This window comes from Amblyomma mixtum, chromosome 7, assembly GCF_055824585.1.
Source record: "Amblyomma mixtum isolate Tamu chromosome 7, ASM5582458v1, whole genome shotgun sequence".
Lineage (NCBI taxonomy): Eukaryota > Metazoa > Arthropoda > Arachnida > Ixodida > Ixodidae > Amblyomma > Amblyomma mixtum.
In genome coordinates, this window is record NC_143018.1 from 91,852,987 (window position 1) to 91,997,165 (window position 144,179).

The window sequence follows — 144,179 nt, forward strand, 5'->3', positions numbered from 1 at the left end:
CATAGCAGTTGGCAGTGCCGTTTCGGTATTTCTTTATCTGCACTGCATTCATATGACTAGGCAACTACTGCCCCCTCAACACCACGGGGTTGAGCAGCAGTATTAGCACAATAGATAGAGGGTCCCCGTGTTGCAGAAAATCTGGAGTCAGCTTTGTTGGCTGCGAGGGGAAAATCCGTGAAAAAATTCCCAGAGAAGCAGCCTAGATGTGAGGTGAGGCACCTCGGTCACATGACGTTGTGACATCATCACAACCTGCCTTCTGGATTGTTTGCAAACTGCCCACTGCAACATGCGGCAGTTAAATTAACAATTGGCAGCAAGAGGTTGTTCGGGAAAAGCAACCTGCACCACTGCGGCAGAGGTGCCGTGAGGTCTCCCGGCGATCTGTGAATTGAAAAGAAGATGACCACGTATCTGGATATGAACCCACTAATGCTATGACGTCATACCCCTAAGGCAGAGCTGAAGTGTCCGCTCCAATTTTTTTTTTATCTACTTGTACACATCACGACTGCATTACTAAGGATTCAGTGTATGCTTTGTGTTCAGAAATTTCATGGGCTGTAAGGTCATCTCAGAAACCATGTGTGCATCGTACATGCTTGATGCTGCCAAGGCAGGCAACTGTGGCTTTGATCAGCACGAGCTGATTCAATGATGTGTTTCGATTAATGTGCTAGCATTACTGGCCGTGGTGAGTGATTTCAGCAGTGTGTGTGTGGCTCTTCTGCATCGCATAAACAGAAAAAATCAGAGAAAAAGGTTAGACGAGTTGATTCGAACCCAGGAATTTTTCGTGAGAAGCGACAGCCATGACAAGTGCCGTGTTACCTGGTGGATAGAGGTGACCATTGTGTGTGTGTGGCACGGAGCAGCAGTGGCGGTCGAATTTTCCATGACGTCATCGTAGGTGGCATGAACGAAGAAAAGGTGGATGACATAAACAAACTCTGCCGTCATTCACGCCATGGAAAGCTACCATGCGCTCGCCTAAAACAACCTCTGGGTGTCGCCAACTCACATTGGCCTTGTGCCAAACATGAAAGCAAAATAAAAAAATTCAAAATTTTAAAATAAGAGAAGGTCCTTGCAGTGGCCAATAAGAGTGGTTTGAAAAATAGGCAAGCGGTTGTTAGTGTGGTCACCTGCTTCTTAGCGCATTCAAACTTTGCTCTGGCAGAGCATGACCTGTCAATCAGGCACTGAGGGCAGCTCCATTCTATTTTTGTTCCTTGTAAAACGTCCTTGTAAAATGGCTTCTTCCTGTGTTGATGGTTTTCTGGCACCGAAAGATGCACTGATTGCTGGAAAAAATGCGCTAAAAATTTACCCCTCCACCCAATTAAAACTTGCGAAGCCTGCGTGAAAAGCACTCTTCTACCGCTGTCTTGTAGTACATGGCAGTGTAGCTTAGGGTTTCAAATCTGCACCCAAACATTTCTGGCGGTGCATCATAGTTTACTTCCGAAATGAGCCAGTGATGCTGACACCTCCTTTCCTTTCTTATAAAGGCTTTATTTCCTGTGAAGTAGTGCTTTCCTCATTACAGTGCGGTTATTTGTTGATGGAGGCTAACTTTAATGTGTTCACCATGCCCCTTTGAGGGAGGTGGTAGAAAGAACGGTGTTGGTAACGCTTCATGCCACTAAGCATGGGCTACATCTTAATGCTGACTCAGTTCCAAAAGGGTCTTGATGTTTGCTATTGTGTAAAAAGCATCCCTGTCAAAACATGCATCTAAAAGAGGTTCCATTAAGTTATGCTAGACATTAACCAAGCTAATGGTTCTAATAGTCATAGCTAGAATCTCCTTCCTTCAGTTAACAAACCTACATCACCCTTAGAGCAATTAAGGTCAGCTGGTCCTGACGTTGCGCTCATTTTTTTTTCTTCTTCAGGCATTGGAGCTCACATGAAGATGCCAAGGATAAAAATTTGCAGTGCTTTAGAACAGCTCCAGTACATCTTCACCAGCCAGTTATAGGCTGGAAGCCAGAGTGAATAAAGGAGTGTGTCTGGTGATCTCAGCATCCGGTGTGTGGTCAGAGTAACGCAGTTCAGCTGTCATCCTTTTATGCCAAGGGTAGTAATACAGCTATGTATTGGACTGCGACAGGTAGCTGGGCTGCGTACTTGTATTTCTGATGGGCCATATGTACGAGCATGCTTAGAACATTAGGTTGCCTTTCCAGGCACAGAATACAGGACAGTTAAGCTTTTTCTAGCTTTTGATAATGATGGAGATTTCTCTTCAGAGTTTACAGTGCAGGAGATTCCTTGGAGTGGGCCTGCATTTGTTGTCCTTTTTGATCTTGTTTGTTTTGTAGCCACATTCATTTCAATAAATGTGTTGCATCATGTTGGTTTAGTGGCACATAAGCATCTAAGCCTCATTGTCATAAATGGCTGCCTTGGTGGTTCATTGTCATTGTCATCATGATTTCTGCACTCTGCAGCTATATATTTACTCATAGAGCTTTCCTGGTATTTTCTGACACGTTTATAGTCTTCATGTGTCATGCTTCTGTTTGTTACTCATCTCATGTAGCATTCATAAGCGCGACTAATGAAAGCAAGTGGTATGCAGTAGCTTGTCCACAGCTTTTGCGAGTGGGAGAAGACACTTTATTTTCTTTTTTTTTAATTATGCAGCTCATTGTGAATCTGAAGGGTCATCAAGGTTGACCATCCCTTCTGTGCTCCTTGTGTTTGGTTATGCAATATTTTTTTTGCAAATTTAGGCAATTTTCAAGTGAATGTAGTCTTTGTAGAGAACACAGGTTTCTGAGGCTTTCAACAAGTCCTAGATTGATCCTCTATTTTTGTATGTTTGAAGTAATGTCAGAACAATTGATACGGCTATGGGGTTATCTCCTTACTTTCTTGCTCTGGCATTATGCATTTGTACTGAACAATCTCGTCTTACTGGTAAATTGGTAAATTGTTTTTTGGGGAAAGGAAATGGCGCAGTATATGTCTGGCATATCTCGGTGGACACCTGAACCGCGCCGCAAGGGAAGGGAGGAAGGTGTTGGTGAATGAAGAAAGAGAGATAGAGGTGCCAGAGTAATTTCTACCACCTGGGGATCTTCAACATTGCCTTTCGCATTTTGCGTAAGCACGCTAAAGATCTACAGGTGGTCGAAATTATTCCGGAGACCTCCACTACAGCTCCTCTTTCTCTCTTTCTTCTTTCGCTCCCACCTTCCTCCTTTCCTTACAGCGCGGTTCAGGTGTCCACAGAGATATGCCAGACAAATACTGGGCCGTTTACTTTCTCCAAAAACCAATTGACCCATTTACCAGTAAGATGAAAATGCTCCGTACAAATGCATAATGCCACAGCAAGAAAGTGAGGAAATAACCCCATAGTCTTATAAAGTGTTCTGACACTAGTTCAAACATATGAAAATAGAGGATCAATCCAGTACTTGTTGAAGGCCTCACGAATCTATGCTCTCTGCAAAGATAACATTCACTTGAAAATTGGCTAAATTTGCAAAACAAATATTGCATAACCAAACACAAGGAGCATAGAAGAATTGGCAAACCTTGGTAACTCTTCAGATTTACAACGTGCTGCATAATTAGAAACAAAAAGAAGGAAATAAAGCGTCTTTCTTTTGTGCCATGAAGTGTGAAAAAAAAATGCACAAGAAGGGATGCAGTGAAGTCATGGGAAAAGGTGATTTATTTTCTTTTTGTCTTTTTTTCAGGTTGAAAGCACATCTCATATTTCCGACAGAGTTCAAGTCTCCTCTCCGGCAGTTTTTGAATAATTTCCAGCCAAGCTATTGTTACTCACCTATACCGTATTTGTTGAATAGTTTAACGGAATGCAATGTTTATCTTGGCTGTGCCTATCCTGGTTGCCTTGCTTTCCTTGATGCCTTCAGTACAGCTAATGATTACTTCATTGTCTGTTGTTGTGTTCGCCTTTCTCTTTAATTACAATGAAGCTGTAGTTTTACTGAATCTCTCTTAATGACTATAATGGGAGTTATTTTCATTTCATCACACAATTTGTCCTCTGACTAGCTTCTCAGTCACATTGAGTTCGCAGCTTTATTGCGCAAGCCTCCACCAAATACTTGCAGCCTCAGCACTTTGTGTTGACCAGCTCATTTGGTTCTGTGTTGTCTCACTTGCATGCTGTAATTTTGTGCATCTGCAGTTGTTTTTAATTTAAAAGACAGTTTGGAGTAGCTGTTTTATTGGTGTGTACATAGATGAGGTTGCATTAAGATCTTCAGAGCACAATTCTCATACTTACTCATGTGATGTGTATTGCTTTGCTGGGGAGAAGCCACTCAGTGTACTCGTACTGCGACTTGCCTCAAATGGCCCACTTTATTGAGCCAGCTTGAAACAAAGCTGTTTGATAACTGCTGGGAGACTTTCCAGGTAGCACTTCTGCAGTAAATGTCACTGTTTTCAGAACTCAGTTACGTTAATATTTAAATGCGGAGACAGTTCCTTTGCTTGGAATCATTGATTTCTTCTCAAAGCAATGAGAGCAGGATTTAAGACTTCTTATTACACCTGGTTGGCAATAACAGCAAGATGACGTAACCATTTTTGATTACCTGCATCGTAGATGACGTTAGATTTGGGAAGCCAGTGATCTCTCATTCTTCAATACTTTTGTAGCTCTTCATAGTACGCAGAGCAAAGTGAAAGGCTGTTTTCCATATGCGAGCAGTGCGCAGTCTTAATCGTGTTTAATGATAGGCACTATGAAAGCTGCCTCTCTTTGTGATACATATATTTATATTAATTTGCTGTGGGAAGGTGGTTGATATGCATTCTTTTTCAGTGGTTTTCTAGCTTTCTTGCGCCATGCATAACATTTGTTATTCTTGCCTGTGTTTCGAGTGCCTTTCCTGAATCAAAGCGAATCTAAATTCCTTTTTTTTTGCAGATGTATTCTCTAATTGTACCAAGCAGCCTAGGCTTCTCACACACTCGTGTGTGTGTTGCAAAAGCCTAAACAAACACCATTTCGAAAAAAGATGTTGAGGAGCTCTGTTTAGAGTTGATGCATTTTTTCTTATCATTCTGGTTGTTTTTCAGGTGAAACGCCCCTTCTGACATCTGTGATGACATGCAAATCAATTCTGCAACAGTTACCAACACATTGTTGCCTGCCTTCTGGCCATGCTGCAACATATTGTATCAAAGGCTGTGTGAGCATTCACTGTAACATGTCCTGCATGTCTGCAGGCAGTTGCCACAAAATTGTGCTTGCTTTCTGTTCAACAAGCGCATACATACTTTTACTTTTTTGTTCACAGAAGTCCCTCTGCAGGCATATCTTGGTTCTTCTGTCCTTGCAACGTTCGAACTGCACCTTAAAGTATTCCTGAGCTTCGCTGAAATGCAACTTCACACATTGTCATGGAGGTGTTTGTATATTCCAAAGACAGATTGTGTAACGAGATGACCAGTGAGTTCAGGTTAACAGGTAACATCAGGGGACTCAGAATTGTGGAATGCATTAGAGCATGTTTGACTGCGTAATTGCATCGTCTCATGGCCCAGCAATGCACTATTCGTACATGGCTGTTGGCCTGCCCATTTCATATTTGTAGGGGCACTTGTCCAACAGTGTGATCATGATCAGTCTGGATTTTATTTAGATGATGTGAGTTGTGGTGCTCATGATTGAGTCAAGACTGTGTGGCTGTCTGCCAGGCTGTTGGGCAAAGCACCAGTGCGGTCTTGCACGTTTTTTATCCTGCGTTGCACCTGTACAAGAGGTTAATATTGTTAACGATAGTTTGTACTTTTTATGATATACCTGCAAAAGTTGCTTAAGCAGTTGTTTCTTGAGTGAAAAAAAAGCGTACGTTGTTGGGCTAGTCGGTAAATCATGGTGAATACAAGGGGGGTACTTGAGTGCTCTGATAATCTAGATTCAATGTCCTGATTCCGCGTGTTCTACTTATCTGGATGCACAAGATGAATTTTTAATGCTCAGGCAAGACATGATTGGCCTGGTGGGGGCATTGCATTTTTAGCTTAAGTGCAGACTAGATTAGATAACACCTGGTAGTCATGGCCCTGGAACTAGTGACTGTGGTGTTATATAATAATTAACATTGTTTCAAACAGCAACAGCATTCATTATTTCATGATTCTAACACAGATTGGAGGCCACAATGGAGATTCTATAAATGCATCTAAAAGCTTGTGTTATGCTTGATCGTAGTTTGAAGTTGTCATTGTATGATGTTTCTGTACGTGCTTGCTGTTTTTCGTAATGTACGGAATGCGCAAGGAAAAAAGTACCCAAGCGCATTTTGTTATATTACGCAACAATGATTATTCACAATTGTATTTAGAACCATGATAAACACAACTTCTTGTTTTTGAAATGCGATACCAGATTACAACGTCATTTATTTTGATGATAATTTTATGACGACTTAGCTGGTCTCATCAAAGTTCTACTTTTCCCAGCCAGGAAGTATGCCCTCTTAGGTGTAAATCTACTCACAAAGGTAGCATGCTTGAAATGATGTTTTGTGGAAATGATGCTGGCAGCAGATGGTTTGGCACCTGATGGAGTTTGTACAGCATACACATCAATGTGCTCGGTGCCTCCCAAGCGCTTATCAAGCTTGCACTACATGGATGCTCACATATTCTTCCCAGGTGGCTAAATAACCAGGCTTCTGGGTTTTAAATCTCTTGCAAAAGGCGGGAGAAGGTGTGTTTATTTTAATGAGTATTGCATTGGTTTTAGATTGCTGACAGTGAAATAGTGGTGTTCAGTTCCTGCTCTTCTCGTGTGTTTTTTTTATTTGCTGTGCTTGGCGTCTTATACTGTAGATAATAGTTGTTATCATCGTGTCTGATCTCTCTAAACCCGCCGCGGTGGCTCAGTAGTTACGGCACTCGGCTGCTGACCCGAAAGCCGCGGGTTCGATCCCGGCCGCGACGGCCGAATTTCGATGGAGGCGAAATTCTTGAGGCCCGTGTACTGTGCGATGTCAGTGCACGTTAAAGAACCCCAGGTGGTCGAAATTTCCGGAGCCCTTCACTACGGCGTCTCTCATAGCCTGAGTTGCTTTGGGACGTTAAACCCCAATAAACCAAACTAAACTAAACTAGATTTCTCTAAAGGCCCTTGTCAATTGCTGTGTGGCTTGCACTGTTTAGTATCTTCGTGTATGCCGTGACTTTTCATTATTTTAGGTATTCGTTCGGAACATGAAACTCTGCCACTGAAACCCCTGCTGTTATGTATTATTGTGTATGAAACCTCATGTAACTATAATAATATAGTAATACCCTTGTTACTGACGTGGTTGGCATCTATGCATGTATTCAGTTGCTATGACCGTTAAAACTATTCCATATTTGCAAGGTCTCACATTTCTGCTTTGTTATAGTTTTCACTTTACTTGAAGGATTTTCATTTAATTTATGCCTCCCACCTTTTTTTTTTTTTTTTTTCATGTATGGTGTTGACATGGCTGGAAAAGCTGCGTCACAGAGTGCATGAACGACAGCAGCAGCTGAGAGTTCAGTTGTGTTCTGCGGATTCCTGTTTGTTATGATGTAATTCAGGGGAAGTGCTGCCCTGCAACCTTGCACTGTGAGCAGGTTTATGCCTGTGAGCTAGCAAGTAATAAATGTGTTCTTTTCTCTTTGTAACAAGTCGTGACATACACAGATAAAGTCATTCAATGGGCTGTAATGTTTGTCGTTTCTGCTCTGCTCAGCTCAGCTGCAAAAGCAACAGTGTTTCTTGAGTCATGTACTTGTGATTGGCTGTCCTCGTGATATGAAATATGTGCCTAGTCTAAAAGAGAACAGCTTTTATTTTAGGTCTGCATGGTCGAAGCATGGCTTGGTTCTTAGGTCATGACAAGCACTGATCAGCCTGAGTTTGAGCAACCTCACCATTTGTCAACTAACCTAGAGACGTAGGCCAGCTGTAATCAATGCATTGAGGCATACCCTTCCTATCTAAGGAGATCCATGCATTGTTTCTTTGCGCAGGTTTGGCCACAGCTAAGAGTAGCTGCACCTCGTCTCCGCAACAAAATACGGAACGATGCGGAACGTGCTTTCTGTGCCCTGATTGTGGCTATGCTACAGCGTATGTCACTCACTTCAAGAGGCATCAGAGAACCCACACTGGAGAGCGTCCTTACCAGTGCAGCCATTGCAGCAAGGCGTTCACTACTTCAGACTGCCTTGTGAGGCACATCCGTATCCATACGGGCGAGAAGCCATACCAGTGTAATCACTGTGGCAAGAGCTTCTCAGACAAGAGCAACCTGACAGAGCATGTTCGCATCCACACAGGCGAGAAGCCGTACCACTGCCATCACTGTGGCAAGCGCTTCACACAGAGCGGACCCCTGAGGGAACACCTCCGCATCCACACAGGCGAGAAGCCATTCCGATGCCATCTATGCCCCGAGGTCTTTGCGCACAAAAGGAGCCTACGTCACCATGTGCAATCTCACAAGAGGGCAAATGTGTAGTATTTTTTTTTTAGCAAGTAAGTTTTCGCGGAGGCTGTGTCTGAAGTTCTGTTGGTGCGCAGTTTATTCATCTTAAGGCATTTGCTATTAAAATATGTTACAGGGTGTTGTGCGAGAATTTACTGGGGAAGTTATTGTGAGCCATTGTGCGATGTAAGAGTCTGCCAATTTCGTCCTGATGTTTTGATTGAAATGATCCAGAAGAATATATAGTCATTAGTCATGCTGACACTATCTGATACGAGTTGCAATATTTTTAGGAAAGTATGCGGTAACAAAATCTTAACGTAACTGACTCCAAAGTGATTTGTTATTCTGCACCTGAAATGAGAACAACACTATTAGATGTGTTTGCAGCGTATTAATGTTTTGTTTTGGTTTCAAATTTCTGAAGCAGCATCTTTTTTGTCTCTTGTTTGCTTGTAAGAAAAAGAATAGTTCACAAACCATTTCTGAAAAATTGGGCAGACTGTGCACATTATGTTCTTGGAATGCTTGCTTCATTTAAAATGGTTCCATTTCTAAAATCAGATGGGAGAAAGATTCATCTTTGTTTTCTGTAGCATACAACAATTTTTGCAGAAAATGTGGCTCTGGCACATTTCTTTTGGCTGTTATATAAATTGGATAGGTGATCCTTGTCTTGAAATGACACATTGTATTTATATGTAGGTGTTTTGGTGGAAATTCATGATGGTCGCTGCCTTGTCATTATTAATTGTACACTGCACTCTCTACATTCCATCTCATGGGAGTGAGGGAATGCTCCAATGTTTTTTATCATCTGCTGCTTGTACTTTGCTGGTGAAAATGAAGCTGCAGCACTTGCTGACAGATTTTTCTTTATGCGTCTTTGAAGAGTTTTTGCTTAGCCATTTAGCATTTTATTTCTTCCTTGGTGATAATTGATGAGCAGTTTTGTGTTATTTGCATCTGTGAGCCTTTTCTTCATGCAAAATCCTACATTTACAGCACCTGAGTGGTTGTGCAGCTTTTTTGCGCAAATTTCAGAATAAGTCTTACAGTCGCAGCTTTTACTGATGGCGTGTTCTCTTGGTTGTTGGCTTTCCTACATTGCACGCAGTAATGTTGTGCAACCATAGAGATTAGATACCATAAAGAGTGTTGTAAGTAATGTTTGTGTTAATTTACTGTGGAAAAATAAAGTATGGTTGGAAACGTAAGTTTAGCACTGCCACCTTTCTTTGTGATGTGGAGCACACTGCTGTGGATATTGCAGAGGCTGAAAAACAGGATTCGCACAGTGGAAGACGAACCCTAAGTGATCTGGAAGAATAGAGTTGGGACGGTGACTGCTCATCTGGGACCAACGCCTTATATATATATATATATATATATATATATATATATATATATATATATATATATATATATATATATATATATATATATATATATATATATATATATATATAGGAAGGGGTATGAGGGGCTCATTATAAATATGACAGAAGCCAACGGCCACAGAAACCAAGGGGCAGAGGGGATTTTTTTTTTTAATAACTTACTTATTTCGTGGTGCTGATCAATTTAGAATATTACTGAATATGTTATCGCTTAAAGGTAATTGATTAGAAAAGCTGAAGAAAAAACAACCACATGCCGCCGGTGGGATCCGAACCCACGACCTCCGAATTACGCGTCCGGTGCTCCACCTCTGAGCTACGGCGACGGCTGTCAAATCTTCAGCTTTCGGGGGTATTTATGTTTACAAGAGGTAGAGCACCGGACGCGTAATTCGGAGGTCGTGGGTTCGGATCCCACCGGCGGCATGTGGTTGTTTTTTCTTCTACTTTTCTAATCAATTACCTTTAAGCGATAACATATTCAGTAATATTCTAAATTGATCAGCACCACAAAATAAATAAGTTATTAAAAAAAAAAATCCCCTGTGCCCCTTGGTTTCTGTGGCTGTTGCCTTCTGTCATATTTATAACGAGCCCCTCATACCACTTCCCTTGTTTGCTTAATTGCTTAGCGAGGGCCTCGGTTCTGGCAGCCTTGACGCCATAGGAAGCATAAGAGGGTTCTCACGCAGCTTCCACCCTCTCCGTTCGATGACGTTCTACGTCACACCTGCGGTAACTCAGGACGTTCTACGTCCGCCGCTTATGAACGTGGGTGGCGCTGGTGAACACTCTCAAGGTTAGGTTACTTGTAAGCATAAATACCCCCGAAAGCAGAAGATTTGAATGCCGTCGCCGTAGCTCAGAGGTAGAGCACCGGACGCGTAATTCGGAGGTCGTGGGTTCGGATCCCACCGGCGGCATGTGGTTGTTTTTTCTTCTGCTTTTCTAATCAATTACCTTTAAGCGATAACATATTCAGTAATATTCTAAATTGATCAGCACCACAAAATAAATAAGTTATTAAAAAAAAAAATCCCCTGTGCTCCTTGGTTTCTGTGGCTGTTGGCTTCTGTCATATATATATATATATATATATATATATATATATATATATATATATATATATATATATATATATATATATATATATGACAGCCACAGAAACCAAGGAGCACAGGGGATACATATATATATATATATATATATATATTAAAGTTTGCTGCTGACCTCTCCAACACACACAGTGCTGAAGTGGCCTTTTTTCATTCAATGGACGACTCTTGCAGCATCCAACTGGAAGCCATTGGGGTCAATGAATTGCAGGAGTGACCACACAAAAACCCAAATACTTCATGCCGGGCTGTGTGGCAAATGCACTGAAATTTTGCAAAACTTGCTTTGCAAAATGCGACGGAAGCATATTCAAGGCGCGGCACTCCTGACTGAGTCGTCACTTTTCAGACTCCATCCTCACTAACTGCTTTTGCTTTGCCTCCAGTTATACCTTATTATTGGGTATGAAACCTTATGTAAGAGTAACGATATAGAAATACCCTTGTCACTGAGATGGTTGGCATCGATGCATTTTTTCAGTTGCTATGACTGCTAAAACTATTCCATATCTGCAAGGTCTCACATTTCTAATTTGTTATAGTTCTCACTTTAATTTATGCCTCACACCTTTTCTGTTTGTTGTTTTTCATGTATACGGTGTTGACATGGCTCAAATAGCTGCGTTACAGAGTGCATGAATGACAGCAGCAGCTGAGAGTTCAATTGTTTTCTGCAGGTTCTTGTTTGTTGTGCTAAAAAAGGCAAGGGGAAATGGTGCTAAAAAATTGTATGCCTCCGATGCAACCTGTCAGTGCCTGTGAACTAGGAAGTACTAAATGTGTGCTTCTCTTTTTGTAGCAAGTCGTGCTTTACACTGTGAAAGTCAAGCGATGGCATTTCATGTTTGTAATTTATGCTCTGCTCAGCTCAGCTGCAAAAGCAACAGTGTTTTTTGAGTCATGCAATTGTGATCGGGTGCCCTTGTGATATGAAATATGTGCCTAGTCTAAAAGAGAACAGCTTTTATTTTAGGCCTGCATGGTCTTAATGAAGGCTTGGTTTCTTCGATCATGACAAGATCTGATCAGCTTGAGTTTGAGCATCCTCACCATTCATTAACTAACCTAGAGACGTAGGCCAGCTGTAATCAATGCATTGAGGCATACCCTTCATATCTAAGGAGATCCATGCATTGTTTCTTTGCGCAGGTTTGGCCACAGCTAAGAGTAGCTGCACCTCATCTCCGCAACAAAATACGGAACGATGCGGTACGTGCTTTCTGTGCCCTGATTGTGGCTATGCTACAGCGTATGTCACTCACTTCAAGAGACATCAGCGAACCCACACTGGAGAGTGTCCTTACCAGTGCAGCCATTGCAGCAAGGCATTCACTACTTCAGACCACCTTGTGAGGCACATCCGTATCCATACGGGTGAGAAGCCACACCAGTGCAATCACTGTGGCAAGAGCTTCTCAGTCAAGAGCAACCTGACAGAGCATGTTCGCATCCACACAGGCGATAAGCCGTACCACAGCGATCACTGTGGCAAGCGCTTCAAAGTGATTTGCTATTCTGCACCTGAAATGAGAACAACACTATTAGATGTGTTTGCAGCGTATTAATGTTTTGTTTTGGTTTCATATTTCTGAAGCAGCATCTTTTTTGTCTCTTGTTTGCTTGTAAGAGAAAGAATAGTTAACAAACCATTTCTGAAAAATTGGGCAGATTGTGCACAGTATGTTCTTGGAATGCTTGCTTCATTTAAAATGGTTCCATTTCTAAAATCAGATGGGAGAAAGATTCATCTTTGTTTTCTGTAGCATACAACAATTTTTGCAGAAAATGTGGCTCTGGCACATTTCTTTTGGCTGTAATATAAATTGGATAGGTGATCCTTGTCTTGAAATGACACATTGTATTTATTTGTAGGTGTTTTGGTGGAAATTCATGATGGTTGCTGCCTTGTCATTATTAATTGTACACTGCGCTCTCTACATTCCATCTCATGGGAATGAGGGAGTGCTTCAATGTTTCCTATCATCTGCTGCTTGTACTTTGCTGGTGAAAATGAAGCTGCTGCACTTGCTGACAGATTTTTCTTTATGCGTCTTTGAAGAGTTTTTGCTTCGCCATTTTACATTTTATTTCTTCCTTGATGATAATTGATGGGCAGTTTTGTGTTATTTGTATCTGTGAGCCTTTGCTTCATGCAAAATCAAAGATTTACAGCACCTGAGTGGTTGTGCAGCTTTTTTGCGCAAATTTCAGAATAAGTCTTACAGTCGTAGCTTTTAGTGATGGCGTGTTCTCTTGGTTGTTAGCTTTCCTACATTGCACGCAGTAATATTGTGCAACCATAGAGATTAGATACCATAAAGAGTGTTGGAAGTAATGTTTGTGTTAATTTACTGTGGAAAAATAAAGTATGGTCGGAAACCTAAGTTTAGCACTCCCACCTTTCTTTGTGATGTGGAGCACACTGCTGTGGATATTGCGGAGGCTGAAAAACAGGATTCGCACAGTGCAAGAAGAACCCGAAATGATCTGGAAGAATAGAGTTGGGACGGTGACTGCTCATCTGGGACCAACGCCTTAAAAATATGCATCTATTAAAGTTGGCTGTTGACCTCTCCAGCATGCACAGTGCTGAAGTGGCCTTTTCATTCAATGGAGGACGCTTGCAGCATCCAACTGGAAGACATTGGGTCAGCGAATGGCAAGAGTGACCACACAAAAATACTTCCTGCCGGGCTGTGTGGCAAATGCACTGAAAATTTTGCAAAACTTGCTTAGCAAAATGCGACGGAAGCATATTCAAGGCGCGGCACTCCTGACTGAGTAGTCACTTTTCAGACTCCATCCTCACTAACCACTTTCGCTTCCCCTGCGGTTATACCTTATTATTGTGCATGAAACCTTATGTAAGAGTAACGATATAGAAATACCCTTGTCGCTGACATGGTTGGCATCGATGCATTTTTTCAGTTGCTATGACTGCTAAAACTATTCCGTATCTGCAAGGTCTCACATTTCTGCTTTGTTATAGTTCTCACTTTAATTTATGTCTCACACCTTTTCTGTTTGTTGTTTTTCATGTACGGTGTTGACATGGCTCGAATAGCTGCGTCACAGAGTGCATGAATGACAGCAGCAGCTGAAATTTCAGTCGTGCTTTGCAGATTTTTCTTTGTTGTGCTAAAAAAGGGAAGCAGGAATGGTGCTAAAAAATTGTGTGCCTGTGATGCAACCTGGTGCTATGGGTCAGTCATTGCCTGTGAACAAGGAAGTACTAAATGTATGCTTCTCTTTTTGCAGCAAGTCGTGCTTTACACTGTGAAAGTCCTGCGAGGGCATGAAATGTTTGTAGTTTATGCTCTGCTCTGCTCAGCTACAAAAGCAACAGTGTTTTTTGAGTCATGTGCTATGATTTGCTGTCCTCGTGATATGAAATATGGGCCTAGTCTAAAAGAGAATAGCTTTTAATTTAGGTCTGCATCACCAGGCTTGGTTCTTCGACCAGGACAAGGTCTGACCAGCTTGAGTTTGAGCATCCTCACCATTCATTAACTGCCCTTGAGACATACACTAGCTGTTATCAGTGCATTGAGGCATACCCTTTATGTCTAAAGAAATCCATGCATTGTTTCTTTGCGCAGGTTTGGTCACAGCTAAGAGTAGCTGCACCTCGTCTCCACAACAAAATTCGCAAGGATGCGAAAAGCGCTTTTCATGCCCCCAGTGTGGCTATGCTACAGTGCATAACCATCTTCTCAAGAGACACCAGAGAAGCCACACTGGAGAGCGTCCTTTCCTATGCAGCCATTGCAGCAAGGCATTCACTACTTCAGACAACCTTCTGCAGCACATCCGTATCCATACGGGCGAGAAGCCATACCAGTGTATTATTTGTGGCAAGAGCTTCACACAGAAGACCATCCTGGAGGACCATGTTCGCGTCCCCACAGGCCATAAGCCGTACCGCTGCGATCACTGTGGCAAATGCTTCACACAGAGGGGACACCTGAGGGAACACCTTCGCGTCCACACAGGCGAGAAGCCGTACCAATGCCATCTATGTCCCCTGGCCTTTGCGCAGAAGGCGAGCCTGCGTCACCATCTGCGATCTCACAAGAAGGCAACTCTGTAGTAGATTTTTTTTTTGCACAAGTAGATTTGCACAGTTGTTTTGTACGGGGAGTGGCGAGTACTTTTGACATGCATATAAAGGATATATCCATCTCTTGTACCATGATTTTTCACTTTTTTTTTGTTATAAGCGTCCTCCAACGATTGCATACTGAACAAAATCTCTCTATAATATCCTTGCATATTATAGTACATGTTTATATCATTCCGTATACTGTCTTAATGTTGTGATTATATTTGCATAGTTTATCCCCAGTTGTTTTAATTTTGTGACTTACCTTCTTGTTATGCACAAATTGTATTGCACTTCCGTCGACTGCAGGGGGTCAGAGGCCTCGTCAGGCACCATAGCCTTTAGCCTCTGCCCCTGCGGCAGATGCTGTAACTGCTCTGCTCAAATAAATCTTTTCATTTCATTTCTTTCAATTTCATTTCATATGTGTTGATTTTTACATTACCTGCCTGAAGTATTTTTCGTTTGCTAGTTTTCATGTGTTATGCTACTGCTACTGGCATGTCCTCCAACGGTCAGTCCATTTTTATTGTTCTTCCAGTCGAGAGTTTTCATTTTTATTTCTTCAATTCATCATATAGGCATCACCCTCCCTGGACTGTGTTCAATCACCTTGTATGCAACCATTTTTTCTATTACAAGTTGGTGTGTCTGGGGTTATTGTAATGGCGCGCTTTAATGATAGCGCCAAGCATTGCTTGGGACACAAATTAAGATTGGTGGCCGGTCATATCGAGGCTAGTTTGACCTCCATTGGAGAACTCCGCAGCCATGTGCACCACGAGAGAAATTCGAGGATCAGGGTAGTGCGGGGACTGTACGGCGGCATGGCAATGCCATTGATTTCATAACGCTAGTTCTGGATTTATGTAGAGGTACTGGAATGGGTTACAAATTGGTGATAACTAATAAATTAGGATCTGTACTAATTTGAGGAGGTCGAGTGTATGAGTGGTTCATTATGAATACATTCTTCTCAGTAAGTATCTGTAGCTTCTGCTGAAAGCAGTATGTGCAGTCTTTGTCAAAAGTATACAGCCCAAGGAGTCTGCTTCTGAGCCCTGCAGTGTGGCTCCTCTTTCATAGTCGGGGACCCTAATCACAAAAAGGCTGGAGGAACTTGCGTCCTCAACCATCCCAAGCTTAGGACTACCATATGCGCTTAAGAGCCCCGCTACACGTCTTGAAAGCAAACCCCTTGGGCTGTATATTTTTGACAAAGACTGTACATAAAGTCTCAGTTGTTATTTCCCATGCATGCCGGGAAGAGAACAAAAATGTAGCAGATTTCAAAGGCCTTGGTCATGGACAATGTTGGCTTTGGGAGGCTAGTGGTTTCTTCTTCTATGATTAATGTCCACTTAAAATCTGCACAACAACTGCAGTGAAGTTAAAATCAAGGTTGTTCTAAACAAACGGTTCCTGGTCTTATTCACATATTGAACTGCAAGGCATGGATCTCTTTCTGCGTTCCCTGTCGTTGCGTTGTTAACAATGAGAAATATTCCATGGAAAAGCAACCTCTTCCTTTAATTGAACATACTTGCTTTTTTCTAGTTGCATGCTTCTGTTTGCCGCATATTTTGAGCAGAGGGTGGCAAGTGCCCTCATTTTTATTTTTCCTCTCTCACCCTCACTTTTGAATCCATGGCCCTCCCTCACCCTCACTCTGATTTTGAAAAATTATGCGGCCCTCCATCACCTTTACTTCATCATCGCCATTATCATCATCATCAGCCTGACTACGCCCACTGAGGGCAAAGGCCTCTCCCATGTCTCTTCCTGTCCCTGGCTAGTTGCAGCCACCGTATTCCCACAAATTTCTTAATCTCATCCTCCCACCTAAGTTTCGGGTGCCCCCTGCTACGCTTGCCTTCTCTTGGAATCCCCTCCGTTACCCTTAGGGACCAGCGGTTACCTTGCCTTCGCATTACACGTGCTGCCCATGCCCACTTCTTCCTCTTGATTTCGACTAGGATGTCATTAACCCGCGTTCCTTCTTTCACCCACTGCGCCGGCTTCTGATCTCTAAACCTTACACCTATCATTTTTCTTTCCATAGCTCGCTGCATTGTCCTTAACTTAAGCTGAACCCTCTTTGTTAGCCTCCACGTTTCTGCCCCATAGGTGAGTACCGGTAAGACACACCCGTTGTATACTTTTCTCTTGAGAGATATTGGTAAACTGCCATTCATGATCTGAAAGAACCTGCCATACGTGCTCCACCCCATGCTTATTCTTCTAGTTATTTCCCTCTCATGATCCGGATCAGCTGTCACTACTGAACCTAGCAACGTTTAACGCAAGAACCTTATCCAGTGGGGCTAGTTCCGGAGTCTCTTTAGGTGCTGGTGGTATTACTGAGTAATAAACATATAAGGGAAGCCCTCAAAGCACTGTTGGATGAGACGATAGATGCATATACTTATACTGGTATGATGCTTACACTCGTATGGTATGTATCCACCGCGGTGGCTCAGTGGTTAGGGCACTCGGCTGCCCAAAAGACGCGGGTTTGATCCTGGCTACTGCGGTCGAATTTCGATGCAGGTGACATTCTAGAGGCCCCTGTACTGTGCAATGCCAGTGCATGCTAAAGAACCCCAGGTGGTTGTAATTTCCGGAGCCCTTCACTACGGGGTCTCTCATAGCCCGAGTCGCTTTGGGACGTTAAACCCCTATAAACCATACACCATAAATCAGCTTACACTGGAATGTGTGCTTGCATGTATTGTTTGAGCTAATAGATGCGACAAAACCATGACAGTTACGAGCTGAGCCCCAAAATGTCACACTGATTTTAGACACTGCAGGCATATACATGTGCCCTGTACTTGCAACATTTCATTGTTGTTTATATGCACTGATAAAACGAGTCGTTGCGTTGGTGTGTCTGTGTGCAAAAACTAATAATTGTCAAGTATATTTACAAAAACAATGCAGCAGCATTTATCATGACAATTAAAATAAGTTCTAAGCAGAGAATAGCCTCAGAGCAAGGAAAGTTTGTAGGCCGCCAGATCACCATTTCCTGATGACATTGCGATAGCATTGGGCCTTATACCTGAATTTCACTGCTTTTAATCTCGCGTAGTTTGTGCGGCTACATGGCAGCCTGTATTACTCCGCTAATCAATCACATCTGTGAATAAAAAGTTTTGATAAGGGGGCGGAGCTTACTGCAGTCTCATGTTGTATCCGACTAGAGTAAGTTTCTCTTTTGGTTTAGGACATTCTGTTGTTGTGTGCTGTCTTACATTTGTGCACTTATAAAGAAAAAAGTGACAATGAAATGGGCTCTAGAAAATAAGAGACTGCATGGTGCGAGCTTTGACAGTTCATTTTCTGGTATTCAGTGCTTGTGTTTTTTCCGATAAGACATGAGGTTTCTTTTTCCTTTTGCCGATGCATTCAAGAGTTCCAGGAAACATTGCTCTGATAAAATGTTTTTCGCTTGGTGAGGTTTTAGGCTGAAAAGTACAAATATACATGTTCCTTGAGTTGAGATGATCCATGATCTATATATTTTGAACAAAGTGCACAGGAGATACACCATTACACTTGGATAAAACTCGAGAATGAAGCAGCTTTGTCAAAGGACCTCTTCCAGCCAATGGTGTCGGTCGATTCTCATGACCCCGCTAGCGTGTCAATGAGGAGAGTGGCAGACGAAAGGGGATAGTTCTCTACCTCCATAGTCAGGGATAGTCCCTTCCAGGATTATCAGGGCGCTTTCTGCATTGTCAGGCTAGCAGGGTCATGAGAATCGGCCGACGCCATTGGCTGGAGGAAGGCCCTTTGATGGGGAAAACCGCTTCGTTCTTGGGGCCACCAGAATCAGCCAATGTCATGGGCCGGAAGGGGTCCTTTGATGGGGAAAAGTCACTTTATTCTTGGGGTCATGACAATTGGCACACTCCATTGGCTGGAAGGGGGTCCTTTGATGGGGAAAAGCCGCTTCGTTTTTGGGGATCATGAGAATTGGCCGCTGGTGCCATTGGCTGGTAGGGGTCCTTTGATGAGGAAAAGCAGCTTCATTCTAGGGGTCACGAGAATCAACAGATGCCATTGGCTGGTAGGGGTCCTTTGATGGGAAAAAGCCGCTTCGTTCTAGGGGTCATGAGAAATGGCCAATGCCAATGCTTGGAAGGGGTCCTTTCATGGAGAAAAGCCGCTTCGTTCCAGGGTTCATGAGAATTGGCCGATGCCATTGGCTGGAAGGGGTCTTTTGATGGGTAAAAGCCGCTTCATTCTAGGGTTCATGAGAATTGGCCGATGCCATTGGCTGGAAGGGGACTTTTGATGGGGAAAAGCTGCTTCGTTCTAGGGTTCATGAAAATTGGCCGATGCCATTGACTGGAAGGAGCTCCTTTGATGGGGAAAAGCCGCTTCGTTCCAGGGTTCATGAGAATTGGCCGATGCCATTGGCTGGAAGGGGTCCTTTGATGGGGAAAAGCCGCTTCGTTCCAGGGTTCATGAGAATTGGCCGATGCCATTGGCTGGAAGGGGTCCTTTGATGGGGAAAAGCCGCTTCGTTGTAAGGGTCATGAGAATTGGCCGATGCCATTAGCTGGAAGGGGTCCTTTGATGGGGAAAAGCCGCTTCGTTCTAAGGGTCATGAGAATTGGCCGATGCCATTGGCTGGAAGGGGTCCTTTGATGGGGAAAAGCCGCTTCGTTCTAGGGTTCATGAGAATTGGCCGATGCCATTGGCTGGAAGGGGTCCTTTGATGGGGAAAAGCCGCTTCGTTCTAAGGGTCATGAGAATTGGCCGATGCCATTGGCTGGAAGGGGTCCTTTGATGGGGAAAAGCCGCTTCGTTCCAGGGTTCATGAGAATTGGCCGATGCCATTGGCTGGAAGGGGTCTTTTGATGGGGAAAAGCCACTTGGTTCAACGGTTCATGAGAATTGGCCGATGCCATTGGCTGGAAGGGGTCTTTTGATGGGGAAAAACCAATTTGTTCTAAGGGTCATGAGAATTGGCCGATGCCATTAGCTGGAAGGGGTCCTTTGATGGGGAAAAGCCGCTTCGTTCCAGGGTTCATGAGAATTGGCCGATGCCATTGGCTGGAAGGGGTCTTTTGATGGGGAAAAGCCACTTGGTTCAAGGGTTCATGAGAATTGGCCGATGCCATTAGCTGGAAGGGGTCCTTTGATGGGGAAAAGCCGCTTCGTTCTAAGGGTCATGAGAATTGGCCGATGCCATTAGCTGGAAGGGGTCCTTTGATGGGGAAAAGCCGCTTCGTTCTAGGGTTCATGAGAATTGGCCGATGCCATTGGCTGGAAGGGGTCCTTTGATGGGGAAAAGCCGCTTCGTTCTAGGGTTCATGAGAATTGGCCGATGCCATTGGCTGGAAGGGGTCCTTTGATGGGGAAAAGCCGCTTCGTTCTAAGGGTCATGAGAATTGGCCGATGCCATTGGCTGGAAGGGGTCCTTTGATGGGGAAAAGCCACTTGGTTCAAGGGTTCATGAGAATTGGCCGATGCCATTGGCTGGAAGGGGTCCTTTGATGGGGAAAAGCCGCTTCGTTCCAGGGTTCATGAGAATTGGCCGATGCCATTGGCTGGAAGGGGTCCTTTGATGGGGAAAAGCCGCTTCGTTCTAAGGGTCATGAGAATTGGCCGATGCCATTAGCTGGAAGGGGTCCTTTGATGGGGAAAAGCCGCTTCGTTCTAGGGTTCCTGAGAATTGGCCGATGCCATTGGCTGGAAGGGGTCCTTTGATGGGGAAAAGCCACTTCGTTCTAAGGGTCATGAGAATTGGCCGATGCCATTAGCTGGAAGGGGTCTTTTGATGGGGAAAAGCCGCTTCATTCTAGGGTTCATGAGAATTAGCCGATGCCATTGGCTGGAAGGGGTCTTTTGATGGGGAAAAGCCGCTTCCTTCTAGGGTTCATGAGAATTGGCCGATGCCATTGGCTGGAAGGGGTCTTTTGATGGGGAAAAGCCGCTTCATTCTAGGGGTCATGAGAATTGGCCGATGCCATTGGCTGGAAGGGGTCTTCTGATGGGGAAAAGCTGCTTAGTTCTAGGGTTCATGAGAATTGGCCGATGCCATTGGCTGGAAGGGGTCTTTTGATGGGGAAAAGCCGCTTCGTTCTAGGGTTCATGAGAATTGGCCGATGCCATTGGCTGGAAGGGGTCTTTTGATGGGGAAAAGCCGCTTCTTTCTAGGGGTCATGAGAATTGGCCGATGCCATTAGCTGGAAAGGGTCTTTTGATGGGGAAAAGCCGCTTCGTTCTAGGGGTCATGAGAATTGGCCGATGCCATTGGCTCGAAGGGGCCCTTTGGTGGGGAAAAGCCACCTGGTCCTAGCGGTCATGTCATGAGAATTGGCCGCCAATGCCATTGGCAGGAAGGGGTCCTTTGATGGGCGAAAAGCCGCTTCATTCTTCAGATCATGAGAATCGGCCAATGGCATTGGCTGAAGGGGGGTCCTTTGATGGGGAAAATCTACTTCCTTCGAACCAAGCGGCTCTTCTCCATCAAAGGATCCGCTTCCAGCCCTGCTAGCATGACAATGCAGAGTTGTATCCCACTCATGGTGGGTGAACAGCGCAAAAAAGACACTGTTTATAAAAACAAGGTAAGGCACGAAAGCATGCAAGCGTATTACATCCATAGTCTTGGAGAAAAATGCATCAGTAGTCGTTCCGTGACATTAAATGGCAAGGAAATTGGATATCGTGCCTCGCACATGTCATAGGTAACCCAATGCACCCACAGACAAGGAAATTAAGTACCTAGGAAAGCATATTCCTCACCTTTATTCACAATTCTTGATGGAAGAAAATAAAAAATTGTAGCAATAGAGAAATAAAAGAAATGGTCCGTATTCATACTCCTCTGCTTAGCAATTGCAGTTGCCATATGTACTAAAGTTTTTGCGTCCCCTTATTTGTTGCTGTCTCAACATGGCCTCAGCATTTTAATGTACAGTACATCTAAACATGTAACATAGTACACGGTGCTAAGCAATTTCATTGCACAACTACCTCATGAAAACCACCTTACAAAAACTGTTCGGCAAGTTGGTTTGACATTTTTTACAATACGAAAAGGGGCAAATAGTAAAGCAGACAGATGGCCATAAGACATAGATATAGGTTGCTTAACATGTGCTGTTGGGTCAGTTGTACTTACATACTTTTACGAAAAGGCACACCAGGCAAAAAAGACGTGAGAGACACATTCCTGGATGCATTTCTCGTGTGGTCTGCTTTATTTTTACTTATGGTGCCTTTTCGTAAAAGCGCTTAGAAATCAGTCATTTAAGGCAGGCAGTAGAGAGTAAGTGTGCACCGAGTGGATTCTGCTTACCAACAAACATACTCTGGTGGATATCCTAGAAGCACGAACATGACGCTCATGCAGCAGACGAGGAAGCAAAAGTGGTTAGTGAGAATGGAGTCTGAAAAGTGACAATTCAGTCAGGAGTGCCACGCTTTGAATATGTTTCTGTCGAGTTTTGCTGTGGAAGTTTTGCAAAATATCAGTGCATTTGCCACACAGCCTGGCAGGAAGTATTGGGGCCTTTGTGTGGTCACTCCTGCCATTCACTGACACGATGGCTTCCAGTTGGATGCAGTGGGAGCCGTCGACTGAATGAAAAGGCCACTTCTGCACTGTGCATGTTGGAGAGGTCAGCGGCCAACTTTAATAGACACACATTTTCAAGTCGTTGCTCCCAGCTGAGCAGTCACTGTCCCATCTGCATCCCTCCAGATCACTTCTTGTTGTTCTTCCACTGTGCGAGTCCTGTTCTGCCTGTCCAATATCCACAACAGTGTACTCCACATGAGAAATAAAGGGGACTGTGCTACAATGGGGATCCTGACTGTACTTTATTGTTCCAAAATAAATTAACACAAATGTAACTTCAAACACTCTTGATGCTATGAAATCTTTATGATTGCGCAACATTACTGTGTGCATTGTGAGAAAAGCCAACAACCAAGAGAACACGTCATCGCTAAAGCTGCGACTATAAGATTTATTCTGAAATTTCTGCAAAAAAGCTGCACAACCACTTGTGCTGTAAATGTAGGATTTTGCCTGAATAAGGCAAAATTGCCAATCAAACATCAGCGAAGGAAAAAATACAAGATGAAATGGCAGAGCAAAAACTCCTAAAAGAAGCAAACGAAAAAATCTGTCAGCATGTGCGGCAGTTTCATTTTCATTAAAAAAGTACAAGCAGCTGACGATAGGAAATACTGAAGCATGCCCTCACTCCCGTGAGGGGCAATTAAAAATGACAAGGTAGTGACCGCCCTAAACTCCCACCAGGACGTCTACAAATAAACACAATGTATCATTTCAAAACAGAGATCATTTATCCAATTTATATAGCAGCAAAAAAAAAACTACCAGAGCCACATTTCCTGGAAAACTTGCTGGATCCAACAGAACATAAATATGAACCTTTCTCCCGTCTTCTTTTAGAAAGGGAAGCATTTTGAACCAGGTAAGCATTCAAAAAACATACTGTCCACAGTCTGCCAAACATCTCGGAAATAGTTTGTTAACTATTCTTTCTCTTACAAGCAAAAAAGAGGCAAAAAGCATGCTGCTTCAGAAATTTACAACCGAAACAAAACATTAATATTCTGCAAACACATCTAGTAGTGTTGCTCTCATATCAGGTCCAGAATAGCAGGATACTTTACAGCCAGTCACCTTAAAATTTTGCTACTGCTTATATTACAATTATTACAACTTGCATCAGATAGTGTCAACATGATTAATGTTAAAATATCCTTCTGGATGATTTCAATCAAGACATCACAACGAGATTAACAGATTCTTACAATGCAATCACTGACAATAAATGGTCGCAGAACACCCTGCGACATATTTCAATAGCAAATACTTTTAGATGCATAAACTGCGCACCAAGAGAACTTTAGACACAGCCTGTGCGAAAATCTACTTGTGCAAAAAAAAAATCCACTACAGAGTTGCCTTCTTGTGAGATCGCAGATGGTGACGCAGGGCCGCCTTCTGCGCGAAGACCTCGGGACATAGATGGCATTGCTACGGCTTCTCGCCTGTATGGAGGTGGAGGTGTTCCCTCAGGTGTCCACTCTGTGTGAAGTGCTGGCCACAGTGATCGCAGTGGTACGGCTTCTCGCCTGTGTGGATGCGAACATGCTCTGTCAGGTTGCTCTTGTCCGAGAAGCTCTTGCCACAGTGATTACACTGGTATGGTTTCTCACCCATATGGATACGGATGTGCCGCAGAAGGTTGTCTGAGGTCGCGAACGCCTTGCTGCAATGGCTGCACTGGTAAGGACGCTCTCCACTGTGGCTTCTCTGGTGTCTCCTGAAAGCATGGTTATGCACTGTAGCATAGCCACACTGGGGGCACGAAAAGCGCTTTTCGCATCCTGGCGAATTTTGTTGCGGAGACGAGGTGCAGCTACTCTTAGCTGTGACCAAACCTGCGCAAAGAAACAATGCATGGATTTCTTTAGATGTGAAGGGTATGCCTCAATGCATTGATAACAGCTGGCCTATGTCTCAAGGATAGTTAATGAATGGCGAGGATGCTCAAACTCAAGCTGGTCACATCTTGTCATGATGAAAAAACCGAGCCTTGCGATGCAGACCTAAAATAAAAGCTGTTCTCTTTTAAACTAGGCCCATATTTCTAATCACAAGGACAGCAAATCATAGCACGTGACTCGAAAAACACTGTTGCTTCTGTAGCTGAGCAGAGCAGAGCACAGCATAAATTACAAACATTACATGCCCTCGCAGGACTTTATCAGTGTAAAGCACGACTTTCTGCAAAAAGAGAAGCAGACATTCAGTACTTCCTTGTTCAGAGGAACTGACTGACGCATATCACCAGGTTGCATCACAGGCACGCAATTTTTGAGCACCATTTCCGCTTCCCTTTTTTAGCACAACAAAGAAAAATCTGCAACGCACAATTAAAATTTCAGCTACTGCTGTCATTCATGCACTCTGGAGCGCAGCTATTCTAGCCATGTCAACACCATACATGAAAAACAACAAACAGGAAAGGTGTGCGGCATAAATAAAAGTGAGAACTATAACAAACTAGAAATCTGAGACCTTGCAGATATGGAATAGTTTTAGCAGTCATGGCAACTGAAAACATGCATCGATGCCAAACATGTCAGCGACAAGGGTATTTCTATATCATTATTGTTACTAAGGTTTCATACACAAGAATATGGTATAACTGCAGGGGAAGCAAAAGTGGTTAGTGAGGATGGAGTCTGAAAAGTGACAACTCAGTCAGGAGTGCTGCGCCTTGAATATGCTTCCGTCGCGTTTTGCTAAGCAAGTTTTGTAAAATTTCAGTGCATTTGCCACACAGCCTGGCAGGAAGTATTGGGGCCTTTGTGTGGTCACTCCTGCCATTCACTGAACCAATGGCTTCTAGTTGGACGCAGTAGGAGTCGTCGATTGAATGAAAAGGCCACTTCAGCACTGTGCGTGTTGGAGAGGTCAGCAGTCAACTTTAATAGATATATATTTCTAAGGCCTTGGTCCCAGATGAGCAGTCACCGTCCCAACTCTATTCTTCCAGATCATTTCGGGTTCTTCTTCCACTGTGCGAATCCTGTTTTTCAGCCTCCGCAATCTCCACAGCAGTGTGCTCCACATCACAAAGAAAGGTGGCAGTGCTAAACTTAGGTTTCCAACCATACTTTATTTTTCCACAGTAAATTAACACAAACAATACTTCCAACACTCTTAAATGGTATCTAATCTGTATGGTTGCACAAGATTACTGCATGCAATGTAGGAAAGCCAACAACCAAGAGAACACGCCATCAGTAAAAGCTGCGACTGTAAGACTTATTCTGAAATTTGAGCAAAAAAGCTGCACAACCACTCAGGTGCTGTAAATGTTGGATTTTGCATGAAACAAAGGCTGCAAAGATGCAAACAACACAGAACTGCCCAGCAATTATCATCAAGGAAGAAATAATATGTAAAATGGCAAAGCGAAACTCTTCAAAGACGCATAAAGAAAAATCTGTCAGCAAGTGCTGCAGCTTCATTTTCACCAGCAAAGTACAAGCAGCAGATGATAGGAAGCATTCCCTCACTCCCATGAGATGCAATGTAGAAAGCGCAGTGTACAATTAATAATGACAAGGCAACGACCATCATGAGTTTCCACCAAAACACCTACATATAAATACAATGTGTCATTTCAAGAGAAGGATCACCTATCCAATTTATATAACAGCCAAAAGAAATGTGCCAGAGGCACATTTCCTGCAAAAATTGTTGTTATGCTACAGAAAACAAAGATGAACCTTTTTCCCATCTGATTTTAGGAAGGGAACCAGTTTGAACGAAGCAAGCATTCCAAGAACATACTGTGCACAGTCTGCCCAATTTTTCAGAAATGGTTTGTTAACTATTCTTTCTCTTACAAGCAAACAAGAGGCAAAAAAGCATGCTGCTTCAGAAATTTGAAACCAAAACAAAACATTAATATGCTGCAAACACATCTAATAGTGTTGTTCTCATTTCAGGTGCAGAATAGCAAATTACTTTGGAGTCAGTTACGTTAAGATTTTGTTACCGCTCATACTTTCCTAGAAATATTGCAACTCGTATCAGATAGTGTCAGCATGACTAATGACTATATATTCTTCTGGATCATTTCAATCAAAACATCAGGACGAAATTGGGAGACTCTTACATCGCACAATGGCTCACAATAACTTCTCCAGTAAATGCTGGCAGAACACCCTGTAACATATTTTAATAGCAAATGCCTTGAGATACAGCCTCCACGAAAACTTGCTAAAAAAAAAATACTACACATTTGCCGTCTTGTGAGATTGCACATGGTGACGTAGGCTTGCTTTGCGCGCAAAGACCTCGGGGCATAGATGGCATCGGAACGGCTTCTCGCCTGTGTGGACGCGGAGGTGTTTTTTCAGGGTGCCCCTCTGTGTGAAGCGCTTGCCACAGTGATCGCAGTGGTACGGCTTCTCGCCTGTGTGGATGCGAAAATGCTCTGTCAGGTTGCTCTTGACTGAGAAGCTCTTGCCACAGTGATCACACTGGTATGGCTTCTCGCCCGTATGGATACGGATGTGCTGCACAAGGTTGTCTGAAGTAGTGAACGCCTTGCTGCAATGGCTGCACTGGTAAGGACGCTCTCCAGTGTGGGTTCTCTGATGCCTCTTGAAGTGAGTGACATACGCTGTAGCATAGCCACAATCAGGGCACAGAAAGCTCGTTCCGCATCGTTCCGTATTTTGTTGTGGAGACGAGGTGCAGCTACTCTTAGCTGTGGCCAAACCTGCGCAAAGAAACAATGCATGGACCTCCTTAGAAATGAAGGGTATGCCTCAATGCATTGATTACAGCTGGCCTACGTCTCTAGGTTAGTTGACAAATGGTGAGGTTGCTCAAACTCAAGCTGGTCACATTTTGTCATGACCTAAGAACCGAGCCATGCTTCGACCATGCCGATCTAAAATAAAAGCTGTTCTCTTTTAGACTAGGCACATATTTCATATCACGAGGACAGCCAATCACAAGTACATGACTCCAAATACACTGTTGCTTTTGCAGCTGAGCTGCGCAGAGCAGAAACGACAAACGTTACAGCCCATTGAATGACTTTATCTGTGTATGTCACGACTTGTTACAAAGAGAAAAGAACACATTTATTACTTGCTAGCTCACAGGCATAAACCTGCTCACAGTGCAGGATTGCAGGGCAGCACTTCCCCTGAATCACACCACAACAAAGAAGAATCCGCAGAAAACAATCGAATTCTCAGCTGCTGCTGTCATTCATGCACTCTGTGACGCAGCTATTCGAGCCATGTCAACACCGTACATGAAAAAAAAAAGGTGGGAGGCATAAATTAAATGAAAATTCCTTCAAGTAAAGTGAAAACTATAACAAAGCAGAAATGTGAGACCTTGCAGATATGGAATAGTTTTAACGGTCATAGCAACTGAATACATGCATAGATGCCAACCACGTCAGTAACAAGGGTATTACTATATTATTATAGTTACATGAGGTTTCATACTCAATAATACATAACAGCAGGGGTTTCAGTGGCAGAGTTTCATGTTCCGAACAAATACCTAAAATAACGCAAAGTCACAGCATACACGAAGATACTAAACAGTGCAAGCCACACAGCGATTGACAAGGGCCTTTAGAGAGATCTAGTTTAGTTTAGCTTAGTTTATTGGGGTTTAACGTCCCAAAGCAACTCAGGCTATGAGAGATGCCGTAGTAAAGGGCTCCGGAAATTTCGACCACCTGGGGTTCATTAACGTGCACTGACATCGCACAGTACACGGGCCTCAAGAATTTCGCCTCCATCGAAACTCGGCCGCCACGGCCGGGATCGAACCCACGTCTTTCGGGTCAGCAGCAGAGCGCCGTAACCACTGAGCCACCGCGGCGGGTTTAGAGAGATCAGACACAATGATAACAACTATTATCTACAGTATAAGATGCCAAGCACAGCAAATAAAAAAAACACACATGAGAAGAGCAGAAACTGAACATCACTCTTTCACTGTCACCAATCTAAAACCAATGCAATACTCATTAAAATAAAAACACCTTCTCCTGCCTTTTGCAACAGATTTAAAACCCGGAAACCTGCTTATTTAGGCACCTGGGACGAATATGTGAGCATCCATGTTGTGCAAGCTTGATAAGCGCTTGGGAGGCACCAAGCACATTGATGTGTATGCTGTATAAACTCCATCAGGTGCCAAACCATCTGCTGCCAGCATCATTTCTACAAAACATCATGTCAAGTATGCTACCTTTGTGAGTAGATTTACACCTAAGAGGGCATACTTCCTGGCTGGGAAAAGTAGAACTCTGATGAGACCAGCTAAGTCGTCATAAAATTATCATCAAAATAAATGATGTTGTAATCTGGCATCGGCATTTCAAAAACAAGAAGTGGTGTTTATCATGGTTCTAAATACAATTGTCAATAATCATTGTTTCGTACTATAACAAAAAGTGCTTGGGACTTTTTCCTTTGAGCATTCCCTACATTACGAAAAACAGCAAGCACAAGTAGAAACATCATACAATGACAACTTCAAACAGGGTCATGCATAACACAAGCCTGTAGATGCATTTATAGAATCTTTGTTGTGGCTTCCAATCAGTGTTAGAATCATGAAGTAATGAATGCTGTTGCTGTTTAAAACAATGCTATTTATTATAACACCACACTCACGAGTTCCAGGGCCATGACTACCAGGTGTTACCTAACCTAGTCTGCACTTAAGCTAAAAATGCAGTGCCCCCGCCAGGCCAACCATGTCTCGCCTGAGCATCAAAAATTCATCTCGTGCATTCAAATAAATATAGCACTTGAAACCAGCTCAGTGAAACTAGGTTATGAGAGCACTCAAGAAACAGCTGCTTAAACAACATTTTCAGGTATTGAATAGTAAAAGTACAAACCATCATTAACAAAATTAATCTCTTGTACAGGCACTATGGAGGATAAAAGAAAGCGAAACTACACTGGTGCTTTCCCCAAAGCTTGGCACACAGCCACACAGTCTTGACTCAATCATGAGCACCACAACTCACATCATATAAATAAAATCCAGAGCGATCATGATGACACTGCAGGACTAGTGCCCTGACAAGGATGAAACGGGTACACCAACAGCAATGTATCAATGGTGGAGTGCTGGGCCATGAGACGACGCAATGACGCAGTCAAACTTGCTCTAAATGCATTCCACAATGCTTATTTGCCTTATATTACCTGTTAACCTGACTTCGCTGGTCATTTCGTTACACAATCTGTCTTTGGCATATACAAACACCTCCATGACAATGTGTGAAGTTGCATTTCAGCGAAGCTCAGGAATACTTTAAGGTGCAGTTCGAATGTTGCAAGGACACTAGAACCAAGATATGCCTGCAGAGGGACCTCTGTGAACAAGAAAGTAAAAGTATGTATGCGCTTGTTCAAGAGAAAACAAGCACAATTTTGTGGCAACTGCCTGCAAACATGCAGGGTATGTTACAGTGAATGCTCACACAGCCTTTGATACAATATGTTGCAGCATGGCCAGAAGGCAGGCAACAATGTCTTGGTAACTGCTGCACAACTGACTTGCATGTAATCACAGAAGTCAGAAGGGGCTTTTCACCTGAAAAACAACCAGAATGATAAGAAAAAATGCATAAACTCTAAGCAGAGTTCCTCAATATCTTTTGTTGAAGTAGTTTTTCTTTAGGCTTCTGCAACACACACAAGAGTGTGTGAGAAGCCTAGGCTGCATGGTACAATTAGTGAATACAGCTGCAAAAAAAAAGGAAGGGACACCTAGAGTGTTCGCTGAAGAATTTAGATTCGCTTTGATTCAGGAAAGGCACTCGAAACACAGGCTAGAACAACAAATGTTATGCATGGCGCAAGAAAGCCAGAAAATCAGTGAAAAAGAATGCATATCAACCACCTTCCCATTGCAAGTTAATATAAATATATGTATCACAAAGAGAGGCAGCTTTCATACTGCCTATCATTAAACATGATTAAGACTGCACACTGCTCGCATATGGAAAACAGCCTTTCATTTTACTCTGCTCTGTATACTATGAAGAGTTACAAAAGTACCAAAGAATGAGAAATCACTGGATTCCCAAATCTAACGTCATCTACGATGCAGGTAATCAAAAATGGTTACGTCATCTTGCTGCTGTTATCATCCAGGTGTAATAACAAGTCTTAACTCCTGCTCTGATTGCTTTGAGCACAAATCAGTGGTTCCATCAAAAGGAACTGTCTTCGTGTTCAAATATTAACGTAACGGCGTTGTGAAAACAGTGGCATTTACTGCAGAAGTGCTACCTGGAAAGTGTCCCAGCAGTTTCCAAACAGCTTTGTTTCAAGCTGGCTCAAAAAAGTGGGCCATTTGAGGCGAGTCGCAGTACGAGTACACTGAGTGGCTTCTCCCGAGCAAAGCAATACACTGCACATGAGTAAGTATGAGAATTGTGCTGTGAAGAGCTGACTGCAACCTCATCTATAAAACAGCAATAAAACAGCTACTCCAAACTGTCTTTTAAATTAGAAATAACTGCAGATGCACAAAATTACAGCATGCAAGTGAGACAGCACAGAACCAAATGAGCTGGTCACCACAAAGTGCTGAGGCTGCAAGTATTTGGTGGAAGCTTGCGCAATAAAGCTCCAGACTCAATGTCACTAAGAAGCTAGACGTAGAACGAATTGTGCGATGTTATGGAGATAACACCCGTTATGGACTAAGAGAGTTTCAGTAAAACTACAGCTTCATTGTAATTAGTGAGAGAAGAGAACACAACAACAGACATTGAAGTAATTGTTTGCTGTACTGACGGCATCAAGGAAAGCAAGGCAGTCAGGACGGACACAGCAAAGATAAACATTGCATTCCTTTAAACTATTTTATCCGCCCTGCTCACACTACCTCTCCCTCCAGACACCTCCCCAGAGGCTGCAGAGGAAGCCGCCATTGCACTTCCTATCACTCGCACGGAAGCCCGGTACATTTTAAGTGATTCTAAAACTGCGATTCTAAATTTTGCTCGAGGCCGAGTCCATGTCCCTGCTTTTAGCATACTGGACTCGCCCGATGCACCCCCGCCCCGCCAAATGGAGCTGATATGGGTGCCCGCGCACTCCGGGAATCCCGGAAACGAGGCCGCCAACCTTTTACCCCGAGGTTCTTTAAACCGGGCTCAGGTGGCCTCGGATCGGGGATTCACGAAGGAGCGCATGCACACATTCAGTGAGCTGACGCAGGCCTACAGAGCCTCACGCCAGCTCTACCCCCCGCCCCACCCCTCCCTAGATAACAGACACGCAACGCTCTGGCACAGACTACAGACACTCTCCCCTCACCCCTTACCCTAGCCCACTATCATCCCTCCTTTTCCACTCCGGCATGCGCCCTATGCCCAGAACCCTTCGCTTCTTCCCTCCACATCCTTTCCCTCTGCCCGGCGGACCCTCCCCCGCGGGACCTAGAGAACCTCAAGACCTGGGAGGACTGGGAGACCCTGCTGCGCTCGGAGGACCCGGCCGTGCAGACCTTCGCCACCGGCCGTGCTGCCAGTGTTATGGACCTTGGGAACAAACACTTGAGTGGAGTGGGGTCATGCGGGGACCCTGGGGTGTGCCCCGAATTCCTCTTTAAATAAAGTTTTTCTCTCTCTCTCTCTCAACAAATATGATATGGGTGAGTAACAATGGCTTGGCTAGAAATTATTCAAAAACTGCCAAAGAGGAGACTTGAACTCTGTCGGAAATATGAGATGGGCTTTCAACCTGAAAAAAAGACAAAAAGAAAATAAATCACCTTTTCCCATGACTTCACTGCATCCCTTCTTGTGCATTTTTTTTTCACACTTTATGGCACAAAAGAAAGACGCTTTATTTCCTTCTTTTTGTTTCTAATTATGCAGCTCATTGTAAATCTGAAGAGTTACCAAGGTTTGCCATACCTTCTGTGCTCCTTGTGTTTGGTTATGCAATATTTGATTCGCAAATTTAGGCAATTTTCAAGTGAATGTAGTCTTTGCAGAGAGCATAGATTTGCGAGGCTTTCAACAAGTGCTGGATTGATCCTCTATTTTCATAAGTTTGAACTAGTGTCAGCCCACTTTATTAGACTACGGGGTTATCTCTTCACTTTTTTTGCTGTCGGATTATGCATTTGTACTGAGCAATCTCACCTTACTGGTAAATTGGTCAATTGGTTTTTGAGGAAAGGAAATGGCACAGTATCTGTCTCGCATATCTTGCTGGACACCTGAACCACGCCCTAAGGAAAGGGATAGGTAGGAGTGAAAGAAGAAAGAGAGAAAGGGGTACAGGAATCGCACACCAATCGAAACGCAATAAAGTGTTCTTTATAAACTTATAGTGTTCCGACACTAGTTAAAACATGCGAAAATAGAGGATCAATCTAGCATTTGTTGAAAGTCTTGGAAACCTGTACTCTCAGTAATGCACTCACTTGAAAATTGCCTAAATTTGAAAAAAAATTAATAACCAAACACAAGGAGCACAGAAGAGATGGCCAACCTTGATGACTCTTCAGATTCACAATGAGCTGCATAATTAGAAACAAAAAGAAAATAAAGTGTCTTCTCCCACTCGCAAATGCAGTGGACAAGCTACTGCAAACCACTTGCTCTCGTTAGTCATGCTTATGCATGCAACACGAGATGAGTAACAAACACAAGCATGACACAAGAAGAGATTAAACGTCTCGGAAAATACATGGAAAGCTCTAAGAGGAAATTCATAGTTGCAGGGTGCAGAAATCATGATGATAATTACAAGAAACCACCAAGGCAGCCATTTATGACTGCGCCACTAAGCCAACATGACAATAGGCCGTTATTAAAATGGACGTGGCTACAAAACAAACAAGACAAAAAGCACAACAAATGCGGGTCCATTCCAAGGAATCTCCTGCAGAGTAATATCTGAGGAAGAGTAATCTCCAACATTATCAATAACAGTATCAATAAATAAATAATAAATTATCAAAAACTAAGAAAAGCTTAACTGTCCTGTATGCTATACCTGGAAAGGCAACCTACTGTTCTAAGCGTGTTCGTACATTTATTTAAACATACTGCAGGCCCTTTTTGGGCCCATGCAGGAGTGCTTACAATGCATCACTGTGATCAAACAGAGTAAAAACAAAAATTCAGAAATACAGAGATGTTCTCTGATCCAAACACAAAAAGGAGAGAATTAAACAGAAAAGTCAATTTTTTCGATATAATTAAGAAATAGTTCCACGGACGTGCACTTCACCGCATCTTCACGCAATTTATTCCAATATGATATAGCATCTGGTAACTGGGAGTACCTGTGGATATTTACGCGGCTGACTGGTTGACGCAGTGTTTTACTATGGTTAGTTCTAGACGAGTGTTTGAAAGGCGGGTTTCAGTATTGCGAAGTGGTTATTTTGAAGTGGCCGTAAAGAAATTGAAGCAAAAACTTTAATCTTGAAATGATTCTTCGCTGTGACAGGCTTTGTAAATTTGGTTGAATTACTAGACTGGTAGCACTAGTTTGGTGTGAACACTTCGAATAGACAAACCTTACTGCTACTTTTTGGATGCGCTCCAATTTGTTGATTAAATTTTTTTGACGGTGGCTCCAGACTATATCCGCATATTCTAGGGTAGGTCTTATAAGAGTTATATAGGCATTGAGTTTAATATGGGTCGGCGTGTTACGGAGCTTCCTCCTTAAATAATGTAATTTACCTTCAGCTTTAGAACAAATGGATTTGATGTAGGGTTCCCAACGCAGGTTAGATATTCGGATGAGTCCCAGATACTTCACCTGATCATAATTTTTAACCTGTGTGTCACCAAGTGTGTACGTAAAACTTAGAGGCTGCTTCTTATTAGTGAATGTGATGCTTTTGGTCTTATCTGTGTTAAGTTTCATTCCCCAGGTCATACACCAAGTGTGGATTGATTCTAGGGAATTGTTAAGGAGAATTTGATCTTCTGATTTTTTTACAGCTATATATAGGACACAATCGTCTGCAAAAAGGCGAAGCTGGATCGATGAACTAACACAGGAATGAATATCATTTATGTAAATGAGGAACAAAAGAGGCGCAAGAACTGATCCCTGGGGTACACCCCAATACACATCCAGGTTCTGCAAAACGTATTCACCTACTTTAATACAACAGAGATACGAGTCCGAAGCCTAGCTAACCTGTCGCAGTTCAATACATAGATGTATTATTACCCTTGGCATAAAAGGATGACAACAGGACTGCGGCACTCTGACCACACACCGGATGCTAAGATCACCAGACACACTCCTTTATTCACTCTGGCTTCCAACCTATAACTGGCTGGTAAAGATGTACCGGAGTTGTTCTAAAGCACTGCAAATCTTTATTCTTGGCATCTTCATGTGAGCTCCAACGCCTGAAAAGGACAGAAAATGAGCGCAACGACAGGAGCAGCTGACCGTAATTGTTCCAAGGGTTTGACATGGACGTGATGTAGGTTTGTTTAACTGAACGAAGGAAATTCTAGCTATGACTATTAGAACCATTAGCTTGGTTAATGTCTAGCATAAGTGTATGGAACCACTTTCAGATACATGTTTTGACAACAGTGCTTTTTGCACAATAGCAAACATCAAGCCCCTTTTCAAACTGAGTCAGCATTAAGGTGTATCCCATGCTTAGTGGCATGAAGTGTTATCAACACTGTCCTTTCTACCACCTCACTCAAAGGGGCATGGTGAACAAATTAAAGTTAGCTTCCAACAACAAATAACCGCACTGTAACGAGGAAAGCTCTACTTTCACAGGAAATGAAGCTTTTATAAGCTAGAAAAGCAGGTGTCAGCATCACTGGCTCATTGCGGAAATAAACTATTATGCACTGCCAGAAATTTCGAAGCGAAAAGTTTCACTAGGCTAGTCAACACCGCGCTTCGCGTGAGCCGGAGGCCAGATTTGCCACCTCTGTGCATGCGCAAAACCGAGTGACGTCACGCATGGCGCAGGTGGCCGCTGCTGACTCCGTCGCCTGAGCTTTCGCTGCCACCACGCGCTACTCCTCCTCGCCACCGTTTGACCTTTCGCCACAGCCGTGGGCATTTGAAAGGAGGGGTATATAAGGCGCGCTTGCCCATAGAACAGGCGCAGACAGTCGCCATGGAAGGAGAAGAAGACGCAACAGTCGGACTGCGCAGAAACACCGATCCAGAAGTTCTAGCTTGGGAGTTGGCTGAAAAGCAGCGAGAGCTGTTTGCTTCGAGATATGCAGGCTTAACTTTAGCTAAGCCACAGCCAATTTTTTGGGGTGCTGATTTGAAACCATAAGCTACACTGCCATGCACTTCAAAACAACAGTAAAAGAGTGCTTTTCAACACAGGCTTCACTAGATTTAATTTGGTGGAGGGGTAAATCTTTAACTCATTTTTTTCAGGAATCAATGCATCGTTCGGTGCAAGAAAAACACCAACACAGGCAGAAGAAGCCATAGAATCAACTTTTACAAGGAAAAAAAATAGAATGGAGTCACCCTTAATGCCCAATGACAGGTCATGCTCTGCCAGAGTGAAGATTGCATGCACAAAGAATCAGCTGACCACACTAACGACCACTTGGCTAGTTTTCAAACCACTGAAAACACCTTTCATTGACCATTGCAAGCACCTTCTTTTATTTTATAATTTTGGGTTTTTTTAATTTACTTCGCCTGGTTTATGTTGGGCGCAAGGCCGAAGTGACTTGGCGACACCCAGAGGTTGTTTTAGGTGAGTGCATGGTAGCTTTCCATGATGTCAATGGCTACGGAGTTTGTATATGTCATCCACCTTTTCTTCACTCATGCCACCTAGGATGACGTTATGGAAAATTTCAACGCCACTGCTGCTGCCTTGCCACATAACGATTTTAACCTCTATCCACCAAGGTAACACGGCACTTGTCAAGGGTATGAGGCTTCACACTCGCTTCTCACGAAAAATTCCTGGGTTCGAATTAAACTCGTCCAACTTTTTTCTCTGATTTTTTCTGTTTATGTGAAGCAGAAGAGCCACATACACATTGCTGAAATCGCTCACCACGGCCAGTAATGCTCGCACATTAATAGAAACACGTCATCAAATGTATGACACGTCAGCTCGTGCTGATCAAAGCCACAACTGCCTGCCTTGGCAGCATAAAGCGTGTATGATGCACACATGACCTTACAGCCCATGAAATTTCTGAAGACGAAGCACATACTGAATCCTTACTAATGCAGTGGTGATGTCTACAAGTAACTAAAAAAAATCTGGAGCAGACACTTGAGCTCTGCCTTAAGGATATGACGTCATAGCATTAGTGGGTTCACATCCAGATACGTGGTCATCTTTAAATTCACAGTCCGCCGGGAGTCCTCATAGCACCTCGGACGCAGTGGAGCACCAGATAAGTGATGTCCCACTGCCCTGTGATTGCAGGCACTGCTCTCTGTTGGGCTTGTGAGACCTAGGTTGCTTTTCCCAAGCAACCTCGTGCAGCTAATCATTAGTTTAACTGCTGCCTTTCGCAGTGGGCAGTTTGCATACAATCCAGTAGGCAGGTTGTGACGATGTAACAATGCCATGTGACCGAGGTGTCTCACCTGCCACCTAGTTTCCTTCTTTGGGGATTTTTTCACGGATTTTACCCTCGCAGCCAACAAAGCCAACTCTGGATTTTCTGCGACACGAGGACCCTAAATCTGTTGTGTTAATACTGCTGCTCATCCCAGTTCTGTCGAGGGGATAGTAGTTGCCAAGTCATATTAATGCAGTGAGGATAAGGAAATGCCAAAATGGCACTGTCAACGGCTACACACCACTGGTGGAATGCACATGGAGAGCACTCCACTCATTCACTGCTTTCTAGAGAGTCATAGAAGGCACCCAATCTTCACTGTTCACGAGATAACAATTCAATATTTGCCCTGCAAAGTACACATAAAGAACACTTTGGAGAAATTGAAGTTGGCCTGTTTATCATTGCATTATAATTACAGAAAGTCTACTGTCACTGAAAACTGAGCTTTCATGAGGTATTGCCAGCCTTGGTTGTCCTCACGAGAAAACTGATAAAGTCAATCATTTTCCACCACGAATTTCTCCGGCTTGTCTACAATGCCACTCTCTTCTAGACAGCAATCATGGTGTCCTTTCCGGTCTTGATATCATGAGCCTGAATCATGCAACAGAGAAAAATACGCCTCATATCTTCATTCAATTTTGTAAGCAAAAAATGCACCTTTAGCTTTCAAACAAGCATCAGTATATATCCACAGAGAGCCAGCCAACCAGTTTTTACTAAGAAAAAAAAAAGTGCCACAGTACCCCTTAAAGCTCCACGAAAAGACACGGTTATGTTGTATCATGGCATGGCACATATTTAATGTTCCAGAGCTGCATACAGGCTATAAGAAACGCAGTAGTGGAGGGCTCCGGATAGAGTTTTTCACGTCTATTCAAAATACACACGACATGGATGTCTTTGCATTTGAGCCACAATGCAATGTCGCTGCCACAGTCCGCGTCTGATCATAGCCAATGTGCCGCATTGTTGGGCGTTGGCTTGCACTTGTGTAAGGAATCATGCATCGAGCTAATTGCTGTCAAAGCACATACCTGTCAAAGCATCGTCTAAACTGGCTGCCTCAGTTGTGCTGAATCTAACTTTTTTTTTATATCCAACCACCTGGAGAGTCTTCAACCGTAGCGTTAGGTGGGAGTTTTCAAAAGACCGAAGATCTGTCAATGTTTGGCTTTCAAGGGAGACAATTATATAGTTTTTTTGCTATGGTGTTGTGTTCCCTCGTAGCTAACAAGATTCTAAATTTATTCTGCTCTCAGACTCTAACCATTGCAACAACTACACAATGAAAGCAATATTGTTGAGTTCTATGACGCATGTTTAATGCTTTAGTGTACACATACAGTACATATAAAGCTTTCTGACTTCCTGCACAAGAGCAACACAAGCAGCATTTTGATTTCCGGTCAACTCTTAAAGTTGACCGTAGTACCATTCCTGGCGCACTGGTGCAACGGTGAGCCAGTACCGTGCGATGGCAGAATCACACACACAAGAAACCGCACCTTAAGTTGCACAGTCCGTCGCGTGCGCGCTTCGAAGTTCGTGCGCGTTTCTCTCCTTTATGGGGATTGGTCAAACATGCGGCGCGCTCGTGACGTTGCAAGTGCAAGCTTCGCAAACCGACGAGAAAGGACGGCACCAGGGGTATGTGCGGAAAGCGCAGCTGACCATGCTTACTGGGCATGCACCTTTGTCGACGATCTCACCGCATCTCGGCGACAGCAGTCCGCGCAGTGCGGCGGCCACGCGCTCCTGTTTACACTGCTTCCAGCTACGTGCCTAACCTGTTATTTTTTAATGTCTTTCCTGTCGGCTCTTCGCTGCCTCGCTCTTCACCGTGGTGTCAGCGCGTTCCTGATGAATCACACAGCTATTCGGCCATGATTCGGCGGCAGCTGCGACTGACCGAACACCAAACGGAGCGCGCAAATGAGGAAAGGAAATGACGCAAATTTAGCTCACATGTCTCGGTGGACAATCGAACAAGTCCGAACCGCGCTGGAAGGGATAAAGAAGGGAGTGAAAGAGAGCGATGAGATGACGGGAATCTGACTGTGGATGATGGCAATGACGGTGTAAGGTGTAGCCTCCGCGTCCAGAACTCAGATCTCAGAATCAAACGCTGCAACTTGCAACTGCCACCACCTCGCTGCAAAGGAGATGCTCCTATCTTCCATCCATCCATCCATCCATCCATATTAAGGGCGAAAGGAGGAAAGTGCACCAATTTCAGGCAAGTGCACAGAAAACGTCACGTGCGGCGCAAACTTCAAAGCGCGTACGCGGCGGACTCCGCAGCCTAAGGTGCGTTTTCGTGACATTCGACTAGACGTGCAACTGTTCTCGCTTCCCCTGGGTGTTTGTACGAATGAATCTGTGCCTCCAAAATGTTGCAGGATGGCAGAATAGCTGGCCGCATATCAATCTTTCTGGCTGACCTTATTGCCTTCGTTTCATTAAATTTATCATCAGTGTATCTTACCCCTGAAATGTTTGACGGCCTCACGCTTCAAAACGAGTTAGGTAGGCCGCTACCAATTGTTTCACTTGCATTACGAGAGGCCACTTCTCCCTGTTTCACCTCATTTTAGTGCATTAAATCGGCGTTCAAACCAAGAGCAAGTGCTGCATGCTCGCAGAAAGCTTTAACACTGATGACGCGAACGACGTGCCAGTATTTCTCATTGGAGGATGATAACATGAACCAGAGGTCGATAAAGTGAGATGCGAAACCGAAAATGAGTATGCGTTTCGGTCTTCTTTTGCCGAAGTGTAGTTAGCGCATGAAGTCAGCATTGTTTTTAATCAGTAGAAATGCGCAAAATGAGCACTTATGGCTAACATATATAACTCTTTAAATTATATGAATTTTAATATACAATATAGCAAAGAATATTCGCAACAGCTGAAGTGATGAAACATTCGGAGATGCAGAGAAAGGCTGCCTAGTGAATGGAATTTGTTCACTCTCAACATCGTCTTCAGTGTGCACTGAAATCTTTCTTCATGGCCATATTGTTATCTTTGCCTCAATTGAAGTGTGGCTGTCGCGGCAAAATGTCAAACTTTCAAACTTGTGCTCAGCAGCAGAATGCAAGTGCAGCGGACCTGCTCTGCAGCTAAGGAGGCATATATTAGCACAGCTGAGGTGTGGTTTTTCTATGGATATGAACAGATGATGATGAAAAAAATTGTTCGTACAGTGCATAAAGTGGACTCCCGTCAGTTCGAACTAAAGCATTTGATCCTGTCAGCATCATTTGTACGAAATTAAAAAGCCCCTCGTTGTTTTATCCCACCTAGTTTGCACCAATATTTTCTCTTTTGTGCACAGACATCAAGAGTTGACTGTAAATTGAAATGCTGTTTGTGTTGCTGTGCTGCAGGAACTCAAGAAGCTTTATTTTTAGTGTGTACATATATATGCAAAGGCATTGAACAGCCATCTTAGAACTGGACAGTATTGCTACTATTGAGTTCCTTGTTGTAGTGGTTAGCCTCGGAGAGCAAAAGAAATATAGAATCTTTTTTGCCAGGACGCAACATAACACCATAGAAAAAAAAAAAGAGTATATATGCCTTTCTTGAAAGCCAAACCCATGTCCTGAATATGTTTGGCTACACTTGATGGAATCGGTACATATGTACATATAAAAATAGAAGGGGAGGCACCTGCTGCTTCAGCCCACTTTGTAGCGTACCACACATCACATGGAGGCTGTGAATTTGGCTTCCACCATCAGCACGTTGTCTGTCACATTATCTTGAATATAAAATCATTGCTTGACAGCTTTCCTTCTCTCAATGCAACAGTAACATTAAGCAATAAAAATAATACCTTGCTATGGTTTCCTTGGTTTGACAGACTTGGCTTCATTCATATATAACATTGAGCCTCTTATACCTGTATTCTGCTCTGTTAATTTTCTCTCTAGATGTTTCATTTTTTTTTTCAGTTGGCTAATTTTTTACACGAGAGAATGTATCCTCAGACGTTCTTGTCAGCTGATAAAAGCTACAGAACTCTTAGAAGTGTGGCTGGTGAATTGTGTTTAGTGAATGAAACCAATGAAAATAGACACAAAACAGGAGAAGATGCAGGCACAACAGGGCTGGTTTTACAACTACTGTAAGCGCTTAACACCTTCCTGTCTGCCCCTCGTGTGTTGCGTCAATTTTCACTGGTTTCACCCGTTAGAAAACCTTCAGGTGGTTTTTTTTTTCTTTTGTATATCTTTAAGAAAAGCTTTGTTTGTTTAAATGTTTTGCTTAGGCCAATTGTGATTCAGAAGAACATTTTAGCTAATTTAGCACCCTAATGCATGCAAAGCTTCCAGATGCTATGTTCTCTTCCCATTCGATATCAGATCTTCTGTCTTTTAAACATACCCCCCCCCCCCCCCCCCCCCCCAATGCTACGGTTGAGGTCTGTCCTGGAGGTTGGCCATAAAAAAGAAAGTTAGATTCAGCGCTGTTAGGCAGCCAGTTTAGAGGCTATTTTGAGAGGTATGTGACTCGAGGCAGTTAGCTCAGTGCACAATTCCTTACACAAGTGCAACCCAACAGTGTGGCGCATTGGCGATGATGTCGATTGCTGAGGTATGGATTTAAGGTTTAAATGTGGACTATGGCAAAGGCATTGTGTTGTGGTTGAAATGCATGCAAAGACATCCATGTCGTGTGCGTCGTAAATGGACATGAAGAGCCCAATCCGGATCCCTCCACTGCTGCATTTCTTATAGCCCATGTGTGGCCCTAGGACGCTAAATCTTATGTACCATGCCATGATACAAACATGATCAGAGCTTTGTGTAGAGTTTGAAGAGGTACTCAGATAAGTTTTTCTTTTTTTTTTCTGAGTAGAAACCGGTTGCCTGGCTCTTTGTGGATATATGCTGATGCTTGTTTGACTGCCAAAGATGCATTTATTGCTTAATCAAGATATGAGGCATATTTTTGTCTGTTGCTCAATTCTGGCTCGTGGCATCAAAACTGGAAAGAACACCGTGATCGCTGTCTCGAAGTGAGCTGCATTGTAGACTAGCCTGAGAAATTCAGGATAAAAAATCGCAGTTTGCTCGTGAGAATAGCCAGGGCTGGCAATATCCCATGAAGGGTGCGTTTTCAGTGAAAGTAGACTCTTGGTCATTATACTGAAATAATCTGCTGTATAGGCTGTCTTCAGTTTTCCCACAATTTTCTTTACGTGCACTTTCGTAGGGGCCTAACGAATATCGAATTGCATCTGGTGAACAGTGAAGATTGGGTGCCTTCTATGACTCTCGAAAAAGCAGTGATTGAGTGGAGTGCACTCCGTGTGCATTCCACGAAAGGTGCATAGCAGTTGTCAGTGCTATTTTAGTATTTCTTTTTTCTGCACTGCATTAATATGACTTGGCAACTACTGCCCCCTCAACACCACGGGGTTGAGGAGCAGTATTAACGCAATAGATTTAGGGTCCCCGTGTCGCAGAAAATCTGAAGTCAGCTTTGTTGGCTACGATGGGAAAATCCCTGCAAAAATTCCGAGAGAAGCAGCCTAGGTGGCAGTAGGTCACATGACATTGTGACATCATCACAACCTGCCTACTGGATTGTTTCCAAACTGCCCACTGCGACACGTATGAGAGAAGCCAACAGCCACAGAAACCAAGGGGCACGGGGGATTTCTTTATTTATTTATTTATTTTGTGTTGTTGTTCGATTTAGAATATTACTGAATATGTTATCGCTTAAAGGTAATTGATTAGAAAAGCAGAAGAAAAAACAACCACATGCCGCCGGTGGGATCAGAACCCACGACCTCCGAATTACGCGTCTGGTGCTCTACCGCTGAGCTACGGCGACGGCTGTCAAAACTTCTGCTTTCGGGGGTATTTATGTTTACAAATAACCTAACCTTGGGAGTGTTCACCAGCGCCACCCACGTTCTTAAGCGGCGGACGTAGCACGCCCTGAGTTACCGCTGATGTGACGTAGAACGTCATCGAACGGCGAGGGTGGAAGCTGTGTGAGAACCCTCTTATGCTTCCTAAGGCATCAAGGTTGCCAGAACCGAGGCCCTCATTAAGCAATTAAGCAGACAAGGAAAAGGGAATGAGGGGCTCGTTATAAATATGAGAGAAGCCAACAGCCAGAGAAACCAAAGGGCACGGGGGATTTTTATTTTTATTTCTTTACTTAGCGCTGTTGTTCGATTTATAATATTACTGAATATGTCATCGCTTAAAGCTAATTGATTAGAAAAGCAGAAGAAAAAACAACCACATGCCTCCGGTGGGATCCAAACCCACGACCTCCGAATTACGCGTCCGGTGCTCTACCGCTGAGCTACGGCAACGGCTGTCAAACCTTCTGCTTTTGGGGGTATTTATGTTTACAAATAACCTAACCTTGGGAGTGTTCACCAGCGTCACCCACGTTCTTAAGTGGCGGATGGCAGGCGGGCGACAGGTGGCAGTTAAATTAACGATTGGCAGCAAGAGGTTGCTCGGGAAACGCAACCTGCACCACTGCGTCAGAGGTGCTGTGAGGACTCCCGGCGATCTGTGAATTGAATAGAAGATGACCACGTATCTGGATATGAACCCATTGACGCTATGACGTCATACCCTTAAGGCAGAGCTCAAGTGTCCGCTCCAGTTTTTTTTTTATCTACTTGTACACATCACCACTGCATTACTAAGCAATCAGTATATGTTTCAGGTTCAGAAATTTCATGGGCTGTAAGGTCATCTCAGAAACCATGTGTGCATCATACGCGCTTGATGCTGCCAAGGCACGCAGTGGTGGCTTTGATCAGCACAAATTAACATAGCACACCTCTAATGATATTCCATAACAACAGCGCAACAGACGAGACAGAGAAGAAGAGACAGAACACAGAGCGCTGACGCTCAACTCTGTCACAACGTCAGCGCTCTGTGTTGTGTGTCTTCTTCTTTGTCCCGTCTCCTCCGCTGTTGTTGTGGATCACCGTGAACATCAACTCGCCCAACAACTGGTATTCTCGAACTATAATGATGTGTTGCTTTTAACGTGCGAGCATTACTAGTCGTGGTGAGCGATTTCAGCAATGTGTGTGTGGCTCTTCTGGTTTCACATAAACAGAAGAATCACAGAAGAAGGTTGGACGTATTTGATTTTAACCCAGGAATTTTTCGTGAGAAGCGAGTGTGAAACCTCATAGCCATGACAAGTGCTGCGTTACCTGGTGGATAGAGGTGAACATCATGTGTGTGTGGCACGGAGCACCAGTGGCGTTGAAATTTTCCATGGTGTCATCCTAGGTGGCATGAGCGAAGAAAAGGTAGATGACATATCCAAACTCCACTGCTATTGACGCCATGGGAAGCTACCATGCGCTCGCCTAGAACAACCTCTGGGTGTCGCCACCTCACATCGGCCTCGCGCCAAACACGAACCAGGCATAAGTAAAATAAAGAACTCAAAATTATAAAATAAAAGAAGGTGCTTGCAGTGGCCAGTAAAAGGTGTTTTCACTCGTCTGAAAAGTAGTCAAGTGGTCGTTAGTGTGGTCAGCTGCTTCTTTACGCATTTAAACTTTGCTCTGGCAGAGCATGACCTGTGAATGCGCACCAAGGGAGACTCCATCCTATTTTTCTTCCTTGTAAAAGTTGATTCTACGGCTTCTTCTGCCTGTGCTGATGTTTTTCTGGCACCGAAATATGCATTGATTGCTGAAAGAAGTGTGCTAAAAATTTATCCCTCCACCCAATTAAAACAAGCAAAGTCTGCGTTGAAAAGCACTCTTTTAACACTGTCTTGAAGTACATGGCAGTGTAGCTTTGGGTTTCAAATCAGTGCCCAAAAATTTGTGATGGTGCATCTTAATTTACTTCCGTAATGAGCCAGTGATGCTGACACCTCCTTTCCTAGCTTATAAAAGCTTAATTTCCTGTGAAAGTAGTGCTCTCCTCGTTACAATGCGGTTATTTGTTGATGGAGGCTAACTGTAATTTGTTCACAATGCCCCCTTGAGGGAGATGGTAGAAAGGACAGTGTTGATGACACTTCATGGCACTAAGCATGGGCTACACCTTAATGCTGACTCAGTTTAAAAAGGGTCTTGATGTTTGCTATTGTGCAAAAAGCATCCCTGTCAAAACATGCATTTAAAAGAGGTTCCATACAGTTATGCTAGACATTAACCTAGATAATAGTTCTAATAATCATAGCTAGAATCTCCTTCGTTCAGTTTAGCAAACCTACATCACGTCCATGTGAAACCCTCGGAACGCTTACGGTCAGCTGCTCCTGTCATTGCACTCATTTTTTTTCTTTTTCAGGCATTGGAGCTCACATGAAGATGCCAAGGATAAAAAGTTGCAGTGTTTTAGAACAACTCCGGTACATCTTCACCAGCCAGTTATAGGCTGGAAGCTAGAATCAATCAAGGAGTGTGTCTGGTGATCTTAGCATCCCGTGTGTGGTCAGAGTAACGCAGTTCAGCTGTCATCCTTTTATGCCAAGGGTAATAATACAGCTGTATATTGAACTGCGACAGGTAGCCAGGCTCCGGACTCGTATCTCTGTTGGGCCATATGTACGAGCATGCTTAGAACAGTAGGTTGCCTTTCCAGGCACAGAATACAAGACAGCTAAGCTTTTTCTGGCTTTTGATAATGATGGATTTTATAGTGCAGGAGATTCCTTGGAATGGGCCCGCATTTTTTGTTCTTTTTGATCTTGTTTGTTTTGTAGCCACAAACATTTTAATAAATGTGTTGGGTCATGTTGGTTTAGTGGCGTATTAGCATCTAAAGCTCATTGTCATAAATGCCTGCCTTGTGTGGTTCCTTGTAATTATCATCATGATTTCAGCACTCTGCAACTATATATTTCCTCTTAGAGCTTTCCTGGTATTTTCTGACACATTTAATCTCTTCATGTGTCATCCTTGTGTTTGTTACTCATTTCATGTAGCATTCATAAGCGCGACTAATGAGAGGAAGTGGTTTGCAGTAGCTTGTCCACTGCATTTGCGAGTGAGAGAAGACACTTTATTTCCTTCTTTTTTTTTTCTCTCATTATGCAGCTCATTGTTAATATGAAGAGTTACCAGGGTTTGGCATTTCTTCTATGCTCCTTGTGTTTGGTTATGCAATATTTGTTTTGCAAATTTAGGCAATTTTCAAGTGAATGTAGTCTTTGCAGAGAGCACAGGTTTCTTAGGCTTTCAGCAAGTCCTAGATTGATCCTTTATTTTTGTATGTTTGAACTAGTGTCAGAACAATTTATAAAGCTATGGGGTTATCTCCTTACTTTTTTGCTATGGCATTATGCATTTGTACTGAACAATCTCGTCTTACTGGTAAATTGGTAAATTGTTTTTTGGGGAAAGGAAATGGCACAGTATCTGTCTGGCATATCTCGGTGGACACCTGAACTGTGTTGTGAGGTAAGGGAGGAAGGTGTTAGTGAAAGAAAAAAGAGAGATAGAGGTGCCAGAGTAATTTCTGCCACCTGGGGATCTTTAACGTGCATTGACATTGCACAAGGCACCTTTCGCATTTTGCGTAAGCACGCTAAAGATGCACAGGTGGTCAAAATTATTCCGGAGACCTCCACTACGGCTCCTCTTTCTCTCTTTGTTCTTTCACTCCCACCTTTCTCCCTTTCCTTATTGGCGCGGTTCAGGTGTCCGCCGATATATGCCAGACAAATACTGCGCCGTTTACTTTCTCCAAAAACCAATCGACCCATTTACCAGTAAGATGAGATTGCTCCGTACAAATGCATAATGCCACAGCAAAAAAGTGAGAAGATAACCCCGTAGTCTTACAAAGTGTTCTGACACTAGTTCAAACATACGAAAATAGAGGATCAATCCAGCACTTGTTGAAGGCCTCACGAATCTATGCTCTCTGCAAAGACAACATTCACATGAAAATTGCCTAAATTTGCAAAACAAATATTGCACAACCAAACACAAGGAGCATAGAAGAAATGGCAAACTTTGGTAACTCTGCAGATTTACAATGAGCTGCATAATTAGGAACAAAAAGAAGGAAATAAAGTGTCTTTCTCTTCTCTATTTGTGCCATGAAGTGTGAAAAAAAATGCACAAGAGCGGGATGCAATGAAGTCATGGGAAGAGGTGATTTATTTTCTCTTTGTCTGTTTTTCAGGTTGAAAGCCGATCTCATATTTCCGACAGAGTTCAAGTCTCCTCTCCGGCAGTTTTTGAATAATTTCCAGCCAAGCTATTGTTACTCACCCGTATCATATTTCTTGAATAGTTTAACGGAATGCAATGTTTATCTTTGCTGGGCCTATCCTGGTTGCCTTGCTTTCCTTGATGCCTTGCAGTATAGCAAATGATTACTTCGATGTCTGTTGTTGTTGTGTACGCTTCTCTCACTAATTACAATGAAGCTGTAGTTTTACTGAAACTCTCTTAATGGGCATAACAGGAGTTATTTCGATTTCATCGTACAATTTGTCCTCTGTCTAGCTTCTCAGTGACATTGAGTCTGGAGCTTTACTGCGCAAGCTTCCACCAAATACTTCCATCAAATTCTCACACTCACTCATGTGCAGTGTATTGCTTTGCTGGGGAGAAGCCACTCAGTGTACTCCTACTCTGACTCGCCTCGAATGGCCCACTTTATTGAGCCAGCTTGAAACAAAGCTGTTTGGAAACTGCTGGGACACTTTCCAGGTAGCACTTCTGCAGTAAATGTCATTGTTTTCAGAACTCAGTTACGTTAATATTTGAACACGGAGACAGTTCCTTTGCTTGGAATCATTGATTTCTTCTCAAAGCAATGAGAGCAGGATTTAAGACTTCTTACACCTGGGTGATAATAACAGCAAGATGACGTAACCATTTTTGATTACCTGCATCGTAGATGACGTTGGATTTCAGAAGCCAGTGATCTCTCATTCTTCGATACTTTTGTAAGTCTTCATAGTATACAGAGCAGAGTAAAATGAAAGGCTGTTTTCCATATACGAGCAGTGCGCAGTCTTAATCATGCTTAAAGATAGGCACTATGAAAGCTGCCTCTCTTTGTGATACATATATTTATATTAATTTTCAGTGGGAAGGTGGTTGATATGCATTCTTTTCAGTGGTTTTCTGACTTTCTTGCACCATGCATAACATTTGTTATTCTTGCCTGTGTTTCGAATGCCTTTCCTGAATTAAAGCGAATCTAAATTCCTTTTTTTTTTTTTTTGCAGCTGTATTCTCTAATTGTACCATGCAGCCTAGGCTTCTCACACACTCTTGTGTGTGTTGCAAAAGCCTAAACAAACACCATTTCATTTCGACAAAAGATGTTGGGGAGCTCTGCCTAGAGTTGATGCATTTTCTCTTATCATTCTGGTTGTTTTTCAGGTGAAACGCCCCTTCTGACATTTCTGATGACATGCAAGACAGTTGTGCGACAGTTACCAACACATTGTTGCCTGCCTTCTGGCCATGCTGCAACATATTGTATCAAAGGCTGTGTGAGCATTCACTGTAACATACCCTGCAAGTTTGCAGGCAGTTGCCACAAAATTGTGCTTGCTTTCTGTTCAACCAGCGCATACATACTTTTACTTTTTAGTTCACAGAAGTCCCTCTGCAGGCATATCTTGGTTCTTCTGTCCTTGCAACGTTCGAACTGCACCTTAAAGTATTCCTGAGCTTCGCTGAAGTGCAACTTCACACATTGTCATGGAGGTGTTTGTATATGCCAAGGGTACTCTGTAACGAGATGACAAGTGAGGTCAGGTTAACAGGTAACACATCAGGGGACTCAGAACTGTGGAATGCATTAGAGCAAGTTTGACTGCGTCATTGCATCGTCTCATGGCCCAGCACTCCACTATTGATATGCTGCTGTTGGTATACCCGTTTCATCCTTGTCGGGGCACTTGTCCAGCAGTGTCATCATGATCAGTCCGGATTTTATTTAGGTGATGTGAGTTGTGGTGCTCATGATTGAGTCAAGACTGTGCAGCTGTGTGCCAAGCTGTGGGGAAAGCAGCAGTGTAGTTTTGCTTTCTTTTAACCTCCATAGTGCCTGCACAAGAGATTAATTTTGTTAATGATGGTTTGTACTTTTATTATTCAATACCTGAAAATGATGTTTAAGCAGCTGTTTCTTGAGTGCTCTGATAACCTAGTTTCACTGAGCTGGTTTCGAGTGCTATACTTATTTGAATGCACAAGATGAATTTTTAATGCTCAGGCAAGACATGATTGGCCTGGTGGGGGCACTGCATTTTTAGCTTAAGTGCAGACTAGATTAGATAACACCTGGTAGTCATGGCCCTGGAACTAGTGACTGTGGTGTTATATAATAATTAACATTGTTTCAAACAGTGACAGCATTCATTACTTCATGATTCTAACACTGATTGGAGGCCACAACAAAGATTCTATAAATGCATCTACAGGCTTGTGTTATGCGTGACCCTGTTTGAAGTTGTCATTGTATGATGTTTCTACTTGTGCTTGCTGTTTTTCGTAATGTAGGGAATGCACAAAGGAAAAAGTCCGAAGCACTTTTTGTTATATTACGCAACAATGATTATTGACAATTGTATTTAGAACCATGATAAACACAACTTCTTGTTTTTGAAATGCCAATGCTAGATTACAACGTCATTTATTTTGATGATAATTTTATGACAACTTAGCTGGTCTCATCAAAGTTCTACTTTTCCCAGCCAGGAATTATGCCCTCTTAGGTGTAAATCTACTCACAAAGGTAGCATGCTTGACATGATGTTTTGTGGAAATGATGCTGGCAGCAGACGGTTTGGTACCTGGTGGAGTTTACACAGCATACACATCAATGTGCTCGGTGCCTCCCAAGCACTTGTCAAGCTTGCACAACATGGATGCTCACATATTCTTCCCAGGTGGCTAAATAAACAGGTTTCTGGGTTTTAAATCTGTTGCAAAAGAAGGTGTGTTTATTTTGACGAGTATTGCATTGGTTTTAGATTGGTGATAGTGAAACAGTGATGTTCAGTTCCTGCTCTTCTTATGTGTGTTTTTTTTATTTGCTATGCTTGGGGTCTTATACTTTAGATAATAGTCGGTATCATTGTGTCTGATCTCTCTAAAGGCCCTTCTCAATCTCTGTGTGGCTTGCACATTTTAGTATCTTTGTGTATGCCGTGACTTTGCATTATTTTAGGTATTTGTTCCGAAGATGAAACTCTGCCACTGAAACTCCTGCTGTTATATATTATTTCATTATTTGTTTTTCATGTGCGGTGTTGACATGGCTGGAAAAGCTGCGTCACAGAGTGCATGAACGACAGCAGCAGCTGAAAGTTTAGTTGTGTTCTGCGGATTCTTGTTTGTTGTGGTGTGATTCAGGGGAGGTGCTGCCCTGCAACCCTGCACTGTGAGCAGGTCAATGCCTGTGAGCTAGCAAGTGACACACGTGTGCTTCTCTCTTTGTACCAAGTCATGACATACACAGATAAATTCATGCAGTGGGATGTAATGCCTGTAGTTTATGCTCCGCTCAGCTCAGCTACAAAAGCAACAGTGTTTTTTGAGTCATGTGCTCGTGATTAGCTGTCCTCCTGATATGAAATATGGGTCTAGTCTAAAAGAGAACAGCTTTTAGTTTAGGCTTGCATGGTCTTAAGCAAGGATTGGTTCTTCGATCATGACAAGATCTGGTCAGCTTGAGTTTGAGCAACCTCACCATTCATTAACTAACCTAGCGACAGAGGCCAGCTGTTATCAATGCACTGAGGCATACCCTTCATATCTAAGGAGATCCATGCATTGTTTCTTTGCGCAGGTTTGGTCACAGCTAAGAGTAGCTGCACCTCGTCTCTGCAACAAAATTCACAAGGATGCGAAAAGTGCTTTTTGTGCCCCCAGTGTGGCTATGCCACAGTGCATAACCATCTTTTCAAGAGACACCAGAGAACCCACACTGGAGAGCGTCCTTTCCAATGCAGCCATTGCAGCAAGGCGTTCACTATTTCAGACCACCTTGTGCGGCACATCCGTCTCCATACGGGCGAGAAGCCACACCAGTGTAATCACTGTGGCAAGAGCTTCTCGGACAAGAGCAACGTGACAGAGCATTTTCGCATCCACACAGGCGATAAGCTGTACCACTGTGATCACTGTGGCAAATGCTTCAAACAAAAGGGAACCCTGAAAAAACATCTCCGCGTCCACACAGGCGAGAAGCTGTTCCAGTGCCATCTATGTCCCGAAGTCTTTCCGTGCGAAGCGAGCCTACGTCACCATGTGCGATCTCACAAGAGAGCAAATGTGTAGTATTTGTTTTTTTAGCAAGTAAGTTTTCGCGAAGGCTGTGTCTAAAGTTCTCTTGGTGCACAGTGTATTCATCGAAAGGCATCTTCTATTGAAATATGTTGCAGGGTGTTGTGCTGGAATTTATTGGAGAAGTTATTGTGAGCCATTGTGCGATGTAAGAGTCTGCCAATTTGGTCCTGATGTTTTGATTGAAATGATCCAGAAGAATATATAGTGATTAGTCGTGCTGACACTATCTGATACGAGTTGCAATATTTGTAGGAAAGTATGAGCGGTTACAAAATCTTAAAGTAACTGACTCCAAAGTAATTTGCTATTCTGCACCTGAAATGAGAACAACACTATTAGATGTGTTTGCAGCGTATTAATGTTTTGTTTTGGTTTCAAATTTCTGAAGCAGCATGTTTTTTGCCTCTTGTTTGCTTGTAAGAGAAAGAATAGTTAACCATTTCTGAAAAATTGGGCAGACTGTGCACAGTATGTTCTTGGAATGCTTGCTTCATTCAAAATGGTTCCCTTTCTAACATCAGATGGGAAAAGGTTCATCTTTGTTTTCTGTAGCATACAACATTTTTTGCAGGAAATGTGGCTCTGGCACATTTCTTTTGGCTGTTGTACAAATTGGATAGGTGATCCCTGTCTTGAAATGACGCATTCTATTTATATGTAGATGTTTTGGTGGAAATTCACGATGGTCGCTGCCTTCTCATTATTAATTGTACACTGCACTCTCTACATTCCATCTCATGGGAATGAGGGAATGCTTCAATGTTTCTTATCATCTGCCGCTTGTACTTTGCTGTTGAAAATGAAGCTGCTGCACTTGCTGACAGATTTTTCTTTATGCGTCTTTGAAGAGTTTTTGCTTCGCCATTTTACATTTTATTTCTTCCTTGGTGATAATTTATGGGCAGTTTTGTGTTATTTGCATCTGTGAGCCTTTGCTTGATGCAAAATCCCACATTTACAGCACCTGAGTGGTTGTGCAGCTTTTTTGCGGAAATTTCAGAATAAGTCTTACAGTCGCAGCGTTTAGTGATTTCGTGTTTTGTTGGTTGTTGGCTTTCCTACATTGCACACAGTAATATTGGGCAACCATAGAGATTAGATACCATAAAGAGTGTTGGAAGTAATGTTTGTGTTAATTTACTGTGGAAAAATAAAGTATGGTCGGAAACGTAGGTTTAACACTGCCACCTTTCTTTGTGATGTAGAGCACTCTGCTGTGGATATTGCGGAGGCTGAAATACAGGATTCGCACAGTGGAAGAAGAACCCAAAATGATCTGGAAGAATAGAGATGGGACGGTGACTGCTCATCTGGGACCAACGCCTTAGAAATATATATCTATTAAAGTTGGCTGCTGACCTCTCCAACATGCACAGTGCTGAAGTGGGCTTTTCATTCAGTTGACGACTCCCACTGCGTCCAACGAGAAGCCACTGGGTCAGTGAATGGCAAGAGTGACCACGCGAAGGCCCAAACACTTCCTGCCAGGCTGTGTGGCAAATGCACTGAAATTTTGCAGAACTTGCTTAGCAAAACGCGACGGAAACATATTCAAGGCGTGGCACCCTGACTGAGTTCTCACTTTTCAGACTCCAACCTCACTAACCACTTTCGCTTCCCCTGCAGTTATACCATATTACTGTTATGAAACTTAGTAACAATAATGATATAGAAATACCCTTGTCGCTGACATGTTTGGCATCAATGCATGTTTTCAGTTGCTATTACTGCTAAAACTATTCCATATCTGCAAGGTCTCACATTTCTAATTTGTTATAGTTCTCACTTTAATTTATGCCTAACACCTTTTCTGTTTGTTGTTTTTCATGTACGGTGTTGACATGGCTGGAATAGCTGCGTTACAGAGTGCATGAATGACAGCAGCAGCTGAGATTTCAGTCGTGCTTTGCAATTTCTTTGTTGTGCTAAAAAAGGGAAGGGGAAATTTTGCTAAAAAATTGTGTGTCTGTGATGCAACTTGGTGCTATGCGTCAGTCAGTGCCTGTGAACAAGGAAGTACTAAATGTATGTTTCTCTTTTTGCAGCAAGTCGTGCTTTACACTGTGAAAGTCCTGCGAGGGCATGTAATGTTTGTAATTTATGCTCAGCTCAGCTGCAAAAGCAACAGTTTTTTGAGTCATGTAATTGTGATCGGCTGCCCTCGTGATATGAAATATGTGCCTAGTCTAATAGAGAACAGCTTTTATTTTAGGCCTGCATGGTCTTAATCAAGGCTTGGTGTCTTCGATCATGACAAGCTTTGATCAGCTTGAGTTTGAGCATCCTCACCATTTGTCAACTAACCTAGAGACGTAGACCAGCTGTAATCAATGCATTGAGGCATACCCTTTATATCTAAGGAGATCCATGCATTGTTTCTTTGCGCAGGCTTGGCCACGGCTAAGAGTAGCTGCACCTCGTCTCTGCAACAAAATTCGCAAGGATGCGAAAAGCGCTTTTCGTGCCCCCAGTGTGGCTATACTACATTGCGTAAGAATGATTTGAAGAGACACCAGAGAAGCCACACTGGAGAGCGTCCTTACCAGTGCAGCCATTGCAGCAAGGCGTTCACTACTTCAGACCAGCTTGTGAGGCACATCCGTATCCATACGGGCGAGAAGCCATACCAGTGTATTATTTGTGGCAAGAGCTTCACACAGAAGACCATCCTGGAGGACCATGTTCGCGTCCACACAGGCGAGAAGCCGTACCACTGCGATCACTGTGGCAAGCGCTTCACACAGAGCGGACCCCTGAGGGAACACCTCCACATCCACACAGGCGAGAAGCCGTACCACTGCCATCTATGTCCCCTGGCCTTTGCGCAGAAGGCAAGCCTGCATTACCATCTGCGATCTCACAATAAGGCAACTCTGTAGTAGATTATTTATTTTGCACAAGTAGATTTGCATAGTTGTTTTTTACGGGGAGTGACGAGTACTTTTGACATGCATATACAGGATATATCCATCTCTTGTACCATGGTTTTTCACTTTATTTTTGTTATAAGTGTCCTCCAATGATTGCATACTGAACAAAATTTCTCTATAATATCCTTGCATATTATAGTACATGTTTATATCATTCCGTGTACTGTCTTAATGTTGTGATTATATTTGCATAATTTATCTCCACTTGTTTTAATTTTGTGACTTACCTTCTTGTTATGCGCAAATTGTATTGCACTTCCGTCGACTGCAGGGGGTCAGAGGCCTCGTCAGGCACCATAGCCTTTAGCCTCTGCCCCTGCAGCAGATGCTGTATCTGCTCTGCTGAAATAAATCTTTTCATTTCATTTCTTTCAATTTCATTTCATATGTGTTGATTTTTACGTTGCCTGCCTGAAGTATTTTTCGTTTGCTAGTTTTCATGTGTTATGCTACCGGCATGTCCTCCAACGGTCAGTGCATTTTTATTGTTCTTCCAGTCGAGAGTTTTCATTTTTATTTCTTCAATTCATCATATAGGCATCACTCTCCCTGGACTGTGTTCAATCACCTTGTATGCAACCATTTTTTTTATTACAATTTGGTGTGTCTGGGGTTATTGTAATGGCGCGCTTTAATGATAGTGCCAAGCATTGCTTGGGACACAAATTAAGGTTGGTGGCCGGTCATATCGAGGCTAGTTTGACCTCCATTGGAGAACTCCGCAGCCATGTGCACCACGAGAGAAATTCGAGGATCAGGGTAGTGCGGGGACTGTATGGCGGCATGGCAACACCATTGATTTCATAACGTTAGTTCCGGTTTTATGTAGAGGTACTGGAATGGGTTACAAATTGGTGATAACTAATAATTTAGGATCTGTACTAATTTGAGGAGGTCGAGTGCATGAGTGGTTCACTATGGATACATTCTTCTCGATAAGACACTATAGCTTCTGCTGAAAGCAGTATGTGCAGTCTTTGTCAAAAGTATACAGCCCAAGCAGTCTGCTTCTGAGCCCTGCAGTGTGGCTCCTCTTTCATAGTCGGGGACCCTAATCACAAAAAGGCTGGAGGAACTTGCGTCCTCAACCATCCCAAGCTTAGGACTACCATATGCGCTTAAGAGCCCCGCTACACGTCTTGAAAGCAAACCCCTTGGGCTGTATATTTTTGACAAAGACTGTACATAAAGTCTCAGTTGTTATTTCCCATGCATGCCGGGAAGAGAACAAAAATGTAGCAGATTTCAAAGGCCTTGGTCATGGACAATGTTGGCTTTGGGAGGCTAGTGGTTTCTTCTTCTATGATAAATGTCCACTTAAAATCTGCACAACAACCGCAGTGAAGTTAAAATCAAGGTTGTTCTAAACAAACGGTTCCCGGTCTTATTCACATATTGAACTGCAAGGCATGGATCTCTTTCTGCGTTCCCTGTCGTTGCATTGTTAAGAATGAGAAAAATTCCATGGAAAAGCAACCTCTTCCTTTAATTCAACATACTTGCTTTTTTCTAGTTTCATGCTTGTGTTTTCTGCATATTTTGAGCAGAGGATGGCAAGAGCCGTAACTTTTATTTTTCCTCCCTCACCCTCAGTTTTGATTCCATGGCCCTCCCTCACCTTTACTTCATCATCGTCATTATCATCATCATCAGCCTGACTACGCCCACTGCAGGGCAAAGGCCTCTCCCATGTCTCTCCAATTAACCCTGTCCTTTGTCAGTTGCCGCCACTGTATCCCCGCAAACTTCTTAATCTCATCCGCCCACCTAAGTTTCTGGTGCCCGCTGCTACGCTTGCCTTCTCTTGGAATCCACTCCGTTACCGTTAGGGACCAGCGGTTACCTTGCCTTCGCATTACATGCCCTGCCCAAGCCCACTTCTTCCTCTTGATTTCGACTAGGATGTCATTAACCCGCGTTTATTCTCTCACCCACTCCACCCGCTTCTGATCTCTAAACATTACACCTATCATTTTTCTTTCCATAGCTCGCTGTATTGTCCTTAACTTAAGCTGAACCCTGTTTGTTAGCCTCCACGTTTCTGCCCCATAGGTGAGTACCGGTAAGACACACCCGTTGTATAATTTTCTCTTGAGAGATATTGGTAAACAGCCATTCATGATCTGAGAGAACCTGCCATACGCGCTCCACCCCATCCTTATTCTTCTAGTTATTTCCCTCTCTTGATCCGGATCAGCTGTCACTACTGAACCTAGCAACGTTTAACGCAAGAACCTTATCCAGTTGGGCTAGTTCCGGAGTCTCTTTAAGTTCTGGTGGTATTACTGAGTAATAAACATATAAGGGAAGCCCTCAAAGCACTGTTGGATGAGAGGATAGATGCATATACTTATACTGGTATGATGCTTATACTCGTATGGTATGTATCCACCGCGGTGGCTCAGTGGTTAGGGCACTCGGCTGCTGACCCAAAAGACGCAGGTTCGATCCCGGCTACTGCGGTTGAATTTCGATATAGGCAGAATTCTAGAGGCCCGTGTACGAGGGAGTACCCAGAAGAAACCGGACTTATTTTTGTTTGAACTTATTTGTTCACATTTTAAGCACAAACCTTCATTCTCCTTCAAAGTATTCCCCACTTGCAATGATACGCTTGTCGAATCTTTCATTACATTTTTCAAAACATTGTTTAAATTCATCTTTTGTGATGCTTGACAGTGCCTCCGTCGTTTTTTTCTTCACCTCAGCAACATCAGCGAAACGCTTTCCATTCACCTATTTTTTCATTCTAGGAAACAAAGAAAGTAGCACGGGGCAAGGTCGTGAGAGTATGAGGGTTGAGGAATAGGGGTCATGCCATTTTTGGTCCAAAATTGTCGTAGAGACAGGGCTGTGTGAGCAGGGGCATTGCCATGATGGAAAAACCAGTCACCCGACCGCCACAAATCTGGCCGCTTCCACCGCACACTGTTGCCCAATATTTTCAAAACATCCAAGTAGATAGCCTGGCTAACTGTCTGACCCTGCGGAACAAATTCTCAATGAACGACTCCTCTCACGTCGAAAAAACAAATCAGCATTGTTTTCAGGTTTGGTTTCAGCTTACAAGCTCTCTTGAGGCGAGGTGAATTTGAAGTTTTCCATTGGCATGATTGTTGCTTTCATTCAGGATTCGATTCAGAAACACTTGAGTATTCCCCATAGCATCGTCCTTGTACGTCTTTCTTAATATTTCAAGAATTTCCATTCAACTTTTTCCAAGCAAAAATCAGAATTTCACCTGCGCGCGCTGTTCACGAAAATCAGCCACTGCAAAAACGACATTCACACAAAACAGTCGTCACTCTAAAACTCTGCCTAAACTAGTCTGACCTCCTTCAACGACGGCACTCGGCTTACTGACTCTGGAATGTTCGTTCTATGCGCTCCTAGTGGCAAAACGCGGTGCCACAGAAGATTTTCCGACCAAAAAATTTAGTCCGGTTTCTTTTGGGTACCCCCTCGTACTGTGCGATGTCAATGCATGCTAAAGAACCCCAGGTGGTTGTAATTTCCGGAGCCCTCCACTACGGCGTCTCTCATAGCCCGAGTCGCTTTGGGACGTTAAACCCCTATAAACCATACACCGTAAATCAGCTTACACTGGAATGTGTGCGTGCATGTGTTGTTTGAGCTAATAGATGCAACAAAATCATGACAGTCACGAGCTGAGCCCCAAAATGTCACACTGCCTTTACATACTGCAGGCATATACATGTGCCCTATACTTGCAAGATTTCATTGTTTATATGCACTGATAAAATGAGTCAGCGCGTTGGTGTGTCTGTGTGCAAAAACTAATATATGTCAAGTATATTTACAAAAACAATGCAGCAGCATTTATCATGACAATTAAAATAAGTTCTAAGCAGAGAGGCTCAGAGCAAGGAAAGTTTGTAGGCTGATAAATCACCATTCCCTGATGACATTGCGATAGCATTGGGCCTTATACCTGAATTTCACTGCTTCTAATCTCGCGTAGTTTGTGCGGCTACATGGCAGCCTGTATTACTCTGCTAATCAATCACATCTGTGAATGAAAAGTTTTGATAAGGGGGCGGAGCTTACGGCAGTCTCATGTTGTATCCGACTAGAGTAAGTTTTTCTTTTGGTTTAGGGTATTCTGTTGTTGTGTGCTGTCTTACATTTGCGCACTTATAAAGAAAAAAGTGACAATGAAATGGGCTCTAGAAAATAAGAGACTGCATGGTGCGAGCTTTGACAGTTCATTTTCTGGTATTCGGTGCTTGTGTTTTTTCCGATGAGACATGAGGTTTCTTTTTCCTTTTACCAATGCATTCAAGAGTTCCAGGAAACATTGCTCCGATAGTTTTTTTCGCTTGGTGAGGTTTTAGGCTGAAAAGTACAAATATACATCTTCCTTGAGTTGAGATGATCCATGATCTATATATTTTGAACAAAGTGCACAGGAGATGCACCATTACACTTGGATAAAACTCGAGAATGAAGCAGCTTTGTCAAAGGACCTCTTCCAGCCAATGGCGTTGGTCGATTCTCATGACCCTGCTAGCGTGTCAATGAGGAGAGTGGCAGACGAAAGGGGATAGTTCCCTTCCTCCATAGTCGGGGATAGTCCCTTCCAGGATTGTCAGGGCGCTTCCTGCCTTGTTACGCTAGCAAGGTCATGAGAATCGGTTGACTCCACTGGCTGGAAGGGGGCCCTTTGACGGGGAAAACCGCTTCATTCTTGGGGTCATAAGAATTGGGCAATGCCATCGGCCGGAATGGGTCCCTTGACTGGGAAAAGCTGCTTCGTTCTTGAGGTCATGAGAATCAGCTGATGCCATTGGCTGGAAGTGGGTCCTTTGATGGGGAAAAGCCGCTTCGTTCTAGGGGTCATGAGAATTGCTGGATGCCATTGGCTCGAAGGGGTCCTTTGGTGGGGAAAAGCCGCTTCATTCTAGGGGTCATGAGAACTGGCGGATGCCATTGGCTCGAAGGGGTCCTTTGGTGGGGAAAAGCTGCTTCGGTCTAGGGGTCATGAGAATCGGCCGATGCCATTGGCTGGAATGGGGTCCTTTGATGGGTTAAAGCCGCTTCGTTTTAGGGGTCACAAGAATCAGCCAATGGCATTGGCTGAAAGGGGGTCCTTTGATGGGGAGAATCTACTTCCTTCGAACCAAGCGGCTCTTCTCCATCAAAGGACCCCCTTCCAGCCCTGCTAGCATGACAACGCAGGGTTGTATCCTACTCATGGTGGGTGAACAGCGCAACAAAGACACTATTTATAAAAACAAGCGTAAAGCGTATTACATGCATAGTCTTTGAGAAAAATTCATCAGCAGTCCTTCCGTGACATTAAATGGCAAGGAAATTGGATATCGTGCCTCGCATATGTCATAGGTCACCCAATGCACCCACAGACAAGGAAATTAAGTACCTAGGAAAGCATATTCCTCACCTTTATTCAAACTTCTTGATGGAAGAAATAAAAAATTGTAGCAATAGAGAAATAAAAGAAATGGTCCGTATTCATACTCCTCTGCTTAGCAATTGCAGTTGCCATACGTACTAAAGTTTTTGCGTCCCCTTGTTTGTTGTTGTCTCAACATGACCTCAGCATTCTTAATGTGCAGTACATCTGAACATGTAACACACTGCATGGTGCTAAACAATTCATTGCACAACTACCTCATGAAAACCACCTTACAAAAACTGCTCGGAAAGTTGGTTTGACATTTTTTACAATACGAAAAGGGGAAAATAGTAAAGGAGACAGATGGCCATAAGACATAGGTATAGGTTGCTTAACATGTTCTGTTGGGTCAGTTGTACTTACATACTTTTACGAAAAGGCACACCAGGCAAAAAAGATGACGTGAGAGACACATTCCTGCATGCATTTCTCGTGTGGTCTGCTTTATCTTTACTTATGGTGCCTTTTCGTAAAAGCTCTCACAAATCAGTCATTTAACACAGGCAGTAGAGAGTAAGTGTGCACTGAGTGGCTTCTGCTTACCAACAATCTGATACTCTCACGGATACCTCAGTAGCGTGAAGATGACACTCATGCAGCAGAATAGGAAGCGAAAGTGGTTAGTGAGGATGGTCTCTGAAAAAACAGCTCAGTCAGGATTGCCGCGCCTTGAATATGCTGCCGTCTCGTTTTGCTGTGCAAGTATTGCAAAAATATCAGTGCATTTGCCACACAGCCTGGCAGAAAGTGTTTGGGCCTTTGTGTGGTCACTCCTGCCATTCACTGACCCAATGGCTTCCAGTTGGACGCAGGAGTCGTCCATTGAATGAAAAGGCCACTTCTGCACTGTGCACGTTGGAGAGGTCAGCGGCCAACTTTAATAGACACACATTTTCAAGTCGTTGCTCCCAGCTGAGCAGTCACTGTCCCAGCTACATCACTCAAGATCAATTCGGGTTGTTCTTCCACTGTGCGAGTCTCATTCTTCTGCCTGTCCAATATCCACAACAGTGTACTCCACATGAGAAAGAAAGGTGACTGTGTACAATGGGGATCCTGACTGTACATTACTTTTCCAAAATAAATTAACTCAAATGTAACTTCAAACACTCTTGATGCTATGAAATCTTTATGATTGCACAACATTACTGTGTGCATTGTGAGAAAAGCCAACAACCAAGAGAACACGTCATCGCTAAAACTGCGCCTGTAAGATTAATTCGGAAATTTCTGCACAAAAGCTGCACAACCACTTAGCTGCTGTAAATGTAACAAAGATGAACCTTCCTCCCATCTGATTTTAGAAAGGGAACCATTTTGAACCAGGCAAGCATTCCAAGAACATACTGTGCACAGTGTGCCAAACTTCTCAGAAATAGTTTGTTAACTATTCTTTCTCTTACAAGCAAACAAGAGGCAAAAAAACATGCTGCTTCAGAAATTTGCAACCGAAACAAAACATTAATATTCTGCGAACACATCTAATAGTGTTGCTCTCATTTCAGGTCCAGAATAGCAGGATAGTTTACAGCCAGTCACCTTAAAATTTTGCTACCGCTCATATTACAAATATTACAACTTGCATCGGATAGTGTCAACATGATTTATTGTCAAAATATCATTGTGGATAATTTCAGTCAAGACATCACAATGAGATTAACAGATTCTAACAATGCAATGGCTGACAATAAATGGTCGCAGAACACTCCGTAACATAATTCAATAGCAAATGCCTTTAGATGAATAAACTGCGCACCAAGAGAACTTCAGACACAGCCTGTGCGAAAATCTACTTGTGCAAAAAAAAAAAAATCTACTACAGAGTTGCCTTCTTGTGAGATCGCAGATGGTAACGCAGGCCCGCCTTCTGCGCGAAGACCTCGGGGCACAGATGGCACCGGAATGGCTTCTCGCCTGTATGGACGCGGAGGTGTTTTCTCAGGTGGCCCTTTTGTGTGAAGCATTTGCCACAGTGATCACAGTGGTACGGCTTCTCGCCTGTGTGGATGCGAACATGCTGTGCCAGGTTGCCCCTCTCTGTGAAGCTCTTGCCACAGTGATTACACTGGTGTGGCTTCTCGCCCATATGAATACGGATGTGCCGCACAAGGTGGTCTGAAGTAGTGAACGCCTTGCTGCAATGGCTGCATTGGAAAGGACGCTCTCCAGTGTGGGTTCGCTGGTGTCTCTTGAAAACATGGTTATGCACTGTAGCATAGCCACACTGGGGGCACGAAAAGCGCTTTTCGTATCCTTGCGAATTTTCTTGCGGAGACGAGGTGCAGCCACTCTTACCTGTGACCAAACCTGCGCAAAGAAACAATGCATGCATTTCTTTAGATATAAAGGGTATGCCTCAATGCATTGATAACAGCTGGCCTATGTCGCTAGGTTAGTTAATGAATGGTGAGGTTGCTCAAACTCAGGCTGACCATATCTTGTCATGATCGAAGAACCAATCCTTGCTTAAGACCATGCAAGCCTAAACTAAAAGCTGTTCTCTTTTAGACTAGACCCATACATCATATCATGAGGACAGCTAATCACGAGCACATGACTCAAAAAACACTGTTGCTTTTGTAGCTGAGCTGAGCGGAGCATAAACTACAAGCATTACATCCCATTGCATGACTTTATCTGTGTATGTCATGACTTGTTACAAAGAGAGGAGCACACGTTTATCACTTGCTAGCTCACAGGCATTGACCTGCTCACAGTGCAGGGTTGCAGGGCAGCACTTCGCCTGAATCGCACCACAACAAACAAGAATCCGCGGAACACAACTGAACTTTCAGCTGCTGCTGTCGTTCATCTTGTGCATTCATCTTGTGCATCCAGATAAGTAGAGCACGCGGAATCAGGACATTGAATCTAGATTATCAGAGCACTCAAGAAACAACTGCTTAAGCAACTTTTGCAGGTATATCATAAAAAAGCACAAACTATCGTTAACAATATTAACCTCTTGTACAGGTGCAACGCAGGATAAAAAAAAGCGAAACTGCACTGGTGCTTTGCCCAACAGCCTGGCAGACAGCCACACAGTCTTGACTCAATCATGGGCACCACAACTCACATCACCTAAATAAAATCCAGAGGGATCATGATGACACTGCAGGACAAGTGCCCTGACAAGGATGAAACGGGTACACCAACAGCAGTGTATCAATGGTGGAGTGCTGGGCCATGAGACGATGCAATGATGCAGTCAAACTTGCTCTAATGCATTCCACAATTCTGAGTCCCCTGATGTGTTACCTGTTAACCTGAACTCACTGGTCGTCGCGTTGGAATATACAAACATCTCAATGACGATGTGTGAAGTTGCAATTCAGCGAGGCTCAGGGATACCTTAAGGTGCAGTTCAAGTGTTGCAAGAACAGAAGAACCAAGATATGCCTGCAGAGGGACTTCTGTGAACTAAAAAGTAAAAGTATGTATGCGCCTGTTGAACAGAAAGCAAGCACAATTTTGTGGCAACAGCCCGCAGACATGCAGGGAATGTTACAGTGAATGCTCGCACAGCCTTTGATACAATATGTTGCAGCACGGCCAGAAGGCAGGCAACAATGTGTTGGCAACTGTTGCAGAATTGACTGGCATGTCATCAGAAATGTCAGAAGGGGCGTTTCACCTGAAAAACAAACAGAATGATAAGGAAAAATGCATCAACTCTACGCAGAGCTCCTCAACATCTTTTTTCGAAATGGTGTTTGTTTAGGCTTTCGCAACACACACACAAGACTGTGTGAGAAGTCTAGGCTGCTTGGTACAATTAGAGAATACAGCTGCAAAAAAAAAAAGGAATTTAGATTCGCTTTGATTCAGGAAAGGCACTAATAACACAGTCAAGAATAACAAATGTTATGCATGGTGCAAGAAAGTCAGAAAACCACTGAAAAAGAATGCATATCAACCACCTTCCCACAGCAAATTAATATAAATATATGTATCACAAACAGAGGCAGCTTTCATGGTGCCCATCATTAAACACGATTAAGACTGTGCACTGCTCGCATATGGAAAACAGCCTTTCACTTTGCTCCATATACTATGAAGAGTTACAAAAGAATCGAAGAATGAGAAATCACTGGATTCCCAAATTCAACTTAACCTTTGATGCAGGTAATAAAAAATGGTTACGTCATCTTGCTGCTATTATCACCCAGTTGTAATAACAAGTCTTAACTCCTGCTCTCATTCCTTTGAGCACAAATCAGTGGTTCCATCAAAAGGAACTGTCTTCGTGTTCAAATATTAACGTAACTGAGTTCTGAAAACAATAACATTTACTGCAGAAGTGCTACCTGGGAGGTGTCGCAGCAGTTTCCAAACAGCTTTGTTTCAAGCTGGCTCATTAAAGTGGGCCATTCGAGGCAAGTCACAGTACGAGTACACTGAGTGGCTTCTGCCCAGCAAAGCAATACACAGCTCATGAGTAAGTATGAGAATGGTGCTCTGAAGAGCTGACTGCAACCTCATCTATAAACACAGCAATAAAACAGCTACTCCAAACTGTCTTTTAAATTAGAACCAACTGCAGATGCACAAAATTACAGCATGGAAGTGAGAGAGCACAGAACCAAATGAGCTGGTCACCACAAAGTGCTCAGGCTGCAAGTATTTGGTGGAAGCTTGCGCAATAAAGCTGCAAACTCGACGTCAGTGAGAAGCTAGTCAGAGGACAAATTGTGTGATGAAATGAAAATAACTCCCATTATGGTCATTAAGAGAGATTCAGTAAAACTACAGCTTCATTGTAATTAAAGAGAAAGGCGAACACAACAACAGACATTGAAGTAATCGTTCGCTGTTCTGAAGGCATCAAGGAAAGCAAGGCAACCAGGATAGGCACAGCCAAGATAAGCATTGCATTCCGTTAAACTATTCAACAAATACGGTATAGGTGAGTAACAATAGCTTGGCTGGAAATTATTCAAAAACTGCCGGAGAGGAGACTTGAACTCTGCCGGAAATATGAGATCGGCTTTCAACCTGTAAAACATACAAACAAAAAATAAATCACCTCTTCCCATGACTTCATTGCATCCGCTCTTGTGCATTTTTTTTTTATATTTCATGGCGCAAATAGAGAAGAGAGACACTTTATTTCCTTCTCTTTGTTCCTATTGATGCAGCTCTTTGTAAATCTGCAGAGTTACCAAGGTTTGCCATTTCTTCTGTGCTCCTTGTGTTTGGTTATGCAATATTTGGTTTGCAAATTTAGGCAATTTTCATGTGAATGTTGTCTTTGCAGAGAGCATAGATTCGTGAGGCCTTCAACAAGTACTGGATTGATGCTCTATTATCGTAAGTTTCGACTAGTGTCAGAACAGTTGATACGGCTATGGGGTTATCTCCTCACTTTTTTGCTGTGGCATAATGCATCTATATGTATCAGCAGCGCGAACACCACACAGGAAGAAGAAGGAGAAGAAGGATGCCCTCTGCGCGTGATTGTGTCGGAGAAGTTAACCTGGCAAAAAGAAGTCGCCAAGTTTCTCCAAAGCAACCTCAAGTGACTTCCAGTCAATGACCCCTTTCTTGCAAAAAACACCGAAGAAGTTGTCAGATTCTTGCACGAAAACAGAGCAAAGTTGTTCAATGGCTTCTCCATTGACATAAAGGACCTGTTTTATTCCATTCCTCAGGATGCCCTCATACAATGTGTTCGTGACGCCATCGATAGACACGGTGTGGTGGCCTTCCAAAATGAGTGTGGCGTTTCTGCGGATGGCTTCATTGAATTACTATGCGCTTACCTAAAATCAACAGTGGCAGAGTGGAACGGTTCGAGATTCATACAAAAGCAAGGCATATGTATAGGGTCATGCATCGCCCCCATTTTGAGCGACCTTTTCCTCGCTATGCATGACAGATCCTTGAAGGACAAGCTTGAGTCTTCAAGCGTTCTAAAAATTTTCCGGTACGTCGATGACTTCCTGGTCCTCTTAGATTGCGACACTGAAGCCTTTAAAACAGAAGCAACTCAAGTCCTCCACATTTTTTCTAATACTATATCACCTCTTGAAGTTACTCATGAATTCCCAGAACAAAACGCGATGCGGTTTCTAGAGTTAAAGTTGTTTTTCGGAGAGAACCATGTGTGCTGGTTCAGCGCTCTTTACCTTCTTCTCCTTCTTCTTCCTGTGTGGTGTTCGCGCTGCTGATACATATGGATCGCAACCAACTAGCCCGACAGATGGTGTTATAATGCATCTGTACTGAGCAATCTCATCTTACTGGTAAATGGGTCAATTGGTTTTTGGAGAAAGTAATTACTCTGGCACCTCTTTCTCTCTTTCTTCTTTCACTAACACCTTCCTCTCTTCCCTTACAACACAGTTCAGGTGTCCACCGAGATATGTCAGACAGTTACTGCACCATTTCCTTTCCCCAAAAAACAATTTACCAATTTGCCAGTAAGACGAGATTGTTCAGTACAAATGCATAATGCGTGAGCAAAAAAGTAAGGAGATAACCCCATAGCCGTATCAATTGTTCTGACACTAAATCAAACATACAAAAATAGAGGATCAATCTAGGACTTGTTGAAAGCCTCAGAAACCTGTGCTCTCTGCAAAAGCTACATTCACTTGAAAATTGCTTAAATTTGCAAAAAAATTTCATAACCAAACACACGAAGCACAGAAAAGATGGCTAACCATAATAACTCTTCAGATTTACAATGAGCTGCATAATTAGAAAAAAAAAGAAGAAAATAAAGTGTCTTCTCCCACTCGCAAATGCAGTGGACAAGCTACTGCAAACCACTTGCTCTCATTAGTTGCACTTATGCATGCAACACAAGATGAGTAACAAACACAAGGATGACACATGAAGAGATTAAACGTGTCAGAAAATACCAGGAAAGCTCTAAGAGGAAATATATAGTTGCAGAGTGCAGAAATCATGATGATAACTACAAGGAACCAACGCCTTAGATCCTTATGCACCACTAAACCAACATGACCCAACACATTTATTAAAATGGATGTGGCTACAAAAAATTCCAGGGAATCTCCTGCACTGTAAAATCTGAAGAGAAATATCCATCGTTATCAAAAGTCAGAAAAAGCTTAGCTGTTCTGTATTCTGTGCCTGGAAAGGCAATCTACTGTTCTAAGCATGCTCGTACATACAGCCCAACAGAGATACGAGTCCAGAGCCTGGCTAACTGTCACAGTCCAATACATAGCAGTATTATTACCCTTGGCATAAAAGGATGACAGCTGAACTTGGTTACTCTGACCACACACCGGATGCTAAGATCACCAGACACACTCCTTTATTGATTCTGGCTTCCAAACTATAACTGGCCAGTGAAGATGTACCGGAGTTGTTCTAAAACACTGCAACTTTTTATCCTTGGCATCTTCATGTGAGCTCCAAAGCCTGAAAAAGAAAAAAAAAATGGGCGCAATGACAGAAGCAGCTGACCGTAATCGTTCCAAGGGTTTCACATGGACGTGATGTAGGTTTGTTAACTGAACGAAGGAGATTCTAGCTATGACTATTAGAACCATTAGCTTGGTTAATGTCTAGCATAACTGCATGGAACCTCTTTCAAATGCATGTTTTGACAGGGATGCTTTTTGCACAATAGCAAATATCAAGACCCTTTTTAAACTGAGTCAGCATTAAGGTGTAGCCCATGCTTAGTGGCACGATTTATTATCAACACTCTCTTCTCTACCATCTCCCCGAAAAGGACATTGTGAACAAATTAAAGTTAGCCTCCATCAACAAATAACCGCATTGTAACGAGGAGAGCACTACTTTCACAGGAAATGAAGCTTTTATAAGCTAGGAAAGGAGGTGTCAGCATCACTGGCTCATTACGGAGGTAAACTACGATGCACCACCAGAAATTTTTTGGGCACTGATTTGAAACCCAAAGCTACACTGCCATGTACTTCAAGACAGTGTTAAAAGAGTGCTTTTCAACGCAGACTTTGCTTGTTTTAATTGGGTGGAGGGATAAATTTTTAGCACACTTCTTTCAGCAATCAATGCATCTTTCGGTGCCAGAAAAACATCAGCACAGGCAGAAGAAGCCGTAGAATCAACTTTTACAAGGAACAAAAATAGGATGGAGTCTCCTTTGGTGCGCATTCACAGGTCATGCTCTGCCAGAGCAAAGTTTAAATGCGTAAAGAAGCAGCTGACCACACTAACGACCACTTGACTACTTTTCAGACGAGTGAGAACACCTTTTACTGGCCACTGCAAGCACCTTCTTTTATTTTATAATTTTGAGTTCTTTATTTTACATTGCCTAATTCATCTTTGGCGCGAGGCTGATGTGAGTTGGCGACACCCAGAGGCTGTTTAAGGCGAGCGCATGTATAGCTTTCCATGACGTCAATGGCGGCGAAGTTAGTATATGTCATCTACCTTTTCTTTGCTCATGCCACCTAGGATGACGCCATGGAAAATTTCGTCGCCACTGCTGCTCCTTGCCACACACACACAATGTTCACCTCTATCCACCAGGTAACACAGCACTTGTCATGGCTGTGAGGTTTCACACTCGCTTCTCACTAAAAATTCCTGGGTTAAAATCAAATACGTCCAACCTTCTTCTGTGATTCTTCTGTTTATGTGAAACCAGAAGATCCACAAACACATTGCTGAAATCGCTCACCACGACTAGTAATGCTCGCACGTTAAAAGCAACACATCATTATAGTTCGACAATACCAGTTGTTGGGCGAGTTGATGTTCACGGTGATCCATAACACCAGCGGAAGAGACGGGACAAAGAAGAAGAGACACACACAGAGCGCTGACGTTGTGACAGAGTTGAGCGTCAGCGCTCTGTTCTGTCTCTTCTTCTCTGTCTCGTCTGTTGCGCTGTTGTTATGGAATATCATTAGAGGTGTGCTATGTTAATTTGTGCTGATCAAAGCCACAACTGCGTGCCTTGGCAGCATCAAGTGCGTATGATGCACACATGGTTTCTGAGATGACCTTACAGCACATGAAATTTCTGAACCCGAAACATATACTGATTGCTTAGCAATGCAGCGGTGATGTGTACAAGTAGACAAAAAAAAAAAACTGTAGCGGGCACTTGAGTTCTGCCTTAAGGGTATGACATCATAGCATCAGTGGGTTCATATCCAGATACGTGGTCATCTTCTTTTCAATTCACAGATCGCCGGGAATCCTCACAGCACCTCTGACGCAGTGGTGCAGGTTGCGTTTCCCGAGCAACCTCTTGCTGCCAATTGCTAATTTAACTGCCACCTGTCGCCCGCCTGCCATCCGCCACTTAAGAACGTGGGTGGCGCTGGTGAACACTCCCAAGGTTAGGTTATTTGTAAACATAAATACCCCCAAAAGCAGAAGGTTTGACAGCCGTCGCCGTAGCTCAGCGGTAGAGCACCGGACGCGTAATTCGGAGGTCGTGGGTTCGGATCCCACCGGAGGCATGTGGTTGTTTTTTCTTCTGCTTTTCTAATCAATTAGCATTAAGCGATGACATATTCAGTAATATTATAAATCGAACAACAGCGCTAAATAAAGAAATAAAAATAAAAATCCCCCGTGCCCTTTGGTTTCTCTGGCTGTTGGCTTCTCTCATATTTATAACGAGCCCCTCATTCCCTTTTCCTTGTCTGCTTAATTGCTTAATGAGGGCCTCGGTTCTGGCAACCTTGATGCCTTAGGAAGCATAAGAGGGTTCTCACACAGCTTCCACCCTCGCCATTCGATGACGTTCTACGTCACATCAGTGGTAACTCAGGATGTGCTACGTCCGCCGCTTAAGAACGTGGGTGGCGCTGGTGAACACTCCCAAGGTTAGGTTATTTGTAAACATATATACCCCCGAAAGCATAAGTTTTGACAGCCGTCGCCGTAGCTCAGCGGTAGAGCGCCAGACGCGTAATTCGGAGGTCGTGGGTTCGGATCCCACCGGAGGCATGTGGTTGTTTTTTCTTCTGCTTTTCTAATCAATTACCTTTAAGCGATAACATATTCAGTAATATTCTAAATCGAACAACAACATAAAATAAATAAATAAATAAAGAAATCCCCCGTGCCCCTTGGTTTCTGTGGCTGTTGGCTTCTCTCATACGTGTCGCAGCGGGCAGTTTGGAAACAATCCAGTAGGCAGGTTGTGATGATGTCACAATGTCATGTGACCTACTGCCACCTAGGCTGCTTCTCTCGGAATTTTTGCAGGGATTTTCCCATCGCAGCCAACAAAGCTGACTTCAGATTTTCTGCGACACGGGGACCCTAAATCTATTGCGTTAATACTGCTCCTCAACCCCGTGGTGTTGAGGGGGCAGTAGTTGCCAAGTCATATTAATGCAGTGCAGAAAAAAGAAATGCTAATATGGCACTGACAACTGCTATGCACCTTTCGTGGAATGCACACGGAGTGCACTCCACTCATTGACTGCTTTCTTGAGAGTCATAGAAGGCACGCAGTCTTCAGTGTTCACCAGATGCAATTCGATATTTGTGAGGCCCCTAACAAAGTGCATGTAAAGAAAACTGTGGGAAAACTGAAGATAGCATATACAGCAGATTATTGCAGTATAATGACCAAGAGTCTACGTTCACTGAAAACACAGCCCTCATGGGGTATTGACAGCCCTGGCTATTCTCACGAGCAAATTGGGTTAAGGTCAATCATTTTTCACCACGAATTTCTTAGGATAGTCTACAATGCCACTCACTTTGAGACAGCGATCACGGTGTCCTTTCCAGTTTTAATGCCACAAGCCAGAATTGAGCAACAGACAAAAATATGCCTCATATCTTAATTCAATATTGTAAGCAATAAATGTATCTTTGGCAGTCAAACAAGCATCAGCATATAAGCACAAAGAGCCAGGCAACCGGTTTCTACTCAGAAAAGAAAAAAAACACTTATCTGAGTACCTCTTCAAACTCTACACAAAGCTCTGATCATGTTTGTATCATGGCATGGTACATAAGATTTAGCGTCCTAGGGCCACACATGGGCTATAAGAAATGCAGCAGTGGAGGACTCCGGATTGGGCTCTTCATGTCCATTTACGACGCACACGACATGGATGTCTTTGCATGCATTTCAACCACAACACAATGCCTTTGCCATAGTCCACATTTAAACCTTAAATCCATACCTCAGCAATCGACATCATCGCCAATGCGCCACACTGTTGGGTTGCACTTGTGTAAGGAATTTTTCACTGAGCTAAATGCCTCGAGTCACATACCTCTCAAAACAGCCTCTAAACTGGCTGCCTAAACAGCGCTGAATCGAACTTTCTTTTTTATGGCCAGCCTCCAGGACAGACCCCAACCTTAGCATTGGGAGGGGGGGTGTTTAAAAGACAGAAGATCTATCAATGAGCACTGATATTGAATGGAAAGCGAACATAGCATCTGGAAGCTTTGCATGCATTAGGGTGCTAAATTAGCTGAAATGTTCTTCTGAATCACAATCAGCTCAAGCAAAACATTTAAAAAAACAAAGCTTTTCTTAAAGATATACAAAAAAAGAAACAAAAACCACCTGAAGCTTTTCTGACGGGTGAAATCAGTGAAAATTGACGCAACACACGAGGGGCAGACAGGAAGGTGTTAAGCGCTTACAGTAGTTGAAAAACCAGCCCTGTCATGCCTGCATCTTCTCCTGTTTTGTGTCTATTTTCGTTGGTTTCATTCACTAAACACATTTCACCAGCCACACTTCTAAGAGTTCTGTAGCTTTTATCAGCTGAAAAGAACGTCTGAGGATACATTATTTCATGTAAAATATTAGCCAACTGAAAAAAGAAATGGAACATCTAGAGAGAAAATTAACAGAGCAGAATACAGGTAATGAGAGGCTCATAATGTTATATATGAATGAAGCCAAGTCTGTCAAACCAAGGAAACCATAGCAAGGTACTATTTTTATTGCTTAATGTTACTGTTGCATTGAGAGAAGGAAAGCGGTCAAGCAATCATTTTATATTCAAGATAATGTGACAGACAACGTGCTGATGGTGGAAGCCAAATTCACAGCCTCCATGTGATGTGTGGTACTCTACAAAGTGGGCAAAAGCAGCAGTTGCCTCCCCTTCTATTTTTATACGTACATATGTACCGATTCCATCAAGTGCAGCCAAACATTCAGGACATGGGTTTGGCTTTTAAGAAAGGCATATATACTCTTTTTTTTTCTACGGTGTTATGTTCTCTCCTAGCTAAAAAGATTCTATATTTCTGTTGCTCTCCGAGGCTAACCATTACAATAATCAACTCAATAGTAGCAATACTGTCCAGTTCTAAGACGGCTGTTCAATGCTTTTGTGTACGTACACACTAAATATAAAGCTTCTTGGCTTCCTGCACCGCGGCAACACAAACTGCATTTCAATTTACAGTCAACTCTTGATGTGTGTGCACAAAAGGGAAAATATTGGTGCAAACTATGTGAGGTTAAAACAACAAGAGGCTTTTTAATTTCGTACAAATGACGTTGACAGGATCAAGTGCTTTAGTTCGAACTGACGGGAGTCCACTTTATGCACTATACAAACAATTTTTTTCATCATCATCTATTCATATCCTTAGAAAAACCACACCACAGCTGTGCTAATATATGCCTCTTTAGCTGCGCAGCAGGTCTGCTGTAGGTGCATTCTGCTGCTGAGCATAAGTTTGAAAGTTTGACATTTTGCCGCGACAGCCACACTTCAATTGAGGCAAAGATGACAATATGGCCATGAAGAAAGATTTCAGTGCACACTGAAGGCATAGGTAGCCTTTGTGTTTTCTTCTCTGCATCTCTGAGTGTTTCATCACTTCAGCTGTTGTGAATATTCTTTGCTGTAATGTATATCAAAATTCATACAATTTAAAGAGTTATATATGTTCGCCATAAGTGCTCATTAACGCATTTCGATTGATTAAAAACAATGCTAACTTCATGCACTGATTACACTTCGGCAAAAGAAGACCGAAAACGCATGCCCATTTTCGGGTTTGCAGCACGCTTTATCGACCTCTGGTTCAAGTTATCACCCTCCAATGAAAAATATTGGCACGTCGTTCGCGTCATCAGAGTTAAAGCTTTCTGCGAGCATGCAGCACTTGCTCTTGGTTTGAACGCCGATTTAATGCACTAAAATGAGGTGAAACAGGGAGAAGTGGCCTCTCGTAATGCCAGTGGAGCAATTGGTAGCGGCCTACCTGACTCGTTTTGAAGCGTGACACCGTCAAACATTTCAGGGATAAGATAGACTGGTGATAAATTTAATGAAACGAAGGCAAAAAGGTCAGCCAGAAAGAGTGATATGTGGCCAGCTACTCTGCCACTCTGCAACATTTTGGAGACACAGATTCATTCGAACAAACACCCAGGGGAAACGAGAACAGTTGCACGCCTAGTCGGATGTCACGAAAACGCACCTTACGCTGCGGAGTCCGCCGCGTACGCGCTTTGAAGTTTGCGCCGCTCGTGACGTTCTGTGTGCACTTGCCGACTTGCTTGAAATTTTCTTTACGAGTGGAATTTTCCTCCTTTCTCTCCTAATATGAACAAATGGATGGAAGATAGGAGCATATCCTTTGAAACTGGATGGTGGCACTTGCAAGTGCCTTTGATCCCGAGATTCGTGTTGTGGTTGCGAATCCCTGAGGCTACACTTCACACCGTCTTTGCCATCATCGGTGAGACAGTTGTGCGTCATTTCCTTTCCTCATTTGCGCGCTCCGTGTTGGTGTTCGGTCCATAGAGTTTCTTACTATTATAGTAAGAAACTCTATGTGTTCCTATGGCTGGAAGGGATAAAGAAGGGAGTGAAAGAGAGCGATGAGATGACGGGAATCAGACTGCGGATGATGGCAATGACGATGTAAGGTTAGAGTGTACTCTAGGAAAGTGTAGCCTCAGGGATTCGCGTCACAAACTCGAATCTCAGGATCCAAGGCTGCAACTTGCAACTGCCACCACCCCGTTTCAAAGGAGATGCTCCTATCTTCCATCCATCCATCCATATTAAGGAAGAAAGGAGGAAAGTGCACCAAGAAAATTTCAGGAAAGTGCACAGAAAACGTCACGTGCAGCGCAAACTTCAAAGCGCGTACGCGGCGGACTCCGCAGCCTAAGGTGCGTTTTCGTGACATTCGACTAGACGTGCAACTGTTCTCGCTTCCCCTGGGTGTTTGTACGAATGAGTCTGTGTCTCCAAAATGTTGCAGGATGGCAGAATAGCTGGCCGCATATCAATCTTTCTGGCTGACCTTATTGCCTTCGTTTCATTAAATTTATCATCAGTGTATCTTACCCCTGAAATGTTTGACGGCCTCACGCTTCAAAACGAGTTAGGTAGGCCGCTACCAATTGTTTCACTTGCATTACGAGAGGCCACTTCTCCCTGTTTCACCTCATTTTAGTGCATTAAATCGGCGTTCAAACCAAGAGCAAGTGCTGCATGCTCGCAGAAAGCTTTAACACTGATGACGCGAACGACGTGCCAGTATTTCTCATTGGAGGATGATAACATGAACCAGAGGTCGATAAAGTGAGATGCGAAACCGAAAATGGGTATGCGTTTCGGTCTTCTTTTGCCGAAGTGTAGTTAGCGCATGAAGTCAGCATTGTTTTTAATCAGTAGAAATGCGCAAAATGAGCACTTATGGCGAACATATATAACTCTTTAAATTATATGAATTTTGATATGCATTATAGCAAAGAATATTCACAAGTGATGAAGTGATGAAACATTCGGAGATGCAGAGAAGAAAACACAAAGGCTGCCTACGTCTTCAGTGGGCACTGAAATCTTTCTTCATGGCCATATTGTCATCTTTGCCTCAGTTGAAGTGTGGCTGTCGCGGCAAAATGTCAAACTTTCAAACTTGTGCTCAGCAGCAGAATGCAAGTGCAGCGGACCGGCTCTGCAGCTAAGGTGGCATATATTAGCACAGCTGAGGTATGGTTTTTCTAAGGATATAAAGAGATGATGATGAAAAAAATTGTTTGTATAGTGCATGTGGACTCCCGTCAGTTCGAACTAAAGCATTTGATCATGTCAACATCATTTGTACGAAATTAAAAAGCCTCCCGTTGTTTTAACCTCACATAGTTTGCACCAATATTTTCCCTTTTGTGCACACACATCAAGAGTTGACCGTCAACTGAAATGCTGTTTCTGTTGCTGTGGTGCAGGAAGTCGAGAAGCTTTATATTCAGTGTGTACATATGCAAAGGCATTGAACAGCCGTCTTCGAACTGGACAGTATTGCTACTATTGAGTTCCTTGTTGTAGTGGTTAGCCTCGGAGAGCAAAAGAAATATAGAATCTTTTTTGCCAGGACGCCACACAACACTAAGAAAAAAAAAAAGAGTATATATGCCTTTCTTGAAAGCCAAACCCATGTCCTGAATATGTTTGGCTACACTTGATGGAATCGGTACATATGTACATATAAAAATAGAAGGGGAGGCACCTGCTGCTTCAGCCCACTTTGTAGCGTACCACACATCACATGGAGGCTGTGAATTTGGCTTCCACCATCAGCACGTTGTCTGTCACATTATCTTGAATATAAAATCATTGCTTGACAGCTTTCCTTCTCTCAATGCAACAGTAACATTAAGCAATAAAAATAATACCTTGCTATGGTTTCCTTGGTTTGACAGACTTGGCTTCATTCATATATAACATTGAGCCTCTTATACCTGTATTCTGCTCTGTTAATTTTCTCTCTAGATGTTTCATTTTTTTTTTCAGTTGGCTAGTTTTTTACATGAGATAATGTATCCTCAGACGTTCTTGTCAGCTGATAAAAGCTACAGAACTCTTAGAAGTGTGGCTGGTGAATTGTGTTTAGTGAATGAAACCAATGAAAATAGACACAAAACAGGAGAAGATGCAGGCACAACAGGGCTGGTTTTACAACTACTGTAAGCGCTTAACACCTTCCTGTCTGCCCCTCGTGTGTTGCGTCAATTTTCACTGGTTTCACCTGTTAGAAAACCTTCAGGTGGTTTTTTTTTCTTTTGTATATCTTTAAGAAAAGCTTTGTTTGTTTAAATGTTTTGCTTAGGCCAATTGTGATTCAGAAGAACATTTTAGCTAATTTAGCACCCTAATGCATGCAAAGCTCCCAGATGCTATGTTCTCTTTCCATTCAATATCAGATCTTCTGTCTTTTAAACATACCCCCCCCCCCCCCCCCCCCCCCCCCCAATGCTACGGTTGAGGTCTGTCCTGGAGGTTGGCCATAAAAAAGAAAGTTAGATTCAGCGCTGTTAGGCAGCCAGTTTAGAGGCTATTTTGAGAGGTATGTGACTCGAGGCAGTTAGCTCAGTGCACAATTCCTTACACAAGTGCAACCCAACAGTGTGGCGCATTGGCGATGATGTCGATTGCTAAGGTATGGATTTAAGGTTTAAATGTGGACTATGGCAAAGGCATTGTGTTGTGGTTGAAATGCATGCAAAGACATTCATGTCATGTGTATTGTAAATGGACATGAAGAGCCCAATCCGGAGCCCTCCACTGCTGCGTTTCTTATAGCCCACGTGCCGCCCCGGAACATTAAATCTTATGTACCATGCTATGATACAAACATAATCAGAGCTTTTTGTGGAGTTTTAAGGGGTACTCAGGTAAGTTTTCTTTTTTTTCTGAGTAGAAAGCGATTGCCTGGCTCTTTGTGGATATATGCTGATGCTTGTTTGACTGCCAAAGATGCATTTATTGCTTAATCAAGATATGAGGCATATTTTTGTCTGTTGCTCAATTCTGGCTCGTGGCATCAAAGCCGGAAAGGACACTGTGATCTTTCTCAAAGTGAGTGGCATTGTAGACTATCCTAAGAAATTCGTGGTGAAAAATGATTGGCCTTATCCCAATTTACTCCTGAGAATAGTCAGGGTTGTCAATACCCCATGAAGGCTATGTTTTCAGTGAACGTAGACTCTTGGTCATTATACTGCAATAATCTGCTGTATATGCTATCTTCAGTTTTCCCACAGTTTTATTTACATGCACTTTGGTAGGGGCCTCACAAATATCGAATTCATCTGGTGAACAGTGAAGATTGCGTGCCTTCTATGACTCTTGGGAAAGCAGTCAATGAGTGGAGTGTACTCCATGTGCATCCCTCCAAAGGAGCATAGCAGTTGACAGTGCCATTTCAGCATTTCTTTTTTCTGCACTGGATTAATATGACTCGGCAACTACTGACCCCTCAACACCACGGGGTTGAGAAGCACTCTTAACACAACACATTTAGGGTCCCCGTGTCGCAGAAAATCTGAAGTCAGCTTTGTTGGCTGCGATGGGAAAATCCCTGCAAAAATTCCGAGAGAAGCAGCCTAGGTGGCAGTAGGTCACATGACATTGTGACATCATCACAACCTGCCTACTGGATTGTTTCCAAACTGCCCACTGCGACACGTATGAGAGAAGCCAACAGCCACAGAAACCAAGGGGCACGGGGGATTTATTTATTTATTTATTTATTTTGTGTTGTTGTTCGATTTAGAATATTACTGAATATGTTATCGCTTAAAGGTAATTGATTAGAAAAGCAGAAGAAAAAACAACCACATGCCGCCGGTGGGATCCGAACCCACGACCTCCGAATTACGCGTCTGGTGCTCTACCGCTGAGCTACGGCGACGGCTGTCAAAACTTCTGCTTTCGGGGGTATTTATGTTTACAAATAACCTAACCTTGGGAGTGTTCAGCAGCGCCACCCACGTTCTTAAGTGGCGGATGGCAGGCGGGCGACAGGTGGCAGTTAAATTAGCAATTGGCTGCAAGAGGTTGCTCGGGAAACGCAACCTGCACCACTGCGTCAGAGGTGCTGTGAGGAATCCCGGCGATCTGTGAATTGAAAAGAAGATGACCACGTATCTGGATATGAACCCATTGACGCTATGACGTCATACCCTTAAGGCAGAGCTCAAGTGCCCGCTACAGTTTTTTTTTTTTTATCTACTCATACACATCCCTGCTGCATTGCTAAGGATTCTGTGTATGCTTTGTGTTCAGAAATTTCATGTGCTGTAAGGTCATCTCAGAAACCATGTCTGCATCATGCATGCTTGATGCTGCCAAGGCACGCAATGGTGGCTTTGATCAGCACAAATTAACATAGCACACCTCTAATGATATTCCATAACAACAGCGCAACAGACGAGACAGAGAAGAAGAGACAGAACAGAGCGCTGACGCTCAACTCTGTGACAACGTCAGCGCTCTGTGTTGTGTCTCTTCTTCTTTGTCCCGTCTCCTCCGCTGTTGTTGTGGATCACCATGAACATCAACTCGCCCAACAACTGGTATTGTCTAACTATAATGATGTGTTGCTTTTAACGTGCGAGCATTACTAGTCGTGGTGAGCGATTTCAGCAATGTGTGTGTGGCTCTTCTGGTTTCACATAAACAGAAGAATCACAGAAGAAGGTTGGACGTATTTGATTTTAACCCAGGAATTTTTCGTGAGAAGCGAGTGTGAAACCTCATAGCCATGACAAGTGCTGTGTTACCTGGTGGATAGAGGTAAACATTGTGTGTGTGTCGCAAGGAGCAGCAGTGGCGACGAAATTTTCCATGGCGTCATCCTAGGTGGCATGAGCAAAGAAAAGGTAGATGACATATACTAACTTCGCCGCCATTGATGTCATGGAAAGCTATACATGCGCTCGCCTTAAACAACCTCTGGGTGTCGCCAGCTCACATCAGCCTCGCACCAAAGATGAATTAGGCAATGTAAAATAAAGAACTCAAAATTATAAAATAAAAGAAGGTGCTTGCAGTGGCCAGTAAAAGGTGTTTTCACTCGTCTGAAAAGTAGTCAAGTGGTCGTTAGTGTGGTCAGCTGCTTCTTTACGCATTTAAACTTTGCTCTGGCAGAGCATGACCTGTGAATGCGCACCAAGGGAGACTCCATCCTATTTTTGTTCCTTGTAAAAGTTGATTCTACGGCTTCTTCTGCCTGTGCTGATGTTTTTCTGGCACCGAAAGATGCATTGATTGCTGAAAGAAGTGTGCTAAAAATTTATCCCTCCACCCAATTAAAACAAGCAAAGTCTGTGTTGAAAAGCACTCTTTTAACACTGTCTTGAAGTACATGGCAGTGTAGCTTTGGGTTTCAAATCAGTGCCCAAAAAATGTCTGGTGGTGCATCGTAGTTTACTTCCGTAATGAGCCAGTGATGCTGACACCTCCTTTCCTAGCTTATAAAAGCTTCATTTCCTGTGAAAGTAGTGCTCTCCTCGTTACAATGCGGTTTTTTGTTGATGGAGGCTAACTTTAATTTGTTCACAATGTCCTTTTCGGGGAGATGGTATAGAAGAGTGTGTTGATAATAAATCGTGCCACTAAGCATGGGCTACACCTTAATGCTGACTCAGTTTAAAAAGGGTCTTGATATTTGCTATTGTGCAAAAAGCATCCCTGTCAAAACATGCATTTAAAAGAGGTTCCATGCAGTTATGCTAGACATTAACCTAGCTAATAGTTCTAATAATCATAGCTAGAATCTCCTTCGTTCAGTTTAGCAAACCTACATCACGTCCATGTGAAACCCTCGGAACGCTTACGGTCAGCTGCTCCTGTCATTGCGCTCATTTTTTTTCTTTTTCAGGCATTGGAGCTCACATGAAGATGCCAAGGATAAAAAGTTGCAGTGTTTTAGAACAACTCCGGTACATCTTCACCAGCCAGTTATAGGCTGGAAGCTAGAATCAATCAAGGAGTGTGTCTGGTGATCTTAGCATCCCGTGTGTGGTCAGAGTAACGTAGTTCAGCTGTCATCCTTTTATGCCAAGGGTAATAATACAGCTGTATATTGAACTGCGACAGGTAGCCAGGCTCCGGACTCGTATCTCTGTTGGGCCATATGTACGAGAATGCTTAGAACAGTAGGTTGCCTTTCCAGGCACAGAATACAAGACAGCTAAGCTTTTTCTGGCTTTTGATAATGATGGATTTTATAGTGCAGGAGATTCCTTGGAATGGGCCCGCATTTTTTGTTCTTTTTGATCTTGTTTGTTTTGTAGGCACAAACATTTTAATAAATGTGTTGGGTCATGTTGGTTTAGTGGCGCATTAACATCTAAAGCTCATTGTCATAAATGGCTGCCTTGTGTGGTTCCTTGTAATTATCATCATGATTTCAGCACTCTGCAACTATATATTTCCTCTTAGAGCTTTCCTGGTATTTTCTGACACATTTAATCTCTTCATGTGTCATCCTTGTGTTTGTTACTCATTTCATGTAGCATTCATAAGCGCGACTCATGAGAGCAAGTGGTTTGCAGTAGCTTGTCCACTGCATTTGCGAATGAGAGAAGACACTTTATTTCCTTCTTTTTTTTTTCTAATTATGCAGCTCATTGTTAATATGGAGAGTTACCAAGGTTTGGCATTTCTTCAGTGCTCCTTGTGTTTGGTTGTGCAATATTTGTTTTGCAAATTTAGGCTATTTTCAAGTGAGTGTAGTCTTTGCAGAGAGCACAGGTTTCCGAGTCTTTCAACAAATTCTAGAATGATCCTCTACTTTTGCATGTTTGATTTAGTGTCAGAACAATTGATATGGCTATGGGGTTATCTCCTTACTTTTTTGCTGTGGCATTATGCGTTTGTACTGAACAATCTCGTCTTACTGGTAAATTGGTAAATTTTTTTGGGGAAAGGAAATGGCGCAGTATCTGTCTGGCATATTTCAGTGGACATCTGAACTGTGTTGTAAGGAAAGGGAGGAAGGTGTTAGTGAAAGAAGAAAGAGAGATAGAGGTGCCAGAGTAATTTCTGCCACCTGGGGATCTTTAACGTGCATTGATATTGCACAAGGCACCTTTCGCATGTTGCGTAAGCACGCTAAAGATCCACAGATGGTCGAAATTATTGCGGAGACCTCCACCACGGCTCCTCTTTCTCTCTTTCTTCTTTCGCTCCCACCTTCCTCCCTTTCCTTACGGCGCGGTTCAGGTGTCCACAGAGATATGCCAGACAAATACTGCGCCGTTTACTTTCTCCAAAAACCAATTGACCCATTTACCAGTAAGATGAGATTGCTCAGTACAAATGCATATTGCTATAGCAAAAAAGAGAGGAGATAACCCCATAGCCTTATAAAGTGTTCTGACACTAGTTCAAACATACGAAAGTAGAGGATCAATCCAGTACTTGTTGAAGGCCTCACGAATCTGCTCTCTGCAAAGACAACATTCACATGAAACTTGCCTAAATTTGTAAAACAAATATTGCATAACCAAACACAAGGAGCATAGAAGAAATGGCAAACCTTGGTAAGTCTGCAGATTTACAATGAGCTGCATAATTAGGAACAAAGAGAAGAAAATAAAGTGTCTCTCTTCTCTATTTACGCCGTGAAATATGAAAAAAAAAAATGCAGAAGAGTGGGATGCAATGAATTCATGGGAAGAGGTGATTTATTTTCTGTTTGTCTCTTTTTCAGGTTGAAAGCCGATCTCATATTTCCGGCCGAGTTCAAGTCTCCTCTCCTGCAGTTTTTGAATAATATCCAGCCAAGCTATTGTTACTCACCTATACCGTATTTGTTCAATAGTTTAACGGAATGGAATGTCTGTGTTGGCTGTGCCTATCCTGGTTGCCTTGCTTTCCTTCATGCCTTCAGTACAGTGAATGATTACTTCAATGTCTGTTGTTGTGTTTGCCTTTATCTTTAATTACAATGAAGCTGTAGTTTTACTGAATCTCTCTTAATGACCTTAATGGGAGTTATTTCCATTTCATAGCACAATTTGTCCTCTGACTAGCTTCTCAGTGACATTGAGTTCACAGCTTTATTGCGCAGGCCTCCACCAAATACTTGCAGCCTGAGCACTTTGTGGTGACCAGCTCATTTGGTTCTGTGCTGTCTCACTTGCATGCTGTAATTTTGTGCATCTACAATTATCTTCGAATTAAATGACAGTTTGAAGTAGCTGTTTTATTGGTGTGCACATAGATGAGGTTGCATTAAGATCTTCAGAGCACAATTCTCACACTTACTCATGTGCTGTGTATTGCTTTGCTGGGCGGAAGCCACTCAGTGTACTCGTTCCGTGACTCGCCTCGAATGGCCCACACTTTATTGAGCCAGCTTGAAACAAAGCTGTTTGGAAACTGCTGGGACACTTTCCAGGTAGCACTTCTGCAGTAAATGTCATTGTTTTCAGAACTCAGTTACGTTAATATTTGAACACGGAGACAGTTCCTTTGCTTGGAATCATTGATTTCTTCTCAAAGCAATGAGAGCAGGATTTAAGACTTCTTACACCTGGGTGATAATAACAGCAAGATGACGTAACCATTTTTGATTACCTGCATCGTAGATGACGTTGGATTTGGGAAGCCAGTGATTTCTCATTCTTCGATTCTTTTGTAGCTCTTCATAGTGTACAGAGCAGAGGAAAATGAAAGGCTGTTTTCCATATGCGAGCAGTGCACAGTCTTAATCGTGTTTAATGATGGGCACTATGAAAGCTGCCTCTCTTTGTGATACATATATTTATATTAATTTGCTGTGGGAAGGTGGTTGATATGCATTGTTTTTCAGGGGCTTTCTGGCTTTCTTGCACCATGCATAACATTTTTTATTCTTGCCTGTGTTTCGAGTGCCTTTCTTGAATCAAAGTGAATCTAAATTCCTTTTTTTTTTGCAGCTGTATTCGCTAATTGTACCAAGCAGCCTAGGCTTCTCACACACTCTTGTGTGTGTGTTGCAAAAGCTTAAACAAACACCATTTCAACAAAAGATGTTGAGGAGCTCTGCCTAGAGTTGATGCATTTTTTCTTCTCATTCTGTTTGTTTTTCAGGTGAAACACCCATTCTGACATTTCTGATGACATGCAAGTCAATTCTGCAACAGTTGCCAACACATTGTTGCCTGCCTTCTGGCCATGCTGCAACATGTTGTATCAAAGGCTGTGCGAGCATTCTCTGCAACATGTCCTGCATGTCTGCAGGCTGTTGCCACAAAATTGTGCTTGCTATCTGTTCAACAAGCGCATACATACTTTTACTTTTTTGTTCACAGAAATCCCTCTGCAGGCATATCTTGGTTCTTCTGTCCTTGCAACATTCGAACTACACCTTAAAGTATCCCTGAGCCTTGCTGAATTGCAACTTCACACATTGTCATGGAGGTGTCTGTATATGCCAAAGACAGAATGTGTAACGAGATGACCAGTGAGTTCAGGTTAACAGGTAACACATCAGGGGACTCAGAATTGTGGAATGCATTAGAGCAAGTTTGACTGCATCATTGCATCATGTCATGGCCCAGCACTCCACTATTGATATGCTGCTCTTGGTATACCTGTTTCACCCTTGTAGGGGCACTTGTCCAACAGTGTCATCATGATCCCTCTGGATTTTATTTAGATGATGTGAGTTGTGGTGCTCATGATTGAGTCAAGACTGTGCAGCTGTTTGCCAGGCTGTTGGGCAAAGCACCAGTGTAGTTTTGCTTTCTTTTAACCTTCATAGTACCTGTACAAGAGGTTAATTTTTATAACTATAGTTTGTACTTTTTTATGATATACCTGCAAAAGTTGCTTAAGCAGTTGTTTCTTGAGTGCTCTGATAATCTAGATTCAATGTGCTGGTTCCGCGTGCTGTACTTATTTGGATGTACGAGATGAATTTTTGATGATTTGCCTGGTAGGGGCACTGCATTTTTAGCTTAAGTGCAGACTAGATTAGATAACACCTGGTAGTCATGGCCCTGGAACTAGTGACTGTGGTGTTATATAATAATTAACATTGTTTCAAACAGCGACAGCATTCATTATTTCATGATTCTAACACAGATTGGAGGCCACAACGGAGATTCTATAAATGCATCTAAAAGCTTGTGTTATGTGTCATCGTAGTTTGAAGTTGTCATTGTATGATGTTTCTGCACGTGCTTGCTGTTTTTCGTAATGTACGAAATGCACAAGGAAAACAGTACCCAAGCGCATTTTGTTATATTACGCAACAATGATTATTCACAATTGTATTTAGAACCATGATAAACACAACTTCTTATTTTTGAAATGCCGATGCCAGATTACAACGTCATTTATTTTGATGATAATTTTATGACGACTTAGCTGGTCTCATCAAAGTTCTACTTTTCCCAGCCAGGAAGTATGCCCTCTTAGGTGTAAATCTACTCACAAAGGTAGCATGCTTGACATGATGTTTTGTGGAAATGATGCTGGCAGCAGACGGTTTGGCACCTGATGGAGTTTATACAGCATACACATCAATGTGCTCGGTGCCTCCCAAGCGCATATCAAGCTTGCACAACATGGATGCTCACATATTCTTCCCAGGTGGCTAAATAACCAGGCTTCTGGGTTTTAAATCTCTTGCAAAAGGCGGGAGAAGGTGTGTTTATTTTAATGAGTATTGCATTGGTTTTAGATTGATGACAGTGAAATAGTGATGTTCAGTTCCTGCTCTTCTCATGTGTGTTTTTTTTTATTTGCTGTGCTTGGCGTCTTATACTGTAGATAATAGTTGTTATCATTGTGTCTGATCTCTCTAAACCTGCCGCGGTGGCTCAGTGGTTACGGCGCTCGGCTGCTGACTCGAAAGACGCGGGTTCGATCCCGGCCGCGGCGGCCGAATTTTGATGGAGGCGAAATTCCTGAGGCCCGTGTACTGTGCGATGTCAGTGCACGTTAAAGAACCCCAGGTGGTCGAAATTTCCGGAGCCCTTCACTACAGCGTCTCTCATAGCCTGAGTTGCTTTGGGACGTTAAACCCCAATAAACTAAACTAAACTAAACTAGATCTCTCTAAACGCCCTTGTCAATCGCACTGTTTAGTATCTTCGTGTATGCCGTGACTGCGTTATTTTAGGTATTCATTCGGAACATGAAACTCTGCCACTGAAACTCCTGCTGTTATGTATTGTTGTGTATGAAACCTCATGTAACTATAATAATATAGTAATACCCTTGTTACTGACGTGGTTGGCATCTAAGCATGTATTCAGTTGCTATGACCGTTAAAACTATTCCATATCTGCAAGGTCTCACATTTCTGCTTTGTTATAGTTTTCACTTTAATTTATGCCTCCCACCTTTTTTTTTTTTTTCATGTATGGTGTTGACATGGCTGGAAAAGCTGTGTCACAGAGTGCATGAACGACAGCAGCAGCTGAGAGTTCAGTTGTGTTCTGCGGATTCTTGTTTGTTATGATGTGATTCAGGGGAAGTGCTGCCCTGCAACCTTGCACTGTGAGCAGGTTAATGCCTGTGAGCTAGCAAGCAATAAATGTGTTCTTTTCTCTTTGTAACAAGTCGTGACATACACAGATAAAGTCATTCAATGGGCTGTAATGTTTGTACTTTCTGCTCTGCTCAGCTCAGCTGCAAAAGCAAGTGTTTTTTGAGTCATGTACTTGTGATTGGCTGTCCTCGTGATATGAAATATGTGCCTAGTCTAAAAGAGAACAGCTTTTATTTTAGGTCGGCATGGTCGAAGCATGGCTCGGTTCTTAGGTCATGACAAGCTCTGATCAGCCTGAGTTTGAGCAACCTCACCATTTGTCAACTAACCTAGAGACGTAGGCCAGCTGTAATCAATGCATTGAGGCATACCCTTCATATCTAAGGAGATCCATGCATTGTTTCTTTGCGCAGGTTTGGCCACAGCTAAGAGTAGCTGCACCTCGTCTCCGCAACAAAATACGGAACGATGCGGAAAGTGCTTTCTGTGCCCTGATTGTGGCTATGCTACAGCGTATGTCACTCACTTCAAGAGGCATCAGAGAACCCACACTGGAGAGCGTCCTTACCAGTGCAGCCATTGCAGCAAGGCGTTCAAGACTTCAGACAACCTTGTGCAGCACATCCGTATCCATATGGGCGAGAAGCCATACCAGTGCATTGACTGTGGCAAGAGCTTCTCAGTCAAGAGCAACCTGACAGAGCATGTTCGCATCCACACAGGCGAGAAGCCGTACCACTGCGATCACTGTGGCAAGCGCTTCACACAGAGGGGCACCCTGAAAAAACACCTCCGCGTCCACACAGGCGAAAAGCCGTTCCGCTACTATCTATGCCCCGAGGTCTTTGCGCGCAAAGCGAACCTACGTCACCATGTGCAATCTCACAAGACGGCAAATGTGTAGTATTTTTTTTAGCAAGTAAGTTTTCGCGGAGGCTGTGTCTGAAGTTCTCTTGGTGCGCAGTTTATTCATCTAAAGGCATCTGCTATTGAAATATGTTACAGGGTGTTCTGCGAACATTTATTAGAGAAGTTTTTGTGAGCCATTGTGCGTTGTAAGAGTCTGCCAATTTCGTCCTGATGTTTTGATTGAAACAATCCAGAAGGATATTTAGACATTAGTCATGCTGACACTATCTGATACGAGTTGCAATATTTGTAGGAAAGTATGAGCGGTAACAAAATCTTAACGTAATTGACTCCAATGTAATTTGCTATTCTGCACCTGAAATGAGAACAACACTATTAGATGTGTTTGCAGCGTATTAATGTTTTGTTTTGGTTTCAAATTTCTGAAGCAGCATGTTTTTTTCCCTCATGTTTGGTTGTAAGAGAAAGAATAGTTAACAAACCATTTCTGACAAATTGGGCAGACTGCGCACAGTATGTTCTTAGAGTGCTTGCTTCATTTAAAATGGCTCCCTTTCTAAAATCAGATGGGAGGAAGGTTCATTTTTGTTTTCTGTAGCATACAACAATTTTTGCAGGAAATGTGGATCTGGCACATTTCTTTTGGCTGTTGTACAAATTGGATAGGTGATCCCTGTCTTGAAATGACACATTGTATTTATTTGTAGGTGTTTCGTGGAAATTCATGATGGTCGCTGCCTTGTCATTATAATTTGTACACTGCGCTCTATACATTCCATCTCATGGGAATGAGGGAATGCTTCAATGTTTCCTATCATCTGCTGCTTGTACTTTGCTGGTGAAAATGAAGCTGCAGCACTTGCTGACAGATTTTTCTTTATGCGTCTTTGAAGAGTTTTTGCTTCGCCATTTTACATTTTATTTCTTCCTTGGTGATAATTGATGGGCAGTTTTGTGTTGTTTGCATCTGTGAGCCTTTGCTTTGTGCAAAATCCCACATTTACAGCACCTGAGTGGTTGTGCAGCTTTTTTGCGCAAATTTCAGAATAAGTCTTACAGTCGCAGCTTTTAGTTATGGCGTGTTCTCTTGGCTGTTGGCTTTCCTACATTGCACGCAGTAATATTGTGCAACCATAGAGACTAGATACCATAAAGAGTGTTGGAAGTTATGTTTGTGTTAATTTACTGTGGAAAAATAAAGTATGGTTGGAAACCTAAGTTTAGCACTGCCACCTTTCTTTGTGATGTGGAGCACACTGCTGTGGATATTGCAGAGGCTGAAAAACAGGATTCGCACAGTGGAGGAAGAACCCGAAATGATCTGGAAGAATAGAGTTGGGACTGTGACTGCTCATCTGGGACCAACGCCTTATATATATATATATGTATATATATATATATATATATATATATATATATATATATATATATATATATATATATATATATATATATATATATATATATATATATATATATTAAAGTTGGCTGCTGACCTGTCCAACACGCAATAACAACAATAATGATAATTCCAACAATAATGATTTAGAAATACCCTTGTCGCTGACATGGTTGGCATCGATGCGTTTTCAGTTGCTATGACTGCTAAAACTATTCCATATCTGTAATGCCTCACATTTCTGCTTTGTTATAGTTCTCACTTTAATTTATGCCTCACACCTTTTCTGTTTGTTGTTTTTCATGTACGGTGTTGACATGGCTGGAATAGCTGCCTTACAGAGTGCATGAATGACAGCAGCAGCTGAAATTTCAGTCGTGCTTTGCAGATTTTTCTTTGTTGTGCTAAAAAAGGGAAGCAGAAATGGTGCTAAAAAATTGTGTGCCTGTGATGCAGCCTGCTGCTATGGGTCAGTCAGTGCCTGTGAACAAGGAAGTACTAAATGTATGCTTCTCTTTTTGCAGCAAGTCGTGCTTTACACTGTGAAAGTCCTGCGAGGGCATGTAATGTTCGTAATTTGTGCTCTGCTCTGCTCAGCTACAGAAGCAACAGTGTATTTCGAGTCATGTGCTATCATTTGCTGTCCTCGTGATATGAAATATAAGCCTAGTTTAAAAGAGAATAGCTTTTAATTTAGGTCTGCATCACCAGGCTTGTGACTATATTTGCATAATTTATCCCCACTTGTTTTAATTTTGTGACTTACCTTCTTGTTATGCGCAAATTGTATTGCACTTCCGTGGACTGCAGGGGGTCAGAGGCCTCGTCAGGCACCATAGCCTTTAGCCTCTGCCCCTGCAGCAGATGCTGTAACTGCTCTGCTCAAATAAATCTTTTCATTTCATTTCTTTCAATTTCATTTCATATGTGTTGATTTTTACGTTGCCTGCCTGAAGTATTTTTCGTTTGCTACTTTTCATGTGTTATGCTACTGGCATGTCCTCGAACGGCCAGTCCATTTTTATTGTTCTTCCAGTCGAGAGTTTTCATTTTTATTTCTTCAATTCATCATATAGGCATCACCCTCCCTGGACTGTGTTCAATCACCTTGTATGCAACCATTTTTTCTATTACAAGTTGGTGTGTCTGGGGTTATTGTAATGGCGTGCTTTAATGATAGCGCCAAACATTGCTTGGGACACAAATTAAGGTTGGTGGCCGGTCATATCGAGGCTAGTTTGGCCTCCATTGGAGAACTCCGCAGTCATGTGCACCACGAGAGAAATTCGAAGATCAGGGTAGTGCGGGGACTGTATGGCGGCATGGCAATGCCATTGATTTCATAGCGCTAGTTCTGCTTTTATGTAGAGGTACTGGAATGGGTCAGAAATTGGTGATAACTAATAATTTAGGATCTGTACTAATTTGACGAGGTCGAGTGCATGAGTGGTTCATTACAAATGCATTCTTCTCGGTAAGAATCTATAGCTTCTGCTGAAAGCAGTATGTGCAGTCTTTGTCAAAAGTATACAGCCCAAGGAGTCTGCTTCTGAGCCCAGCAGTTTGGCTCCTCTTTCATAGTCGGGGACCCTAATCACAAAAAGGCTGGAGGAACTTGCGTCCTCAACCATCCCAAGCTTAGGACTACCATATGTCCTTAAGAGCCCCGCTACACGTCTTGAAAGCAAACCCCTTGGGCTGTATATTTTTGACAAAGACTGTACATAAAGTCTCAGTTGTTATTTCCCATGCATGCCGGGAAGAGAACAAAAATGTAGCAGATTTCAAAGACCTTGGTCATGGACAATGTTGGCTTTGGGAGGCTAGTGATTTCTTCTTCTATGATTAATGTCCACTTAAAATCTGCACAACAACCGCAGTGAAGTTAAAATCAAGGTTGTTCTAAACAAACGGTTCCTGGTCTTATTCACATATTGAACTGCAAGGCATGGATCTCTTTCTGCGTTGTTAACAATGAGAAAAATTCCATGGAAAAGCAACCTCTTCCTTTAATTCAACATACTTGCTTTTTTCTAGTTGCATGCTTGTGTTTTCTGCATATTTTGAGCAGAGGATTGCAAGAGCCCTAACTTTTATTTTTCCTCCCTCACCCTCACTTTTGAATCCATGGCCCTCCCTCACCCTGATTTTGAAAAATTATGCAGCCCTCCCTCACCTTTACTTCATCATCGTCATTATCATCATCATCAGCCTGACTACGCCCACTGCAGGGCAAAGGCCTCTCCCATGTCTCTTCAATTAACCCTGTCCCTGGCCAGTTGCAGCCACCGTATTCCCACAAATTTCTTAATCTTATCCTCCCACCTAAGTTTCGGGTGCCCCCTGCTACGCTTGCCTTCTCTTGGAATCCACTCCGTTACCGTTAGGGACCAGCGGTTACCTTGCCTTCGCATTACATGCCCTGCCCAAGCCCACTTCTTCCTCTTGATTTCGACTAGGATGTCATTAACCCGCGTTTATTCTCTCACCCACTCCGCCCGCTTCTGATCTCTAAACATTACACCTATCATTTTTCTTTCCATAGCTCGCTGCATTGTCCTTAACTTAAGCTGAACCCTCTTTGTTAGCCTCCACGTTTCTGCCCCATAGGTGAGTACCGGTAAGACACACCCGTTGTATAATTTTCTCTTGAGAGATATTGGTAAACAGCCATTCATGATCTTAGAGAACCTGCCATACGCGCTCCACCCCATCCTTATTCTTCTAGTTATTTCCCTCTCTTGATCCGGATCAGCTGTCACTACTGAACCTAGCAACGTTTAACGCAAGAACCTTATCCAGTGGGGCTAGTTACGGAGTCTCTAAGTTCTGGTGGTATTACTGAGTAATAAACATATAAGGGAAGCCCTCAAAGCACTGTTGGATGAGAGGATAGATGCATATACTTATACTGGTATGATGCTTATACTCGTATGGTATGTATCCACCGCGGTGGCTCAGTGGTCAGGGCACTCGGCTGCTGACCCAAAAGATGCGGGTTCGATCCCGGCTACTGTGGTTGAATTTTGATAGAGGCAGAATTCTAGAGGCCCGTGAACTGTGCGGTGTCAGTGCATGCTAAAGAACCCCAGGTGGTTGTAATTTCCGGAGCCCTTCACTACGGCGTCTCTCATAGCCCGAGTCGCTTCGGGATGTTAAACCCCTATAAACCATAGACCATAAATGAGCTTACACTGGAATGTGTGCGTGCATGTATTGTTTGAGCTAATAGATGCAACAAAATCATGACAGTCACGAGCTGAGCCCCAAAATGTCTCACTGCCTTTACATACTGCAGGCATATACATGTGCCCTATACTTGCAAGATTTCATTGTTGTTTATATGCACTGTTAAAATGAGTCAGTGTGTTGGTGTGTCTGTGCAAAAACTAATATATGTCAAGTATATTTACAAAAACAATGCAGCAGCATTTATCATGACAATTAAAATAAGTTCTAAGCAGAGAATAGGCTCAGAGCAGGGAAAGTTTGTAGGCCGCTAAATCACCATTCCCTGATGACATTGCGATAGCATTGGGCTTTATACCTGAGTTTCACTGCTTCTAATCTCGCATAGTCTGTGCGGCTACATGGCAGCCTGTATTACTCCGCTAATCAATCACATCTGTGAATCACGCGCCAAACACGAAATCATCATACACAATCATTAACCCCTTACAGTGCTAGGATTAACGCCTTTAAATACTCATTTTTTCCACGCACCATTGAGGAGTGGAACAGGTGTCCGCCAGATCTCTTAACCAGAGCTGATTCTTTTGACTCTATGTTTTCTTCACAGCATTTAATTTGAGAGCCATTTATTTCTACGTTTACTTTTTGTATTTTGCATCTGAGCCTTGTATTTATTGCTGTATTTTGTGTTACAACTTGTATTTAACATTTTTCAATTTTGCTAAACCTGTTCTTTTTTGCATATATTATGTATTCGCCCCTCCTGCTTGGGCCTACTGTAGGCCTGCAGTATGTTCTAAATAAATAAATAAATAAATAAATAAAAGTTTTGATAAGGGGGCAGAGCTTACTGCAGTCTCATGTTGTATCCGACTAGAGTAAGTTTTTCTTTTGGTTTAGGATATTCTGTTGTTGTGTGCTGTCTTACATTTGTGCACTTACAATGAAAAAAGTGGTAATGAAATGGGCTCTAAAAATAAGAGACTGCATGGCGCGAGCTTTGACAGTTCATTTTCTGGTATTCGGTGCTTGCGTTTTTCCGATGAGACATGAGGCTTCTTTTTCCTTTTACCGATGCATTCAAGAGTTCCAGGAAACATCGCTCTGATAAATTTTTTTTCGCTTGGTGAGGTTTTAGGCTGAAAAATACAAATATACATGTTCCTTGAGTTGAGATGATCCATGATCTATATATTTTAAACAAAGTGCACAGGAGATAGATGCACCATTACACTTGGATAAAACTCGAGAATGAAGCAGCTTTGCCAAAGGACCTCTTCCAGCCAATGGCGTCGGTCGATTCTCATGACCCTGCTTGCGTGTCAATGAGGAGAGTGGCAGAAGAAAGGGGACAGTTCCCTTCCTCCATAGTCGGGGATAGTCCCTTCCAGGATTGTCACGGCATTTCCTGCCTTGTCACACTAGCAGGGTCATGAGAATCGGTTGATGCCATTGGCTGGAAGGGGGCCCTTTGATGGGGAAAACCGCTTCGTTCTTGGGGTCATAAGAATCAGCCAATGCCATCGGCCGGAAGAGGTCCTTTGATGGGGAAAAGCCATTTTATTCTTGGGGTCATGAGAATTGGCACATTCCATTGGCTGAAAGGGGGTCCTTTGATGGGGAAAAGCCGCTTCGTTCTAGGGGTCATGAGAATTGGCCACCGATGCCATTGGCTGGAAAGGGGTCCTTTGATGAGGAAAAGCCACTTCGTTCTAGGGGTCATGAGAATTGGCCACCGATGCCATTGGCTGGTAGGGGTCCTTTGATGAGGAAAAGCCGCTTCGTTCTAGGGGTCATGAGAATTGGCACACTCCATTGGCTGAAAGGGGGTCCTTTGATGGGGAAAAGCCACTTCGTTCTAGGGGTCATGAGAATCAGCCAATGCCATCGGCCGGAAGGGGTCCTTTGATGGGGAAAAGCCATTTTATTCTTGGGGTCAGGAGAATTGGCAAACTCCATTGGCTGAAAGGGGGTCCTTTGATGGGGAAAAGCCACTTCGTTCTAGGGGTCATGAGAATTGGCCACCGATGCCATTGGCTGGAAAGGGGTCCTTTGATGAGGAAAAGCCACTTCGTTCTAGGGGTCATGAGAATTGGCCACCGATGCCATTGGCTGGTAGGGGTCCTTTGATGAGGAAAAGCCGCTTCGTTCTAGGGGTCATGAGAATCAGCCAATGCCATCGGCCGGAAGGGGTCCTTTGATGGGGAAAAGCCACTTCGTTCTAGGGGTCATGAGAATTGGCCACCGATGCCATTGGCTGGTAGGGGTCCTTTGATGAGGAAAAGCCGCTTCGTTCTTGGGGTCATAAGAATCAGCCAATGCCATCGGCCGGAAGGGGTCCTTTGATGGGGAAAAGCCATTTTATTCTTGGGGTCATGAGAATTGGCACATTCCATTGGCTGAAAGGGGGTCCTTTGATGGGGAAAAGCCGCTTCGTTCTAGGGGTCATGAGAATTGGCCACCGATGCCATTGGCTGGAAAGGGGTCCTTTGATGAGGAAAAGCCACTTCGTTCTAGGGGTCATGAGAATTGGCCACCGATGCCATTGGCTGGTAGGGGTCCTTTGATGAGGAAAAGCCGCTTCGTTCTAGGGGTCATGAGAATTGGCACACTCCATTGGCTGAAAGGGGGTCCTTTGATGGGGAAAAGCCACTTCGTTCTAGGGGTCATGAGAATCAGCCAATGCCATCGGCCGGAAGGGGTCCTTTGATGGGGTAAAGCCATTTTATTCTTGGGGTCAGGAGAATTGGCACACTCCATTGGCTGAAAGGGGGTCCTTTGATGGGGAAAAGCCACTTCGTTCTAGGGGTCATGAGAATTGGCCACCGATGCCATTGGCTGGAAAGGGGTCCTTTGATGAGGAAAAGCCACTTCGTTCTAGGGGTCATGAGAATTGGCCACCGATGCTATTGGCTGGTAGGGGTCCTTTGATGAGGAAAAGCCGCTTCGTTCTAGGGGTCATGAGAATCAGCCAATGCCATCGGCCGGAAGGGGTCCTTTGATGGGGAAAAGCCACTTCGTTCTAGGGGTCATGAGAATTGGCCACCGATGCCATTGGCTGGTAGGGGTCCTTTGATGAGGAAAAGCCGCTTCGTTCTTGGGGTCATAAGAATCAGCCAATGCCATCGGCCGGAAGGGGTCCTTTGATGGGGAAAAGCCATTTTATTCTTGTGGTCATGAGAATTAGCACACTCCATTGGCTGAAAGGGGGTCCTTTGATGGGGAAAAGCCACTTCGTTCTAGGGGTCATGAGAATTGGCCGCCGATGCCATTGGCTGGTAGGGGTCCTTTGATGAGGAAAAGCCGCTTCGTTCTTGGGGTCATAAGAATCAGCCAATGACATCGGCCGGAAGGGGTCCTTTGATGGGGAAAAGCCATTTTATTCTTGGGGTCATGAGAATTGGCACACTCCATTGGCTGAAAGGGGGTCCTTTGATGGGGAAAAGCCACTTCGTTCTAGGGGTCATGAGAATTGGCCACCGATGCCATTGGCTGGAAAGGGGTCCTTTGATGAGGAAAAGCCACTTCGTTCTAGGGGTCATGAGAATTGGCCACCGATGCTATTGGCTGGTAGGGGTCCTTTGATGAGGAAAAGCCGCTTCGTTCTAGGGGTCATGAGAATCAGCCAATGCCATCGGCCGGAAGGGGTCCTTTGATGGGGAAAAGCCACTTCGTTCTAGGGGTCATGAGAATTGGCCACCGATGCCATTGGCTGGTAGGGGTCCTTTGATGAGGAAAAGCCGCTTCGTTCTTGGGGTCATAAGAATCAGCCAATGCCATCGGCCGGAAGGGGTCCTTTGATGGGGAAAAGCCATTTTATTCTTGTGGTCATGAGAATTGGCACACTCCATTGGCTGAAAGGGGGTCCTTTGATGGGGAAAAGCCACTTCGTTCTAGGGGTCATGAGAATTGGCCGCCGATGCCATTGGCTGGTAGGGGTCCTTTGATGAGGAAAAGCCGCTTCGTTCTTGGGGTCATAAGAATCAGCCAATGACATCGGCCGGAAGGGGTCCTTTGATGGGGAAAAGCCATTTTATTCTTGGGGTCATGAGAATTGGCACACTCCATTGGCTGAAAGGGGGTCCTTTGATGGGGAAAAGCCACTTCGTTCTAGGGGTCATGAGAATTGGCCACCGATGCCATTGGCTGGAAAGGGGTCCTTTGATGAGGAAAAGCCACTTCGTTCTAGGGGTCATGAGAATTGGCCACCGATGCTATTGGCTGGTAGGGGTCCTTTGATGAGGAAAAGCCGCTTCGTTCTAGGGGTCATGAGAATCAGCCAATGCCATCGGCCGGAAGGGGTCCTTTGATGGGGAAAAGCCACTTCGTTCTAGGGGTCATGAGAATTGGCCACCGATGCCATTGGCTGGTAGGGGTCCTTTGATGAGGAAAAGCCGCTTCGTTCTTGGGGTCATAAGAATCAGCCAATGCCATCGGCCGGAAGGGGTCCTTTGATGGGGAAAAGCCATTTTATTCTTGTGGTCATGAGAATTGGCACACTCCATTGGCTGAAAGGGGGTCCTTTGATGGGGAAAAGCCACTTCGTTCTAGGGGTCATGAGAATTGGCCGCCGATGCCATTGGCTGGTAGGGGTCCTTTGATGAGGAAAAGCCGCTTCGTTCTAGGGGTCATGACAATCAGCCAATGCCATCGGCCGGAAGGGGTCCTTTGATGGGGAAAAGCCATTTTATTCTTGGGGTCATGAGAATTGGCACACTCCATTGGCTGAAAGGGGGTCCTTTGATGGGGAAAAGCCACTTTGTTCTTGGGGTCATAAGAATCAGCCAATGCCATCGGCCGGAAGGGGTCCTTTGATGGGGAAAAGCCATTTTATTCTTGGGGTCATGAGAATTGGCACACTCCATTGGCTGAAAGGGGGTCCTTTGATGGGGAAAAGCCACTTCGTTCTAGGGGTCATGAGAATTGGCCGCCGATGCCATTGGCTGGAAAGGGGTCCTTTGATGAGGAAAAGCCGCATCATTCTAGGGGTCATGAGAATTGGCCGATGCCGTTGGCTGGAAGGGGTCCTTTGATGGGGAAAAGCTGCTTCGTTTTTGGGGATCATGAGAATTTGCCACCGATGCCATTGGCTGGTAGGGGTCCTTTGATGGGGAAAAGCCGCATCGTTCTAGGGGTCATGAGAATTGGCCGATGCCGTTGGCTGGAAGGGGTCCTTTGATGGGGAAAAGCTGCTTCGTTTTTGGGGATCATGAGAATTTGCCACCGATGCCATTGGCTGGTAGGGGTCCTTTGATGGGGAAAAGCTGCTTCATTATTCAGTTCATGAGAATCGGCCTACGCCATTGGCTGGAAAGGGATCCTTTGATGACGAAAAGCCACTTCGTTCTAGGGGTCATGAGAATTGGTCGCCGATGCCATTGGCTGGAAGGGGTCCTTTGATAGGGAAAATCCACTTCCTTCGAACCAAGCGGCTCTTCTCCATCAAAAGACCCCCTTCCAGCCCTGCTAGCATGACAACGCAGGGTTGTATCCTACTCATGGTGGGTGAACAGCGCAAAAAAGACAGTTTATAAAAACAAGGTAAGGCGCGAAAGCGTATTACATCCATAGTCTTGGAGAAAAATGCATCAGCAGTCCTTCCGTGACATTAAATGGCAAGGAAATTGGATATCGTGCCTCGCACGTCATAGGTCAACCAATGCACCCACAGACAAGGTAATTAAGTACCTAGGAAAGCATATTCCTCACCTTTATTCACAATTCTTGATGGAAGAAAATAAAAAATTGTAGCAATAGAGAAATAAAAGAAATGGTCCATATTCATACTCCTCTGCTTAGCAATTGCAGTTGCCATATGTACTAAAGTTGTTGCGTCCGCTTGTTTGTTGCTGTCTCAACATGACCTCAGCATTCTTAATGTGCAGTACATCTGAACATTTAACACACTACATGGTGCTAAACAATTCATTGCACAGCTACCTCATGAAAACCACCTTACAAAAACTGTTCGGAAAGTTGGCTTGACATTTTTTACAATACGAAAAGGGGAAAATAGTAAAGCAGACAGATGGCCATAAGACACAGATATAGGTTGCTTAACATGTGCTGTTGGGTTAGTTGTACTTACATACTTTTACGAAAAGGCACACCAGGCAAAAAAGACGACGTGAGAGACACATTCCTGCATGCATCTCTCGTGTGGTCTGCTTTATCTTTACTTATGCCTTTTCATAAAAACTCCCAAAAATCAGTCATTTAAGACAGGCAGTAGAGAGTAAGTGTGCACTGGGTGGCTTCTGCTTACCAACAAACTGATACTCTGGCGGATATCTTAGAAGCACGAAGATGACACTCATGCAGCAGACGAGGAAGCGAAAGTGGTTAGTGAGGATGGAGTCTGAAAAGTGACAATTCAGTCAGGAGTGCCACGCTTTGAATATGTTTCTGTCGAGTTTTGCTGTGGAAGTTTTGCAAAATATCAGTGCATTTGCCACACAGCCTGGCAGAAAGTATTTGGGCCTTTGTGAGGCCACTCCTGAAATTCACTGACCCAATGGCTTCCAGTTGGACGCAGTAGGAGTCGTCCATTGAATGAAAAGGCCACTTCTGCACTGTGCGTGTTGGAGAGGTCAGCAACCAACTTTAATAGACACAAATTTTCAAGTCGTTGCTCCTAGCTGAGCAGTCACTGTCCCAGCTACATCACTCCAGATCAATTCGGGTTGTTCTTCTACTGTGCGAGTCCTGTTCTGCCTGTAGAATATCCACAACAGTGTACTCCACATAAGACAGAAAGGTGACTGTGCTACAATGGGGATCCTGACCATACTTTATTTTTCCAAAATAAATTAACACAAATGCAACTTCAAACACTCTTGATGCTATGAAATCTTTATGATTGCACAACATCACTGTGTGCATTGTGAGAAAAGCCAACAACCAAGAGAACACGCCATCGCTAAAACTATGACTGCAGGATTTATTCTAAAACTTCTGCAACACAAGCGCTGCATAACCAATTGGATGTTTTAACTGTAGGATTTCGCCTGAACAGGAAAAAATTAACAAACAAATATCACTGAGAAAAAATACAAGAAGAAACGGCAGAGTAAAAACTCCTCAAAGAAGCATAAAGGAAAATCTGTCAGCAAGTGCAGCAGCTTCATTTTCGCCAGTAAAGTACAAGCAGCAGACGATAGGAAACATTGAAGCGTTCCCTCCTCAGAGTTAATAGTGACAAGACAGTGACCACCATGAATTTCCACCAGAACGCCAACAAATAAATACAAAGCATCATCTTAAGACAAGGATCATCTATCAAAAAACATGCCAGAGCCACATTTCCTGGAAAAATTGTTGTATGCAACAGAAAACAAAAAGGAACCTTTCTCCCATCTCATTTTAGAAAGGGAAGCATCTTGCACCAGTCAAGCATTCAAGGTACATACTGTGCACACACTGGCTGATTTTCCAGAACTGGCTTCTTAACATTCGATCGCTCTTACAAGCAAACAAGAGGCAGAAAGCAGGCTGCTTAAGATATTTGAAACCAAAACAAAACTATGATGCTAAACAAACACATCTAATGCAGTTGCACTCATTTCATGCGTGGAAAAGCAAGTTTCTTTGTACTTTGTACTCAAAACGGTTTCACCGCTCATACTTCCCTACAAATATTGCAACTCATATTGTTGTCATAATACCCTGCTGGATCTTTTCAATAAAGACATTGTGATGAAACTGGCAGACTCTTGCAATGCGCAATGTCCAACAATAAATGCTCCAATAAATGCTCAGAAAACACCCTGCAACGTATTTCAACAGCAAATGGCTTTAGATCGCACAAGCCAGTAATTCAATTAGTGCAGTTTAACCACTTTTTTTGGTAATTTGTAATGCAATGAATTACTTTTCCAGTCTAGTAATTTAGTAACGTAATGAATTACACTATGGCAGTAATTTTGCAGGAACAGTAATTAATTGCTTGCAAAATTACTTTCATTAAAATGCACTGCTACTCTTTGTGCCGGCAGAACTTTTCTCGAGGGCCCGGATCAGCACCTCGAAAGCAGGAATGATGTGCACCAAGAACTGCACAGGACTATGCCTCCGAGACCGCCGGCAACCTCTGTTGTTCCTTCATTGCCCTCGGGTGTTGGATGGGTAGGCGGGAGTTGGGATTCAAACAGGTAGCGTAGTCTGGGCCATAGCAGGGTAACGGGACCCAGGGCTGAGGTTACGTAGAAGAAAACAGGGAAGGCCTTCATACAGGGTATTTAAATCTTGTTAGACTTGAGACGTGGTGTTCAGAGACCAAGAGGACAGCCTGCCTCCTTTCTTGGGAGTCTCATTACATGCAGTGCTAACACAGAGTTGCTGTCCTGCCCTCTCAAATCTGGCAGCACTGGCATGCAGCAGGGGTAAGGGCCCCAACTATAGTCTAGATACTCCAGGCAGCATGTTCTTGGAATGTCCTTGCTGTCCCCAAGAGAAAAAAAAACAAACCGGGAGGGGGGGGGGGGGGAGAATGTTTCCAAAGTGACAACTCCGTACATGTGGCTCCACCAAGGGCCAAATTTACCACTGTCGCCAATTTATGATGACTGTTACGGAGGCTTGGCTGGTTTAGCATATGGTGCGCTCGGAAGAATTGGGACACTGTCACAGTGTTGTCGTAGAGGAAAAAAAAGTGACTGTGGCTCAGCTCACCTGAGCCTACAGAGTGAAAGCTGCTAAGCATGGTCAGACATGGTTTAGCTTTGGTTCATCTATTTTCGTAAGATGAAAGCGGGAGCAAATTGCTGCAGCGAGAGCAAATCACGTGATGCATAATATGCTACAAGTGCAAGAGAGAGCGTCCAGAGCAGCGGACATGACTACCAAGCGCAAGAGCAAATCATGTGACACATCACATGCCACAAGTGGCGAGGAGGAGCGGCCGAGCAGCAGTCAACACAGCGGCGGACCTGACTACCAGGCACGTAGCTATGGCGTCGATGATGAAGGAGATCGAGGCACCTGCCACGCGTGATTTTGCACATGCGGCGCGCCTCCCATTAGAGGTCAAATCCAAGAGCCAGATGACCTTCAGGTTCACCATGGCAGGAGCAGGGCTTTTAGCTCTAAAAAGAGGGCAAAAGCAGCATTCTTCCTCCTTTAAGTTTCGGTGCATTGCAGTTTTACCAGAGGTATACCAGAGCCCCGCACAAGTATATAGCAGTCGAGCATTTCACGAGCATCCTCCTAGCAGCAAGGTACAAGGCTCTGCTTGGGGCGCCGAGGGCAAGGCGGCGCCATGGCAGTTAAAAACTAGTCACAAGCGCCGTGGCACTCGAAAGGCTGCGTCGGCTAAGGTAACAGTGGTGCGTGTTATGCTCGTTGCCACGAGCGGGGTGCGGGAGGGAACCGGCAGAAATGCACTAGCACGAACGTTACTGAGAGCAGGCTCCCGCAGTCGATTCTTGGGACCACCGAGGCAATAAACAGCCTGCGTCAGAGACTTCAAACGGTGGAGACAACTTGCAGTACCCAGGTGTTATGTTCCCTGCTTGATTTTTAAGCACAGTGAAAGTGATGAGTGTTTGGCCATACTTATATTTCACTTTTGTTGGCGTGACCTTATCTTTGCAATGGCTCATGCAGTTGGCTGGGATGTAATTTGGCAGGAAGACTTAGGAGTGTGTGTGTCAAGAGAGGTTGTTTCTGTTACTCACATTCTTTTTATGCATGGAAACCAAAAAGTAATTTAAAAGTAATCTAATTACTTTTCGGAAATAATTGTAACATAATGTCTTTACTTTTTGCAAGCAGTAACTGGTTATGAATTTTAAAGGCATTAGGGCATTTTATAGGGAAGTAATAGCAATGTAATTTAATTCCTTTTCAAAAGTAATTTTACTACGTATGCTTTAGATGAATATACTGTGCTATCAGAGAACTTCACACACAGCCTGCAAAAAAAGAACTGCTACAGACTTGCCCTCGTGTGAGATCGCACATGTTGACGTAGGCCCGCCTTCTGTGCAAAGACAAGGGGACATAGATGGCATCGGAACGGCTTTTCACCTGTGTGGATGCGGAGGTGTTCTTTCAGGGTGCCCCTCTGTGTGAAGCGCTTGCCACAGTGATCGCAGTGGTACGGCTTCTCGCCCATGTGGATGCGAACATGATCGGTGAGGGTGGCCCTGTGTGTGAAGCGCTTGCCGCAGTGATCACACTGGTACGGCTTCTCACCCATGTGGCTACGAACGTGGTCTTTCAGGGTGGTCCTCTGTGTGAAGCTCATATTGCAATGATTACACTGGTATGGCTTCTCGCCCGTATGGATGCGGAGGTGCGCCGCAAGGTTGTTTGCGGCTGCAAACGCCTTGCTGCAATGGCTGCACTGGTAAGGACGCTCTCCAGTGTGGATCCTCTGGTGTCTCTTGAAGTGAGTGACATACACTGTAGCATAGCCACACTCGGGGCACGAAAAGCGCTTTTCGCATCGTTCCGTATTTTGTTGTGGAGACGAGGTGCAGCTACTCTTAGCTGTGACCAAACCTGCGCAAAGAAACAATGCATAGATCTCCTTAGATATGAAGGGTATGCCTCAATCAATCCATTGACAACAGCTGGCCTATGTCTCTATGTGAGCTAATGCTCAAACTCAAGCTGTTCAGATATAGTCAAAATCATCAAAGAGCCAAGCCCCGCTTAAGACCACGCAGATTTAAAATAAAAGGTGCTCTCTTTTAAACTAGGCATGTATTTCTTAACAAAATGACGGATTCTAGACCACACCACTGAAACACACTGTTCCTTTTGTAGCTAAGCAGAGCAAAAAACAACAAGCATTACATGCTGTTGCATGACTTTGTCAGTGAATAGCATGACCTATTACAAAAAGAGAAGTATGCATTCATTACTGGCTAGTTCACTGGCACTAACCTGCCCATAGTGCAAGGCTACATTGCAAGCACACAATTTTTTTTAGCAGCACTTCCCTCAAAGCACACCAGAACACACAAGAATCTGCAAAACACGATTAGAATTTCAGCTGCTGCTGTCGTTCATGCACTCTGTGACGCAGCCTTCTCAACACCGTACTTGGAAAAAAAAAAACAACAGAAAAAGTGAGGCGTAAATTAAAGTGACAACTATAACAAAGCAGTAATGTGAGACCTAGCAGATATGAAATAGTCTTAACAGATATAGCAAGTGAAAACTGGCTCTTATTTGGAGACAAAACAAGCATAGATGTCAACCTCATCAGCGAGAAGAGCATTTCTATATAATTATTGCTACAGAAGGTTTCATAAAGAGTAATATGGTATAACTGCAGGGGTTTCAGTGACAGAGTTTCATCTATCCAATAAATGCCTAAAATAACTCAAAGTCATGGCATACACGAAGATACTAAACAGTGCAACAATCAATACAAAACCTGACAAGGGCCTAGAGAGAGGTTAGAGACCACAATAAAAACTGTTGACTTTATTACAAGGCAGGAACCAAGCATAGTAAATAAAAATACAGATAGGAAACGCAGGAACTGAACAATCACTGCCAAGGGGAAGCCATTAAATAAAACATCATTGTTTCGCTGTAGTAACAAACTAAAACCGATGCAATACTTTTGGAAATAAACACATTTTCTCCCGCATTTTGCAATAGCTTTAAAATGCAAAGACAGATATTTAGCCACTTGAAAACATTATAAAAAAAACAACAAGCACAGGTAGAAACATCAAACAATGGCAACTTCAAACTAGGCTCATGCATAACGCAAGCTTTCAGGTACAGAATCTCTGTAGTGCCCTTCAATTTGTGTTAGCATCATGTAGTAATTAATGCTGTCAGTGTTTGAAACAATGCTAATTAGTCTAACATCACAGTCACTATTTCCATCATTACTACCAGGTGTTATCTGATCTAGTTTACGCACCTAAGCAAACTATGCACTGACCTCACCAGGTCCATCATGCCTTACCTGAGCATTAAAAATGCATCTCGCGCATTCAGATTAAGTTAGCACTTGAAAGCAGCTCAATGAACCTAGATTATTAGAGCACTCAAGAAGTAGCTGCTTAAACAACTATTGCAGGTATTTAATAATGAATGTACAAACAATCTTTACCAAAATTAACGTCTTGTACAGGTACTATGCAGGATAAAAGAAAGTGAAACTGCACTGCTGCTTTGCCCACAGCTTGGCACACAGCTTCTCAGTCTTGACTCAGTCATGAGCACCACAACTCACATCATCTAAATAAAATCCAGACATCATGATGACAATGTTGGACAAGTACACCCCCAAGGATGAAACGGGCATACCAACAGCAGCATATCAATAGTGGAGTGCTGGGCCATGAGACGAGGCAATGATGCAGTCAAACATGCTCTAATGCATTCCACAGTTCTGAGTCCCCTGATGTTACCTGTTAACCTGACCTCAGTGGCCATCTCGTTACACATTCTGTCTTTGGCATATACAAACACCTCCATGACAATGTGTGAAGTTGCATTTCAGCGAAGATCAGGGACACTTTAAGGAGCAGTTCAAATGTTGCAAGGATAGAAGAACCAAGATATGCCTGCAGAGGGACTTCTGTGAACAAAAAAGTAAAAGTATGCACACGCTTGTTGAACAGAAAGCAAACACAAGTTTGTGGCAACTGCCTGCAAACTTGTAGGGCATATTACAGTGAATGTTCACACAGTCTTTGACACAATATGCTGCAGCATGGTGAGAAGGCAGGCAACAATGTGTTGGTAACTGCCGCAGAACTGACTTGCACATCATCAGAAATGTCAGGAGGGGGACTTTTCACCTGAAAATCAAACAGAACGATAAGAGAAGATACATCACCTGCAGGCAGAGCTCCCGAACATCTTTTCTCCAAATGGTTTTATTTTAGGCTTTTGCAACACACACAAGAGAATCTGAGATGCCTAGGCTGCTTGGTACAATTAGAGTATACAGCTGCCAAAAAAGGGACGAATACCTAGAGTGTTCGCTGGAGAATTTAGATTCGCTCTGTTTCTCACTCACACTTGCTATTCAGGAGAGGCACTTCGAACATAGGCAAGAATGACAAACGTTAAGCAAGGTGCAGGAAGAGAGGAAAAGCAATGAAAAACACTGCATAGCAACCACCTTCTCACAGCAACTTAATATAAATGCATGCATCACACAGAGAGCTAGCTTTCATAGTGCCGATCTTTAAACACGATTAAAGCTACACACTGCTTGCATATGAAAAATAGTCTTCCATTTTACTCAGCTAAGTATGCTATGAAGAGTTACAAAAGAATCGAAGGACGAGAAATCACTGGCTTCCCAAATCCAACGTCGTCTATGACGCAGGTTATCAAAAATGGTTGTGTCATCTTGCTGTTATTATCACCCAGGTGTAATATTTTAAGTCTTCTCCTCTCATTGCATTCAGCATAAATCAGTGGTTCCAACCAAAGAAACTGACTTTGTGTTCACATATTAATATAACCTAGTTTTGAACACCATGACGATTACTGCAGAAGTGCTACCTGGAAAGTCTCCCAGCACTTCGCAAACAGCTTTGTTTCAAGATGGTTCAATAAAGTGGGCCACGTGAGGCAAGTCGTAGTACGAGTACACTGAGTGGCTTCTCCCCAGCAAAGCAATACACTGCACATGAGCGAGTATAAGAACTGTGCTCTGAAGAACTTAATGCAACCTCATCTATACACACCAATAAAACAGCTACTCCGAACTCTCTTTTAAATTAGAAATAACTGCAGATGCACAAAATTACAGCATGCAAGTGAGACAGCACAGAACCAAATTAGCTGGTCACCACAAAGTGCTGAGGCTGCAAGTATTTGGCGGAGGCTTGCGCAATAAAGCTGCAAACTCAATGTCACTAAGAAGCTAGTTGGAGAGATGAAATTGTGCGACGAAAAGGGAATAACTACCATTATGGCCATAAAGAGAGTTTCAGAAAAACTATGGTTTCATTTTAATTAGTCAGAAAAGCAAACACAACAACAGACATTAATAAGGCAGCAAAAACTCATTGGCATCCACCCAAGCGCAGCCATATGGCTACAAAGGAAAGCTATACAGCTTTCTTAGAAACTTCGCAGTTAAAGAAAAATTCGTCCTGGTCCAGGTTTCACACCCGGGACCACTGCTTCACCGGAGCAGTCGCTCTACCTACTGAGATAACCAGAACTGGAATGGAAGCTCATAGTAGGGCGAAAGCGAACTGATCAATAACTTGAAGTGGGAACAGTGTTGGTCAAATGTTGAGGGAAATCCCCGAAGGTGGAGTAGATTTGTAATAAGGGAGTAATTACTCATTGACATCCACCCAAGCGCAGCCATACGGCTACAAAGGAAAGCTATACAGCTTTCTCAGAAACTTCGCAGTAAAAGAAAAATTCGTCCTGGTCCGGGGTTCGAACCCTACCATAAGCTTCCTGTCCTGGTTAGCTCAGTTGGCAGAGCGACTGCTCCAGTGAAGCAGTGGTCCCAGGTTCGAACCCTGAACCAGGACGAATTTTTCGTTACGTGAGAAGTTTCTGAGAAAGCTGTAGAGCTTTCCTTTGTAGCCGTATGGCTGTGCTTGGGTGGATGCCAATGAGTACAGAAGAGCCAGGTTCCGGGCTAGTTGGTAATGCATTTAAAAGGAAGAAACAGCGCGAAGAAACACGGACACATGAAGAAACCAGCGCTTGTGCGCATGCCATTTTTCTGGCATTCTGGTCTACATACATTAAACCATTAAGCTGGTCCACATACATTCTGGTCCGCATACATTAAACCCGGGAGTCGCTGCTCAACTACATTTCCGCCTAATCTGTACGATAGATTATAACCCAGATTACTTTCTTCTAGCCTTCTTTCCATAGCCTTCTTTCCCTTATTGCAAATCTACTCCACCTTGTGGGATTCCCCTAAACGTCTCCACAGCAATTAACCAAAGTTTGTAAATCTTCCTGGCTATCTGCTAACAGTACAATATCGTCCGCATACATTAAACCCGGGAGTCGCTGCTCAACTACATTTCCGCCTAATCTGTACGATAGATTATAACCCAGATTACTTTCTTCTAGCCTTCTTTCCATAGCCTTCTTTCCCTTATTACAAATCTACTCCACCTCGTGGGATTCCGCTAAACATTTGACCAACAACAAGCATGGAAGTAATCTTTCGCTGTACTGCAAGGCATCAAGGAAAGCAAGGCAGTCAGGACAGGCAAAGCAAAAAGAAACATAGCATTCCATTAAGCTAGTCAACAAATAGGATATAAGTGAGTAACAATGGCTTGGCTGCAAGTTACTCAACAACTGCTGAAGTGGACACTTCAACTCTGTAGCAAATTTGAGATTGGTTTTCGACCTGAAAAACAGACAAAAAGAAAATGCATCACCTCTTCCCATGACTTCCTTTCATCCTTTGTTTTCTATTTTGTTTCCATATTTCGTGACAAAAATATAGACCAGAATGAAGTAAGATGAGATGGCTCGGTGCAAATGCCGTAGCAAAACGCGAGGAGATGACCCCAGCATCTGCTAAAGTGCTCAGACCCTAGTGACAAACTTCAAGCATAAAAATATAGAGGATTAATTCAGCAACCGTTCAAAGGGTCATACACCTGTGCTCTCTACAAAGACTACATTCACATGAAAATTGCGCAAGTTGGCAAAACAAATATTTCATAACCACACTCGAGGAGCACAGAAGAGACGGCAAACCCCGAAAACCTCTTCAGATTCACAATCAGCTGCATAGTTAGAAAAAAAAGAAGAACGAATAAAATGTCTCTCCCACTCAACAGATGCAGTGGATGAGCTACTGCAAACCACTTGCTTCATTATTCTTGCTTAAGCATACTAGATGAGACGAGTAACAAACACAAGTGTGGCACATGAAAAAATTAAAGGCGCAAGAAAGTACCAGCTGGAAACCCCTATGAGCAAATATATACCAGGTGTCCCAGCTAAATGTAACCAAGCTTTTAAAAAACACGGGATGTCTTAAGCCGTCCGAAACCAAATGAGGGTTGTTTAGGGTCACGTGACCTAGTCTGCAGTATTTTTTCATTCTTCAAGGTTGAGTGATTAGCTAAGCTTAATTAACTAACTTTTTACTTATTGACTTGAGGAACAAAGTGTCAATGGAAAAGTTGTAGATCGCTTTAAGAAACAGCTTACTGAGACATTTGCAGCAAAGTAATAATTACGTAAAGTAGTTTTTTTACCAGCCTTTAACCATAACTCGCACAATAAGAAAAAGCTTCCACATGACAACTGTGCCACTTCAACGTCCCAAGACGCCCCTTAAAGAATAAAATCCATTTTTTTCTGAAGTCCTCTCCTTCATGAGACTTTGGGTGCACATTGGGGCAGAGAAGTGAGCGAGCAGCTGGTCACGTGATAACTTTCTTTTAAGGCCAATAAATGAAGCTACCTAAATCGTAACTTGACGGAAACAGCACTACTAGCGGTTTTTTGAGGCGATCTAAAACTTTTTCATTGACACTTTCTTTCTGAAGTCAATAATTACAAAGTTAGCTAATTAATATTAACTAATTAATTAACTTTGAAGAGCGAAAAAACTACTCAAGACTAGGCCACACGACTATGAACAACCCTCAGTTGGTTTCACTGGACTAGGACACTTCGCATTTTTTATAAGTTTGGCTATAAGGTGAAAAAAATCATGACGAAAATTACAATGAACCATCAAGACAGCCATGTATGAAAATGAGCTTTAGATACTTATACGGCATTAAATGAACACATTACAACACATTCATGAAAATGGATGTGGCTACAAAACAAACTAGACAAAAAGCACCACAAATGTGGGCCAAGGAATCATGCATCGTAAACCTGAAGAAGAGAATGTCCAAAATTATCACAAAACTAGAAAAAGCTTTGCTGTCCTGTATTCTATGCCTGGAAAGGCAACCTACTGTTCTAAGTGTGCTCATACACATGTCCCAACAAAAATATCTGAGCAACGTCTAGCTAACTGTCACAGTTCAATACATAGCTGTATCGTTACCCTTGGCTTAAAAGAATGACAGGTGAAGTGTCCTGCTGTGACCATATACCAGATGCCAAGATCACCAGACACACTTCTTTATTGAATGTGGCTTCTAACGTACACACTAAATATAAAGCTTTTTGACTTCCTGCATCATAGCAACACAAACAGCATTTTAATTTAGAGTCAACTTTTGATGTGTTGTGATCAAAAGAGAAAAAAACTAGTGCAAATTATGCAGGGTTAAAACAATCTGGAGGCTTTTTAGGTTTATGGGGGTTTTAACATCTCAAAACGACTCAGGCTATGAGGGATGCTGTAGTGAAGGGCTCCGCAAATTTCGACAGCCTGGGGATCTTCAACATGCACTGACATCGCACAGTACAGGGTCTCTAGAATTTCGCCTCCATCGAAATTCGACCGCCGTGGCCGAGATCGAACCCCCGTCTTTTGGGTCAGCAGCCGAGCGCCATAACCACTGAGCCACCATGGCAGGCGGAGAGGCTTTTTAATTTGGTACAAATGATGCTGACAGGATCAAATGCTTTAGTTCGAATTGAAGAGAGTTCACTGTATGCACTATACAAACAACTTTGGTGCAAGCTTTCAAATTTTTTCATTTTTTCATCTTCATAATTCATAATCTTAGAAAGAGCACACCTCAGCTGTGCCAATATATGCCTCCTTAGCTGCACAGCGGCTCTGCTGCAGTTGCATTCTGCTGCTGAGAGCAGGCTTTAAAGTCTGACTTTTGGCTACTGCAGCCATACTTCAGTGGAGGCAAAGATGGGAATATGGTCTTAAAAGAGAGATTTCAGTGCACCCTAAAGATGACGATGAGAATGAACAAATACCATGCACAAGGCAGCCTTTGTGCTGTCTTCTCTTCGTATGCGAAGGTTTCATCTCTTTGTGAACACTAGCCTGCAGCAAGCCCAACTGTCATTTCTGTTGCCCCTTATGAAGTCATTCTTGTTTGGCTGTAATTTGGCTGTTTTCTACTCATGTGGTACAAGTGCTGGCTACGTGGTTCCAGTTCTTGTGGCAAGAGGCAGCTATGGACACTCCTATCATCATGTACAACACAACTGATCTGCTTCGAAAAAATAACCCCCAAAATCAAAGTGCTCCCAAACAACACGCTGGTGTCCAAAAAGCGCGGTACACACATTTTTCTACGATCTTTTCACTGCCCCAAGAGTCTGAATGAATGCTCCCTGCCTTCAGCAACCTCGTGAGGGCTATTAAGATGACTGAGGTAACTTAAGGTCAGTTCCATGTATATATAAACCTTATGACCCAAACTACGACAAAATTCTGTTGCTCTGAGTATACCTCGGTTACACAAAAAACTGACCCCATCAAAGCAGCCCCTTCCCCTAGCACTCTTTTAAAGGAGGCTGATTTGTGCAAACACAATAGCCAATCCCAAGCTTGCGCTAACTCTTTGCTACAAATGACTGGCAATCACACTTGCTGGAAACGCAACTGCAAACCATTCATACCTGACAGAAATGCAAAACGACCAGCGCGAAAGACAAAAAACGATACACAGATCGTTGATCTAATGTAAATAACGAGTTATATTTATATTATATAGTTATCATTACATGGAGAAGTGCTCTTTTGGCGTAAATAATAAGATCATGCCAACTTCATCACCGGCAAAGGAGGACCGAAACGCAAACATATTTTCGGGTTTGCAGCGCGTTTTATCGACCTCTGGACCATGTTATCATCCGCCAATAAGAAATAATGTCAAAGCTTTCTAGAAGTTGTAGCAACTAAAATAATATGAGGAGAAACAGGAGCTTCTCATAATGCAGGTGAAGCAACTGTTAGCGGCATATACCGTGTTCTGCAACTTTATCGGCACATGTTTGAAAAATTCTCCCGCCACAACCGTTGGCTCGTTTGTGGTGAAACCGCGCACAAAGCTTCCTTATTGTTGTCCGTTTTAAGGCATAGTAAGTATAAAAGTGGTACTTGCTAGGTTTGGTCACGCGAGATGCGAAACAAGAAGCACCCGTGTTGAGATCGAGCCGCCGTCATCGAATTTCTGCCGAAAGATACTTGTGGCGCCATCTGGCATCGCTGAAGGAAAGCGCCGCGACGGAAGCGCCGAGGCGAGCGCTGCAACGAGCGCGGCGGCTTGCTTTGAATTATACTTTGAATGCGTCGTTCGGGCCATGTCGTCTGCTTAAGCGCGTGAAATATTTTTCGGCCAACGCATTTTGAAAACTATCGCAAACAAATTAAATGACTTGACGGTGATTTACCAATAAAAGATATGTTCTCCATTGTCTCGTCGTATTTCTGCCGTCTGCTTTCGCGGCGCTTTCCTTCAGCGATGCCAGATGACGCCATAAGTATCTTTCGGCAGAAATTCGATGACGGTGGCTCGATCTCAACACGGGTGCTTCTTGTTTCGCATCTCGCGTGACAAAACCTAGTAAGTACCACTTTTATACTTACTATGCCTTAAAACGGACAACAATAAGGAAGCTTTGTGCGCGGTTTCACCACAAACGAGCCAACGGTTGCGGCGGGAGAATTTTTCAAACCTGTGCCGATAAAGTTGCAGAACACGGTATCTGGCGGGTTTTGAAGCGTAAGACCGTCAGACGTTTCAGGGCCAAAGCTATGCGATAACTAACGATTCTATAACATCTCAGAGACGCATTCATTCGGACAAACACGCAGGAGAAACAAAAAAGTCGGCAGAGACACTCAAGACTGCTCACGTGTGTGAAAGCGCAAGTCCACCCGCTCACTTCATGAACGCAGTCGCCGAGCGATGCGGCGTGATGTAATCCGACGCCACGCAGCTGGCAATTGTTATACCTCTGCATGGCTCTACGTAGCCGCCGCCGCGCCCCTCTCCCACAACAGCTGCTGCATCACGTCGCATTCGGATGCGCCGGGGGTCATTCTCAACTTCACATTTCACAGATTCCTGGGTGTCCTCATCCCACTCCTCGCGCAGTGGTGCAGCGGTGGGCAACTTCCCTGCGATGGCAGGATCACACACGCGAGAAAATGCAGGTGCACAGTCCGCCGCTGAAGTGCTTCGAAGTTTGCGCGCGTTTACGAGGATTGGTCAAATACTATGTGGCGCTGCTCGTGACGTTGCATGTGCACTTGCCACTCTTCGGCGTGGTGTCAGTGCATTCGGATACAAAGGGAATAGTCAATAAATCATCACCTGAAGCACAGAGCTGTTCAACTGTGCGTATATCCGTTCCGCCAAAGCCACAGAGCACGCCAAAAAAAAAAAAACACAGCCAAAACAAAACAATCGCGAAGGCACTGTCGTTGTAGACAAAGTCACTCCGGCGTTTTAGATGGTCAGGTAAATGGTTTATTACAAAAACAAAAACGTGCACTTAATGAAATATTGTATTATACTGAATCGAAAGGATCGCTCTTTACATCGCCTACGTTAGTCGCGCCAATCGCGACGCGTGCTCAGCTGCTGCCGCGGCGGCGAGCCAACGTTAGACACCCTACATGACCCTACCAACTTGCTCATGAGGCTACCGTGGAGGAATAAGTGATTTATAATTGAGTTTTTTTTTTTTTTCCACTCTAATTGGATGGCAGGCGCCCGGGCCGGATTATCCTAAAGCCCCTCAATGAAGCAAAAGTAGCGAAAAGCTTTCGAACTTTCCTACACTCCTCCTCTCCTAGCGCCCGCCGCATCCTTCCTCCATGGCCCGCCGGAAAATAAAGATAATAAAGCCTCTCATTGGCTGAGGCGCCGTGGTCACGTGTTAGCGCGCGCTTTTTGCATGGAGGAAGAAGTTTTTTTACCTCCATGCATGCCTCCATGGCTTTTTGGCTTCGCAGCAGACGCCGGCGCCATTCTCGGGGTAGAAATCGCGCGATCGTTTTCATTTGGTGCAACACAGTTTTGGCGGGAGCGTTTCCTCAGCTTTGATGGTGTCTTCGCGCTGCGGCGACGCCGAGCTTTTGTTGCGCTTGCGGGTGCAGCAACCAAGGAGGCAGTGGGAAAGGTTTTTCGTCATTCCGCCCACAAAAAGCAATGCGGCTCGCCGAAAGGTTTGGGATCGGCAGGGAAAGCATTGAGGGAAAGCATGCGAGTGCCGCTCTGCACTTGTCAGTCGCGTTTTTTTTTTTTTTTCGGAGCATTTGGTGTGAAGCGCGTGCGACTGCAGTCTTTCTTCGCAGTTAATGCTTTTTGGCATGGTTGTAGATGGATTCGTTCGCTCGCGGGCTACGAAAGCCTTGCTTTTCGTTGTCTTATCCCCGCCGTTCACGCTGCTGGCTCTGCTAGGCTCTGCAGGCGTAGTTTTGATGTAGCGCGCGTTACGTGGCCTATTCTTGGTTGCGTGGTTGAAGTCGGACTCGTTCGTGGGCTGAACTCAAAACTTGCGCTTCATGTTGTTTGAACTCGGCTGTTTACGCTGCTCGCGGTGCAGGTCTAGCTTTCATGTTGCAAGCATCGCTGGACGTGTTTGTTTTGTTGCAGTTGTACTCCTTCGCTCGCGATCTCGATACCAAAGGGGCGGTTCTCGCTGTTGAAGCCCCCGCTGTTCATGTGTCTCGTGGTGCCAGACTAGCGTTCATGCTACGCGCACTGCTGACCGTATTTGTCCTGGCAGGGTTCATACCAAAATCGGTCGTTACTGTGCCTAGGCATAGTAACCGAACTATCGCTTGAATACTCGATATCTGCGTGGATAATACCTGAGAATGCATGCGAGGACCTCCGTCAAACATAGCTGCCTACATTTTTTTTTGTGTTTTCAATTTTCGCGTGATGCAACTTCCTAAACGAACAACGTTTTGCTTCGAACAGGACTGAGTGAACTCGAGGTTTTGTTTTTCGGCTCGAATTTTTTTTTCGCGCTGCTTCGAATGAAAGCGATTAATGAACTGCGGCAGTCCAGACTGCTGCGCATTATGCTTGGCAATTAAACGAGGGAAGGCAATGTCATCTTATAAGCCATTATTGCGTATGCTGACCCAAGATGACAATCACTTAAACAAACAACATTCTAGTGAATCGTGCAGCGCAGTAGCTGCGCGCAATGCAGTAGTTAAAAGCCTTTTTTGATTGCTGTTACTCAACCCAAGCAATTAACTCTACATCAAAATTTTTCTGGTCACAACCGCGTTACAGTGCGCAACTAGGGCTTCGTATTCACCTAGGTATTTACTAACAAACAGCAAGGGGCTACCGTCAGTCGTTTCCTTTTAACGTTAGCCTGCGAGGTGTCCGAGATATATAGCAACTCCGAAATAATCGCTAAGCTTTTCTGCACTAAAAAAAATTCAAACTGAGATGAGTAGGCGCCTACGCAGAGCCGATTGCACGAGCAAACGCGCTTTTGAGAGAATTATGTATTATGGCAGCATTACACCGCCATCCATGCATATAAAGCCTAGGCCACATGTCTAATCGTATGTCGTACCACTTCCTATTGCCGGGGTTAATTTTTGATTAAGATTGGGCAAAAGACGCCGGTCGAAAAACAACATTCCGAGGATGTTCACTGCTGTGCCTCGAGCTCGCTCGCGCATGCCATGTCCACCGTGTGCACCGCAATCAAAGCGATCGCGGTACAAAAAGATCCGGTAAAGCAGTGCAACAAAGATCGGAGCAGTTGTCTGAGTATACTTATAATTTTTTTAATCTCCGATACCATGATCGCATTGCGGGAGAATCGAAGGCAGAAAATGCAAACAATTGATTCGAGCGCGCGGTCCACTGCGCGCCAAGCGGGAGCGTTGAGAAACAACACTCTGAGGATATTAGAGAGTTTTAGTATAGCGTTAGCGTGATAGCGGACCTAAGGGAAATTACGTTAGCGTGCCGCAAGCAACTTATCCCCACAGACAGTTTTAGTATAGCATTTTGAAAACGTTAAACGCCATTTGCTTGACATGGATGCGAATGGTCCTTCTAAAATGGTCGACACGGCCGCTAACTTGCCAAATTATAATATTTCCGAGTTTTTTATACGAATTATTAGTGCAGTGTTCATTTTCGTCTGCAAAATGACCCCGAAATTACAATAACATGAAATAAAAACGTAAAACAGTGGCGCCATCTAGTAATGGCGCTGTTAACTACAAGCCGTTGTAGCAAGAATATTTGCCATCACATGACGTCTAATATTAAAAAAACTTATGTAAATAAATATAAACTCTTTTTACATAATTTAAGTCCATAAAACATCGCGAAAAACCTTCAAATCTATTTTTGTCTCCTTCCAGACGTTCTTGCTAGGTTTCTGCTGCGTTTCGGGCCGTTGCAGACGGTAGCAGTGCAGCTTGAGTTTCCATTAGGCTTGCGCGCTCCAGAATCGAGAGCGTATCTCAAAAACTGGGCTGAATTGCAGCTTAAACTTTATCGTCGAAGCAAGGTAAGTCATAGCGAAAACCAACAACACCAGTAGTTGCCGGTAAACATGCCGACCGGAATCGCAAGAGCTGCTGAATCGGCTGAAGCGGGCGGCTCTCGCTTGAAAGGACGCCGCCATGTTTCCACGCTAAGGGCGCAAAAGCCGCAACGCTAAATTCTGAAAATTGCGTGCGTACGCTAACGTTATTTCCCCGTTAGCGTTCTGCGCATGCGCACTCTGGACCCGCTATTCCGCTATGCACGCAATTACGCAAAGCCCGCTATACTAAAACTCCCTATTATCGGCCGCGCACGCCACTTCCACTGCTTGCACCGAATCAAATCGATCGCAGTATAAAAAAGTTTCGATAAATAAATCCAACGCTGCTGGGAGCAGTTATCTGAGTAACTAATTTTTTAATCTCCCATGCCATGATCTCTTTTCTAGCGAAGCCAAGGCAGAAAACGCACGCGCGGTCTACCGCGCGCCACAGGGCGAGCGTTGGGAGCGTCTGCTAGCTTCCCCCTGCCTAGGTGCCGCCACCGTCGGCGCCCGGGAGGAGCCGAGAGAAGGAGCGCCGGCATAGGAGGAGGAGGGACGAGAGGTCGTTACTTTTAGTTGAGGGATTTTAGATTATCTAGGGTTCATATGAACCGGGCCCTCCGTTATCAGGGGCCCCCCGAGTGCTTCGAAAAAAAAAATGGTTCATATATAGTTCGCCAGTCAAAGCACAGAACTCTGTACTCGCCCCAAACATTTGAAAAAAAAATCTAAGTCATTTTAGCTATTTCTAACTCGTTTAGCTAGTCCGAGCTGATACTCAACTGGCATGAAGTGGTCCCAGGTGTCTACCATGCTGCAAGTCAGTGGGTCCCAGTTGCTGGCCAAGTGGAATCAAAGGGTTCTAGCTAGGTTTCAGTTGGGAGTCAGCTTGTACCAGCTGGCAAACCAACTGACCTCTGTCATTACTGTTGTTGAGGTCATTTGTGTGTTTTATTAGCCCGAGCGCATTCAGTCAAAGCTGTGGCAAACGCAATAAATTAACACGAATTAACACCTTTAAGTACTCCTTTTTCCCCAGAACGATTACAGACTGGAATAATCTAACTAATGATGCAGTAACCCAAACTTCACTAAAAAGGTTTGAAAGCCACCTTTAACTTTTTTATAATGTCGTACCGCTACATTTCTGTGTTTCGTTTGTACTTTTTGCAATTGTGTTCTTGATCTTAAATTGTTGATCAATTGTTTTTGAATTGTTTTCTTGTACCTGAGACCGTTTTGTTGTTTCCAGAATTTATGTATTTCTATATTGTGTGCCCACCCTGCGAATGTCTTGTAAAATATCTCAGTGTCAATAAATAAATAAATAAATAAATAAATAAATAAATAAATAAATAAATAAATAAATAAATAAATTATTAGAGGTTAGGATTGCTCATAGCTGACAGCCGCCTCGGCAATTTCTCGCTTCTGAGAGTGCACGGAAACATGAGATTTTCAGGATACTGAGCGTTGAAGATCTCATCAAGAATCTCTCCCAGCAAACGGCTCGAAAACGCTTGTAGGAGCCTACAAGCACCTTTCTTAACTAGCTTAAAAGTGGAATGAAAACAGCGGACATGTTATACGAATTACACGCCACATTGCAATGTTGAACTTCTGTGAAATAGTTAAACTTATATTTCCTGCTTTGTGTAAACATGTAATGTTTCTCTAAAAAACAAATAAAATATGAGGACGCTGACGTGATGTTAAGTGTTCGTCCGATTTTAAAGGGAAGTTCATGTAAGCAAAGGAGCAACCGCAAGGGGAGCCGGCAATTGGGAGCCAGCATCCATCGTATTTCTCCTGACCGCCCTCTACGGCAGCGGAGGCTTCTCGACGGAACAAGCTGCATACGCTATCTCATGAAATATAAATTTATTCTGGAAATTGAAAACAGAAAATGTATTTGATAAATGCACGCTTCCTTTAAAGGCGGAAATTTTGCGCAAAATGTAAATATATGTTCCTTTTAAATGTGGACAGTCTGTATAAAATTTAGATGTATAATATTACTGTTTATTTAAGCATGTTAACACTTTAAATTTATGCCAGCTGAGCAACGATGCCATTTAACTCGACACACTGTGACAGGGTTCGGAGTAATAAACATTATTTTCTGTATTTTAGTCAGCGTGTAGAACATAATACCGCAGTTTCTGTAGAAGCACTGCCTTAAGCGAGCGCCTTGCTGGATGGACTCGCAAAACTGTTAGATTATTGATAGAGTATTTACGGTAGGAATTTGCGAAGAGCCTATGAACAAGACTCATCCCTACTTCGTCTGTGCTCACACGCAGCCAATCGTACTGTGTTGTCGAATTATTCAAGAAAACATATAACTACTGAAGAAATTTGTTTTCCTCTGTGCTTGATGGAACAGCGCAAAACATCGGGACAAGAGACAAGCGCTTGTCTCTTGTCCCGATGTTTTGCGCTGTTCCATCAAGAATGAATAACCAACATGCCCAAGCTGCTGTCCTGGCTGTGTTCCTCTGTGCGTTCATCGAGCAGGCGGGCTTGACTTCCCGCTTGCTCTTCGCCAGGTAGTGCACGCGTGACACGAACGCTCCGTGGGTGCTACCTCGGACGGTATACGCGGCCGTGCGCCCCACCCCGGCCGCTAGTGCAGAGTGCCGCGCGCGCGATTAGTCCGAGACAGGACGCTACGTGCGCGCGGCTATGTACATACATACATACAGTTTACTTCTTTTTGTAAGTGATTATGCGCAGTGGCCGCTCGCGCGCACTTATTTTCGGACAATGCTTGGACATTGCACGCGAGCGGCGCGAACTTGATTACTTTTGTATTTTGCAAATAGTGTACAAAGCTCTACCCTGTCCTTTTCTCGCTGTCGCTCCCCTCTATACTTCTCCTCACTATCCTTTCCCTTTCATTTCCGCCGGCTGCAGCTCGGGTGCTTAAGATATTAGATAGCAATTGCCGCGGCCGGCAACACTCTTTTGCTTCACTTTTTTATTTTTTATTTTAAAATAAACCACTACCACCACCAATTTGTTTGTCACGAATGCTCGTTCTGATTTTTGAGGGATACATTACTTGTCCTGTCATTGCCTAGAATAGCGCAGTTAGATGTACTGTGTGCGAAGGAAAATGCTCAGGCGATGTTCTCAAACTTTCTGCAGATTCGTCAAGTAAATATGGCACATGCTCTCTGTACGATATTCTATAGCGCATCAAGTCTCAATCAAACATGACAACAGGCATGCGGAGAAAGGGGGGGGGGGGGGGTTATGGGGCCCTGTAGATGTTTTTGAACCGGGTCCTCGTCACTGTTAGTCCGGCCCTGGTTAGGTAGTAGCACCAGTACTCCCACATGCAGTGTTGAAGCAGCAACAAAACGATTTCGGGCTGCACATCACCTTTTGCAGTAATGCACTGTGCAAGTTTTAAAAAAAGTTTTGTAGCGGCACGTTCAGTCCTTCGTATTCGTGAGATTTAGTCTGGTCGTACGCCTTTCGAGTGCCGCACACCTCGCTGTGGGGCGCATTTGCAGACATTTTTTAGTAGTGTGCGTAAAGCAGAAAACTCGCAGCATGACTGTTATACTCGGCTGTGGAGGGTGATTTTCGAATAGATTCACAGACACATACACACAACACTTTTTGTTCACCCGTATCACCCATCTGAGATGCCGAAGGGACTCCACTCTGATCCTCTCGCCTTTTTACCTCGTCGATGTTAGTAACTTCGAGCTCTTCCTCACTCGCGGTTTCACCATCGCCACCGATACTCAACCCAGAAAGGCGTCAAACGAATGTGGTATAAAAAAAATGGGGTTCATTTGCCACTGTAGCCTGTGCAGCAATGCAGCAATGAGGGAAACGGCAGCTAGCATGCCAGCAGAGTAGTTGCTCCTAAGAATACAAGGTAAAACTATGAGACAAATGTAAGTGCAGGCAAAATGCTAAAGCATCTAAAATATTGCCACGGACCTGGCTCGAGCTACCTGCGCACTAAGCCGTGACGAGGACGAAGTGGTCGCGTTCGCGTGAGGCGTGCTCTAGCTGGCTCTGTTCTGGGCGATTAAAAACCTCGGCCGTTCTGCGGTTCCCCTCTACGTCTACGACTGTGCTCCGTCCGGCCTGTGACATTTGGTGGAGGTCGCTTGGGTATTCTCGGCTGATGCTCCATCCTTCCTCGGAGAGCCGAAGCACAAGCCCGGTGCCCCTTGTGCGAACCCCCGTCCATCGAGTCAGCCGCAGGCTCCGCGGCTTGTCTCCAGAATTCGGACTCTGGCCTCAAGAGAGCGCACCCATGGCTACGCCCACGGCAGCAAGGTCCGACACCGCCCCGTTCATTCCTGGCTTGTCTCCGGAATTCGGACTCCTGCCTCAAGAGAGCGCACCCATGGCTATGCCCACCGCAGCAAGGTCAGACAGCGCTCCGTTCAGTCCTGTTTCTTTTGTGAGCCTGCAAAATCCCCGGATCCCGAAGCCCTTTCACGACGGATACTCGGAGGACGCCCAAGACTGGCTTGATCAGTTCGAGCGCGTTGCGCGTTTCAAGGGCTGGGACGACAGTGCTAAGATCCGGAATGTCTACTTCAGCTTAGAAGACGCCGCTCGGATCTGGTACGAAAACCGCGAGACGATGATGATGATGATGAAAACTTTATTTGTAACAAGGGAGTTTTGGACACGTCGGTGCTTGGGCCCCCGCACGGCCCCACTGCACTCAAACGTTCATGTCCCGGAGGCTCATGACGCTGGCAGCCCGGCCGGTGGCATGGCTTGCTTGGCCGGGTCCTCGGAGCGCAGTAGGGTCTCCCAAGCCTCCCAAGTGGTATGGTGCTCCAGGCCCCGCGGGGGAGGATCCGCCGGGCAGAGGAAAAGAATATGGTCGAGAGTGGCTTTGGGAGGGCGGCAGAGGGTACAGGAAGGGTTCGTGTGGACTGGGTGATATCGCGAGCTTATATAAGGGGAGGGCAAAGTGCGTGTTTGGAGCTGCCTCCAAAGTGTCTGATGGTAATTGTCGAGGGAAGGACGAGGTGGGGGGTAGAGCCGACGCTTGGCTTTGTAGGCCTGCGTCATTTCACTGAATGAGTGCATGCGCTCCCGCGAGAACCCCAGGTCGGAGGCCGCCGGTGCCCGGTTGAGAGAAGCTCGGCTAAAGCGAGACGAGTCTTCCGACGTGGCAGGACTTTCGTCGCCAGCTGTTGGAGACTTGCACCAGCAGCGATCGCCGTGAACGGGCCGAGCGTGAATTGACCGCTCGCATTCAGCTACCAAACGAGAACGTAGCGATGTACGTGGAGGAAGTGGCGCGCCTCTGCAACCGAGTGGACCCGACCATGACGGAGGAAAAAAAGTTGAGACACCTGATGAGAGGCGTGAAAGAGCGGTTGTTCTGCGGTCTTGTGCGAAGCCCGCCCAGAACAGTCGCCGAGTTCCTCTCCGAGGCTGTGCTCATGGAGAGGGCGCTCCAGCAGCGGTACAATTTCGACGACCGGCAGCTAAACCCTATCTCGGCTCTACACCCCCTGGATGCTGCTTCGGGGGCCAATACAAGCTCCCTTCGGGACATCATGCGTTCTGTGGTCCGTGAGGAGCTGCAGAAACCAGGGGATTTTTCCTGTGGACTCTCTGACTGCGTCATTCGGGAGGAAGTTCAGCAGGCGCTCAGACCACCTGTCGCTCCAGTAGAGCCACCACCACAGCCAGCTGCTTGGCTTCCAGCGACGTATGCGGACGTGCTGCGCCGTCCTGCGCCGGTTCCCTGCGCGCCACCGTATACCCCTTCGGTAGTCGCAGTACACGCCGAGCAGCCGGTTCCCTACTGGCAAGCTCTAGGACAGGCGCCGAGGAAGACCGATATTTGGCGTGCGCCAGACCGACGTCCCCTGTGTTACCACTGTGGCCAGTCACATCTTCCGGCGGTGTCCATATCGGCCTCTGGGATTGCGGGGCTTGTCTGCAGGCAGTCCCCGTCCGCGGCTTGCCGAACAGCCTCAGGAGATCGACAAATACGTCACCCGCCGGCGTAGTTCACCTCCTCCTCCGCGCCGAACGTCCCGATCGCCTTCACCTCGCCATCCCTCGCCTCATCAGTCTGGTTATGGACCTGGTGCACAGCGTGGGTCCTCGAGCCCGCACCATACCGATGACGACGACGACGACGAAGATGGCGCCGACGACTGGGTCTGGTAAGACCAAGGTCTCCCTTCACATACCCGTGCTGATTGACTCTAAGGAGGTTAGCGCACTAGTGGATACGGGTGCGGACTACTCGATAATGAGCGGTAGGATGGCTAAGGTGCTGAAGAAAGTTATGGTGCCGTGGGAAGGGTCACAGATACGTACGGCTGGTGGCCACGTGGATACGCCGCTCGGAATGTGTACGGCCAGAATTACGGTGCGCGGATGCACGTTCGTGGCAACGTTCCTCATTCTGCCTGAATGGTCACGAGACGTTATTCTCGGTCTCGACTTTCTTCGAGAGAATGGTGCGACTATAGACCTTCGAAATCGATTGGTTACATTTTCAACTGAACTCGCTGCCACCAAACCCGCCCCCGAGAATTGCAGATCCGCAGTGCGTATATCTGACGATGCCGTAACGGTGCCTCCACGGGCGAGTATTCTGGCTAGGGTCACTTGCGACGCGCCACATTGTGGACAACGTGTTGTTGAGCCAAATGTCTCTCTTTTGCTCACCATGGGTGTTTGCGTAGCAAGAGGGCTCGCCTTTCTATGTTACGGTCGCACTGAAGTCCTCGTGACCAATTTTAGTAACGAACATCGCCATTTATTTGGTGGCACAGCCATCGCCCACGTCGACCCTGTCCAAGAGGTGGCTGAGTGTTTCGCATGCCTAGAAAACACGCCTGGTGAAGTTGACGAAGAGGCAGTACGCGCCGTTCACATAAACGAGGGCCTCCCGCCCGTAGAAAGGCAGCAATTGCAAGAATTGTTGCTGCAGTTTAAGGACTGCTTTACCTCGTCGTCTAAGGTACGTCAGACACCCATCACTAAGCAACGGATAGTCACGCACGATGGCGCGCGCCCAATACATCAACAGCCTTATCGCGTATCTCCCCGAGAGCGGGAGGCCATCCAAACGCAAGTGAAGGAGATGCTCAATGACGGCATAATCCAGCCATCGAATAGTCCCTGGTCGTCTCCTGTCGTTCTCGTAAAAAAGAAGGATGGCACGCTGCGCTTCTGTGTGGATTACAGAAAACTTAACAGCGTAACAAAAAAAGATGTCTATCCGCTACCTCGTATAGATGATTCCCTCGACAGACTGCGCCAAGCAAAATACTTTTCTTCGGTAGATCTGCGCAGCGGATATTAGCAATTAAAAGTTGATGAGAGAGACCGGGAGAAAACCGCCTTTGTCACTCCGGACGGCCTCTATGAATTTTGTGTGCTCCCCTTCGGACTCTGCTGTGCTCCAGCAACGTTCCAACGAATGATGGATACCGTGCTCACCGGTCTTAAATGGCAAACATGTCTAGTATACCTGGACGATGTAATCATTTTTTCAACAACGTTTTCGGAACATTTGCAGCGGCTCAGAGTGGTGTTAGAAGCCGTCCGGTCAGCTCAAAAATGCCATTTTGGCTTTACTGAATTGAAGTTTCTCGGGCATGTCGTCAGCGCCGAGGGCATCCGGCCAGACCCTGACAAAATTTCTGCCGTTGCGGACTTTCCGGTTCCCGGTTCCGGTTCCTGATAAAAAAAGCCGTCCGACGATTTCTAGGCCTTTGTTCGTACTACCGACGTTTCATAAGAAACTTTGCTAAGCTGGCCAGTCCTCTGACGCGTTTGACACGAGATGAGAAGCCATTTTTGTGGGGTGCCGAGCAGCAAACTGCTTTTGACGATCTACGACGTCGGCTACATTCACCACCAGTACTAGCCCATTTTGACGATGATGCCGCCACTGAAATTCAGACGGACGCCAGCAACGTCGGTCTTGGAGCGGTTCTCGTCCAGCGTCCGAACGGTGTCGAAAAAGTGATCGCTTATGCTAGCCGTGCACTTTCCCGCGCAGAGTGTAACTACTCTACAACTGAGAAGGAATGTTTGGCCGTGTATGGGCCATCACAAAGTTCCGCCCCTATCTGTATGGCAGGCAGTTCCAGGTTATTACTGACCACCACTCATTGTGCTGGTTGACAAACTTGAAGGACCCATGTGGCCGCCTAGCACGTTGGGCGTTACGCTTACAGGAATTTGACTTCACCATCATCTACAAGTCTGGTCGCAAGCACACCGACGCTGACAGCTTGTCGCGTTCACCCGTGCAACCTTACCAAGGTAACGCAGAAGACGATGCATTCCTTGGTGCAGTCACGTCGTTCGACATCATCGCACAGCAACGTGCGGACGACGAGTTGAAGCTGCTCATAGAGCATCTAGAAGGTCACCATCCCTCGATACCCTCCCACCTGGCTCGCAGGCTGCCATCCCTATGTCTTCGAGGCGGAGTGTTGTGTAAGAAGAACTCCGCCTCCAGTGGTAAGAGTTACCTCCTGGTTATACCAGCCGCCCACCGCCATGGGATCCTCCTCGCCTGCCACGACGAGTCGACCTCTGGGCACCTTGGATTCACGCGAACGCTTGCCAGAGTGCGGCAGAACTACTATTAGACCAACCTTGCCTCATGTGTGAAGCGATACATTCGGACCTACCGTGAGTGCCAGCGTAGGAAGACGCCGCCTCTGAAACCACCTGGCATGTTGCAGCCCATCATGCCTCCTAACACACCCTTTGAACAAGTCGGCATGGACCTCCTCGGACCATTTCCCATGTCGTCGGGAGGAAACAGATGGATAGCTGTTGCAACCGATTACCCGACGCGTTACGCCGAAACGCAGGCTCTCCCTCAAGGCACAGCGTTTGAAGTTGCGCACTTCTTTATGCGTGCAATAGTGCTTCGACACGGCGATCCGTCCGTCGTCATCACAGACCGAGAGAAAGCATTCACAGCTCAGCTTGTCCACGACATCTTTGAGCTGAGTCACACCAGCCATCGAACTACGACAGCATACCATCTCCAAACAAATGGCCTCACAGAACGCCTGAATAAAACACTGGCCGACATGATTTCCATGTACGTGGATATGGAGCACAGACCTGGGACCAAATACTCCCTTACATCACATTCGCGTACAACACTGCGACTCACGAAACAACCCGCTTTACACCATTCCGTCTAGTCTACGGTAGAGAAGTGGGGATGATGCTGGACGCCATGCTCCCGTGCGTGGATGATGACTTGACACCAGATGCGGGCACCTTTGTCGAACAAGCCGAGCAAGCTCGCCAGCTTGCTCGCTTGCACATCACAGCTCAACAAGACACGGACTCCAGACGTTACAACCGGCGCCACAGGGAGGTTACCTACAACACCGGTGACCGTGTGTGGGTGTGGACCCCCGTCCGCCAAAAGGGATTGTCCGAAAAACTGCTGCACCGATATTTCGGACCTTATGAGGTGCTCCGTCGTGTTGGCAACGTGGATTATGAGGTGGTTCCACGTGGAACTGTGGCTATCGGTCGTCGGCAACCACGGACTGACATTGTGCATGTAATGCGACTTAAGCCATACTTCTCGCGTGAGAGCGATGACGCTCCACTTTAAACTGTGTTCGGGTTCTGCGTTTTAATTTATTTCTTTTTGTTCGTTTTTTTTACATTGTCTTCCTGCTTTTCCTGTTCGTTTTCTGCTTTGTACATACCCTCGCATCGGGACGATGCTCTTCTTTTTCGGGGGACTAATGCCACGGACCTGGCTCGAGCTACCTGCGCACTAAGCCGTGACGAGGACGAAGTGGTCGCGTTCGCGTGAGGCGTGCTCGAGCTGGCTCTGGTCTGGGCGATTAAAAACCTCGGCCGTTCTGCGGTCCCCCTCTACGTCTACGACTGTGCTTAGTCTGGCCCGTGACACTATGGAACAAAGGTCCCTAAGCTTTTGCTGCAAAGCCTTCTGAATACGTACAGAATGAGAAGGATGAGGCAACTTTAACATGCTCCACAGCAGTGCAGCGATCTGGCAGGTAACAATCCTTTAGCCAAGAGTAATCCACAGGTGGAGCGCTGAGACTTGTACAGTCGGGGACAAAAGTCTCCGGACCACGTGTTCCTCAAACGAAGCTTATAGCTACACTCTGACAGCGGCTGGAGACCGCGCCTGTGGAGATGAAAGAACGAAAATCTTTACCTCCACAAGTGTGGTCTCCAGCCGCCGACTAATAGCAGAGCTATCGGCTTCGTTAGAGTAACACGTGGTCCGGAGACATTGTCCCTGACTGTACTAAAGCGACCTCATCCAGCCATATAAAAAGTCAGGCATGGCCCCTAAAAAGCAAATGAATAAAGAGAAAATGCATTGTTTCTAAACAGATCTGCCCTCCACCTTTCCTTCCACCTTGTTTCATCAGACTTTTTGCACACAAACGCAGGTGTGATTAAGATGGGACAACCATTGCCTTCTTGGTACAATAGCAAATTAAAGCAGCAAAAGGAAGGGAATGATGCCAGAGCATGTTGAAGAATTCAGAGAGTCCTTTTGCTACCACCACTGGCACTAAGTATCGCTGGTACTGGGTACCAGTTGCCAAGGGATGCATTCAATTAAAGAATCTTTTTTTCTTCTCATCACTGATGCATACGAGGTATATGCAATGCAAAAAAAAAAAACATTTTAAGCCAGGAAATGAGATGCACCATTAAAAAAATGTTTTATTTGCTGCTACAGCCACAAAAAGTATTTGCTTTGCCTCACTCGGACGCATTTTGACTAGAAGTAATTTGAATATTCAAGATACATGAGAATCGCAAGCATGGAACCAAAAGAAAGCATGTTGCAATTTAGCAAAAGCAAGTTTTGTACTGAATTCTTCGCATCAGTAACAATGTAAGGAAAGAGAAAGTAAAAAAATAGAATTCTATACCTTGCAGTTCAGTATGCCACTACGATTGGGAATCATTTACATGTCCAAAACAACCTTGGTTTTTACTCTGCTGTGGCTTAAGTGAAGTTCTAAAATGGACGTTAGGCGTAACGTGAGAAACCACTAGCCATCAAAAGGAAACATTGTCCACGAACAACGTCTTTGAAATCTGCTACATTTTCATTCTATTCTCAGCATGCATGTGAAATAACAAATAAAGCTTTTTGTACATATTTGCTTATAAGAGAAATTTGGTTTGGTTTTATGGGGATTATTGTCCCAAAGCAACTCTGGCTATGAGAGAGGCCATAGTGGAAAGCTTCAGATAATTTCGACCCCCCCCCCCCCCCCCCCCAGGAGTTCTTTAATGTGCATTAATATTGCGCAGTACAGGGGCCTCTAACGTTTCGCCTCTATCAAAATATTACCGCCGCGGCTGGGATTGAACTCGCGTCTTTAGGGTCAGCAGCTGAGCCCCAGGCAGCTCCTTACAACAGAAACTATTGAATCTTACCCAGAAGAATGCATTTATAATCAACCATTTATGAATTCAATTAATTAAGCTCTGCACGCCATTATTTATGTGTACCAAGGATACTGAATTTTTTCTCTGAATTATAAAGAAGTTTAAAACCAGTGCTGATCCTAAATTAGCAGTTATCTCCAATTTGTGTTCCTTCCCTAGCGAAAATTCTAATGGCAGAACTAAGAGCCTATTTGGTTTTCAATAATAGGCAGTTAGTCTAATAAGAAATGTATCAAATGGAAAATCTGATACACTACATTCTATTTGCTATATTTCTTATTAGACTAATTGCCTATTGGTTGTCGATAAGCTTCTAGGGCATTAGTTTTGCTGTTAGATTTCCTGATGCTGGAAGGTGGCATCTGCAGGCCTATGACATACGTCTATGTTTGAAGCACATGTATACACTACCATCCTTTGAGAGTACTGCAACATCACAAGGCCATGGAGAGTATACATCCTCTACACTTACCGCGTACAGATAGGCAGCCCCTCTCAACAGCGCAGCCACTTCAGACTGCATCAAAGTGTAATCTCTGGAAGAATGGAAGCGTGAAAGTTTTACTTTCACCCAAATTTTACTTTCTGTGCCAAGGGTCGCGTAAAGCTTTATGTCCAACTGTGCATTCCGTATGTTAATATTAACGCGATAACAGGCTCAGCGGCAACCTTGGCGTCGTCGGCGTGTCGAGAAAAGCAGCTGGTCCACCTGTGCTAAGCGCTCGTGTCGTGTCTTGCCTCTTCCTTTGGTCCCTTCCGCGCTACCTTTCACCATGAATCAAATTCAACTCGCCCAACTTTCCACCTTACTACTGCCACTTAGTTCCGGTGACCTTGCGCCATCATCACAACTTGCCCATCATGAGCAGGGTGTGTTGCTGGGCCAGTTGGTTTGACATCCTGAAAAAGCAGCGCTGGCAGACGAGGGACAAAGAAAGGACAAAGTTCAGCGCCCTGTGTGTGTCGTCTCTCCTTTGTCCCTCGTCTGCCAGCGCTGCTTTTTCAGGATGCCCATCATGGCTCGTATCAACCTGCCCCCCCCCCCCCCCCCCCCCCTTTGCATATGCGAGTTAATGACTGGTAATGCTAGGGCTGCCCGGAAGAGCAATCAGATTGTCACAAGCCCCATCGAAGGCTGCGTTTCAAACAGCCACCTGTCAGAGCAGTGGAGCATCCCTTTACCGCTCTGCCACTGCGCCAGGAGTTGTATGAGGACTCCCTGTGATGAGTGAATGTATAGAGAGTGATCAATTCGGCTTGTATGGGCATGTAGGCAGAACCTAGCGTCTGAGAAGGACAACTTGCGCGGGAGAGATATCTAACGCTAATGCATTCTAGTTTCAAGGGCAGGTTAAGCTTTGTGTTGATGATAGAAGGAACAGTGTGCGTGTCTGCGAAAGGACGCGCAAAGAGGACCCCAGGCTACGGAACGGACCTAATAAATTTGACGCGTCATATCGTTAAGGCGGTGCCTCCTCAAGTTTTAACGCGACAGAGTTGAAGGCCCCGTTACTCAGAAAGTCCGGCGTCGGTGTTGTGAGCAATAAATAGGGTGGCGTAGGGCGGCCAAGGCAACCGCCCCAGAGAAACAACCTACAGTTGGGCAACCTAGGTCACGTGACCGTGTGGAGTCATCAAAACGTACACATCGCACTGTGAGCAAACTAACCAGCCTGGCAGGTGAGAGTTAAATTAAGGTTGCTCGGGAATTAAGGTTGCTCGGAAAGGGAAACTTGGGTCGCACAAGACCCACTGGTTGCAGCATTTGCCACCGCAGGGCAGTGGCGCATCCTTTAACCGCAGCACCATAGCGCAACGACTGGTACGAGAACTGCTAAGGACATAAGAATATAAAGTTGAGAACAAACAATTCGGCATATATGGGCATTAACTCATAACACTATCGCTTCATATCATTAGGGCGACAATTTGGCAATAAAGAAAACAAAATGGCGATGGCGTAGTCATCTAATGCAGCGGTGATTGAAGCTGATCTGTTCGGGCTGGCGAGGGAATTGAATACTGCTAGCGGCGAATTATATTCTTTATCGCACCTCTACAGCGCGCATAATAACACCCCGACAGGGTGTGACTACGCCGGCGGGTGCAGAGTTTGTGCTTCAACAAGGCTTCAATGCTATCGGATAATATAAACCGCAGCTGGAGGTACAACTACAAGCGTTACTGTAGTGAGAGTTTGGATGCGTACGGCTGCGTAAAAATTTGGAGGGCAGACACCTCAAACCGGAAGAAGGAAGATCAGAAGACTCCTCAGCTCGAAATTAAAAGCTTATAGTGTCTACGTACAGCGAGGAAGACTGCCAGCTACTTTAGGTAATTTAAATGTCATACGGGAAACATGGTTTCGTGACTGCATCCTGATTCGCTAATTTGGCTTTCGCCACCTCCCAAGAAAGAACTTTAGTGTCAGTTTTTTCATAATTTTCTGACTGTTGCCTAAAAGCGTGAAGAAACAAGCCAGACTTCCACGAGGAAAATTCTATATATGGTATGCTAGCCGGAAATCTTTCCATAAAACGCTTCCAAGAACTCGTAGCCGAGCGCCTTGCCATCCTGCGCATAGCAAATTTTAATAAAGTGACTTTGAAAGGCTGCTGATACCAGAGAAATGTGATATTTATATGGGCGATTACGCATACTCTATATCTTTTGATCTGCCACGCAGTGCTTTCAAAGCAATAGCGTTAAAGTCCCCGTTGTCCAGAAAATTCGGTGTTGGCGCTCTAGGCGTCGGAAAACGAAGTATATGCGAACTAAGGGTGCGCCATACTTTGCGTACACTTCGCATGCGTCTTTTCAACTTTCAAAAATGAAGTTGTAAGCGTGACTCGCGCAAGAATAAGGTATGTCAAATTGAAAAGATTTTGCAAAGTTGTTTTAGTTTATCCTTCCATCACCTTCCTTCTTCGACCGCCACCATTGGTAAATTAGTAAATTGGTTTTTGGAGCAAGGAAATGACGCAGTATCCGTCTCACATAAATCGGTGGACACCTGAACCGCGCCGTAAGGGAAGGGGGCAAGGTGGGAGTGAAAGAAGAAAGAGAGAAAGAGGTGCCGTAGTGGAGGTCTCCGGAATGATTTCGACCAGCTCGGGATCTTTAACGTGCACTGACATCGCACAGCAAACGGGCGCCTCTTGCATTTCGCCTCCATCGAAACGCGGCCGCCGCGGTCGGGTTCGAACCCGGGTACTCCGGCTCGGTAACGAGCGCCTTACCACTGAGCCACTGCGGCGGGTCCGCCACCATCACCGATCATCAATTATTCAAGAATGTCATAGCTAACATTGTCTAACTAGGATTCATTTTATACTGTGTTATCGTTTTTTCCCTCTTTTTCTATTTCCTGAACGCTTTAGCTAATAATGTATATGTAGAAGTCATGTTTGTACCTTGTCTGTTTCCTTGACTCCTGTTTGTTGATTACATTTTTTTGTTTTGTAACCACACCCCCCTGTAATGCCGTAATGGCCCTGAGGGTGTAATAAATAAAAAAATAAAAAATAAATATATGGTGAACCACTAACAAGACTGAATAATAAAGATGAACTTTATACTCATTTGAGAAGAAGTTCATGCTGACACATTTGTACATCAACAATTTGTAGGGAAAAAAACTATTAATACCTCGCAAACGTTCAGAGAAATAGCGTTGCTCAAAATGTTAGCATCACAGTACAAATGTATATTTAGTGAATATCTGTACCTGTCCTGCGCATCAAAGATTACCTCGGAGAAATGATTTCTGTGACGAAGATTTATTATTTTGGCTTGGCTGCCCCGTGGAATAAAGACAGTGTAACTCTATTTGAAAGAATGCCTAAAGATAAATTCTAGCAGTAGGTAGAATGCAACAGGCTCTTTGTTTAATTAAAAAACTTTGTTTAAATTAATAAAAACAAATAAACAAATTAACATTCGTTCAACAGTAATAAAGGACACTACCGAGGCCTAGCACATGACCGGAATATGCATTTTGAAAGCTCTGGAGGTATTTTTAACCTGTACGACGGTGGTCAAGTGAACGAAACAGAGTACACAGACAACATTTTGGTTGAGTGCGTTCTCTATTGTATTGATGCTTAAGACACTACTATACATAATTCTCCGCTAGGTATTCGCCTGCGGCTGCTAAATAATTCAAATTGAATTTCATCTCTCCTCCTGTGTCGGCTTAAACTTCAAAACAAGGGCTGTGAGGTCAAAGGTCAGTATAGGTCCTGTGAGGCACGAAACCCCTGCATTGTAATCGTTATTTCTTCATTCGTTGTCATTACTGCTCTTGAGGCAGGGTGGTCATTGCGTTGTAGTAAATTAAAACGACGGAGCAGCGAATATATCGCAGTTGTTTTACACCGCATGAGGCCAATCATGATCTTTAACGGCACAGGCTTACTTCAGCTGTAGAAACCGAAACTAAAGCAGTATGAATGAAGAAATGTAGGTATAAATTGTTCAGTGATCAGAGGTCAACACCACGTTGTGATTCATGCATACTGATATTTTAAGCATCACTGCAACGAAGAGAACACGCAACTAATAATTTTGTGTCTGTAATAATTTATACAGCAATTTAGTCCGTTAATCGTAACTGAGAAATTTGAGACATTCTCTCTATACACTGCGAAAACGCCGAAGTACTTCCATCAGTTAATGATAAAAAGAGTTACTAATCAGCATCAATGTAGGCACAGCCGTAGAGCTATAGTGTGGCTATACAACTTTCACAAAACTTCGTTTTTGAAGAAAAAATTCTCCTGGTCCAAAGAGTGAACCTAGGACCACTGCTTGATCAGAGCAGTCGCTGTGTCAGCAATGTCAATGGTAAACTGTGGCCACACAATCCTGATGATGTCATCAGTGTCACTTAACTCCGTCTGACCAATAAGGAAATTTATTTGCGGAGAAATTGGAACCCAGTTCATGACAACCTAAACCTATCGCATTTATAAAAAGTGGTGAAAAATCGCAAGGCAGAGTATTCATGCCTGGCTTACAGTGTCTTAGTAGCTTTAAATTCACAAACTGTACCCATAACAAATATCATGTAAAAATGATGGTGATGAATTTTCATGCCACAAAGAAATTTTGGCCGATGGGCGCCTTGTCGCAACGTGTTTCTCTTCTACATAAAGGTGGTTTGATTTATGGGGTTTAACGTCCCAAAGCGACTCAGGCTATGAGGGACGCCGCAGTGGAGGGCTCCGGAAATTTCGACCACCTGGGGTTCTTTAACTTGCCCTGACATCGCACAGTACACGGGCCTCTAGAATTTCGCCTTTATTGAAATGCAGCCGCCGCAGCCGGGATCGAACCCGCGTCTTTCGGGTCAGCAGCCGAGCGCCGTAACCACTAAGCCATCGCGGCGGGGCCTACATAAAGGTGGAAAAAATACCCATTTTTCAAACATTTTTTCACCACAGAAGCCGAGAAGTGAGCCAGAAGAACGTTTTCACAGGTGGGATAATCGATGACTACACGGCATCAATGGGAATCAAATATCTGACTCCCGGCATACGAGGCGGATGCTCAAACCACTCGCCCACCACTGCAATAAATCGAGTTATTTATTTATTTATTTATTTATTAGAGATACTATCGGTCCGGTCAGGACCAAGATAGGAGTGATACAAGGTACAGATTAGAAAGGCAGAACACGACAAACAAAACACCAGCACCATCCAGTCGGTGCCAAGGTTTAACATATCAAAAAATGGAATTGACCTCTAAGCAACAAATAAAAATGCGCAAAAATATCGCTGCAACGAAACAGAAAACAATCTGGAAACACCATGTCCAGCACAAATGCAAGGCGCATTAAATCAGGCACTATACCAACCAATCACGAACTCCAGCAGAGAACACATTCACACCCGATGCGAGCACCACATTCTCTGGCAGTCTGTTCCATTCTCTCGCTGTAGACAGGAAGAAGGAATGCTTGTAGCAGTGCTTAGAAAACTTTTGTTCTTTTACGTGTCTGCAATGTTTACCCCGAGTGATACGTGAAGTAGTTTGGCTTATGTATTGCTGCTTATCGATATGTACCATGTTCATAATCTTATAGAAAAGAATGAGTCTCTTTTGTTTCCGGCGACATTGAAGAGGGCGCAAGTTCGCTAAAGTGTAAAGTGGGGTAAGTGTAAGAGGCACCGTGGCGGGCTTTTAGGCGGAAACTGAAGGGAAATGGGAGGCTCGTAGACGGCAAAACGCTTGTCTAGAACAAGTTCTGGGTGTGTTTCGGGCTGAACACGCGATATCTAGCGATAAAATTTGGTAAAAAATGGTCAGGATGTGAGCATGTGCAGTTAAACTCATAAGATCTCATCGTCATTTTTTGCCTTGCTGGTCGCAGCGGCTTTGGGAAACCCTAAACGCTCAGATCGGTCGTTACAGACAACTGTTTTGCCCTCTGTGCGAGATACATGTGAGCAAGCCCACGGTCACTGAAAGCAGGGCCAGTATAGAGGAAGTGCTATTCTATTTTCTCCGGCTGCGTTGATCCCTGAAAAATGAGTAATTTAACCATTTCTTAGCTGAAAGATAACTGATTAGGGTGTTAAAGAAAAGAGAACCACATGCCACCAGTGTACTGTCCGAACCCCCAACCTCTGCAAGTAGGGTAGGTACACTGCCAACTCAGTTACAGTGCCGACTCTCGAGTCTTTTACTATCGAGTGTATTTGTTCTGCGTGTAGGCTAAGCTTGAGAGTACGCACTAGAATGTCAACTAGCCGCTCAATTCCTTTCCACTCTTTGCTCACTAGCTTAACGAGGTTCTCGGTTTTGGCAGTTTTGGTGCCAAAAGAACATAAGAAAGTTCTTGCGCAGGTTCCATCCTCCCCGCTAGATGGCATTAAGAGCAGCACTTGCGATATTACACAGAAAAAAAAAGGGTCTAGTACGCTGGAGTGTAATGTAAAAATATGCATTAAAACTTTGGTTACGCATTCCGAACATTGAGATCTTTTCCAGTGCATCTTTAAATTTATTTCACAGTCGCCAAATTTAAGGCGTTACTAACAGTGATGGTGCCTATCATGCTTTTGGACAATATTTCTCACATTACTCATTGGGCAAAGCGTGTGCACTTTGCACCTAACTCTTGCAAGATGGGGCTACTTTGCGTGCTGGTTGAACCCACCGGCCTCATACATGAGCAGCATTAGCTCACCCGCAAATTCGCAGAACCCTTAGTTGTCGCCTAGTTTTATTTCTTTTCTGTGTTGAACCAAATTTGAATTTGAAATTATAAGTTGAAGTCAATTTTAGCAGCTAGTATCTAATTTATAATTTATAGAGTTCGACGCCCTGAAGCGACACATGCGCTATGGCGATGCCGTAGTGAAGAGTTCTGAATTATTTCGACAACCTGAGGTTCTCTATATGCACTGCTATACCACAGGCTAAAGCCACCGAAACCGTCGTTTGCAGCTGAAGCTATTTTTTTTATACCAAAAGTCTAAATAAAAAAATAAATGGTGGTGTTCTCTTTAACACTTGCTGAATGACGGTATAGGTTCATCAATGCAGGTTGATAATGCTGTAAACTTCTCCGGTACCGCCTTCCTGGCTGAACGTTGTGTGCTTCTGAAAGTGGTCATTACATCGGCGGTTACAGCACGGTGGTCAAAGCGCTAGGCAGCTTAGCCCAAGGACGCGGGTTCGATCCTGTATCGGGAATGACGCACGTGCCATGCCTGGTGCGGCGATTCATCGTGCTCGCCTAGATTAGATATGCGCCTTGGTTGCCACACCCCTTGCGGCTATAAAAGCACTGTACGTTCAGCAATAAAGTGCATTTGTTCGCTGGCCACCTCGACTGATACATGGTGTCAGAAGTGGGGTAGCTCACGTCGGGGGGGCCTGCCGTTTGAGGATAAGACTGCAGCGACCGAAACACGATGGAGCAACTGCTGAAGCTTCCTGAACCACTGCTGTTGTCTGGGAATAATGAAGCCATTCGCGTCCGAGCTGTCATTGATTAAAGGAATTGTATTTAAAGGCAGCAAAGTTGTAATCCCGAAGTCAATGCGAAAAGAAGTTCTTGAACGTATTCATGAGGGACACATGGGCTTGAACAAGTGCCAAGCAAGAGCCAGGGGCCTAGTGTTCTGGCCGGGGCTGAACTCTGATATCAAAAACCTGTTGCAGGGTTGTGCGGTTTGCCGCAAATATACGTACAAACAGCAAAGTGAGCCTTTTATGATCAGACCTACACCGGCCCATGCATGGTACCGCGTAGGCGTCGACATTTTTCAGTACGGAGGAAGCTCGTACCTGTCGGTTTTTGATGCCCATTAGAACTTCCCGGAAGTGGAGAAGCTGACTCGTACAACATCCAGTGCCGTAATTGAGAAGTTGAGCGCCATCTTTTCAAGACACGGCATTCCAATGGAAGTCCACACGGACAACGGGCCGCAGTTTTCGTCTTATGAATTTGCTCTCTTTGCATCCAGGTACGACTTCAGCCACGTCACGTCGAGCCCCGAGTTCCCGCGATCGAATGGAATCGCTGAGAAGGGGGTTCAGATTGTGAAGAGAATCCTAAAGAAAACGGAAGAAACAAAAGAAGACTTCTGGCTCGGGTTGCTCAACTACAGATCCGCTCCACTCGAAGATGGCCGCTCCCCTGGTGAACTCTTGCAGGGCAGGAGGCTTCGCACTCTGCTCCCAGACTTCAGGCAGCAGCCAAGCATACCAGTATTCAAGCGAGCCCAGGCAGACACTCGGGGGAGAATGTTACCACCTCTCAACACCGGCGATGTCGTGAGAGTACAGGAAAAGACATGGAATCGCCGCGCTCAAGTTACCGGAGCAGTTGCACCAAGGTCTTATCGAGTAGTTACCGAGGACAACAGAGTGCTACGTCGCAACCGACAGCATCTGCTTCCAACTGGTGAGCTGTTCCAGCAAGAAGCCCCCGAATGTGAAGACCGGGAGAGCGAACGAGCGTGTGAAGCACTGCAACCCACGGCACCTGCTGCAACTGGAGAGTCGCCTGTGAGCTCCCAGAACATTCCGCAGGCGCCGCCGCCCGTGACTACGACTGGACCGACTGTGAGCTCAATGGCTCCGCAGGATCTTGCATTGCGTCGATCTACCAGAGATAGGAGACCACCGCAGCGTCTGCGGTACGACCGCAATTTCAACCAAGTACTTGGCATCTCTTCTCCACAGGAGGGAAGATGTATCGGGAATGACGCACGTGCCATGCCTGGTGCGGCGATTCATCGTGCTCGCCTAGATTAGATATGCGCCTTGGTTGCCACACCCCTTGCGGCTATAAAAGCACTGTACGTTCAGCAATAAAGTGCATTTGTTCGCTGGCCACCTCGACTGATACAGATCCCAGCCACGGCGGATGCCTTTCGGTGGATGCGAAACGCAAAAGGCGCTCGCGTGCTGTGCAGTGGCAGTGAACCGCACGTAGAGGAAATTAATCTGGAGCCGTGGCAACTCGGACATTAAAATGCACATACCGCGAACTATGACGCAACTGCTAATACTTCCGTTGAGCGCGCCAACCAAAGTGCAAGAGCCCACTCTCTTGTAGTAATGGACCTCTCTGTACAAATTAAAATTCGTCAGTTCTTCGCAGCAGCAGTGAGCGCTTGGCGGTGTTTGCCGTGTACAGTGGCAAATTTTAAGATACCTTCCACAGGAGTGAGTTGAGTTTAAGACTGCAAGAGGAAAAGCAAAGTTAGTGTTATGTGCTTTGTAGTGACACGTCCATTCTTGCTTTCGGAGTGCCACTGCTGCGAACGACTTCCAAATCAGCGAATACGCGATAAGCAACCATTTCATTGGAGTCTGGCAACTGCTGATTGATGATAGTTTCGCGGCCGCTGGGTGACCTCCAGTGGCGTAGCCAGAAATTTTGTTCGGGGGGGGGGGGGGGGGGGCTCATATTGCAGCGCGGCCTCCTCATAGAACTTGTGGAGGGATCAAATGCAAGAATAATAACTGCATTCCCATTGACAATGACGTTGTGTATTATGTAAAGCTACTCACTGTCTTCAGAAGTGAAATATGTATTTTTTAAAAATAAAAAAATGGATAATCGTATGTCTTAAAAATCGTGGAAGACTTAACTGATACCAACGCTTCCATGTTTTTGCGTATTTGCTAAGTAAAGAAAATATCACACGAAGTCTACAACTATATCAGTCCTAAACCAATAAAGCAGTACATGCCACTGATATGAAAAACGTAAAGGCAATGAAATGAGCAAGTAGAGAACAAATATTTTAATGAATTTTTGTCGTTCAAGAACCTTTACATTTTTGTACATATGCAACGGCCAAGGAAAAATCCAAAATGACGCTGTTCTTCGTTTCTGTGTACTGCGCTGCAGCAGCTGTCACCTGCCATGTAATGCGAGTAATTACACCGAAATTTTAGTCGCAACAGCGAGCACATGAACAAACGAGGAGTTCTGCAAAATATGCATTAGAAGTGCGAAGATAAAATGGACTATTAGAATTGCGAAGATACAACTTGACAACTAGAAATTTTGAATAAAACCACCTTGGCGCAAATAATTTCACAAGGTCAAAAAAGACGAGGAAATTGTGAAGTTATTTGCGCCAAGGTGGTTTTCTTCCAAATTTCAAGATGCTAAACCGACTAGCCCGGCAACATGCCTGAAGGAACAACTTGACAAAGGAAAAAAAAGTGTGGCCGGAAACAAAGTCACTGTATGTATACACAAACCTCGCAACAAGATATTTAAATAGCCGTATGCCTCCATTACATCTACGTGTCTAAGCAAAAGTCACTTCATATTATGCGTCAAACAAGGCAAATAAACATCTTGCGCAATCATGATAGTAAACTTTACACACGGAAAGACAGACGATCCAGGCAAGAACAAAGCTATGATAGCAGAAGTCGCGATATGTACTTGGGCCATCCTGCGGTCGGTGACAGTTCGACAAAATTTCGGGGGGGGGGGGGGGGGGGGGGAGCTAAAGCCCCATAGGCACCCCCCCCCCCCCCCCCTGGCTACGCCCCTGGTGACCTCTAGTTTATATAGCTGCAGACGAATATAGATAGGAACGCGCGTACTGGGCGCATAATCATTCCTAGTTTCCAACGCAACACTGGTCATTATGCTTGCTTCGTTCGTAAGATACGCAAGGATTATCGCACTTTAAAAGTAATCTAGAGTTATAAATGTGTCAAATAAACGACTTTTCGTTTCTCGGATGCGTTACTTAGACAGCCCCGCTTAGCTGTCGTAAAAACTTTGAGATCACTGTGGCGACCTGTATTGGAGAGATGCGAAAGCGTTGACGCGTTCTCGACACTCTCTTTTTAACTATATTGAATTGTTCTACGTCATCACGTATATTCTTGTTCGTTTTTGGTGTCATTTTGACGTGTGTAGCTGCTTTGACGTCTTCTCACTATTTCGACGTTCATGGCTATTTCGATGTCCAAGTGGGTTTTTCGGCTTTAATTAATTACCTAATTACTCAACATCAACCAAATTTGCACCATAGCGAGATTTTTTATCCTCTATCTGATACAATTACTTTTTTCCATATCTCTTTATAGGACGACCGGAGGGTGGGGACAAAATTGAGGACACGTTTTGCGGACACTTTTTGGTGACGCGTAGATAGCAACATAATGCTATAACATTAATAATATGCATAGTGGTCATTTCACCATGCGACTGAGCTTGCACCGCAGGTATTGGCCAATGATTTGAACACCTGCTTCGCATGCGGTTTCGCTGGGGTGAAATGCTTGAAAAACAGGTCCGCGACGCTACGAAGAGTGCGGTCATTGAAGAGAGCTGGAACGCAATAGATCACCGCATGATGGCTTCTTTGGATGAGACCGAAGTCAAGTTCTGTGCATTGACAGCGGGGTGATCAAGTGTTCGGCAATTTAGAGTTTGTCTTGGGGGGTATATTTTCAGATGACAACAGTGTCACTGAAGAGCGGCTCCTCGACGCCGTGATCAACGGCGCTACGCTACCCACATTTTTGAAATTATTGTCCTTTATTCCTGCTGCCGTATTTTGAAGCATCGGTTATATGTATCCTTGAGAGATCTGGACTTCTTTAGTGACGCGGAATAGTGGAGTTGACGGTGGCACTTTTCGTGCTCGGCATATGCAGTTAGACACGAACACGGACAAGGGCCGCCAGTGTCTACACTCTAAGAAAAAAGGGTGTAAGAAGGGTGTATCTTCACGACTTATGCTATCTGAAGGTGCATGGACTAACGATGCACTTTGCAGAGTGCATCATTACACCCGTGTCGAGGTGGTGGAGGCCGTTAGTCTCTTTCAGAAAACTTACCCCCTTTTTTACTCTTCAAACCAGCTGTGTTCCCTCTGCGCGAAGACGCTGTACAGCAAGGTATGCAGCCCTCACCGCCTCCCCTCCCTCTCGAAGATGGCCCTCTCCCGAAAGCGGGGTGGCGGGGTTATTTTGAGGACAATAGTTAAGAGCTACGCTGGCTCACGCTCCCCCACTGCATTGATCCTTTCACCCACGCTGGCGACACTGACCGCGCCTCCTCGCTTCTTCAAGGGACCAGAAGCTATTTCTTCGAAGAACACGTACAGCGATCTTCTGCCCATCTCCGCCTGGAGGCGGCTTGGCGGATGCACAGAACGTTACTGAAAAAAGGTGCATTGGCCGCGATCAGCCACGACAACCATCACGCATGCAAACATGCTCTTGGTTGCTAACGACCAAAATAATCACTAATATTCGGTGCATGTGCTTTCATACTCATGATTGGATATCATTTTAAAAAGAAGTAAGTCAGCAAAGACAGACGGCATGATCGGTGCTGTGTTACTCCTCTGACCAATCGCAGCTCTGAACGAAATCAACAGTTTAGCGCTTCAACACACCAGAGGCATAAAAATTATTGCGCTTATAATTTCGGCTTGTGGTTACGCTTTTATTAAAGCGGTAATAAAAGCTTTAAAAGGAACAGTTTTGCTTCACAGCCAGCGCAAGCTCTATTAGTCAGCGCTGTTCTTCATTTTCTAATAGCGCACGATAAATACCAGGGCGGATAATTCCCTCCGTACAATTTCGAATAACGTGCACCACTTTTCGAATAACCCCTCGTTGTGGCACATGTTCCTGAGCAAATAACAGACGAATAACAGAAAGGGTCCAGGTTAACATGCATACAAGTTAATAAATCAAAATCAGACGAACGAGCGAGATTGTTGACGCAGTAATTTTATGTTAGCTGAAGATGCAATGTAACGCAAATCCCGAATAAATTGCACTCTCATATTTCTGCTCCATTTCAACAACAAAAAAGAGCCCTACTCGCTGATAACCGCGTGATCTTCCCCACTAATGCTGAAAACGCTGAAAAACAAAAATGAAAGAAACTAGGGAAGGAATAATTCTGCATCTGAACTGAGTTGTGAGCGTGGCCTGACCATTCCATATATATAGGTACTTTTTTGTTTAGAGCACTTTTACCAAGACACGAGCCAGGCCTCAGAGTCGCACTTTTGCTGGTCTACTATGAGATCACCAGCATTTGTACAGGGTCCGTCAAAAGTTCCCAGGCCACATGGTCCGCTTTTCATCGGTATATCCTGGCACTTAAGATTCCGATAGAGCTATCGAGGTTCTAAGGTGGTAGAACGATCCTTCTTCTATTCTCTACAGATATGTTGAGCTTCGAGGGTATCTCAACAGCCCGACTATGCTGCTGAAAAGCAAACCCTGTGGCCTTGGAACTTTTGACGGACCCTGTACATCTGCTCGGAAACTCCTCAACGCAGCGTAAAATACATTTCTATGTTTCCTTTCCAACAAGTGTACGGATCCTTTCTCTCGGCACAAGATAGCGAAGCCCATAGTAATCAGTTTTCGAGATAGCTGCATTTCCTGATCATGTTTTGGCGCATACAAGTGTTTCACATAGAAGCAATTCAATTTCAGCTTATTTTAAATTGATAAACAGGGAGCGAGGCGACCAAAGTGATTTAAGTCTATTCGAACTTCTCTTGCGTATGAAATTGTGCTGCACGCCTACAAGAGCAGAAATTAGCTTAAACTCAGTGTACGTGTACGTAACTGTTAGCTTTTAGGTTGTTCCGCGCAGCTTTAATGCAGTCAAGTAGTACTGATAGTTAGAAATGAAGTTGACTGCCTCCATTTTTTTTTCGAACTGTAGCGCTATGGAAGCATCGAATTCCGCAACAAACCGGGAGCCAGAGGAAACAGTAATCAAAAGGCGCTTATATTGCGGCAGTGCATTGTGAATTCTTATGGAATGGTTCATGCGTCAGGAAATAACTCTTTCTTTTAGAGGCTAATGATAAGCACTAAATAGTACATTGCAATAGATAGACGCAGCCCGAAGACCCAAGCTCGAAAATAAATGAAACTACGGCGTATAAACCGGCAGGTTTTCCTTCATCATCGTAAGTTGCTTCGGATGACTGAGACTTTTGTCTTGTACGCACAAATAAAACTGAGCTAAAGGACACATTGTATCGCACTGACGAACCAATCTTTAACAAAAGCATAAATTCAGCGGTGGCAACTGCCTATATAGAATAAAATGAAAGCGCGTAAATAGACGGAATCGCCCGAATAACCAGTCGGTTGAAGCGTCTTAACGGATGCTTGCTGGCATAGCGCTGGCAGTGTTCCATTTCTGCTCTGTTGACCCATTTTGAAAATATTTTGAGAACTTCGCGAACACTGGAGCGATGAGAGCTGAGAACTGCTGCATCAGCAGTGGTCGACTGTCGTTTGAAGCCCTCTTCTGCGCCATCTTCCTCAAATGTTGTGAATCCCCTTTGTTTGCCTGACGCTTCTGATCACTCGATGCGGCTTTATTAAATCCATATTTCTACAGCTGTATCTATTTCGATTGAGTTAAACTATTTTTGAACAGAGCGGTTTTTTTTGCTTTCTTTGGATTCTCCTCACACGTGCGGCCCCACAAAAGAAAGTTGAAATTTCTCGCAGCAATATCACGCGGCAATATCAGTATTTAAAACTGTTACTGTACCTGTCATTGAATCAATAATGCTGCAGCATTTACATCGGATTTAGAAGTACAGGAAGGGAAGTTTATTGATATATATTTCGCAGTACCTCCTGTACGAAGTAGTACGAGAACTGCCGAATGATGCTCGTAACTTTAAGCTGCAGCTGCTCTGAAAACTATTCTGTTGCATACGCCACACATTTACGGCAGCATCTGCGTAATTCAGACTGCGTAATAGCTGGCTGCGTAAAAAGCTTCAAAGGGATACTGCAGGCACTGACAAGACGAGTCTCGCCGCGCTCGTTGTCTCCGATAAACGAAGAGTTGTGCGCACGCCGAAAGCGCAGAAAAATACGTGCCACAAGGGCAGAGAGGCGCATGCAAAAATAATAAGCTACCAGCACATTGCAAGGACCAAAGGTTGTCGCCCTGCACGCGGGCGCCTTGACCTTGGGACACTACTGGGAACGCAGACGTTCTTTCAGTCAGCGGAGAAAAGGAAAAGAGGGGAAGCGCGGGGTCCGGCGGAACGAAAGAAAGGCACGAAGCATGGAAGAAGGAAAACCTCCTCTGTAATTCCTCTAAGCAAGCTTTGGAAGCGATGGCTGGCGATGGGTTGTAGTTTCTCCCTTCTCCCTCTTCAGGTCACGTGCCTGTCTATTTGGATTGGCCGCTCGCGTAGAGTCGAAGACGAAGCCGCTGTTTACCGCGCCTGGGTGCCGTGCGTGCAAGTCGCGACGCGCATTCCTCTTTTCATCTTTTAGTACGGGCCTCTGTGCGTTTAGGTTCTGTTCAGCGATTACTTCATCGTGCAAGCTTCATCGATGTGTGATGCTGCAGTGGGCGACATCTTCGCGAAAGAGTCAACGTCTGAAAGAAACAGCGCACGCCAGATCGTCGCGGCGCCCTCATCGTACGGATTCTTTGCGCCCAATTTCAACCGTACAAGTAAGTGACATTTTCGTTTGGTCATACGGGTTGTTTCCTGCCATCAAGTTATGGTGTGTTCAATACAGATTTTTTATCATGGATTGTGTGCGCGAGCCGCTGCTTGTTGCTATTTCTTGTTTTGAGCCGGTCGCGTGCGGCCGGAGGGAGCCTATCGTGTACAACACACGATCGCAGCGGCGCAATCTGCAGGCGTCTTTCTCATGCTTTCTTTCGCTGCAGGCTCTGATCCTTCGTCTGCCGTGCGAAAGAACATTGCCGGTCGTCTCTTCAACGCCAAGTATTTGTCCCTGCTCACGACCATTCAGTAAGGTAAGTCCAAACCGCAGTCTCCGTTCAGAAAGGGGCGAGTAAATTAGTGTGCGCGCTTCTGTGGCACGTACTGCGCGCAGTGCTCACATCTACTGCAGCACTGTATGTGATTCTTATTGGACAATAATCCCTTTATAATTTTAGCGCTGCAAGGCAACTCCTTCTGCCAGGGCGCTTTTTTTTTTTTTTGCGAATGGACGGCGTCAATTTTTTTTTCTTTACCACGGAGTAGCAAGCAAACGATAAAACAGTAAACGTGAAATTTATTTATTCATAGGCAAGAAATTAGCAGCTCATTTGTGCTCTGCGCTTCCAGGCATTAGGCCGTTTTCGCTTACACCTTGCAATATTTTTGCTAACCCAGAATGTGACTTATCATGCCAGCAGTTTTACTGCAGTCGAATGGCAAGATGCGCTTGCTAATGGTGTTAAGTTGATATGTAACTGGCTCTTCACTCAGGCTGAGAACTAATAGAGAAAAGTGAACTTGTTTAGTTCTTTTTACTAGTGAAAAGGTCGGGGCTAGTTGGTGGCCAAACATTAGCTCACAAAAGCGTACAGTCTATGTCACCTCTTTTTGTGCTCTTGTATTCTCTTATGAAAGAGTGAAACTTTAGGTTTGATGTCGCTCTAAGAGGTTGAATAGAAGAATACGCTAGTATCTAAGCTTTTCTGTTTTAATTTAAAACAGAAAAGCAGGGGTGGAAGTGCTGCGCCAATTGCGCCATGCTGCGCCAATTTGATCTCCTGCGCCAAGCTGCGCCTGAACGGCAATTTACGCCCATTGCAAGTATACTGAGCCAAATTTAGCCGAGTGTTATTGTCGGCTGGGCAACACTGGGCGCTCGTTACGAAACAGACGCAACCGCATTGGCATCGACAGTTCGGTTCGCTCTTGGAGGAAGGAAAAATTCTGGAGTACAGTATTCTAGGCACTGTATAAAGAGATAAACGGCGCTAAAACGGCGTCCTCGCGATAGGCCCGGCTGCGCGAGTGGTACGGATAAACGGCGCGCGAATATAATTTTCTTTACCGGAGCTAATTTAACAAACGAATTACGAACTTATACGTGGAGCTGCCAGGGAATGGACACCGGGCTTACTACCCGTCGTGCGAGGTACCGTCGTGCTCATACCTCGCACGCATTTGATGTTGCTTTGGCTTGGCCTGGCCAGTTACGGCGTTACATCTTCACAGCGGCACGGCCGGCGTCCCCTCTCTACTCGCACCTTTCACAGCCGTACACAGCAACGCGTTTGCGCCGATTTTCCGCAGACTGCCTTGTGTGCACCCGCGTGCACGCTGGTGCAATTTTTTTTTCATATACGCTTGGGTAATAAAACTTCAGTGCGCATTTATGCGAGGGCTCAAATTATGTGAGTACCTTCTTGTTGATTTGGCTGCGGCAATTTTCCGAATTTTAAAATCCACCGATTGGCGGGTATAAATTTTTTTTTTCGGTCCTGACATAGTATATTCGAGATTCTGCTGCTCTCTTTTGACGGTTTTGACGAACTCTCGCCATTATTTTGTTTTCTTATTTTTCTGAGCTGAAATTGATAACAGCTAATTTACGGCAACTACTGTTTGTAGCAGCTGCCACATGTATATATTTTTTATGAACTCTAGCAAATAATTGCAGTCCTTTTAAAGAATTCTGGCCTGTAGGATTGATCATCAGTATTTATAATTTTTGGACGAGTTGCAAACAAAATTGCTCTCAGTCGCATTTAAATGTCGCCAGTCTGCTCCAAAAGTGCTCCGAAATAGCCTACAAATTGCTCCAAACCTGCTCCGAAATGGGCCTTTTGCTGCTCCAAAGCTGCTCCAAAATAAGACTTTTGCTGCTACCGTGCCTGCTCCAAAAAGCTGGAGCCTGCTTCCACCCCTGTGTTTAGAACAATAAGGATTTTGGTTGCACTGCGGTAATCTGTCAACGAAAAAAAAATTCTGAAATGAATACTGTCAATCTCGTAAGCAGTAACAGTATAGTTCTTTCTTTTTTCTGCAGTGGCTGTTAGAAGATATGTTAATTATGTTAGGCACTTAGTGACAATTCACTGGTAATAGGCCATTGTGCTGTAGAAGTTTGTCTAGGCTTATTATGCCAGCGCACTGCGTCAATTATGCCTGTTATAAATATGTGGCAAGTGCTGTAATGGATAAAATTTGGAATAAAAAGTTGTTTCTCGTTTTCAAACTATTCCTGTCGTTTTTTGAGCATGTGTGCTGCCATTACGTGGTTTAATGAACATATAAGTTATCACTAACCATTACACTAACGCTATAAATGACATCTCTATTGCAGTGCACCTGGGAGAAGGAGGGATGCAAAGGTGCACAACCATTGTCACTCCTAGCACCGAAGTTCAGCCTGGATTCTTCAAAACCGTACGAGTGGCCGGGACTAGACGTGTGTGGTATGTATGTTTTTATGTAATTGGGACATTGTTGCAAGTTCATCATCACTTGATGTCCA

The 144,179-nt window shown here is 44.3% G+C and overlaps 3 protein-coding genes and 1 long non-coding RNA gene across 4 annotated transcripts in view; 2 read left to right on the forward strand and 2 right to left on the reverse strand.

The window, feature by feature from the left end:
• The first annotated feature begins 6,536 nt into the window (after positions 1-6,536).
• On the forward strand, positions 6,537-15,076 carry LOC149336838 (uncharacterized). The gene is made up of 6 exons (XM_089554251.1): positions 6,537-6,660; positions 8,014-8,492; positions 11,664-11,688; positions 12,136-12,535; positions 13,565-13,634; positions 14,669-15,076. The coding sequence occupies exons 1-6, from the start codon at positions 6,537-6,539 to the stop codon at positions 15,074-15,076; spliced, it is 1,506 nt and encodes a 501-aa protein (XP_089410377.1).
• A 10,281-nt stretch (positions 15,077-25,357) lies between these two features.
• Positions 25,358-100,956, reverse strand: LOC149336839 (uncharacterized). Its single transcript, XM_089554252.1, has 5 exons — positions 100,509-100,956; positions 61,731-62,257; positions 60,691-60,777; positions 27,783-27,828; positions 25,358-27,393 (listed from the first exon to the last, which is right to left on the reverse strand). The coding sequence occupies exons 1-5, from the start codon at positions 100,816-100,818 to the stop codon at positions 26,903-26,905; spliced, it is 1,461 nt and encodes a 486-aa protein (XP_089410378.1). The 5' UTR covers positions 100,819-100,956; the 3' UTR covers positions 25,358-26,902.
• A 1,024-nt stretch (positions 100,957-101,980) lies between these two features.
• Positions 101,981-111,076, reverse strand: LOC149336840 (uncharacterized). Its single transcript, XR_016284338.1, has 2 exons — positions 110,295-111,076; positions 101,981-103,345 (listed from the first exon to the last, which is right to left on the reverse strand). It is a non-coding gene; the product is annotated as an uncharacterized LOC149336840 (long non-coding RNA).
• Positions 111,077-141,004: 29,928 nt separating this feature from the next.
• The window catches only part of LOC149336841 (uncharacterized), a 5,115-nt gene continuing 1,940 nt past the window's right edge, over positions 141,005-144,179 (forward strand). Inside the window, exons 1-3 of the mRNA XM_089554776.1 lie at positions 141,005-141,387; positions 141,610-141,699; positions 144,009-144,120. Coding sequence (XP_089410902.1) covers positions 141,271-141,387; positions 141,610-141,699; positions 144,009-144,120 — 319 coding nt within the window. The 5' untranslated portion in view covers positions 141,005-141,270. The remainder of the gene's footprint in view (positions 141,388-141,609; positions 141,700-144,008; positions 144,121-144,179) is intronic.

Bases quoted from the DNA above. Each gene is read 5' to 3' on its own strand.
- LOC149336838 (XM_089554251.1), top strand. From the start codon at position 6,537: ATGATGCTGGCAGCAGATGGTTTGGCACCTGATGGAGTTTGTACAGCA. The intron at 11,689-12,135 runs GCAAGGGGAAAT...TTCTTTGCGCAG, and splicing joins TGTTTGTTGTGCTAAAAAAG to GTTTGGCCACAGCTAAGAGT. The intron at 13,635-14,668 runs GTCAGCGAATGG...TCATGCCCCCAG, and splicing joins ATCCAACTGGAAGACATTGG to TGTGGCTATGCTACAGTGCA.
- LOC149336839 (XM_089554252.1), bottom strand. From the start codon at position 100,818: ATGAGCTTCACACAGAGGACCACCCTGAAAGACCACGTTCGTAGCCAC. The intron at 60,778-61,730 runs GCAACTCTGTAG...TGTCTATTAAAG, and splicing joins ATCTGCGATCTCACAAGAAG to TTGGCCGCTGACCTCTCCAA. The intron at 27,394-27,782 runs GTGAGCTAGCAA...TTCTTTGCGCAG, and splicing joins CTGTGAGCAGGTTTATGCCT to GTTTGGCCACAGCTAAGAGT.